The sequence below is a fragment of the Oryctolagus cuniculus genome, chromosome X (genome assembly GCF_051225735.1).
Source record: "Oryctolagus cuniculus isolate XC-2025 breed Fujian yellow rabbit chromosome X, ASM5122573v1, whole genome shotgun sequence".
Taxonomy (NCBI): Eukaryota; Metazoa; Chordata; class Mammalia; order Lagomorpha; family Leporidae; genus Oryctolagus; species Oryctolagus cuniculus.
Genome location: NC_142888.1, coordinates 36,861,411 through 37,003,605, shown reverse-complemented (window position 1 = coordinate 37,003,605; position 142,195 = coordinate 36,861,411). Strand labels below are relative to the sequence as shown.

At 50.3% G+C, this 142,195-nt stretch overlaps 1 protein-coding gene across 9 annotated transcripts; it reads left to right on the top strand.

Annotated features, from left to right (window-relative positions):
- Positions 1 to 51,652: 51,652 nt before the first annotated feature.
- Positions 51,653 to 139,229, top strand: IQSEC2 (IQ motif and Sec7 domain ArfGEF 2). 9 transcript variants are annotated; one of them, XM_070067292.2, is made up of 16 exons: positions 51,653 to 52,640; positions 79,074 to 79,103; positions 92,286 to 92,381; positions 115,474 to 115,735; positions 116,448 to 116,849; positions 119,518 to 120,413; positions 122,425 to 122,586; positions 123,025 to 123,147; positions 124,052 to 124,218; positions 130,417 to 130,556; positions 131,320 to 131,445; positions 134,268 to 134,367; positions 134,931 to 135,092; positions 136,765 to 136,938; positions 137,447 to 137,496; positions 138,128 to 139,229. In XM_070067292.2, the coding sequence occupies exons 1-16, from the start codon at positions 51,934 to 51,936 to the stop codon at positions 139,094 to 139,096; spliced, it is 4,566 nt and encodes a 1,521-aa protein (XP_069923393.1). In that variant the 5' UTR covers positions 51,653 to 51,933; the 3' UTR covers positions 139,097 to 139,229. The 9 variants fall into 9 exon arrangements, with proteins under 9 accessions (XP_069923393.1, XP_069923391.1, XP_051683075.1 ...); XM_070067290.2 differs by lacking the exon at positions 92,286 to 92,381 and having other exon boundaries at positions 51,800 to 52,640; XM_051827115.3 differs by lacking the exon at positions 137,447 to 137,496 and having other exon boundaries at positions 51,800 to 52,640; positions 138,128 to 138,875.
- Positions 139,230 to 142,195: the final 2,966 nt, after the last annotated feature.

Sequence of the window (142,195 nt, the reverse complement as noted above, 5' to 3'; positions counted from 1 at the left end):
TTCTTTCTAGAACTATTAGTTGGATGTTGGCTACCCTGGATGGTTGCATTTGTCTCTTTGTTTTCTCTCATATTTGCCATGTGTTTTTTTTCTGGGACATTTTCTTGATGTTATCTTCTATTTTTTGGCAATCATTTTTAATTTCTAGACACTTGGATTCAGCAAAGGTGACTTTTTCATAGCATCTCTTCTTCATTTACGGGTGTAACATCTTCTGTCTGTGTACGCTGTAGAGTTTTGTTGGAGTCTTGGTGGTAACAGAAGGTAATTATCAGGGCAGGAAGGAAGTGTTTCAAGGGATACCAGATATCACCTCTCCAGGAGGATGCCACTCATGCCCCTCTGAGGGAGGCTGCTGCTGGTTGTCTATCTCCATAGCCCCCAGCCCAAAGCATGTGTAGGCTGAATGATCTTCCACTGAATGCATGGCCTGGGCCGTGTGCTGCCTTTCTGCAGTCCAGGCCCTCAGTCCACAGTTTCTTCCTGGGCCTCGCTAACACCTGCTTCCCCGGGGGAGGGGGACTTGATCCCCAACAGCCCACGTGAGATGACCACGATAGTCAGTGTATTTCACAGAGTGGATTATTTTTAAAGTTACATAATATTTTTAGTGGAACCAGCAATCCAGTCTTGGTCCTTTTTAGCATGTTTCCTCCAGCAGGAGACAACAACAGTTCAAGCTTGCCGGTCTCCTGATGTGGACCCAACTGAGTATGTTCTGTGAGCAAAGGCCCAAGGGAAAATATGGATGCATCTCTTCGAATAAATAATCATGTCCAGTGAGAAGTCAGTCTAAACCCATGTTTAAGATAAAAAGTTAGCTAAGTGAAAGCATATTACTGTTAAGGTGCACCCAGGTTATGTCAATATGTGCAACATTTAACATTTTAATCACAGTGGATTATATTTGCTAAGTGCTCACTCTGTACCAGGCACTTGAATTACCTTCATTTCATAAAGAAGGAAAGTAGACTCCCAGATACCCTGCACCCTGGGTCACAGATCTAATAAATGGCAGACAGGAAATTGCACCAGGACTGCCTAGCCACAGCCAACCTGGGTAACTCCCTCATAGAGCTGTCCTGATTTCCAGGACCACGTTCAAGTTAAAGGTGATAGCACAGTTTTCTCTAAGGGATGTATGTGGTTACCTAAGATACTTTCCACTGGATAAAGGGCTCCTTATGCAGAGTTTACTCCCAAGGTGAACTAACATCTTTTGCTTTAGAGACAGAAAACGATTACAGCTTTTCTTTTTTATTTTTACATATTTATGTATTTAGTTGAAAGGCACAGTTTACAGAGTGGAAAGAGAGAGAGAGACAGAGACAGAGAGACAGAGAGAGAGGGAGAGAGGTGTCTTCCATCTGCTGGTTCACTCCCCAACTGGCCACAACGGCCAGAGCTGAGCCAATCCGAAGCCAGGAACCAGGAGCTTCCTCTGGGTCTCCCACACGGATGCAGGGGCCCAAGGACTTGGGCCGTCTTCTACTGCTTTCCCAGGCCACAGCAGAGAGCTGGATCAGAAGTGGAGCAGCCGGGACTTAAACCGGCACCCATATGAGATGCTGCTGTGGCAGGCTGGGGCTTGAATGCACTGTGCCATAGCGCCAGCCCCTAATTTTTATTTTTTAAATCAAAGTAACGCATACACATAGTTTAAAAAATAAAATAGTGCTGAAAGACTCCTAACTGTTGAAATCTTTACTTAATATATGCTAAACTGATCTTCCGTATATAAAGAGAATTGAAAATGAATCTTGGCCGGCGCCACGGCTCAATAGGCTAATCCTCTGCCTAGCGGCGCCAGCACACCAGGTTCTAGTCCCGGTCGGGGCGCCAGATTCTGTCCCGGTTGCCCCTCTTCCAGGCCAGCTCTCTGCTATGGCCCGGGAGTGCAGTGGAGGATGGCCCAAGTGCTTGGGCCCTGCACCCGCATGGGAGACCAGGAGAAGCACCTGGCTCCTGGCTTCTGCCTTTGGATAGGTGCGGTGCGCTGGCCGCAGTGCGCTGGTCGCAGCGGCCATTGGAGGCTGAACCAACGGCAAAAGGAAGACCTTTCTCTCTCTCTGTCTCTCTCACTGTCCACTGTCACATTTATTTTCACTGCCTGAAAATAAAAAAAAAAAAAAGACAATTAAAAAAAAGAAAATGAATCTTGATGTGAATGGAAGGGGAGAGGGAGCGGGAAAGGGGAGGGTTGCAGGTGGGAGGGAAGTTGTGGGGGGGAGGGAAGCCATTGTAATCCATAAACTGTACTTTGGAAATTTATATTCATTAAATAAAAGTAAAAAAAAAAACAACCTAATTTGCCACTGCAAATTCCGCTCTCTAGAGGAAATGACTCCAAGCTGTGTGTTTCTTTCTTTTTTTTTTTTTATTTGACAGTGTATGCAGTGAGAGAGAGAGAGACAGAGAGAAAGGTCTTCCTTCCCTTGGTTCACCCCCCAAATGGCCGCTATGGCCAGAGCTACGCCGATCCAAAGCCAGGAGCCAGGAGCTTCTTCCTGGTCTCCTATGAGGCTGCAGGGGCCCAAGCACCCAGGCCATTCTCCACTGCCTTCCCGGGCCACAGCAGAGAGCTGGACTGGAAGAGGAGCAGCCGGGGCTAGAACCGGCGTCCATATGGGATGCTGGTGCTGCAGGCGGAGGATTAACGAAGTGAGCCATGCAGCCAGCCCCCAAACAGTGTGTTTCTTCTGGCACTCATCACTGCCAGTCCCCCTCCTCCCTTCCCATCTCCCACTCAGAGCCAGAGACTGTTTCAGCCTCCTTGCTGCCATGGGTAACTGTGTGACCCAGCTAAGGCCGAGGAGAGGGGTGCTGGGGCGGGGCTTCTGAATAAGCTTGTGCTTTCCTGAGCAAAGAGACTCACATAACTGAATCTGTTGCCTTTCTTCTTTCTGCCTTGAATATGGCTGTGCTGCCTGGAGCTGTGACAGCCATCTTGTGAGCATGAGGGGACAAGCATGAGGATGAAGATAGCATGTTAAGGAAGAACAAGTTAGAAGAAGGCTGCCCCCTTGATGGCATCATGGGAGCAGCTGAACCTATATTGCACAATACAAATATATATAAACAATAAATAAAGCCACGTGTGTTTAAGCCACTGTCCGTTGGGTTTTTTCTTACTTGCTGGTAAGCAAAATGATTTTTTTAAAAGATTTATTTATTTTATTTGAAAGGCAGAGTCCTAGAGAGAGGAGGAGAGGCGGTGGGTGAGGGACCTTCCATCCACTGATTCATTCCCCATATGGCCACAACAGCCAGGGCTGTTCCAGGCCAAAGCCAGGAGCCAGGAGCTTCTTCAGGTCTCCCATGTGGGTGCAGGGGCCCAAGCACTTGGGTCATCTGCTGCTGCTTTCCCGGGTGCATTAGCAGGGAGCTAGATCAGAAGTGGAGCAGCTGGGACTATGGGATGCCACCGTCACAAGCGGTGGCTTTACCTGCTACACCACAGTGCCAGCCCTGGTGAAATGATTTTTAATTGATGGGCCAGTAGACTCTTCACCATATATTTATGCTACGCTTTGTTTCTTTGAATGATTTATTGATTGATTGATTGATTTGAAAGGCAGAGTTACAGAGAGGGAGAGACAGAGAAAGAGAGAGAGAGAGAGCTTCTATCCACTGGTTCACTCCCTAACCCGAATCATCTCAATGTCCGGGGCTGGGCCAGGCCAGAGCCAGGAGCTTCTTCTGGTTTCCCATGTGGATGGCAGGGTTTCAAGCATCTGGGCCATCTTTCTCTGCCTTCCCTGGCAAGGAGCTGGATCAGAAGTGGAGCAGAAGGGGAAGGAACCAGCACTCATACCTGATGGTGGCATCACATGATGGCTTAACCCCCTGCGCCACAGGCAGGCATTACTCTTTTAGAATGTAGCAGTTTGAGATATTCTCTCTGACATCTCACTATGTAGAAGACGGTTTCATCCCCCTGCACACACACCCGTACATTCCCTTCTTTCCTTCTTCCAATATGCTTCCATTCCAACTCCTAGTGAATCAGTCGGTACTATGGAGTCCAGAACTGTGCTGTGATTGCCTGGAGTCGTTTTTGCATTTTTTTGTTTTCCTGGTATTTTTTTCTTTTGCACCATGCTTAGCCTTAGTTTCCCCATTTGCTTCATCAATTTGTTCATGCATCTATTAGCACATTTTTTCACGGACCTTCCAACCTAGCAGCCCATTGATTTGAGAACTGTGTCCAAAAGTTGATTGATTTGGAGTCCCGTGTGAAGGACAGGGATTGGTCAAGTTCACGGTTAGACCTCCCTGTAAGGTGACTGGGTGGGGAGCTGCATAGTCTGCCAGAGGACCTCTGTGTACAGAGTGGGGGCCTTTGCTCTGGGACTTTAATTTCTTTGAAGAGCCCTCTGCTACTCTGCTGAGTGTGGGCGCTTGGCTCTCATGGTGTCTGCCCACAAGCACGGTGGACATGCAGGGCAGCAGCCCCAGCACTTACTTTCAAAGATTCTCTGTTTGAGGCTCCACAAACTGCTTTCCCCAGTCAGGACACACACACACACACACACACACACACACACCCAGCCCTCTCCGTGTGGACCTATGTCTTTCCCTGCCCTGCTTTCTCAGCCACCATCCCTCTAGCCAGAAACATCACCTCGCCCCCTCCAACTGAGGGGGACCCTTTAGAGTTGTGGGTTTATAGCTTTGATTCCCACACTCTTATTTACGAAGTCTCAGGACTGACCAAAGACAAATGCACTGCACCTTCTTGAATGGAAATTCGGAGCTGAATTTTCAACAGCCTCAGCTTATCTGGATACGACAGCTCTGTAGACCAACACTTGTGAATGATGTATGTCATGCATCCGACAGGACTTTGGCAGACAAGTAGGTGTCAAAAAATAGGAGTGATCACTTTTTAATGGGAGCCAGTGGGAAATGTGATTGGAAAGACTGCAATCAGATTTTCAGAAGGACTGACTCTTGTGACCTTGGCAAGCTTGTAAGCAGGGGAGGAATGACTGCATCCCAAAGAATTTCCCGGATTGTTCCTTCAACCTGGTCTGAGGAAGGAGCAGGAAGCCCTTGGCCCAGCAGCTCTTGGGTTAAAATCCTTGTCTGCCTCTGAGTTATTTGTAACCCGTTGCCATGGCAACAAGTTTGGCAAGCGAGCCAGTGCTGCAAGCTCCTGACAGTGGGGAGGGGAGGGCAGTGGGAGAAGACGGGAGATCTGGAAGGGGGTTCGTCTGTGACCAGCGCCTCACTTCCCTGATTTGCCTGAAGCTTTCAGCTGGAGATGAGGGTGAGCATCCTCGGGGGAGAATCATTGGACGTTGGAGACTCTCCTCCCCAGTCTCCTGATATCTCGGATGGAAAAACAGGCCGAGAGAGGTCCAGCCGCTGGCTCAAGGCCACACAGCAAGTCAGGGACAGCGACAGGACTACCCAAAGGCCTCGGGGGCATAGAAATGAGGCACAACAAGGTGGAGGGGGCTTGGGCAGCATTTCAGCCGCCTCCCCACCAACACACGCACACCTTTCTGTTGTTCAGAGGGGACGGCTGGGCCCAGAGTGGTTTAGAACTGACTCAGTGTCACCCAGCAATTCCAGTGCGGACTCGCCATCAGAACCCCTCAGCCTCAGGCCTCGCATGTCTGGGCACTTCCCGGGGAAGTTGCAATGTGGGATTCCCAGTCCAGACTTGCCCCTCAGGGAAGGGTTGATTGTGACTGCCTTGGCCTTTGGCTCCTCGGGCCTGTTCCCCTCCCCCACAGTGCGCCATCCCCACGCACCTGCGCACGCCTGGGTGTCCTCCTGCCTGTGGCAATACTGTTGCACCCATGGGAGCCCAGTCCCACCCCACCCTGCCGCACACCTTCCCGGCCACCTCACCCACAGGGCTAGCCACTTCCCACACAGTCTCTTACGTAACTGATCCTCACCATTACCACTCTCTGTCTCCCAGTTTGGCAGGTGGAAACCGCGAGGACCAGAGAAAGAGTGAATGACCCAAAGTCCCACCGCGCGTGCTGGCCTGAACCCCTTCTCCTCCGGAAAGGGTTTCTGCCCTTTCTACCCACACTGAGTTCTCAGCCCTCGGCACCCCACCAGCACTTCTCTTTGTCTTAATCACCCCCTTCAGCTTGTGCAAGGCACCTCCTCTGTCTTCTCTGGCGTCTGTGCAGCCTAAACTCCTCCTTCGCCTCATAGCCAATCCTCGCCAGGTGCACTTGAGTCTCTCCTGTCTCTCAAGGCTCCCTTCTTTCCTCAGTCTCTGCCACTGGCCTCAATATGCCCCATGTGAATGACCCCCAAATCCACTCCCTGGCTTCCAGGCTGTCCATCGTCAGCCCAATATCCCGCACACAGCTGTGTGAGGGCACTGCCACAAAAGCACCGCATCTTGGCCTTCTATGACACCCCATGCCCCGCTGGAAGTAAAGTTCTAGTCCTAATTCAGGAGTTAAGCTGACCCACAGTTCTTGCTCCTGCCGAATCTCTCAAGCCTCCTCTCTTGCCGTTCTTGGCCTCACACCCTGTACTCTGACCACTGAGCTAACAACAAGTGCTTCCTAGGATGTATCAAGTTTTTTCTTTTTTTAAATTTTTTTATTCGAGAGGTAGAGTCATAGACAGAGACAGAGAGAGAGGTCTCCCATCTGTTGGCTCACTCCCCAGATGCTGCAATAGCTGGAGCTTGGCTGAGCCAAAGCCAGGAGCCAGGAGCTTGGGCCCCTGAACCCATGTGGAAGACCTGGAGGAAGCTCCTGGCTCTTGGCTTCAGGCTGGCCTAGTCCTGGCCATTACAGCAATTTGGGGAGTGAACCAGCAGACAGAAAAACCCCCACTCTCTCTAACACTGACTTTTTTTTTTAGATTTATTTATTTATTTGAAAGTCAGAGTTACACAGAGAGAAGGAGAGGCAGAGAGAGAGAGAAAGAGAGAGAGAGAGAGAGAGAGAGAGAGGTCTTCCATCCGTTGGTTCACAACCCAGATGGCCGCAACGATCAGAGCTGAGCCGATCTGAAGCCAGGAGCCAGGAGCAGCTTCTGGGTCTGCCACGCAGGTGCAGGGGCCCAGACATGGGCCATCTTCTGCTTTCCCAGGAGCTGGGTTGGAAGTGGAGCAGCCGGGACTCAAACCAGCATCCTTATGCAATGCCAGCACTGCAGGAGGCGGCTTTACCTCCTATGCCACAGCACCAGCCCCACTGACTTTCAAATAAATCTTTTTTTAAAATGGCGTAGTACACATCTTCCCATAGACTTTATTAAATCATCTGTAGATGACTTACAATACCTACCACAATGGAAATGCTATGTAAATAGTTGCTATAGTGTATTACTTAGGGAATAATGACGAGAAAGAAAAACTGTATATGTTCAGCATAGAATCAAGTTTTTTGAATATTTTTAATCCACAGTTGGTTGAATCTACTGATGCAGAAACTGTGGCTATGAGGGCCAACTGTATTTACAGATTCTAGAGATGTGTGTGTGTGTGTGTGCGTGTGTGTGTTTATAGCTACAATTTTTGTTCTTATTTTTGTTTTTGTTTCAAGAGGCAGAGAGACAAAGAGTGCTCCCATCTGCCGGCTCAGTCCCCATATGCCAACAATGACCCTGGGCCAAGCCAACTGGGGACAACAACCAGGAGCTCAATCCAGGTCTCCCACATGTGTGGTCAGAACCCAATGACGGGCCATCCCTGCTGCCTCCTAGAGTCTGTACTGGCAGGAAGGTGGAGTGAGAAATCCAACCCAGGTATTCCAGTGCTCAAACTCGATTTTTATTTCTTAAAAAAGCTTTCGTGAGGTTTAATTCACATATCATACAATTCACCCATTTAGAACACAGGAATCAATTGGCTTGTAGTGTAGCTGTAGACTTGTGCAATCATTACCAGAATTTTAGGCTGCTATCATTACTCCAAAAAGAAACCCTCTACCCTTTAGCCATCAGCTCCACTGCCCCAGTCCCCACCCCCCTCCCTAGGCAACCACTGATCTACTTTCTGTCTCTATAGCTTTGTCTATTTTTAACATTTTATGTATGATGGGGCCTTATGTGACTGACACCTTCTCTTTAGCATAATGGTTTTTTAAAAAGATTTATTTATTTATTTGACAGTCAGAGTTACATAGAGAAGGAGAGAGGGAGAAAGAGAGAGAGAGACAGAGACAGAGAGAGAGAGCTCTTCCATCCACTGGTTCACTCCCCAATTAGCCACAACAACTGGAGCTGTGCTGATCCAAAATCAGGAGCCAGGAGTTTCTTCTGGGTCTCCCACGCAGGCGCAGGGGCCCAAGGACTTGGGCCATCTTCCACTGCTTTGCCAGGCCATAGTAGAGAGCTGGATCAGAAATGGAGCAGCCAGGACTCGAACTGGCGCCCATATGGGATGCCGGCACTGCAGGCAGAGGCTTTATCCGCTTCACCATAGCACCGGCCCCAGCATAATGTTTTCAACGTCATCACTGTACTTCATTCTTTTTTCTTTTTCTTTTTTTTTAATTTATCATTCAAGCTATTTTTAAAGATTTATTTATTTTATTTGAAAGTCAGAGTTACACAGAGATAGAAGGAGAGGCAGAGAGAGAGAGAGAAAGAGAGGTCTTCTATCCACTGGGGTTCTCTCCCCAATTGGCTGCAATGGCCGCAGCTGTGCTGATCCAAAGCTAGGAGCCAGGAGCTTCTTCAGGGTCTCCCACGCGGGTGCAGGGATCGAGGACTTTAGCCATCTTCCACTGCTTTCCCACACACATCAGCAGGGAGCAGGATCGGGAAGTGTAGCAGCCAGGACTCAAACCAGTGTCCATATGAGTGGCCGGCACCAGAGAGCGGTTTAACCCACTACGCCACAATGGTAGCCCCTGTACTTTATTCTTTAAAAAAAAAATACACATAGACTATTTTTTGAGCAATTTTAGATCCACACAAAAATTGGACAGAATGCCCTGACGGGTCCCACATTCTCCCTCACCCAACCCCAGTTTTCCTAATTCTTAGCATTTTACATCAGTATGGCACATTCATTATAATTGATTAGCCAATACTGATACATTATTATTAACTAAAACTCGTAGTTTGTAATAGAGTTCACTCTTGGTGGTGCATAGTCTATGTCTTTGGACAAATGCATAATGACTGCTATCCACCATTACAGTATCATACAGAGCAGTCCCAATGCCCTGAGACTCCTCTACAATCCATCTACTCACCCTTTTCTCCCTCACCCAATCCCCCCTTTTTACCCATAGTATCATCTTTTCCCAGAATGTCATCTATTTGGGATCATGCAGTAAGTAACCTTTTCAGATTGATTTTCTTTACTTGGTGATAGGCATTTTAGCTTTTCCCATGACTTTTCATGACTTGATAGCCCATTGTTAATGACTGAATAATATTCCATTGTATGGATGTACCACAGTGTGTTTATTCACTCACCTGTTGAAGGACATCTTGGTTGCTTCCAAGTTAGGGCAGTTATAAAAAATTGCTATAAACATGTGTGTGCCAGTTTTTATGTTATGTAATTTTCCAGCTCATTTCAGTAAATACCAAGAAGCACAACTGTCGGATCAGATGGTAAGAGTACATTTATCTTTGTGAGAAACTGTCCAGTAGTATTGGAAAATAGCTGTTCCATTTTTCACTCCCACACACACAATGATCAAGAATTCTTGTTGCTTCATATCCTCATTTGGTGCCATCAGCGATTTGGATTTTAGCCATTCTTATTTATTTATTTGAAAGTTAGAGTTACACAGAGAGAGGAGAGACAGAGAGAGAGAGGTCTTCCATCTGATGGTTCACTCCCCAGATGGCCACAATGGCCAGAGCTGTGCCGATCTGAAGCCAGGAGCCAGGAGCTTCTTCCCGGTCTCCTACATGGGTGCAGGGGCCCAAGGACCTGGGCCATCTTCTACTGCTTTCCCAGGCCATAGCAGAGAGCTGGATCAGAAGTGGAGCAGCCAGGTTTCGAACCAGCGCCCATATGGGATGCCAGCACTGCAGGCCAGGGCGTTAACCCAGTGCACCACAGGGCCAGCCCCTGGATTTTAGCCATTCTAATGGATATGTGGTGGTATCTTATTGTCTTAATTTGTTAATTCCCTAATGACACATGATACTGAATATCTTTTCACATGTTTGTGTCTTTGTATGTCTTCTTGAATGCAGTGTCTGTTCATATCTTTTGCCCATTTTAAAATTGGATTATCTGTTTTCTTACCATTGAATTTTAAGAGTTCTTTATATCTTTTGGGTACCACTCCTTTATCAGATATTTTCCTCTATTCTGTGCCTTGTCTTTTCACTTTCCTAACAATGTCTTCAGCAGAGAAATTTTTAATTTGAAGAAAACCCAACTTTCAATTTTTTCTTTCATGTGTTATGCATTTGGTATTTATCATATTTGAAAGTTATTACCACTGCCAAGGTCACCTGAATTTTCTCTTATGTTATCTTCTGGGAATTTTATGTTTTTGCATTTTACAGCTAGGCCTATAATCCATTTTCTAAAAAGATTTTAAAATATATTTTGAAAGTCAGAGTTGCAGAGAAAAGAGAGAGAGAAAGAGAGATCTTCCATCTGCTGGTTCACTCCTCAAATGGCTGCAATAGGCAGGGCTGAGCCAGGCAGAATCAAGGAGCCATGAGCTTCATCCGGATCTCCCACATAGGCAGTAGGAGCCCAAACACTTAGGCTATCTTCTGCTGCTTTTCCAAGGCCATAAACAGTAAGCTGGATCAGAAGTGAAATAGCTGGGACTCAAACCGGTGCCACCCATGATCCTTTTTAAGCTGATTTTTGTGAAAGGTATAAGATCTGTGTCTAGATGAATATTTTTGCATGTGAATATGTCCAGCAAATTTGTTGAAAAGACTGTCCTTTCTCCATAAATTGTCTTTGCTCCTTGGTCAAAGATCAGTTGATATATATTTGTGTTTATCTACTTCTGGACTCTGTTCTGTTAACATGATGCATTTGTCTATTCTTTCATCATGCCATTTTATCTTGATTACTGCAGCTTTGTAGTAAGCCTTGAAGTCAGGTCAATCTTGATCCTTCAACTTTGTTTTTTTCCTCTATTGTGTTGGTTATTTTGGGTCCTCTGCCTTTTCAGATAAACTTTAGAATTTAGAATCAGTTTGCTAATATGCAACAAGTTACTTAATGGGATTTTGTTTGGAATCACATTCAATCTAAAGATTAAGTTGGCAATAATTGACATTTTGATAACATTTAGTCTTGCTATCCAGGTATATGTAGTATCTATTACTATTTTCTTTAATTTTTTGCATTTTTATGGTTTTATAGTTTTCCTCATATAGATCTTACACATCTTTTGTTAGATTCATACCCAATTATTTTGTTTTTTTTTATTTTATTTTATTTTTTTTATTTTTTTATTTTTATTTTTTGACAGGCAGAGTGGACAGTGAGAGAGAGAGAGACAGAGAGAAAGGTCTTCCTTTGCCGTTGGTTCACCCTCCAATGGCCGCCGCGGCCAGCGCGCTGCGGCCGGCGCACCGCGCTGATCCGATGGCAGGAGCCAGGAGCCAGGTGCTTTTCCTGGTCTCCCATGGGGTGCAGGGCCCAAGCACCTGGGCCATCCTCCACTGCACTCCCTGGCCACAGCAGAGAGCTGGCCTGGAAGAGGGGCAACCGGGACAGAATCCGGCGCCCCGACCGGGACTAGAACCCGGTGTGCCGGCGCCGCTAGGCGGAGGATTAGCCTAGTGAGCCGCGGCGCCGGCCCAGATTCATACCCAATTATTTTGTTTTTTGGGTGCTAATATAAGTGACATCGTGTTTTATATTTCAAATTCCAACTATTAATTGTTGGTTTAGAAGAGAGCAACTGGCTTTTGAATATTAACTTTGTATCCTACAACTCTGCCATTACCATTTATTAGTTTAGGAGTTCTTTCCTGTTGTTGTTGATTCTTTGGGATTTTCAACATACACAATCATATCATTTGCAACCATCCCACTCCGTATAATTTTTATTTCTTTTTCATGTCTTATTACATTAGCTAGGACTTCCAGAATGATACTGAACAAGAGTGGTGACAGTAGACATTCTTGCCTTGTGCCTTACCTATTTAAATTTTTAATTTTAATTTTTAATTAGTTAACAGTCAGTGTGATTTGTAGATACAATTCTAAGAACATGATGATAATCCTTTCTTCCCCTCCTCCCTCCTCTTGTGCCTGATCTTGGTGAGAGAGCTTCTAGTTTTTCACCAGTAAGTATGGTACTAGCTATGGGCGTTTTGTATATGTTCCTTAGTTGTGTTTTTCACGTTAGAGTTTTATCTTCTAAATTTTTATTTTGACAGTTTCAGACTTACAGAACAGTTCCAAGCATAGTGCAGAGAATTGCTATATACTTTTCATCTAGATTCTTCAAATGTCAACATTTTACTACACTTGTTTATCCTACTCTGTTTCTTCCTCTGACTCATATACATAAAGGGTCTTTAAAAAGTTTATGGAAATATGTATTATGAAAAAACTGGGGTTAAGACGCTGCTTGAGACATCTGCTTCCTGTATCATAGCACCTGATTAAAGTCCTAGTTAATCCATTTCTGATCCAGCTTCCTGCTAATATGTACCCTGGGAGGAAGCAGATGATGGCTCAAGTATTTGGGTCACTGCAACTCATGCGGGAGATACAGATTGAATTCCCAGGTCTCCTGGTTTTCTTCTGGCTGTGGCCTGGCCCATCCCTGGCTGTATGGGCATTTGGGAAGTGAACCAGTAGATGAATCTCTCTCTCTCTCTCTCTCTGTGTGTGTGTGTGTGTCTGTCTGTCTGTCTCTCTTCCTTTCAAATTAAAAATGAAAATAAATAAAGCTTAATTTTTTAAAAAAGAAAATTTTATTTATTGGAAAGGCAGAATTACAGATAGAGAAAGAGAGAGAGAGAGAGAGAGAGAGAGAGAGAGGTTTTCCATCGCTGGTTCACTCCTCAAATGAGTGGCCGCAATGGTCGGAGTTGGGCTGATCTGAAGCCAGGAGCCAAAAGCGTCCTCCAGTTCTCCTATGCAGGTTCAGGGGCCCAAGGGGCCATCCTCTGCTGCCTTCCCAGGCCATGGCAGAGACCTGGATTGGAAGTGGAGCAGCCAAGACTTGAACTGGTGCCCGTATGGGATGCTGGCACTACAAGCAATGTCTTTACCTGCTATGCCACAACACCAACCCAAATAAAGCTTAAGAAAAAAGGAAAAGCTATGCATGGATTTTAAAAAATGCATTGTACCCAAATAATTTTTTTAATATTTATGTGTTTTTTTAAGATTTATGTGTTTACTTGAGAGGCAGAGTTTACAGAGAGAGAGAAGGAGAGACAGAGGTCTTCTCTCCACTGTTTCACTCCCCAAACAGTGACAGTGGCTGAAGCTGGGTTGACCCAAAGCCAGGATCCAGGAAATTCCTCCAAGTTGCCCACATTGATGCAGGGGCCCAAGCACTTGGGTTATCTTCCACTGCTTTCCCAGGCACATTAGCAGGAAGCTGGATTGGAAATGGAGCAGCTGGGACTTGAACCAGTGTCCATGTGGGATGCTGGTGTCTCAAGCAATGGCTTAACCTGTTGCACCATAGCACCAGCCCCACATGATGTATTTTTATGTCTAAATACTTCAATATGTGTCCTAAATCTAGGAATTATCTTACATAAAAATTAAAAATCAAAAATTAGGAAATTTGGGCCGGCACCATGGCTCACTTGGTTAATCCTCCACCTGTGGTGCCGGCATCCCATTTGGGCGCTGGGTTCTAGTCCCAGTTGCTCCTCTTTCAGTCCAGCTCTCTGCTGTGGCCCGGGAGGGCAGTGGAGGATGGCCCAAGTGCTTTGGTGCCTGCACCTGCATGGGAGACCAGGAGGAAGCACCTGGCTCCTGGCTTCGGATTGAAGCATGACGGCCATGGTGGCCATTTGGGGGGGGTGAACCAATGGAAGAAAGATCTTTCTCTCTTGTCTCTCTCTCTCTGTCTAACTCTATCTGTCAAATAAAAAAATTAGGAAATTTACAATGATAGAATGATATCATATACATAATTTAAACACCTCATTCATGGGGCTACTGTCTGCGATGCTGGCATCCCTTATGGCACCATTTTGAGTCCTGGCTGCTCCACTTCCGATCCAGCTCCCTGCTAATGCGCCTGGGAAAGCAGCAGAAGATGGCTCAATTGCTTGGGCCACTGCACCCATGTAGGAGACCTGGAAGAAGCTCCTGGCTCCTGGCTTCAGCCTGACTGAGCCTTGGACATGACTGTCATTTGGGGAGTGAACCAGCAGATAGAGGATCAATTTCTCCTCTCTCTCTCTCTCTCTCTCTCCTTACCTCCTTCCCTCCCTCCCTCCTTACCTCTCTCCCTCCCTCCGTCTCCCTCTCTCTCTCTCTCTAACTCTGCCTTTCAAGTGCATCTTTAAAAAATAATTTATTGAAAACTCACCAGTTTCTTCAACAATGTCCTTGATGGTTAAAGAATCCTTCGAATAATGTGCACTGGTTGCTATATCGTTTTAATTTTTTTCAATATATTTAGAGTTCCTCGGTCTGTCTTTTGTGCTTCATGACACTGACAATTTTGGAGAGTGCAGGCTAATTATTTTTAGTCTGTCCCTGAATTTGGGTTTGTCTGATGTTCCCTTGTGATTAGATTCAGGTTTTGCATTGTGGTGAGAACATCATGAAAATGGTGCGGTGTCCTTCTCAGTGCATCATAGCAAGAAGCATTGAATCTATTTGCCCCTTGGGGCCACTGTTGAGCAGTGGGTTAAGCTACTGCCTGTGATGCTGACATTCCATATGAGCGCTGGTTCAAATTCCAGATGTTCTGTTTCCCATTCACCTCCCTGCTGACATGCCTAGGAGGACAATGGAAGATGGCCCATGTGCTTGGGCCTCTGCACCCATGTGGGAGACCCATATGGCTCATGGCTCTTGGCTCTTGGCTTTACCTTGGCCCAGCCCTGGCTCTTATGGCCATCTGGAGAGTGAAGTAGTGGGTGGAAGATTCTCTCTTTCTCTCTCTTTCCCTCGTCCTCTCTCTCTATAATTCTGCCTTTCAAATAAATAAATGCATCTTAAAAAAAAAAGTCTGTTTCATCACAGTGATGCTAACTTCAATCACCTGGTGAAGAGAGTGCCCACCAGGTTCCTCCACTGTAAAGTTAATGAAATTCATAAGCATTTTTGGAAAGATACACTGTACTTATGTAATATACTGTACTTATGTAATATAAATACTGTAATATACATTGTGCTTATGTAATATAATTTTATTCAAATTATGACCCACACATTTTTTACAAAAACATTTATGTATTTAGTTTAAAGGCAAAGTTTTATATATACACACACACACAAATATATATATATATATAGAGAGAGAGAGAGAGAGAGGAGAGAGAGAGAGCTCTTTCATCTGCTGGCTCACTCCCCAAATGATCAACATCATCAAAGCCAGGAGCCTGGAACTCCATCCGGGTCTCCCACATGGGTGGCAAGGCCTCAGACAGATAGGCAGATACTTGGGCCATCTTTCACTGCTTTCCCAGGCACATTAACAGGGAGCTGGATCAGAAGTGGAGCAGCTGGGACTTCAACCAACGCCCATATGGGATGCCCATGTTACAGGCAGCAACTTTACCAGCTATACCGCAGTATCAGCCCATAACTCACCAGTTTTAGCATTCACTTATTATTCTTTCCTGAAACAATGTTTTTAAGATTTATTTTATTTATTTGTAAAGCTAGAATAATGAGAGAGAGAGAGAGAGAGAGAGAGAGAAAGGGGGTCTTCCATCTGCTGGTTCACTCCCCAAATGCCTACAACAGCCGGATCTGGACCAAAGATTTATTTATTTATTTGAGAGGCACAGTTACAGACAAAGAGAGGGAGAGACAGAGAGAGAGGTCTTCCATCTACCAGTTCACTCCCCAAATGGCCACAATGGTCAGAGTTGGGTGGACCCGAAGCCAGGAGCCTGGAGCTTCTTCCAGGTCTCCCACGTGGGTTCAGGGGCCAAGGGTTTGGGACACCTTCCTCTGCTTTCCCAGGCCATAAGCAGAGAGCTGGATGGGAAGGGGGCAGCCAGGACTCGAACTGGAGCCATTATGGGATGCCAATGCCACAGGTGGAGGCTTAGCCTACTATGCCACAGCGCCAGCCATAATAGTGATTTTTTTGGACACGTGTTAGTTGATTTCCCAAAGCAAGAGGGAGCTTTCCTTTCTCCTACATTTATATATTTATATCCTTATGGAGTCATGATTGTGTCATTTATTCAATGCATTATAAAACATTAACACAATTCTGTATTTTGATGTTCAAATGCCTCAAGTCTGACCCATAGTAAGGCTTCCAAGCTGGCTCCTGTGTGCTTTTGGCCTTTATGTCTCCATCTTGCTTTAAGCACTTCTTTGTTTTCTGGTACTGCAAGAGGCTCCAGGCTCATCCTGGACTTTTCTTGCCTCAGATCTGGAACCTGTCCTTTTTTCTAAGGTGCCCTGGTTATTTTTTAGTAGACAATGGCCTTTAGAAACCAGGGTATTACACTAGGGTACTAGGCATTACAGCTAGATTTTAAGAGGTTGCGTGTTTATTTGGAACGAAAAAGCAGAAGCCACACTACTGACAACCAAATACTTCTTTGTTGGAGGTGTTGGGAGATAAGCAATGTCTACCTATAAAAGTTGTTGAGTGTTGGTGTCACTGGTAATCAGTTTGCACCTTGGAATGCGGTACCACAGGTATGTAGGGGCAACAAGGCTGGGCTGCAAAGTTGAAACGGATGATAGCAGCTCATGGCTTCCATTTAGTGAGAATATACCATGTGCCAGACACTGTGCTGTGAGCTCCACAAACATTTTCTCTGATTTCCACAGTGACTCTGGAAGGTGGAGTGAGGTGGGTGGACTCTGCAGTTGTAACTGAGCCAATATAAGAACCCAGACATAGAGGAAGGAAGATGATGGGAGAGGCCCCTGAAGAAGGAAAACAGCCTATTTCTGGGGTTGCAAGAAGGCAGTATGGTGTAAGGGACTAAGAATTTGAAGAGTAAGGCTCCCCTCCCAGCTCTGCCATGTACTGATTGTGAAATCTGGGGTGGTTACATAGCCTCTTTTTTGTTTGTTTTTCTTTCTTTTTTTTTTTTTTTTTTTTTTTGACAGGTAGGGTTAGACAGTGAGTGAGACAGACAGACAGACAGACAGAAAGGTCTTCCTTTCCGTTGGTTCACCCCACAAATGGCCGCCACAGCCGGTGCACTGCACCGATCCGAAGGCAGGAGCCAGGTGCTTCTCCTGGTCTCCCATGGGGTGCAGGGCCCAAGCACTTGGGCCATCCTCCACTGCACTCCCTGGCCACAGCAGAGAGCTCGCCTGAAAGAGGGGCAACCGGGACAGAATCCGGCGCCCCGACCGGGACTAGAACCCAGGTGCCGGCGCCTCAGGTGGAAGATTAGCCTAGTGAGCCGTGTCGCCAGCCTACATAGCCTCTGTGAACCTTAATTTCATTATCTGTGTTTCAGGGTTGTTAGGAGAATCAAATTAAATAAGACTTCAAGACGCAGATGGAGTTCTGGGCTCCCGGCTTTGGCTTGGGCCAGCCTGGCCATTGAGGCCATCTGGGGAGTGAACCAACAGATGGAAGATCTCTCTCTCTCTCTCTCTCTCTCTGACTCTCCCTTTTGAATAAATAAACACATCTTTTAAAACATGGCTTTGGGGCTGGCTCTGTGGCGCAACGGGTTAAAGCCCTGGCCTGAAGCTCCAGCATCCCATAAGGGCACCGGTTCAAGACATGGCTGCTCCACTTCCAATCCAGCTCTCTGCTATGGCCTGGGAAAGCAGTAGAAGATGGCCCAGGTCCTTGGGCCCCTGCACTCATGTGGAAGACCCAGAAGAAGCTCCTGGCTCCTGGCTTTGGATCGGTGCAGCTCCAGCCATTGCGGCCAACTGGGAAGTGAACCAGCGGATAGACGACCTCTTTCTGTGTCTCTACCTCTCTCTGTAACTCTGTCTTTCAAATAAATAAAAGAAATCTTTCCAAAAAAAAAAAAAAACATGGCTTCAAAAGACGATTTGTAGGGAGCAGCATTGTGGCTCAGTGGGTTAAGCTATGGCTTGAGACATCCATATCTCACTGGAGTGTTGGTTAGAGTCCCAGTTGCTCCACTTCCAGTCCAGCTTCCTGGGGAATAATATAAATAATTTAAAAATGCATCAGAGAAAGCAGCAGAAGATGGCGCAAGGACTTGGGCACCTGCCACCTATGTGGGAGACCTGAATGCATTTCTTGGCTCCTGGCTTCAGCCTGGCCCAGCCCCAGCTATGTGACAGTAGTGAACCAGCAGATCAAAGATCTCTTTCTCTCTCCATCAGTGTCTCTCTCTCTCTCCCTCTTTCACTCTGCCTTTCAAATAAAATAAATAAATAGTTTTTAAAAAAGCAGATTTGTGAGCCCTAAAGTAGAACACAAATGGTTACTATTTAGCAAGCCTTATGAGCCTGGAGTCTCCTCTTCTACCAGACACAATAATTTTCTTGGAAATCTGAAGGAACTAGGTTACAGGAGCACTCCAAGGATCACGCTCCTTCTTTCTTGTGTGCTAGGGGATTTCTAGGACATTCCTTTGGCAAATATTGAGGCAACCAATTCTACTAAACCTATGATAACTTAGATTTCATGGTAATCTTTCTTGGTAGGTAGCTTCTAGAATGATTCCCAATAATCCTAACTCTTGGAGTTTACATCCTGTGTAATTCCCTCTGCTCAAGTGTAAACTGTTCTAGGGGCAGAGAAAGTGATGAAGGTGATGGGATGTCCCGTGGTGATTAGTCTATGTAAGACTGACATTTCTACCTTGCTGGATGGTGCTACTCCCCGGGTTAGCTTTGCTGAAGCAAGTTGCCGTGCTGAGAGGTCCATGTGGCAAGGAACTTAAGACCCCAGCATACAGAGCCAGAATGAGAGGCCCTCGGTCCAGCAGTCTTTGAGGAACTGGAAACCTTCCAATAACCAGGCCCTCTGCGGAGTGAGTCCTTCCTCTGTCAAGTCTTCAGAGGAGACCCCAGCCCTGGCTGGCTCTTGATTGTTGTTTGAAGTCACTAAAGTTGTGGCCATTTGTTGCTCAGGCACAGATAGCTAATACAGTAACTATATTTTTATAAGCTCCCCAGTCATCTGCTTTCTCATACAACTCTGTATTTTCTCTCCCTTGAACTGAACTTTAACTGTATCACTTCCTCCAAAACCCATGTACTATACCCCCTGAAAACCTTATTCCTTAGTAAGAAGCTCTCCTATGGATTATAAAATATTTGACAAAACAGAGAGATATATACTTTGATCCTGGATGGACAGATTCAATATTTATAAAAATGCAAAAACTCTAAAAATTAATTTATAAATTTAATGCAACTAAATAACTTAAAATATTTTATTTGTTTTGATTTTCTTTGAAGGGAGAGAGAGAGAGAGAGAGAGGGAGTGAGAGAGAGATTTCATCTGCTGATTCACTCACCAAATGCCCACAACAGCTGGAGCTGGGTCAGGCTGAAGCCTCAAGCTGGGCACTCCATCCAGGTCATTCACGTGGGTAGTGGGGATTCAAGTACTTGAGCCATCACCTGCTACCACCCCAGGTGTGCATTAACAGGAAGCTGGAGCAGAAGCAGATCCAGGGCTTGAACCCAGGTGCTCCGATATAGGATACAGGCATTCCAAGCAGTGCCTTAACTGCTGCACCAAACACCGACTCTGCAAATAATTTTTAATTGGCATCCATTTCTAAATTATATCCCTTTTTCATTCCTAAATTATATCCCTTTAGAAGAATAACCAGGAAATAACCATCCATAAATAACCAGGAAAATTGTGAAAAATAAATAATGAGTACCTACCAGTCTTACCATTATTGAATGACATTGTGAGGCTATAATGAATTAATACACAGTGGTACTAGTTCAAAACTGACAACTAGAATGGTGGAAGACAGAATGCTCAGAAAAATTAATTCCATGGAGAATTCAGTATATTGAAAGATGATATTTTAATTCACTGGTGAAAAGATAAAAGCAATAAAAAGTATTTGGATAATTGACTTGTGATTTGGCAAAAATAAAGCTGGAGGTCTACCTCATCCCTTATACCAAAATAAATTCTGAGTGTATCAAGAATATAAATATTCAAAAACCACCCATAATCTATTATTAATCACCCCAAATGGAAAACCCCAATGTCTATCAGCAGGTGAATGGATAAACAAATTATGGCCCAATCACGCCATGCAAGACAACGCAGCGATAAAAAAGGAACGGAGTTTTGGTACAGACAACAACTAGGAAGAACCTCAAAACCTGAGTGAAAGAAGCCAGAGAGAAAAAAGCACATACTTTATGAGTCCATTTTTTTTTAAAAAAGATTCATTTATTTATTTGAAAGTCAGAGTTACAGAGAGAGAGAGAGAGAGAGAGAGAGAGAGAGAGGTTTTTCCATCCGATGGTTCACTTCCCAATTGGCTGCAACAGCCAGAACTGTGCTGATCTGAAGACAGGAGCCAGGAGCTTCTTCCAGGTCTCCCATTTGGATGCAGGGGCCCAAGGACTTGGGCCATCTTCTACTGCTTTCCCAGGCCACAGCAGAGAGCTGGATCGGAAATGGAGCAGCCGGGTCTCGAACTGGCGCCCATACGGAATGCTGGCACTGCAGGCCAGGACATTAACCTGCTGCGCCACAGCGCCGGTCCCATGAGTCCATTTTTACAGTGTGCAAGGGCACAGAGAACTCATGCACAGCTGTAGGAGTCAGAAGGTTGGTGTTGAAAGGCCACTAAGATGATGGAGATGTTTTACATCCTGATACAAGTGTGGGTAATACGGGTTCATGCTTCTGTCAAAACTGATTGAACTTTTCACTTAAGGCCTCTGCCTATCATTGTGTGTAAATTATAATTCCATAAAAAGACGAGTGACAATAACACCCAGAGAATATTAGAAGCGAACGTGAATAAGTGTTTTTAAGTCTAGATGGGCAAAGGTCTTTCTCATGTGACACCAAACCCAGAAACTAGGAAGGGAAAGAGATGTTTTCAACTCATTTTATTTTGTTTTCTTGCATTTACTAGGTAATACATTTACATGGTGTGGCAGGCTCAATAACGATAGTCCAAAGATGTGAACATCCTACTCCCCATAACATGTAAATATGTGCCTTCCATGCTATCTGTTCAGCTACTCTACCCAAATCCCTGGGAGACGAATCAACAAGAGACTCCTCTATTGCTTACAGGTCTCAAGGCCAGAAAGTCCGTGGTTAAGGTGCTGGCAGATTCAGTGTTCCTCATAGATGGGCCTTCCTGTTACATCCTCACCTGGCAGAGGGGCAAAGGGGGGGCTAACAAGCTGCCTCAGGTCCTAACTCAATATCATCATTTTGGGGGTTAGATGTCTTTTTTTTCTGTGTTTAAAAAATTTATTTATTGAGGTCGGTGCTGTGGTATAGCAAATAAAGCCGCTGCCTGCAGTGCCGGCATCCTATATGGACACCGGTTCGAGTCCTGGCTGTTCCACTTCTGATCCAGCTCTCTGCTATGGCCTGGGAAAGCAGTAGAAGATGGCCCAGGTCCTTGGGCTCCTGCACCTGTGTGGGAGACCCAGAGGAAACTCCTGGCTCCTGGCTTCCAATCGGCCTATCTTCATCCGTTTCGGCCATCTGGGGAGTGAACCAGCGGATAGCAGACCTCTCTCTCTCTCTCTCTCTCTCTCTCTCTCTCTCTGCCTCTGTCTCTCTGTAACTTTGCCATTCAAATAAATAAATAAATCTTTAAAAATTTATGTATTTATTTTTATTTGATAGGCAAAAAGAGAGAGAGGGGTTCCATTTGTTGTTTTTTTAAAGGTTTATTTTATTTATTTGAAAGGCACAGAGAGAGAGAGAGAGAGAGAGAGAGAGAGAACAAGTGCTTCCATCCCCTGGGTCACTTCCCCAAATGACCACATGGTCTGGCCTGGGCCAGGCTGAAGTGAGAAACCAGGAATTTCGTCCAGGTATCCCATGTCTTTTTTTTATTTTTATTTTTATTTTTATTTTGACAGGCAGAGTGGAGAGTGAGAGAGAGAGACAGAGAGAAAGGTCTTCCTTTTGCCGTTGGTTCACCCTCCAATGGCCGCCACGGCCGGCGCGCTGCGGCTGGCGCACCGCGCTGATCCGAAGGCAGGAGCCAGGTGCTTCTCCTGGTCTCCCCTGGGGTGCAGGACCCAGGCACTTGGGCCATCCTCCACTGCACTCCCGGGCCATAGCAGAGAGCTGGCCTGGAAGAGGGGCAACCGGGACAGAATCCGTCGCCCCAACCGGGACTAGAACCCGGTGTGCTGGCGCCACAGGCGGAGGATTAGCCTATTGAGCCGTGGCGCCGGCCTCCAGGTATCCCATGTAAGAGGCAGGGGCCCAAGTACATGAACCATCTTCTGCTGTCTTCCCAGGTGTATTAACAGAGATCTGGATCAGAAGTGGAACAGCCAGGAATCAAACCAGCCCTCCAAAATGGGATTCTGGTGTCACAAGGGATGGCTTAAACATTGCACCATCATGCCAGCTGATGTTTCATTGCCCAAATACCCACAACAGCCAGGGTTGGACTAGGTGGAAACCAGGAGCCCAGAACTCAGTCAAAGTCTCCCACATGGGTGGCAGGGGCACAAGTACTGAAGTCATCATCTGCAGCCACTCAGGGTGGGCATTAACAGGAAGCTGTAAATGGCAGTAGAGCTGGGACTTGAACCCAGGGATGCGAGCAATGCAAACGCTGCCTTGACCACTGTGCCAAACACCCACCCAGAGGAACAGGTTTCACACGTGCATGTTGAAGTGACACATACAGACTCAGCACATGGCAGAGGCGAGCAAGTTAAGGACCTTGAGACTGGGGAGATTATCTGGGATTATTTGAGTAAGAGCAATCTAATTATGAGGATTGTTTTAGGTGAAAGAGGGAGGGAAATGAGAGAGCAGGAGATGTGACAACAGATAGAGCAATCAGGGAGAGACAAAAAGAGGGAGAGAGAAATTTGCACATCTGCCAGCTTTGAAGATGGAAGAAAGGGCCGTGAGCCAAGGAATGCAGGCAGCTTCTAGAAGCTGGAAGAAGCCAGGAAATGGATTCTTTCTTGGGGCCTCCAGCAGGAGAGTGGCCTTTGCTTGGGCTTTTAGCCCTAGGAGATGCATTCTAGGCTTCTGATGTCCAGAGCTGTACGCCAATCAATCTGTGTTGCTTTAAGCCACGGAGCTTCTGCTGATGTGTAACAGCAGCAGTACAAAGCTAATACAAGTAGTTCAAAACTCAAAGCAATGGAAAACCTACGCTGAACAGTATCGCTTGCATCCTGTCCCCATTCAGTTGCTCCCCTTTGAGCCCTGCATAGGTAACCAAATTATTTTTGTGTTTTTTTTTTTTGTTGTTGTTGTTAAAGATTTATTTATTTGTTTGTTTGAAAGGCAGAATTGCAGAGAGGCAGAGACAGAGAGAGGGGTCTTCCATTCTCTGGTTGACTCCCCAGATGGCCACACAGCTGGAGTTGAGCTTCTTTCGGGTCTCCCACATGGCTGCAGGGGCATGAGGACTTGGGCCATCTTCTGCTTTCCCAGGCCATAGCAGAGAGCTGGACCAGAAGTGGAGCAGCCAGGAGTTGAACTGGCACACAATATGGGATGCTGGTGCTGCAAGTGGCAGCTTTACCCTCTATGCCACAGGGCCGGCCCCACCAAATTGTTTTTAATTTCATGTTCATTTATGCAGTGTTCGTGCAAATGTGAATATTAATGCCTAGTGTCTCCTTTTTTACACAAAGGTAACATACAAGGGGGCTTCAAAAAGTCCATGGAAAAGTAAAATTAAAACACAATACAGAGCTGGCACTATGGCCTAGTGGGTAAATTCTCCGCCTGCAATGCCAGCATCCCATATGGGTACTGATTCGAGTCCTGGCTGCTCCACTTCCTATCCATTTCCCTGCTAATGGGCTTGAGAGAGCAGTGGAAGATGGCCCAAGTGCTTGGGCCCCTGCACCTACTTGGGAGACCCTGAAGAAACTCCTGGCTCCTGGCTTCAGTCTGACCCAGCCCTGGCCATTGCAGCCATTTGGGGAGTGAACCAGCGGATGGAAGATCTCTCTCTCTCTCTCTCTCTCTCTCTCTCTGTAACTTTGCCTTTCAAATAAATAAATAAAGATCTTTATAAAGAAAATAAAATTTACATATTGAAAACTTAATTCACATTTTCATGAGCTTTATTTCTCTTAAAATATTTATATATTTATTTATTTGATAGGCAGAGAATGAGGGAGAGACAGAAAGAGAAAGATCTCCCATCCACTGGTTCACTCTCCAGAAGGCCATAACAGCCAGACCCTGGGTCAGGCTGAAGCCAGGAGCCTGCAACTCCATCCAAGTCTCCCACATGGGTGACAAGAACCCAAACACTGTGTGCGTGTGTGTGTGTGTGTGTATGTATGTATCTCCCCCCTCTGTAACTCTGCCTTTCAAACCAAATTTTAAAGAATTTGTGTGTAAGCTACAATTAAAATGATAAGCTGATTGTTCATTAAACTGTTTATTTATTTTCATTTTATTTGAAAGAGAGAGAGAGATCTTCCATCCACTGGTTCACTCCCTAAATGCCCTCAACAGCCAGTCCAAGGCCAGGCCAAAGCCAGGAGCCAGGAGCCAAGAACTCCATCCAGGTCTCCCACATGGGTGGCAGGGGACCAGGTATTTGAGCTATCATCTGCTACCGCCCAGGGTGCACAGTAGCAGGAAGCTGGACTGAAACGAAAGGAGCCAGGACTCATGGCAGGCACTCGGAAATGGGAGACAGGCCTCCCAAGGGTGACTTCACTTCTGTGCCAAACGCTGACCCCTGGTTGTCCGTTGATAGAAAATTGCTCAAGGGGCTGGTGCCATGGCGCAATAGGTTAATCCTCTGCCTGCGTCGCCGGCAAACCATATGGGCGTCAGTTCAGGTCCCAGCTGCTCCTCTTCTAATCCAGCTCTCTGCTGTGGCTTGGGAAAGCAGTAGAAGATGGCCCAAGTCCTTGGGCCCCTGCACCCATGTGGGACTGGAGGAAGCTCCTGGCTCCTGGCTTCGGATCAGCTCAGTTCTGGCCATTGCAGCCATCTGGAGAGTGAACCAACAGAAGGAAGACCTCTCTCTCTGTCTCTCCCTCTCATTGTCTGTAACTCTACCTCTCAAATAAATAAATAAAATCTTTAAGAAAAAAAAAAGAAAATTGCTCAAGCAAATTACATTGCATTCATGAAATGATGTGAAATAGGAAGATACTTCAAGAAGTTTATAGAAAAATGGAATTAAAAGATAAGTTTAGGCCGGCGCCACGGCTCACTAGGCTAATCCTCCGCCTTGCAGTGCCGGCACACTGGGTTCTAGTCCCAGTTGGGGCGCCGGATTCTGTCCCGGTTGCCCCTCTTCCAGACCAGCTCTCTGCTGTGGCCAGGGAGTGCAGTGGAGGATGGCCCAAGTACTTGGGCCCTGCACCCCATGGGAGACCAGGATAAGTACCTGGCTCCTGCCATCCAATCAGCGCAGTGCGCTGGCCGCGAAGGCCATTGGAGGGTGAACCAATGGCAAAAGGAAGACCTTTCTCTCTCTCTCTCTCTCTCTCTCTCACTGTCCACTCTGCCTATCCAAAAAAAAAAAAAAAGATAAGTTTAAGGGCCAGCGCTATAGCTTAGCAGGTAAAGCTGCCACCTGCAATGCCAGAGATTGGCCCCTGCTACTCACATGGGAGACCTGGATGAAGCTCCTGGCTCCTGGTTTCGGTCTGGCCCAGCCCCGGCCATTGTGTCCACCTGGAGAGGCCTTTGCAGCCATGTGGGGAGTGAACCACCATATGGAAGACCTCTCTCTCTCTATCTCTTCTTTTCTCCCTGTAACTCTAACTTTCAAATAAGTAAATTTTAAATCTTTTTAAAAATTTTATAAAAAATCTATTTATTTGAAAGTCAGAGTTACAAAGAGAGAGGAGAGGCAGAGAGAGAGAGAGAGAGAGAGAGAGAGAGAGAGGTCTTCCATCCAATGGCTCACTCCCCAGATGGCTGCCGCAGCCGGAGCTGTGCCAATCCGAAGCCAGGAGCCAGGAGCCAGGAGCTTCTTCTGGGTATCCCACACAGGTGTAGGGGCCCAAGGACTTAGGCCACCTTCCACTGCTAGAGGGCTGGACAGGAAGTGGAGCAGCCAGGTCTCGAACCAGCACCCATATGGGATGCCGGCGCTTCAGGCCAGGGTGTTAACCCACTGTGTTACAGCACCGGACCCTTAAAAATCTTTTAAAAATGTATACTAAAAAGATAAGTTTATTTTGGGACCAAAAAAAATAAAATCCATGCATAGTTTTTTTTAAATTTTTTATTTATTTGAGAGGCAGAGTTACAGACAGAGATGGAGAGAAAGAGACAGAGAGAGAGGTCTTCACTCCGCAGATGGCCACAACAGCCGGAGCTGGGCCAATCCAAAGCCAGGATTCAGGAGCTTCTTCTGGGTCTTCCACATGGGTGCAGGGGCCCAACGGCTTGGGCCTTCTTCTACTGTTTTCCAAGGCCATAGCAGAGAGCCGGATTGTGAGAAGAGCAGCCAGGATATGAACCGGCACCCATATGGGATGCCGGCACCACAGCTGGAGGGAGACCTAACTTACTAAGCCACAGTGTCTGCTCCTTCCATGGTTTTTCATATTACACATTTTCATGAACCTTTTGAAGACCACACATATGCATGGATTTCAAACTTTTTTGTAGAAAAATAAATTTACCCTTCAATTCTGTTTTCAAGAACTTTTTGAAGTACCTCCATATTAAGGGAGGAAGACACTTGTAAAACAGCATGTACAGCAGAAGCCCACTTTTTTCATAAAACTATTACTATTAGCATAGAGAAATATAAAAATAACTATATATATATATATATATATATATATATATAGTAAGTTACCTTGAGGGTGTGGAATTATGAAACACTTTCCATTTTCTACATTAAATGTTTATGAAATGTTCCAATTTTTAACATATATGTATCACTTTTATTATCTGAAAAATTTAAGATATGTTACAAAATATTCTAATTCACATATCCCTTACTAGTCACTGTTTTTTTTTTTAAGTTTTATTTTATTTATTTGAAAGAGTAACAGAGAGAGGGAGAGACAGAGAGAGAGATCTCCCTTCTGCCGGTTCGAGTCCTGGCTGCTTCATTTCCAATCCAGCTCCATACTAATGTGCCTGGGAAAGCAGCAGAGAATGTCCCAAGTGTTGGGCCCCTGCACGCACGTGGGAGAACTGGAAGAAATTCCTGGCTTCTGGATACTGGCTTTGGCCTGTCCCAGACCTGGCTGTTGTGACCATTCAGGGAGTGAATTAGTGGATGGAGGATTCTGTCTCTACTCCTCTCTCTGCAACTCCGTTTTTCAAATAAATAAATATTTTTTCTTAAGATTTATTTATTTATTTGAAAGGGAGAGTTATAGAGATGCAGAGGCAGAGGCAGAGAGAGAGAGAGAGAAGTCTTCATCCACTAGTTCACTCCCAAGATGGCTGCAATGGCTGGAGCTGAGCTGATCCGAAGCCAGGAGCATGGAGCTTCTTGCGGGTCCCCCACGTGGGTGCAGGAGTCCAAGTACTTGAACCATCTTCTGCTACTTTCCCAGGCGCATTAACAGGGAGCTGGATTGGAAGTGGAGCAGCTGGGACTCGAACCAGCACGCATATGGGATGCTGGAACTGCAGATGGCAGCTTTACCCACTATGCCACAGCACCACCGGCCCCCCAAAAAATAAATCTAAAAAAAAAAAAAAAAGATGAAAGAGGGGGAGGGGAAGGGGAGGAGGAAGAAGAGGAAGTGGAGGAGGAGAAGGAGGGGCCAGTGCTGCGGCGCAGCAGGTTAAAGCACCAATCTACAGTGCCGCCATCCCATATGGGCACCGGTTCAGGGAAAGTAGTTGAAGATGGTCCAAGTCGTTGGGCCTCTGCACTGGCGTGGGAGATCCAGAGGAAGCTCCTGGCTCCTGGCTTTGGATCGGTGCAGCTCCAGCCATTGCAGCCATCTCGGAATGAACCAGCGGATGGAAGATCTTTCTCTCTCTCTGCCTCTGCATCTCTGTAACTCTGCCTTTCAAATTAATAAATAAATCTTAAAGAAGGAGAAGGAAAAGGAGAAGAGGAACTGGTGCTCAGTCCTCCCACGCTCTCTCCCTCTGTTTTGGCAGCCACAGGACCTCAGGTGCCAGATGTGACAGCCAGAAGATGGTGGAACCTTCCATCAGCCTGGAGGCTTGAGCTACCAGTTGGCAGGGAGCTGTCCTGAAAAATCGTTAGACCTGCAGTAGATTTGTGCATATGCGAGAAATAAACTTGCATGTGTCAAGTCATTGAGAATTCTTCATCTTGTAGCATGTACCGGCCTATCCTGACTAATAGAAAAAGATGCGGGGTGGCCGGTGCCGCGGCTCACTAGGCTAATCCTCCGCCTGCGGCGCCGGCACACCGGGTTCTAGTCCCTGTCGGGGTGCCAGATTCTGTCCCGGTTGCCCCTCTTCCAGGCCAGCTCTCTGCTATGGCCCGGGAGTGCAGTGGAGGATGGCCCAAGTGCTTGGGCCCTGCACCCCATGGGAGACCAGGAGAAGCACCTGGCTCCTGCCTTTGGATCATTGTGGTGCGCCGGCCGCAGCGCGCCAGCCGCGGCGGCCATTGGAGGGTGAACCAATGGCAAAGGAAGACCTTTCTCTCTGTCTCTCTCTCTCACTGTCCGCTCTGCCTGTAAAAAAAAAAGAAAAGAAAGAAAGAAAGAAAGAAAGAAAGAAAGAAAGAAAGAAAGAAAGAAAGAAAGAAAGAAAGAAAGAAAGAAAGAAAGAAAGAAAAAGAAAAAGATGTGGGGTCATTCATGAGACCCCTGAGAGACCTGAAGAACCAGGTGGGGTCAGGAACCGAGGGAGCATTACAGGACACAGCTACGGGTTTACTGCAGAAGTGCTCTGATGGGATGGTGCCGTCAACTGAAAACTTGAACTACACACGGGATTCTGCTGTCCCTTGATGCTCTAATTGTCACATTCTTGACTCTACAGTAGCTGCTTTGAAAAGTCCCTAAATGACCCTGCACACTTTTGTCTCACTCCCTCAGCATTCAAAGTTCCAGGCAAAATCTTGTGGTCAGCCACGCAGAGACCACATGGCCATGCTCGAGCTAACAGGTGATGGGGAGAACACAGGTGAGGCCCCTCCTTGGTTCTGGTAATGTGTGGAGGTGCCTGCCTCTCCAGTGACTTGAGATGCCTCCTAAGTAGGAAGTGAGTTTGAATTCTGAGCACCAGAAAATGCCAGTGTTGGGCGGGGGCTGGCATTGTGGCACAGCAGTTTAAGCTGTTTGCCTGTGACTCTGGCATCCCATATGGGCACTGGTTCAAGTCCTGGTTGCTCCATTCCCAATCCAGCTCTCTGCTATGGTCTGGGAAAGCAGCAGAAGATGGTCCAAGTTCTTGGGTCCCTGAACCCATGTTGGAGACCTGGAAGAAGCTCCTGGCTCCTGGCTTTGGATCGGCTCAGCTCCAGCCATTGTGGTCATTTGGGGAGTGAACCAGTGGATGGAAGACACCTCTCTCTCTCTCTCTCTCTCTCTCTCTCTCTCTGCCTCTGCCTCTCTGTAACTCTGCCTTTCAAATAAAATAAATAAATCTTAAAAAAAAATACATGGGGGCTGCTGCTGTGGTATAGTGGGCTAAGCCTCCACCTGTGGTGCCAGCATCCCATATGGGTGCTGGTTTGAGTCTCAGTTGCTCCTCTTCCTATCATGCTCCCTGCTGATGGCCTGAGAAAGCAGCAGAAGATGGCCAAGTGATTGGGCCCATGCACTCACCTGGGAGATCTGGAAGAGCTCCTGGCTTTGGGTTGGCACAGCTCCATCCATTGTGGCCATTTGGGGAGTGAACCAGTAGATGGAAAATCTCTCTCTCTCTCTCTCTCTCTCTCTCTCCTTCCCTCCCTCCCTCCATTCCTCTCTCTCTCTCTCTCTCTCTCTCTGTAACGCTACCTCTCAAATAAATAAATCTAAAAATATTAAAAACAGCATGCTACTGCATAAGGAAAGACCCATAGATCATTGGAATGGAACTGAAAGTCCAGATTTCTTTTCTTTTTTAAATGTGTACTTATTTATTTGAGAGGCAGAGCTACAGATAGGAAGAGGGAGAGACAGAAAGAGAGGTCTTCCATCCACCAGCTCACTCCCTAAATGGCTACAATGGACAGGGATGGGCCAGGCAGAAACCAGGAACCAGGAGCTTCTTCCAGGTCTTCTACATGGGCAGGGGCCCAAGCACATGGGCCATTTTCTGCTGCTTTCCCAGGCACATAAACAGGGAGATGGATTGGAAGTGGAGTAGCTGGGACATGAACTGACACCCATATGAAATGCCGACACTGCAGGTAGAGACTTAACATACTATGCCACTGCAAGGGAGAAAGTCAAGCCAAAACCATAAGGAGATGCCACTTCATACTCACTAGGTTTTACTTATTTATTAGAGAGAGAGAGAGAGAGAGAGAGAGAGAGAGAGAAATAACAAGTGTTGAAAAGAATGTGGAGAGGGGCTGGTGCTGTGGCACAGTAAGTTAAAGCCCCAGCCTGCAGTGCCAGCATCCCATATGGGCGCCGGTTCTAGTCCCGGCTATTCCTCTTCCTATCCAGCTCTCTGCTGTGGCCTGGGAAAGCAGTGGAAGATGGCTCAATTGCTTGGGCCACTGCACCCACGTGGGAGACCTGGAAGAAGCTCCTAGCTCCTGGCTTCGAATCAGCTTATCTCTGGCCATTGCGATCATTTGGGGAGTGAACCAGCAGAATGGAAGACCTCTCTCTGTCTCTCTGGCTCTACCTCTCTCTGCATCTCTGTCTTTCAAATAAATAAAATAATTCTTTAAAAAAAGAATGTGTAGAAATTGAAAGATTTGTGAAGTCAAATTGGAAGATTAGTGAAGTCACTGGGTTAAGTAGTTTGGCATTTTCTCAAAAAGGGTAAACAGAGAGGCCGGCACTATGGCATAGTGGGTAAAGCCATCATCTGCAGTGCCGGCATCCCATATGGGTGCCGGTTAGAGTCCCGGCTGCTCCACTTCCAATCCAGCTCTCTGCTGTGGCCTGGGAAAGCAGTAGAAGATGGCTCAAATCCTTGGGCCCCTGCACCCGCATGGGAGACTCAGAAGAAGCTTCTGGCTCCTGACTTCGGATGGGCCCTGTTCTGGCCATTGCAGCCATTTAGAGAGTGAACCAGCAGATGGAAGACCTCTCTTTCTGTCTCTCTGCCTCTGCCTTTCTGTAACTCTGCCTTTCAAATAAATAAATAAATAAAGCTTTTTAAAGAAGGGTAAACAGAATTACAATATAGACAGGCATTCAAAACAAATGCAGGTACACAACTATTTATAGCAGCACTATTTACAATTACCAAAAGCTTGAAACAGCTGGGCATTTGGCACAGACACCACTTGGGATGCCACATCTCATAACAGGGTGCCTGGGTTCAAGTTCCAGCTCCAGTTCTGATTCCAGGTTTCTGCTAAAGTTTACTCTGGGAAGGATAGCACAAGTTTTTGGGTCCCTGCTACACACGTGGGAGACCCAGATTGGATTCTGGGTTCCTAGCTTCAGACTGGCCCAGCCTTGGCTGCTGCAGGCAATTGTTAAGTGAACCAGTGGATGGAAGACCTCTTGGCATCTGATTCTCATTCTCTCTCTCTCTCTCTCTCTCTCTCTCTCTCTCTCTCTCCCTCCCCCCTTTCAAATAAATAAAAGTGAATACATTTAAACCAACTTTAAATAGTGTATCCAACTCAAATGTCCAACAATTGGTGAATGGATAAACAAAATGGAATCTAATCATACTTTCTAGGGAAAAAAATAGCAATGGAGTGCTAACATGTGCTGCAGATATAGATGAACCTCAAAGATATCTTGCCCAGTGAAAGAAGCCAGACACCCCAAAAACATGCATTATAATTCCATTCATGAGAATTTCCTGTAAGCCACAAATGTATAGAGACAGAAAGTAGATTAGTGGTTGCCAAGGGCTGAGAGTGGGGATAGGCAGGGACCGCTAATGGACAAGAGGGATCTTTTTGTGGAGATGGAAATGTTCTAAAGCCAAGCGTGGTGATGACTGTACAAGTCTGTAGTTCAATCATTGAACTGTACCTGGCAATGGGTGAATCTCATGCAATGTAATTGCATTGCAGTAGCGTGTTTTAATACAAAAGCATCGCCCCAGCACCTTGCTGCTCTCTAGCTTCTGCCCTGCTTCACCCCTCCCCGTCCTGGGCAAACAGCTGGAGAACGTGGCCTGCACTCCCAGCCACACTTCCTCACCTCTCAGTCACTTTCTCATCTGCTCCCCCGTCACCTCTCACCCCCTTGCGTTTTGCCTTCCATTCCCTCCTTCCTAACCGAGTGTCATTTGCCATCCACCCCACTACTCAGCGAACACTGCTCTTTGCAAGACTACCAGCGACCTTGTTGCTAAATGGGGAGAATGGTTTTCAGGCCCTGCTTCGTGTGAGGTTTGGCACTGCTGAGCACTCCCTTCATCTGGAACACGATTGGTCCTTGGTTTCTGTGACCCCACCCTCTCCCGGGGTTACTCCGCACTCCTTGGCCACCACTCGTCAGCCTTCTTGTGGCCCTCTGCCCTTTCCTGACATGCGGGTGTTCAATACGGCTATGTCTAAGCCTTTTTCTCCTTCTGGTGGAAATAAACAAAGATCAACCGAATAAGGAAAGCACAGGCTATATGTTCAGAGCTTGCTATGGCAGAGACTCAAAGGCAGGCAGGGGAGGGCAAAGCTTTGTAGTAGAAAAGAGGAAGGCAAAAAAAAAAAAAAAAAAGAAATTATCAACTCCCAACTTGACTCTCACTGGGATTAAACATGACAATAGGTCTGATCTGATTTCATCATCATTTAAAAAAAATCATCTATTATTTTTCACTTTATGTTTCTGTGTGAGAGCAAACTGTTGAAATCCTTACTTAATGTATACTAAGCTGATCTTCTGTATATTAAGATAATCGAAAATGAATCTTGATGTGAATGGAAGGGGAGAGGGAGTGGGAAAGGGGAGGGTAGTGGGTGGGAGGGACAGTATGTGGGGGAAGCCATTGTAATCCATAAATCGTACTTTGGAAATTTATATTCATTAAATAAAAGTTAAAAAAAAAAAAAAGAAAAGAGGAAGGCTTTGGGTGTGCCTCGGTTGGAGGCCGTCGGCCTGGGAAATTGCAGGCAGCTAACTAGGTAGGAGAAGGCGTCCTGTGTCATTGGTTAAGAGTGCATATTTGTCTTTCTCTTGGTTGGGCCTAGGTGGGGACAAACACTAGGGAAGCTGTCAGTTGTTCATCAAGTCCTGGCCATCTGGGGCTGATTGTTACTGAAGTTATTATTTAGCTTCCTGGATTGTCACTAGAGGTAGCAATCTGCAACTCTGACTTATCACAGGCTGGCTTCCCTGGCTGTTTATTGGAGTGGAGGGGTGGGTTTCCCGGGCCAGTTGCTGCAGGTTGTTGGTCAGACTTCTATTTTTATATATGGTCTGGCCATTGTCCACTTTTATATTCAGTGTCTCATTCTGTACATCTTGGTGTGTGATCTCACCCATCTCTGTGGCTTTAATAACCAACTACATGCTGTTGGCTCCCAGCACTACAGCTCCAGCCTACATTTCTTTCCTGAACTCCAGATCCGTATGTCCAACTGCCTCCTGGATATCTCCCCTTGGACATGGCACAGCAGGTCCAAAATGGAATTCAGTACTTTTCCCCCAAAAAAGTCTGTTCCTCTGTCTCTATAAATGGTTCCATCATCCACCCAGCCACCTCAGTCATAAACCCATGCTTCTTCTTTGACTCTCTCTGCTAACCACCCCATACAGTCCATTCACTAATCATGTTGATTTCTTGTTTCCTAAATATTCTGTAATTCAGAGAGTCTATGTGGGGTGCATGGACCCTGGAAGGTTTCAGAGCACCCACTAATGTGCTGAACTGTAGGCAAGATTTGTCTGATTATGTGTATGAGCATTTGTCCAGGGAGGGTGTGCAGGCCATAGCTTCCACTGCAGTATCTCCGGCCCATGGCTCCACAAAGAGGTAAGAGCCATTTCTCTAAATCTACCCATTTCTCTTCAAGCCACCTCCCACTCTGGCCAGATGTAGTCACTACAGTCTCTGGTCTCCTCAGCAGCACATCAGGAGGGTATCTTGCTGTGGCCATGGGCTGGGCTGGCAGTGCTGGGTGCACTCTGCCCAGGGGCCTCCCGTGTGCCATGGCCTGCTCTCCCAGCCCCCTCACGCCAGCAGATCACTTATTCCCTGCCCTTTTGCTCTCCTCCCCTCTTCTCTTTCATCTTCTCCTGTTCTCCTTCCGCTCCCCAGCTTCTGGCTCATGCTTCACTAGCACACTAATTACAGGGTAATCGGATCTTTGACACACAGAGCTTGAAGCCTCTTAAAACCAAGACTAGAGTCAGCATTCAGCCTGCTCACTGGTTTTTACTTGCAGAGTTCCCAACACCTCCACCACAGCAGAAGGGGGTGGGGCTGCCCTTGGAGGTGTGGGGTCAGTGAGTGGGGAAACTCGGCCCCAGCAAGAGCTGTAGCGGGTTAGGAGAGATACGTGGTGCAGGCCAAAGAATCCTGGACCTTAAAATCTCTGACTGAACCTGAATGTTTGGAAGAAATTTTAAGCTCTCTAACCTAGTCTTCCTCCCATATCTTATTGATGGTCTGGACTCCCTTCTTTTCTTCCTCCTGTATTCCATCAACAGGTTTGTTGGCTTTACTACAAAATATATCCCACTTTGTTTTATTGGTCCATGTACACATACTTTCTTTAACACCACCCTTCTTGTGTAATGTGGCCTCATATTGCTGTAGCCATCTTGAAATTGGGTAGTCTGAAGCCTCCAACTTTTTCTTCTTAAGTTTTTGTTTTGGTCTTTTGCTTTTGCATATAATGTTGAGAATCATTTTTAAAAAGATTTATTTATTTATTTGAAAGGCAAAGCTACAGAGAGGCAGAGGCAGAGAGAGAGAGAGAGGTCTTCTATCTTCTAGTTCACTCCCCAGATGGCCACAACAGGCAAGGCTACACCGATCCGAAGCCAGGAGCCAGGAGCTTTCTCCGGGCCTCCCACATGGGTGCAGGGGCCCAGGGACTTGTGCCATCCTCCACTGCTTTCCCAGGCCATAGCAGAGAGCTGGATTGGAAGTGGAGCAGCCAGGAATCTAACAGGTACCCACATGCAATGCCTATATTGAAGGTGGCGGCTTTACCCACTATGCCACAGTGCTGACCCCAAGAATCATTTTGCTTTCATGTCTACAATACAGCTTGCTGAGATTTTGGTGGAAATTTTATTGAATCTGTACATTAAGTTGGGAAGAACTGACATGAAGTGAGTCTTCTCATCTATTAACATGGGATAGCTGTCTGTTTCTTTAGATCTTCTTTGATTTCTTTCTTCAGTGTTTTGTAGTCTTCCAGATTCAAATCCTTAACATATTTTTATTATATTTAAACTTTTTTTTTGACAGGCAGAGTGGACAGTGAGAGAGAGAGACAGAGAGAAAGGTCTTCCTTTGCCATTGGTTCACCTTCCAATGGCTGCCGTGGCTGGCGCGCTGCGGCCGGCGCACCACACTGATCCGAAGGCAGGAGCCAGGTGCTTCTCCTGGTCTCCCATGGGGTGCAGGGCCCAAGCACTTGGGTCATCCTCCACTGCACTCCCAGGCCACAGCAGAGAGCTGTTCTGGAAGAGGGGCAAGCGGGACAGAATCCGGCGCCCCGACCAGGACTAGAACCTGGTGTGCCGGCGCCTCAAGGCGGAGGATTAGCCAAGTGAGCCACGGCGCCAGCCTATATTTAAACTTAAGTATTCCATTGTTTTGTTGTTACAGAAAATAGTATTGCTTTCTTTTTTTAAGATTTATTTTATTTTATTTGAAAGGCAGAGTTACAGGCAGGCAGAGGCAAAGAGAGAGAGAGAGAGAGGTCTTCCATCCTCTGGTTCACTCCCCAAATGGCTGCAACGGCTGGAGCTGCACCCTTCCAAAGCCAAGAGCTTCTGCTGGGTCTCCCACATGGGTGCAGGGGCCACTTCAGAGAGCTGGATTGAAAGTGGAGCAGCTGGGACTCGAACCAGAGCCCATATGGGATGCCGGCATTGCAGGCAGTGGCTTTACCAGCTACGCCACAGTGCCAGCCCCATATTGCTTGCTTTCTTTCTTTCTTTCTTTCTTTCTTTCTTTCTTTCTTTCTTTCTTTTGACAGGCAGAGTGGATAGTGAGAGAGAGAGAGACAGAGAGAAAGGTCTTCCTTTGCCATTGGTTCACCCTCCAATGGCCGCTGCGGCCGCCACACCGCGCTGATCCGAAGCCAGGAGCCAGGTGCTTCTCCTGGTCTCCCATGGGGTGCAGGGCCCAAGTACTTGGGCCATCCTCCACTGCACTTCCTGGCCATAGCAGAGAGCTGGCCTGGAAGAGGGGCAACCGGGACAGAATCCGGTGCCCCGACCAGGACTAGAACCCGGTGTGCCGGCAACGCAGGCGGAGGATTAGCCTAGTGAGCAGCGGCGCCAGCCCCCATATTGCTTTCTTAAAACTTTGAATTCTGATTGTTCATTGCTACTATATAAGAGCGAAATTGATTTTGTTTATTAAATTTGTATACTGTGACCTTGCTATACTCTTTTATGAGTGTCAGGATTATTTTTTAAAAATTTTTTTTGGGGAGAGGGGATTCAGACTGCCTGGGTTTTTTTCCAACCCTACAAATAATACTATTTGTATATAATTATTTAATACATTGTATTTTATTTGGATGTCATTTGAAATATTTTGAAGTTTCGTTTGAGGCTTCTTCACCAACCCATGTTCTTCAAAAATGTGTTCATTTCAAAATATTTGGGGATTTCCTAGAAACTTTTCTCTCACTGATTTATAGTTTAATTCCACTGTGGTCTGTGAATATAGTTTGTCTGATTTCTATTCTTTTTTTTTTTAATTATTTTGACAGAGTTAGACAGTGAGAGAGAGAGAGAGACAGAGAGAAAGGTCTTCCTTCCGTTGGTTCACCCCCCAAATGGCTGCTACAGCCGGAGCTATGCCGATCTGAAGCCAGGAGCCAGATGCTTCCTCCTGGTCTCCCGTGTGGGTGCAGGGGCCTAAGAACTTGGGCCATCCTCCACTGCCCTCTTGGACCACAGCAGAGAGCTGGACTGGAAGAGGAGCAACTGGGACTAGAACCGCCCATATGGGATGCTGGCACCACAGGCGGAGGATTAACCAAATGAGCCACGGCGCCGGCCCCTGATTTCTATTCTTTCCAATTCATTAACATGTGTCTCATGACTGAGAACAGTCTATCTTGGTAAGTGTTCTATGAAAGCTTCAGGAGAATGTGTATTCTACTCTTGGATGAAGTCTTTTATGAATGTCAGTTAGTTGATTGACAGTGCTATTCAGGTAAAAATACATTCCAAATCTGTCCATTTGCCTTTCTCCATCCACTAGCCTTGCCTAAGCTATCATAGTCTAGCCTGGACTGCCTGATTGGTCTTTTTTTTTTAAGATTTATTTATTTATTTGAAAGTCAGAGTTATACAGAGGGAAGGAGAGGGAGAGAGAGGGAGAGAGAGAGAGAGAGAGAGAGAGAGAGAGAGAGAGAGAGAAAGGGCTTCCATTCACTGGTTCACTCCCCAGTTGACCGCAATGGCCAGAGCTGTGCTGATTCAAAGTCAGGAGTCAGGAGCTTCCTCTGAGTCTCCCACGTGGGTGCAGGGGCCCAAGGACTTGGGCCATCTTCTACTGCTTTCCCAGGCCATAGTAGAGAGCTGGGTCAGAAGTGGAGCAGCTGGGTCTTGAACCGGTGCCCATATGGGATGCCGGCACTGCAGGCGGTGACTTTATCACTACGCCATCGCACTGGCCCCCTGATTGGTCTTTTAAGTAGCCTCCGAGCTGGCCTCTGGTTCCAGTTTTGCCCCCACCATAATCCATTCTTCAAACATCAGAATGATCATCTATCACATCATTTCACTCCCAGCTTAAAATCCTCCGATGGGTCGTCACTGTATCTAGAATCAAATCCGAGGGCGTCCATGGCTGACATGGCCCCAGATGGTCTTGCTCTAGAATTTCCAACCTGCTTCATCTCTTTCTAGTCTTCCCTCCTGCCCCCTCTGATAGGATTTCTTTCTGATGTCCCTGAGTACACCAAGTTCATTCCTGCCCTAGGGCGTTTGCTTGAACACTTCCGGTGACTGGCAGTTGACTGCTTTGGTCCACAAGGTGGCCAATACCTCTTTGGAGAGTTTTGAATATTAAAAATCTCCCTTTACCCTTGAGCTAAATGCTGCATTCTTGACCACATAAACAAATTACAAGGGCGGGGGGAGTACGATCATTCGAAGAGATACTAAAAAAGTATTGGATAAATTTAACTCCTGTTCATGACCAAAAAATCATATATTTCTTAACATACTAAGAATAAGAGAAGACTTCCTTAACCAGATAAAGAGTATCCTCCCAAATCCTACAGCAAACCCCATGTACAATGGTCACACACTGCAACCTTTTCCTTTAAGATGAGAAACAAGACAAAGCTGCCCATTACACTCCTTTTGTTCAGCATTCAAGTGAAGTTGCTGCACAGTAAGACAAGGACACGAAATAACAAGGATTTTGGAAGAAAAAAACTGAACTGTCATTTATATCTCCTTTCTTGTAACTTTCACTCCCTGGTCCTCCTTCTGTTTCCTGGAGGCCCACGAACAAAGCTGTCTCCTCCTCTGCACATTGGCTCTAGGTCTGCTCCTTTCCCTGGGCCTTAGTCCGCTCTACTGTGAAACAAGTACTCCAGAGAGCGCCCTATGGTGCTAGCCTGCCAAGCTGCTGGGAGACCACATCCTCTTTCCTGCAGGCTAAACGTCTCCATTCCCTGAACAGCTCTGGTGAACTCCAGAGCTGTCCTTTCCCAGCAATATACTCCATTTTTTAAAAAATGGGGCCCATGGGGCCAGTGCTGTGGCATAGCAGGTAAAGCTGCTGCCTGCAGTGCCAGCATCCCATATGGGTGCCGGTTCGAGTCCTAGCTGCTCCACTTCTGATCCCGCTCCCTGCTAGTGCTCCTGGGAAAGCAGTAGAAGATGGCCCAAGTGCTTAGGCCCCTGCCCCAATGTGGGAGACTCAGAAGAAGGCCCTGGCTTCAGATTGGCCCAGCCTGGGGGAGTGAACCAGCAGATGGAAGATCTCTCTCTCTCTCTCTCTTTCTCTCTCTCTCTCTCTTCTCCCTGAATCTCTGTAACTGTCTTTCAAATAAGTAAATTAATCTTTTTTTTTTAATGGTACCCAGCAGCTAGGCAGAAGATGAGGCCAGGAGAGGGTGCAAAAAGATGGCAATACAGGAGAAACTCTGAAAACAGAACTTGGAATCAGTAGAGGGAGGCAGCCAAGGAAAGAGCTGGGGCAGGGAGGAGAGGAGACAAGAAGCAGGAGACAGCGGCAGAGGCAGAAGCGGTCTGGCAGCGATTTGCTCCTGGGTGGTGCCCATCTCCTATGATGGCAGGAGGGTCCTCTGCATGGCTCAGGGGATAGCGATGGGTCTGGAGGAAGCACTTGGTGCCGACTTTCCTGCCCCGGATGCCAGGACCCTGCCTTCGGTAGCTGGGCTGGGAGTGGTGAACAAGAGCCAGCTCAGGATGGGAAGGGGAGCGAAACAGAGCTGGGTCCCTGTCCAGGAGGCAGAAGCAGCCGCCACAGTGGGAGGGAGCAGCAAGCCAACAGCTGAGTGAGACAAGGCCTGGGTTATTTTTTTTCCAGTTTGTTGGCATGTGGGTGGATTTTTCTCCTTTTTTTTCTTCTCTCCTGCTCTCTGCCGTTTCCACAGAGATGTGGGAGTTTGCAAATTTGTCTCAGTGGAGGGGAGAGGCAAGAGCTGATTTTGGGGGGGGGGTCCTCGACAGGGACCAGGGGAGCAGAGAAGGCCACTGCAATTTTGGCAGCAAGGACACCAGGACCCATCTCCTGCCGCTCTCCCTGGGGCGAGGCAGGTGCTCCCTCTCGCTCCTTTCCCCTTGCGGCCGCAGGGGTGCCTTCTCACCTCTCTTGGCTTGCAAATCCATCCCACCTGGCAACTGCGGAAGCCTCCCTCTGCTTTTCTGCAGTGCCAGATGCCCTTTAGGCGGGGCCCTGTGTGACCTCCGGGCACCCCCGCAGCTCTCCCAGCAAAGCCGCTGTCCTTCCCCACCCAGGGTGAGGAGCATAGAGATAGGAGACAGGAGAGAGTCCCTTTTTCCTAGCTACGCATCATCGCATCAGAAGGCTCTAAAACTTGTACCTGTAGTGCATACTAGGTGCCAAATAAGTGTCTCAGCCTTGGGGGTGGGGTGGGGTGGAATGGGCTTTTTCTGGAATGATGGACAGATGGGGCGTCTAGAGGAGACTTTTTGTAGGATGTCTGGACCCAGACACACTGACACGGTAGCCCAGGGTATGTTGGGCAAGGGCAAGGCGTGCCGAGCTGCAGGTCTGGATGCCTGGGTGCCAACCCTGGTTCGGCCATTCCTCTGCCAGGCGCTGCCCAACAAGGAAGGGCCTTCCCTTCTTGTGGCCTTTGTTTCCTCATCTGGAAAATGACCCGGATTTCTAAAGCTCTGCAGAGCTTTCACTCTAAAGATCTCTGCAGACTGAATCCCGATTCCTGGTGTTGGGGACTATGAGCCATGTAATGAGATTCTGGGAAAGCAGAGTCCATGGAACACCACCGAGAGAGTAGGATGATCAAGTTGTCCCAGTTTTCCTGGGACTCAACATTTTCTTTCTTTTTTTTTAATTTTATCAAATTCTTTTTAATTTCATGGACAATATGATACATATTGTATAGAAGCACACGATAGTTTTGCGGTAGGGACTCAACATTTTCCTGGGGTGTGGGACTTTCAGTGCTAAGACAATCCTGGGTCAACCAGAACAGTTGGTCACCCTAGCAAGGAAAGCATGCACCAATTATGATCATCATCATTGGCATCATTATCATTAGCACCACTAGAGGGCAACACTCTCTTATGCCTAGCAGTAGGTCTTACCCCACCCAAAGGTGCAGAACAGCCCCCTCATTCCAAGAGGGCTTTGTCCTGGAGAGGAGAACAATCCTGAAGAACAGAGAGATCCGACAATCCCGACTCTTGGCAGCTTCTGCTCTGCCGCCCACCCCACCCCCACCCCCGCCCCGGAAGCTGATTGCCCATTGTGCCCACAGCCCAGCTAGCACTCAGGTGCCCAGTGTATCCCACTGTGGTAGAACTGCCTGCTTCTCAGGGGGCTGGTGAAAAGAGAGACGCTGATGAGTCGCTTTGGTTCGTCTGAACACAACGGGCACTTTGACAAGGCTGCACTGCTGGCCCCCTTGCTGTGGTTGTCTGGCAGGGCATGCATACCACAAGGCCAGCCAAGGCAAGCTTCTATTGACACGGGAGCTGGCGCCCTCTTCCCAGAACTGATTTCCGTATTACCTCATCCCCCCATCACATCAAATTGTCTTTATAATTTCTCTATCTATATAGCTTGTTACGCTGTTGATTCAGGCATTCAACAAACATGGGCTGCTTATTGCTGGCTTACCGTGTACCAGGCTTTTTGCCAGACTCGTGGCGTACTCACGGTGAAGAGCAAAACAGTATCTGCCCTGGTAGAGCTCACAGTTGAAGGAGAGAGGCAGACAAAGAACTGCACTAATCAATACGTAATTACAAACTTGCGAAGCCCAAGGAATGGGAAAGGCTTACTGTGAGCTTGGAGCAGAGGGAGCCGCCTCGTCTGCCAGGGTGAGAAGGTGCCGCTGATGCACTGACATTTGAACCAGGAGCTGAGGGCTAAATAGGCAGTGGGTAGGCAAAGGCGGCAGCAGAAAGAGCTTTCCATGCCAAGAGAACAGCAGGTGGGCGAGAGGGGACACGCCGCGCGCGCGCGCACACACGCACGCTTGCTTCTTGAGGGCACAGCCTGTCTCTTGTGCAGCTCTTGCTATAGCCCCAGGTCTGTGACACAAAGATGCCAATAAATGATTGTGGCATTGAATGGAATGGATTTTTGTCATGGAAAGCGTCATAGACTGGATGTCAAAAGGCTCTTTCCAGCTCTTCCGGGCAATTCAATTCTATTCATTTTCCGGACTGCTCACTGTGCGCCCACCATGTGCAAAGCCTGGGGCCAAGCCCCATTGTCTGTGCCCTAAAGCAGCCAAGTGTTTCAGGGAAGTAGCTGACAGGTACACAAGTCCCTTCCTATCGCTGAGCCTCCCTCTTGCTCGCTCGCTCTCTCTCCCTCTCTCAGGTTATAAAATGAGGGGTTTGGATGACGTGAGCTCAGAGGTCCCTTGGAGCTCCAGCAGTCTTGACCTGAACTTCCTTGAATAACAGCCAAGTGGCTAGGCAGCAGGGAGCCACAGAATGGATTTTTCAATTTCTCCTGCGCTGTAGGAGTCACGTGGAAGAAGACTGGGGGAAATGACAGCTTGGGTTCTGTTTATGGACCAATGTTGCTTTTACGAGTGTCTCAGGAGCACTCAGCGCTCTCTGCTTCTGGCTGGGATGCTGTAGCGTGCGATGAGCCTTTGTTGCTTTCTTGCCTGTCCCCCTTCCCACCTTCCCCTTCCTCTCTAGTCTTCTTTTTCTACACCTAGGACTGTGCCGCAATGGTAGAAGGAGGGGGTTGCTGGAAAAGGCTTCTAAAATCATCTCCTGCAACCCCCTCCTTCTACCATTGCAGTTCCCTACGCAACAGACCCTAGGAGCGAAGCTGCCCAGCCACTGGGACTATTTGAAGACTTCAGGGATGGTGAATTCGCCATCTTCCCTAAGCTCTGCCTGGAAGAGGTTACTTCTCTCTGAGATCAGTCTTCCTGTAATTTTCACCCATTGCTTCTGGCTGCGCCCTTTGGAGCTCAGCAGAATAATTCCACTACATCGCCCTCCTGACAGTCTCCTGGATATCTGAAGACAGTAATCATGTGCTCACAAGCCAGCTCTCCTCTAGGCCAAATATCATCTGTTCCTTCCAATGTTCTGCATTGTTTCAAATCCCCTTAGCATCTGTAAATATAGTTTAGTTTATGTAAGATTTATGTCCCGCCTATCTTAAAGAGGGTATTAGGCGACTCATCAGTTCCTGCCATGAAAGAAAGACAATTAGGGATAAAAATGTGGAAGAAAACAGAGCAGAGACCATGTACAGGAAGCACGAATAGATGTTGCCAGGTACCTAAAATGAACTGGATTATAATTGGACTCTGAATTTGGCTCCAAGTTTTATGGCAGCTAGGACAAAATTGGAAACACATCGGGTTATGTGGTTTTCTGTTCTGACAGGATCAAGCTTACGAATCATCTTCAGAGAGGAAATTTTTCCTCAAACGAAATTCCAGACCAGGATTCTCAGGATTGCTCTGGGTGCAGCTGTTCACGACTGACAGGTACTTGGGTTACAGCTTGCCCCGTTCCCCGCTAGGGAAAAGGGGGTCAGAAGGATAATTAATTAATCAGCCAAATGCAGTTTCAGTTTTAAGCACAGTTATCTTCTTAGGGATCCCCAAGAGAAGACAGTCTTCCTTTTCCCTTTCTGTTTTCTTCCACGGGGCACTTGGAAAAGTTCCCAAAACACTGTCATCCAAAGACACCACGCATAACCTTTTTCAAGGTCCCCTTGGATGTTTCTCCCAGATGGTCTCTTCTCCTACCTTCCTGCCCTCTACATTCGGTGATCATTAAGACTCTCTGGATGGGGCCGGCGCTTTGGCTCAGGGGTTTAAAACCCCAGTCTGCAGTGCTGGTATCCCCTATGGGCGCCAGTTCGAGTCCTGGCTGCCCAACTTCTGATCCTGCTCTCTGCTAGTGTGCCTGGAAGGGCAGTGGAGGATGGTCCAAGTGCTTGGGCCCCTGCACCCACATGAGAGACCCAGAGGAAGCTCTTGGCTCCTGGCTGCTGGCTTCAGCCTGGCTCAGTCTTGGCTGTTGCAGCCATTTGGAGAGTGAACCAGTGGATGGAAGATCTTTCTATCTCTGTCTCTCCTTCTCTCTATCTGTAACTGTGCCTTTCAAATAAATAAATAAATCTTAAAAAAAAAAAAAGACTCTCTGGAGTACCAGACCATAGGACAGAGTTCAAGACAAGACTTCAAGCCGGTGGTCACTGACCACAACAGTGAGTGTCAAATCATTTCTCTCTAGTCCTTGGTACCCTCGTCTGGAAAATGAATTCAACTCAAAGTCCCCTTCAGCCCTGATATTGATGAACTGTAAACTCTTTGAGGGAAAGAGCAATGATTTTTTTTTTACAGGCAGAGTGGACAGTGAGAGAGAGACAGAGAGAAAGGTCTTCCTTTGCCGTTGGTTCACCCTCCAATGGTCGCCGCGGCTGGCACGCTGCGACCTGCGCACCGCGCTGATCCGAAGCCAGGAGCCAGGTGCTTCTCCTGGTCTCCCATGGGGTGCAGGGCCTAAGCACTTGGGCCATCCTCCACTGCACTCCCAGGCCATAGCAGAGAGCTGGCCTGGAAGAGGGGCAACCGGGACAGAATCCGGTGCCCCGACCGGGACTAGAACCCGGTGTGCCGGTGCCGCTAGGTGGAGGATTAGCCTATTGAGCAGTGGCACCAGCTAGAGCAATGATTTTTGAAAGTGCTGACTTTCTCATCTTGCACATGGCAGCTAGTACATATGGAGTTTGCTCGTAAATGGAACCATGAGGATCCAGTAGGAAAATCCAATGTGAACAGATGCCACCTCTGCATCAGAGGAAAATGCTCCATGGCACTCAGCATCAAGACGAGTTCTTGTTGACTGGAGACTGGCAGCGGTGAGACATGCTTTGCAGAGCCCCCTCTTCCTCTAGCTCCATATCCCCTGGCAAAGCCAGCTCCAAGGGGAAGAGGAGTTGGAGCAATCACACCAGAGACGGAGGCTTCTGGGATCCAACTCTGGGAGGCAGCAGGCAGGAATGTGGTGCCGTAAGTTAGGCCGCCACTTGGGATACCTACATCCCACAATGGAGTGCTAGCTCCAGTCCTGGCTATGCCACTTCTGATCCAGCTTCCTGCTAACGCACTTTAGAGACAGCAGATGATGACCTGAGTGCTTGGGTCTCCTACATGGGAGACTTGGATGGAGTTCCAGGCTCCTAGCTTCAGCCTGGCCCAGCCCCAGCTGCTGCGAGCGTCTGGGGAGTGACCCAGCTGATGTGAAGATCTATCTCTGTATCAGTCTTTCAAGTAAATAAACAAACCTTAAACAACAGCAAACCAATACTGAACTCACCTTTGTAATGTGGACTACGCAGTGCATACAGCAACTACCCAGGTCCCTCCCCTCCTGTTACTCCTGTACTCCTGTACTCAAAAACCTCCCATGATTTTTCATTGCCTATAAGAGAAGGTCCAGATTGTTCAGTTTGGCAATGAAGCCTTCTCCAAGCTGAATCAAGCTATTTTTTCCCATCTTCTTTTCCTTACAACACACACACACACACACACACACGGGCTCATCGCTCATGCTCTCTTCAGCTCAATCCATGTATGTTTCCCTAAACACACAGCGTTTTCTAGACTCTTCCTTTCCAGCCATGGCACACGGTCTCCTTTAGCAGGTCTTGCTCAGCTCTAGCCCTCCCGCCTGCTGAGAGCTTCCCTTCAGCTCAAACACCTTCACATCCATGGATACCTCCCAACACCCTGCCCTGTGCCTGCACGATCGCACTTCGCACATTCTTGTGCTTGTGAAGCCTGTTTATGACTTGTGGTTGGGGCTCTCTGACCAGACTGGGTGCTGTTTGTGGGCCAAGCTGTGTCTGATTCGCCAGGGCTCTGCAGCAGCCTTTGCTGCCTTGCCTTTCTGCAGAGACCCTAGTACCATCTATGCCAGTGTCCTGGGGCTGCTGTAACAGGTGCGGTGGGGGTGGGGTGGCAACCAACAAGGGAAGTTGACTCTCTAATGGAAACTGATTCTCTCATGGGCCTCTAGTGGTCCCAAATCAACACAAGTGTCCATGGGGCCAGGCTTCCTCTGAAGGCTCCCAGAAAGAATTTTACCTTGCTTCCTCCAGCTTCTGGTGCTGCTGTAGTGATCCTGGGTGTTCCTTGGCTCGTAGGTGCCCCATTCTGCTCTCTGCCCAGTCTTTACATGGTGCTCTCCTAATGCACATGTTTCTGTCCCTGTTTTCCCTCTTTTTAATGTTTATTTGATTTTCATGTACTTGAGAGGCATAGAGATGCAAAAGGGAGAGGCAATAGAGATATGAGAGAGAGAGAGAGAGAGGTATTTCATCTTTTCATCTGCTGCTGCACTCCCCAAATGCCCACAACAACCAGGGCTGGTCCAGGATGAAACCAGGAGCCAGGAACTCCATCCTGGTCTCCAGCATCGGTACTTGGGCTAGCATCTGCTGTTTCCCAGGTGCATTAGCAGAGAGCTGGATTGGAAGCAGAGGAGCTGGGACTTGGGACCTGTGCTCTGATGTGAGATGCAGACATCACAAATGGCAGCTTAGCCCACTCAAGTTTTCCCTCTTTTCAAAATATTTTTATTTATTTATCTGAAAGGCAGCAAGACAAAGAGAGCTCCCATCTTCTGGATCACTCCCTAAATGCCCACAATGACTGGGGCTTGGCCATGCTGAAGCAGGGAGCTGGAAATTCAATGCAGGTCTCCCATGTAGGTGGCAGGAACCCAAGAATTTGAGCTACAGTGCACATTAGCAGAAACTTGGAGTTGAGAATGGAGCAAGGACTTGAATCCAGGCACTCTTATATGGAATTCAGGCTTTTTGTTTTTCGGGGAAGAGTTAGACAGTGAGAGAGAGAGAGAGACAGAGAGAAAGGTCTTCCTTCCGTTGGTTCACTCCCCAAATGGCTACGGCCAGCACTGCGCCAGGAGCCAGGTGCTTCTCCTGGTATCCCATGCGGGTGCAAGGCCCAAGCACTTGGGCCATCCTCCACTGCACTCCCAGGCCACAGCAGAGAGCTGGACTGAAAGAGGAGCAACCGGAACAAAATCTGGCGCCTCGACCGGGACTAGAACCCGGTGTGCTGGCGCTGCAGGCGGAGGATTAGCCTAGTGAGCCATGGTGCTGGCTGGAATTCAGGTATCTTAACCACTAAGCCAAATGGCTGCCCCCAGCTTTCACTCTTACAGGGACACCAGTCCCAATTAGGAGTCACACTCCTCTAGTATGAAAACATCTTAACTTGATTACATCTGCAAAGACCCTCATTTCCAAATAAGGTCATACTCACCATTCCTGGGTAGACATGGGTTTTTGGGGAATGCTATTCCACCCAGTACACCATCCAATATGCTCTACAAATTCTATTTGTTCCTCATCTCTCTCCCCCACTAGAATGTCAGCCCTACGAGGGCACAGATTGTTGTCTGGTTTGTTCATTGCTATATCTTCAGTGTCTAAAGAAGTGTTCAATACATAGCAGCCACTCACTAAATATTTTGTGGGATTGGCGTTGTGACACAGTGGGTTAAGCCACTCATTGCGATACCCAAATCCCATACCAGAGTGCCAGTTGCAGTCTCTGATGCTCTGCTTCCAATCCAGCTCCCTGCAGAGATGTTGCAGCCATTTGGGGAAGTGAATCAGCACATGGTAGATTTCTCTCTCTCTCTCTCTCTCTCTCTATCTCCCCCCTCCAAGTAAATACATGTATCTTTAAAAAAAAACACACAGATAAATATTTTGTGAATGAATCATACCCATCTGCTCCCAACTAAGGAGGAAATTGGAAAGATAGAAGCAGGGATAAGGATGGGAATGCAGATAAAAGGGCTCTCCCCGTGAAAAATGTGCATTGTGAAAACACTATGCATGAATTTCACATTTTTTGAACCAAAATAATCTTTTAATTTCACTTTTCCACGAACTTTTGACATATCCTCGTATTGCCTAGAACATAAATAAGTGATGACTGGATGGATACAAATATCTGATGGGTGTATTACCTTAACATTTGGGAACACCAATTTTACACAAAGTACTGAAGGAAGACACAAAGAAGTGAAAAGGAAACAGCTGTATATCCTATGTCTCCACATGACCGCGGACAAGTCCCCCAATCTTTCTGTTTCACTTTTCCCACCAGGAAAATGGAGGCGATAACAGTACATACTTCATAGGATTGTCATGAGGCTTGAGTTCATAGACTTAAAAAAAAAGCACACCCAAGAGCTAGAAGCTATTGTTTTTGCAGCCGGTATAGGTTAGCTCTGACCAAGGTATCTATTTTAAACAGCTTTATTGAGATATAATTCACATGGCACAAAATTCACTATAGTAAATGATAGAACTCAGTGGTTCTTACCATAATATAACTTAAGAAAAGTTTCATCTCCCTCCCCAAAATCCCAGACCCTTAGCAGTCACTCCCCCTTGCTCACACCATACCCCAGCTCCCTGCCCGCCACCCTGCTGGCAACCACTGTTAACAATTTCTCTCTCTATGGATTCACCTGGTATGGAATTTCAGAGAAATCATGCGGGTATATGGGCTTTTGTGACTGACTTCCCTCGTTAGCATCACATTTTTCACAGTTTCTCCAGCAAATTGTTTGTTAGCAATTCGTGGCTGAATAATACTCCATCATGTGGCTATACCACATTTATCCATTCATAAGTGGATGAACACTTGGGTACTTTTTTTCACATTCTGAAGAACTGCCAAACTGTTTTCCAAAGTGACTTCACTATTTCACAGTGACCAAGGGTTCCCATTTCTCTACATGCTTGCTAAACCCTTCGATTTTAGCTATCATAGTGGACAAGAAATGGTATCGCATTGTGTGTGCATGTGTCTTTAAGAAATCGCTACTTTCCATCAACCTCATTTTCATTTTCTGTTTAAGATCCAGTGGGTGAGCAGCTTAGGACCATTCAGTGGTTGTTCCTGCCTAGCCAGTGGCCTGAGCATTGGGAACTGCAGCCCAGTCTTCAGTGATGGGCTGAGTGCTCCAGACATGAGTAGAAAACTACGGATAGACAGAGCGTGCACCTGTGTGCCTTCGGGTGAATCTGCCACCTTGGGCTTAAATAGCAGGAATCTCAGGAGCTGGAGCAGTTCATCAACCTTGAAGCTCCTTCTTGGCTACAGCCTTTTCAGCATGAGCCCGCTCTTCCTTTTCAGTCTCTGCAGAATTTCTGCCCAAGTAGAAATCCAGCATGACCTCCCATGGGGGTGTTCTCGGGAGATGGTGCCACGTGTGTGCAGAACTTCCTGGGCCAGCATCTACCACGTCAGATCCACTGAGTGAATTACCTTGTTGCACAGGATGGCAATGCCCAAGTAGCACAGAAGAGAATCTGTGTTGCGTAGAGCAATGGATCAGTAGTTACCAGCAGATATGGCTTCTTTTAAAAAAATATTTGAAGAACAGAGCTAAGGGGAGGCGGGGAGAGATGTTCTATATCGTTGGTTCACTCCACAGATGGCCGCAACAGCCAAAGCTAAGAGCCTGAAATTCCATCTGGTTCCCCCACATGAGTGGCAGGCGCCCACATACTCAGGTCACCTTCTGCTGCCTTTCTCAGGCACATCAGCAGGGAGCTGCAGGGGAAACAGAGCAGCGGGAATGGAACCAACCCCCTGTATATGAGATGCCGGCATCCCAAGGCAGGTCCCTAGATACATCTTCTGAAAGGCTGCCTGAATTGCGTTAGGGAAGGTTCTAGGAGTGAAGCACTCAGTCTTAAGAGTGGCCCCAGCAGAAGGGGCAGACTTCAGCCTCACCCACTGGCCAGTATTTCTGAGGGACATCATCCTGACATTAGCCAGGCAACAGTGGCAGAAGCACTTTGGGTTTCTGATGGAGATGTCACCAGTTCTTTTACAAAGGTGCTTGTTTCACTTGGAAGTCAGGGGTCCCGCCATGTAAGTGGGTTCCTGCTGCAAGGCATTTAAAGACCTCCTCTGTTTGTAGAACCGCAAGGGCTCCAGACATTGTGAAAGTTTCCCATAAGTTACCACGGGAACCTAGGACAATGCCTGATGGCTAGCAGAGAAAGCTCATGGTGGTTTTGATTTGCCTTTCTCTGGCAGTTATAATGACATTGAGCATCTTTTGCATTTATTGGCCATTTGTATATCTTCACTGGAGAAAGATCTCCTCGAATCTTTTGGCTGTTTTTGAAAAGTGGGTTATCTTTTTGTTGTTGAGCTGCAAGAGTTCATTATATATTCTAGATGCAAGTCCCTTATTGGATATTCGGTCTACAAATATCTTCTCCCATTCTGTGAGTTGTGTTTTCTGTTCAAGGTGTTTTGCATGCTTTTTTTTTTTTTTTATAAGACCACCGCTATGACGAAGGTGCTACTGCTAGGGAAATGGATGTTCAGACAGAAGATGGAATTTAAATCCAATTTTCTCTGACTCTAAAGCTCGTGCTTTTTCCTCAGCCCAACTCATTCGTGATGATAAATTAAGACATGTTTCTGGTTTACAGAGCTCAATCTGGAAGAGGACATAAAGCAAGACCACAAATGAGTGTGCTGTGAAGCCTAGTTCAACTTCTCTGCAAATGCCACAAGAGAGGGGCACAGGAAGTGCAGTGGGCAATCCCAAAGTGGGGAGGGTGGAGGAGGGAGAGGGAGAGAGACAGAGACAGAGAGGGCACGTCTGGTTGGGAAACTCAGGGTCGGCTTCAGTGAGATGGCATTTAAGTGAAATCTCAACGGATGGTTGCAATTTCATTGGATGGAGATGATGGAATGAATGGGGAGACCATTTCCGAAGAACAGGAAATGAGGGTGGAAAGAATGTAGCTCAGATCTGAGATAGCTGTGATGGGGAGTTCTGGGGTTTGTTGGAATGAGCAATCATGAGACCAGGGATTCTGGGTTTCACTGGGGTAGTGGATTTGGGCACTTGGCGGGGGGCAGTCTGCCTGTGATATTGTATATGTGTATGTGTATGTGTGCGGGGGGAGTTCTGGGGGAGGGTTGTCTGAGGGGGAAGTTGTAGACTGGTTGGGCTGGAGAGACATGGGGCTGGCTGGGATGCAGGGTTGGAGGATGGTGATCCAGGAACTGGCTGGGATGGGAGACTCAGAGGCTGCCTCCTGATGGGGGCTGCAGGGAGATCACCTAGGCTGGGAGCTCCAGGCGTTGGCTGGGACTGGGAATATGAGACAGGCTGGGATTAGCAGCCCCAGTGGATTGGATCCATGGGTTGTCTGGACCTGGGCACGACCTGGGATGAGGGTTCCTGGGATGGCTTGGACAAGGATAGTGGGCCTGGAATGTGGCAACGGGCTGGGATAGAGGGGCTTCCTTAGGCGTCCTTTGATGAGGACCCTGGATGGGTGGAATGGGGAGCTCTCCCACAGGCTGCGATGGGGCTGGCCTCTGACGGTCGCCGGGACCTCGGGGCGGATCCAGCTGCCAGTGCCGGTGGCGGCCGCAGGTGGGACGCGCGGGGGCGGTCCAGGAGAGCTGGGTGGGGGCAGGGGCGGGGGGCGGGCCGGCGGCCGGGGCGGTCCCGCGCGGCCGCGCTGCGCAGTGACTCCGCAGCGGGCGGAGCGCCGTGGGCCGCGTCCTCCGGAGCCGTGGCGGTGGCGGTGGCGGCGGCGGCGGCGGCGGCAGCGGCAGCCTCAGCTCCTGCTCCCCGTGCCGCCGGCCCCAGCGCTGTCTCCCGGGCCCCCCCGGGCCCCCGGGCCCTCGAGCCCGGTGCGCGCCCTTGCGTCCCGCCGGCCCCCTCCCCCGGCTGGGCCCGGGGGAGGGTGGCGCCGTGAGCGAGCGGGGACCGGGCTCTCCTGCCCCTTCCCCTGCCCCTGGGCCGCCAGGATGGAGGCGGGGTCGGGGCCCCCGGGCGGCCCGGGATCTGAGAGCCCCAACCGGGCGGTGGAGTACCTGCTGGAGCTGAACAACATCATCGAGAGCCAGCAGCAGCTGCTGGAGACCCAGCGGCGGCGCATCGAAGAGCTGGAGGGCCAGCTGGACCAGCTCACCCAGGAGAACCGCGACCTGCGGGAGGAGAGCCAGCTGCACCGCGGGGAGCTGCACCGGGACCCCCACGGCGCGCGGGATAGCCCGGGCCGCGAGAGCCAGTACCAGAATCTGCGTGAGACCCAGTTTCACCACCGCGAGCTGCGGGAGAGCCAGTTCCATCAGGCGGCCCGGGACGTGGGCTACCCGAACCGGGACGGCGCCTACCAGAACCGGGAGGCTGTGTATCGGGACAAGGAGAGGGACGCCTCCTACCCGCTCCAGGACACTACCGGCTACACAGCCCGCGAGCGCGACGTGGCCCAGTGCCACCTGCACCACGAGAACCCAGCCCTGGGTCGCGAGCGTGGCGGGCGGGAGGCTGGGCCAGCGCACCCGGGCCGCGAGAAGGAAGCCGGCTACTCGGCGGCGGTGGGCGTGGGGCAGCGGCCGCCGCGGGAGCGGGGCCAGCTGAGCCGTGGCGCATCCAGGAGCTCCAGCCCCGGCGCCGGCGGAGGCCACAGCACCAGTACCAGCACCAGCCCGGCTACAACCCTCCAGAGAAAGTAAGGAATGCGTGTTTGTGCCCCGCGCCTCTTCCCCTCTAGATCCCTCTCCAACTTGTCCGGCTGCTAAAGTAAGAAGCCTGGGCCTGATTCCATGTCCGCCTCTCCTGTCCGGACCTGCCAGGGGGAGAAGCGAGGTCCCCTTCGGCCAGCCGGCACCCCTTCCCTTCCCCAGCCACTGAACACTGAGCTGGCTGGATGATGAGTGCCGGTGCCTCTCTCCCAGTTCCAAGGCCACTAAGGGACTAGAGCCATCATCACCCCCACCCCCAACACACACACACACACACACACACACACACACACACACATCTTCAGCCGGAGCTGTATCCTCGCTGGAAGATAGGTTCTCATCTATTTATTTGTTTGTTTTGGATGTACTGGTAGGGATTTTTTTCGTTTGGGGGTGGGGGGACATGGTGTCAACTCAGAGCCCCAAGGGAGAGAGAGAGAGAGAAAGCCCCCCCTCCTTTTTCTGCCTGATCTTATCTCCTCTGGTGGCCAAAGCTCCATCCTTTCCCAGAGAGGCAGGTGAGGACCAGAATGGCTGCTGGAGGCTGAGGCATCCCTCTGAGAGGAAACTGCAGCACACCCTGGCCAGGGGGGAGCAAAGATGGGGGAGCAAAGATGGAGGCCAGGCCTTTGGCTAGTTCCTCAAAGTCCACCCCCTCTCCACCCTTCAGGAAAAAAACAACACCCATTTAAAGAGCCCTACGAGGAAGGGAGGTCTCAGGTCGCCTCTCTGTTGGATCACTTCCAATTCCCGCGCTGTGTGTCCGTCTATTTGGGACAACTTGGCCATGTCTCCTGGGTTGGTGGGACAGGAGCTGGGTCCCCTTTTCCCACGTAGATACCCTTGGGAGCTGCTTGGACTGAATGGCTCAGAAGGAGAGAGTGCACGGTGTGCAGGCGTACAGGGCTGCCTTGAAGGCTTCCTAACTGCTCTTCTGGTGAATCGGAAAGAACGCTAGACCAGGAGTTAGGAGGCCTGGGTTCCCTTTTCAGCTCTGCTGCAGATCGGCTTGGTGACCTTGACTGAGTCCCTTCCTCTCTCAGGCCATCAATTTCCCCCGAATTTTTTTTTTTTAAGGTAAGGACTGCTTCGGATGCTGCCTAAGGGCCCTCCCTGCCAGCTTCCATTCGATGGCTTTGTCACTAACCTAGCCACACTCCAGAGCAAATCCCAAGTCCTCCAGTGAGCGGGCAGGCTTTCCCTCCTGTCACTGCTCAGCTGGTCCTACCATGTGCCACAACCAGTGGAGTGTCTCTTGGCGGCTGGGCTGGGGGTGGGGAAGCCTTCTGCCTCAGGAAATCTGCTGGGAGACAGCTCTCCGCAACTCCCCCGTGGTGAGGCAGCAGGCTGGGGTGCTGGGTTGAGATGGCTGGGCCCCAGGAGCGCCAGCTGTGGCTCCAGGGCTCGCCTGGGCTCCACTGCAGTGTCCCCCAGCTGAGTCGTGTTGGGGACTGCCCCAGGGTAGTCCGGAGCGCGCTGCAGTGGGCTGGGGCCAGGGGGCTGGATGTGGTCCTGTGGTCCTGGAGCCTGGAGCCTGGAGCCTGGCTGTAGAAAGCTTCCCTAGAGGGATCAGGCCCGTGTCGGAGGGAGCAGCCTCCTTGTGTGTGGCACCAGGGAGCACAGCCCGGACCAGTGGGGAGATTTGAGAGAAATAAGGAAGAACTTTCCCACTTGGCCGTCTGGTGATGCAGTGGCCTGCCTGAAGGGAGGGGGCCCAACGGGGGTGGGTGGGGGAGGCTGGGAGAGCTGTAGAAACACAGTTCTCGAATCAGGTAGAAAGTGCACTGAAAGGGCCTGGGCTTCCCCAACTCCACAATCCCAGTGCCATCAGGTTCTCGGCCCTGCAGACAAGGCTCTGAGTCTCCAGGCCATTTCCTCTGGAGCTGTATGCCTCTGCCATCCGTGCAACTCGCTTCCCGGTCTTTCCTTCTGTTTGTGCCCCCTTCAACTTGCTTGTCGGATTTCCTGGCTTCACGTTGCCTACTGGATTCATCGAGAGGTTTAGCTAGCATGTAAGGTTTCTCTCCTAACCACACAACAGCTATTTGCACATCCATGATGATGCCATTTGGCTCCTCCCAACAAGCCCTGTGCAATGAGCATTAGTAAGTCCATTTCAGAGATGGGGAAAACTGAGGCTCCAAGAGTAAGGGACCTTGCTCAAGGTTACACTACTAGTTGCTAATGGAGCTGGAACTAGGACCCCAGTCTGTCTTTCTCCAAGGCCTGTTAGATTGTCACTAGAGAGAGTACTCCAACCCACAGGAATCTCTTGGCTTCAGGCCCCAGGCAGGTACTGAACTGGAAGAGGCCAGGAGAGCCTTAGATATCAAGAGGGTTTGAACAGGAGATGAATCTGAGATGGGGGTGGGAGTGGAAGGGGGAAAGGGCGGGGAGGGGGCAGAAGGCTGTGTCTCCCTCCTTTCCATCTCCCTCTCTGCCAGGCGTCAGGAGGGTCTGTGGGTGCAGTAGCCATTGCTGCCCCCGCTGCCGCTGCCAGCGACTCCCCTGCGAAGCCTGTTCTGGGTTTGTAAGGAGTGGGTGAGAAGACTGCCGCTGGAAGCGCGGGCAGGCGGGGTGGGAGTTTCAGCAGCAGAGGCTGCAGCATTGGGGGAGGACAGGCAGAGCCAGCAGCCAGCACAGGCTGGGCGCTCCTGGTCCCCAGGCTCCCTCTGGTGGACGAAGTGCACAGGGTAGGCCTTGGCCAGCGAGCTGCAGCTGGTTGGTGGTGGTGGTGGTAGTGGGGGCGGCCCGGGTCTGCCTAGGGACTTTATTTAGTCCTCTCAAGGATGCCGTGTGTCTGTCAGCACAGTCGACGGGGAAGAAATTGAGGGCAATGAGCAGTGAAGCCCACCGGAGACCATGCAGTTAATAAGACAGACTCCCGATCCTGTGAACTTTCCCTCCCCTGCATCGGATTCCGGCTGCCATGCTGTCCCCAGGCGTACCAACCACCCACGACTCCCACATCCTCCCCCCACTGGCCCTTTTGGACGGGTTGCAGGGAGCTGGGATCCCTTTGGCTGGGCGTGGCCTGTCTAGTGCAGCACCGAGTGAGCGAGATGGGTTCTCCTCGCTCCAAGGGGGTCTGGCTTGTATGTTTTGTAGTATTTGCGGGTCCTGACTGCTGCTCTGGTGTTCCTACAAGGAATCGTCGCCCTGCCCCCTCCTCCTGGGCCCCGCTCTTGCTGTGGATCTGGGCCTGGCTCCCTTGCGGTGCTGACACCCGGAATGATTTATAGGCGTGCTAGGGGCTACTGCTGAGTTGCTCCATGCTGAAGAGAGCTGCAGTTCCCACGCTGCTTGCCTGGGCCCAGCTCCAGCTCTGCTGCAGGCGGCAGTGCTGGGCTGAAGCTGGGAGGGCCGGAACTCTGCATCCACTGCTCCCACTCTCCCCACCCCGCAGCCTGGCTCATATTTGGGGACAGCACCTGTCCTCACTGTGGCATGGCGTGGCGTGGCATGGCGTGGCGTGGCATGTGGGCCGAGGTGCTCAGGAGCACCCTGGAGATGTCTGGCTCCTTTTGGCTCTTGGGTCCTGTTCCCCGGGGGAGGAGAGGTGGGGGTCTCTCCTTCTCCCTGAGGAAGGAAAGCCATGTCTCCCCCCGACACACACACACACACACACAGTGTTGTAAGCATTATCTTCGTGTGGCAGGAAATAATGACTTTGAGTTGAATGACAATTTGGGGGATCTTGCTTCTCTGTCTCAAGCCGGGGCAAGAATGGGGTTGTTGTCACACACAAACATTCCGTGGCCGTGGCCATGGCCGTGGCCGTGGCTGTGCACTGTGCCACCCAGCAGGAGGGACCAGCAGGCTGAGCAAACACCATGCTCGCAAGCTCAGCGGGGCCATAGGGAGCGCTCGGGGCCACAAGAGGAGCAAGAGTGGTAAGGGCTGAAGCTCCTCTGAAGTGGCCACGCCACTGCTTGCTAACCTGGGCTGGGTGTGTGTGTGTGGGGGGGTGCTTCAGATGAGAGTGGGTGGTCCTCTGGTGTCCAGTGGAGGGGGAGTGCAAAAAATGCCAGACCCAAGGCTGGCCACTTGCACCTGTTCCTCCTCTGCTCCATCCCTGCTTCCATGGCCTCAGAGTTTATTGGGAGTCTTCCATGGGTTAACTGTGTTTTTTTTTTTCTTACTGCACTTACAGTGTGCCAAGCACTGTTTGTTCTGAGCACTTTCCACAAATGCGTCCCTTCAGTCTGCATTCGAATCCTTTCACATAGATGTTGTGGTTGATCCCATTTTACCGATGAGGACACTGAGGCCCAGAAGTGTGAAGGAACCAGAAGGAGCTTGGGTGGACAGACTCCAGGGCCTGCAGCACTCTTGCCCACCACCATGCAGTACAGCTTCTTGTCCCCTGTGCACAGCCCCAGCGACATGAGTGTTCTTATGACCCTCATTTGTCACATGAGGAAACTAGGATCAGAGAGGTGTAGTGATCTACCCAAGGGTACACAGCAGAATGAGGCCAAAACTGGCTGCCTCCCAGGCCCATGGCCAACTCCTGCCTCCCACCGGTGGGCTGTAAGGTCCTTGAAGCCACTCTAGGTGTGGCTGTGGCTCCCCGCCCCCAGAGTTCCCAGGACGGCTGCCCCAGGCAGGCTCCCTGTCCCTGCCCCTTTTGTATCTTTGAGGTTCGTTACATCTCGTGTCCCCGCTACCAGACTGAACCTCTGAAGGTACTCAGATTCATTTAGATTTATTATTTGCAAAGCAGAATGACAGCGAGAGAGAGAGAGAGAAAGAGAGAGAGAGAGAGAGAGAGAGAGAGAGAGAGAGAGAAACAGAGGTTGCAACAGCCAAGACTAGGCCAGGCTAAAGCCAGGACCCCAGAACTCCATCTGGGTCTCCCACATGGGTGGTAGGGGCCCAAGCACTTGGTCCATCTTCCCCTGCTTTCCTAAGCACATTAGCAGGAAACCCGATTGGAAGCTGAGCAGCTGGGACTCGAACCAGCACTCTGCTAGGGGCTGCAACTCCAGCTCCCAGGTATGCAGATTGAACTGACATATATTAAGTTGTCAGGCTCTAGGCTAGCTCCCAGGGGCAAGTGTGCTAGGGCAGTAAGCTTGGAAAAACACAGAATGGTCCAAAGTAGCTGCTTAGTCAATGGCAAGTAGACAAATGTGAGTCTGGTTAAATCCTGGCGAACTAACAGCCAGAGACGATTTTGCCCCATTCTCAGACTGGTGTAGAGAGAGAGATGACAACTTTGAAATTCCCCTGGATTCATAGTCTGGCAGAGGAGCAGAGCCGGATGTGACTTCGGAGCCATTTGGACCAACGTGCTCCTTGCTGTCCCTCCCTACCGTGCCGTGGCCACGTCACGCTGTGGTCTTGACCTTCCATGCAAAGTCCTGTGTTCCAAAAGCAGCAGAGAGGCCGGCCCAGGGCGCCGGGTGCTCAGTGGGAAGCCGCGTACTGCTCCATCAATTCCTTTCTGCATTCAAACCCTGGGCCAGGCACGGTGTCTCGGGCTTGGAAGAAGACTGGGCTCTCTCTGACTCACTCCCTGCTGTATTCCGTGGCAGAATAATCAACAGTGGTCACGGGGAAGAATGAGGAATCAATGACTTACTTCCTCTTTTTTTGGAGGGGGAGCTTGTTTAGGGCAAGATGATTGGCTGGTTGCTCCGACTTCCTCATAGCATTTGAGCTGTGCAAGCACCCTTGCAGAAAGCACTTACAATCCACCAGGAAGCCCAGGACTTCAGGAAGCTCCAGACTTCAAAAAGTTCCTGGAGCAGCCCGGAGTTAGAAGATAGGTTTATTTTTGATGCAACACGCTTTTGAAATCTGGGTGTAATTTTTTTGTCCTAATATGCCTTTTTCCCATGAGCATTTGGGAGACTCTCTCGTAGCTGAAGCTTTTGGAGGTGGTGGGGGGTGCTCAGCGTTCAGCGGAAGTGTGGCTGGCACCCTGCAAGGAGGGCTTCGTGACTTTTTTTAGGCAAGTGACTTCACCTTCAGAAGCACGGGTTTTTAAGTAGTAAATGGGGTTAAAACAGTATTTTCAGATATGAAAGGTTCATGTCCACCCCACCTCCCCCCAAAAAATTATTCGAAACTTTCCTAGCTGCCCAGGATGAAGCTATCCGGGTGGAAAGCCCATGGGCAGGCCTGGAAAATAATAGGTGGGACTGCACTGCCCCCTAGAGGCTGAGCATAGCAAACAAAACAGCACAGCCAAGACCCTAGTAGCCCATTCTCAAGACCAGAGCTCCTGGGCTGGTCAAGATGATTTCTCCACGTTTTCCACGGAAGTTCCTCACGACTATCGGCTGCTAGCCACTCTTTCACTTCCACCAGCTGCCTTTCTTAGGAGCTGTGTGCCTTTGTTAAGTTGCGCACTTTGTGTTGGAATGGACACGTAGTAACTGTGCTAACCCTAGCTGGGTGATGTTTGCACCTTTGCAGAGGGGGTAATGTGATTGTACCTCCAGGACCTGTGATTTCCTTCTGGATTCCAGAATAAGGTATACTGTGCTCACCTGAATAAAACCGATATTCCCTTCTATATAACTACTTTATTTTAAAGACTTACTTGAAAGGCAGAGAGAGAGAGAGAAGAGAGAGAGAGAGGTCTTCCATTCATCCGCTGGATCACTCCCCAAATAGCCCACAGAAGCAGGACTGGGTCAGGTCACCAGGAGCCAGGAACTCCATCCGTGTCTCCCATGCAGGTGCAGGGCCCCAAGCACTCAGGCCATCCTCCACTGCTTTCCCGGGTTCATTAGCAGTGAGCTGGATGGGAAGTGGAGCAGCCAGGACTTGAAGTGGTGCCCATGTGCTATGCTGGTATCACAGGCAGTAGATTAACCCACTGTACCACAATGCCGGCCTCCTTTATAACCACTTTAGAATTATTGTCGTGATTCCTGTAATAAAGACTGGCCAATTTTGTCCTTACCCCCAAATTTCCTTAAAAAAAAAAAAAAAGCACTGGGAGACATGTCATACCAGTGTGCATCTGATATGCTGGCCAAGTCGTCAACAACCCATCTCATTGTGATTGTTATGGCATTCAATAAGATGACAGAGATGGAGCTCTTGGCACAAAGGATTATTACGAATAATTTGGTGAAGCTCTGTGCTGTGGGAAGGCAGCAGAGAGAGGCCATGTGGAATTCACCACATTTCTGAGATGGACATGAGTCTGGCAGATACTGCGTGCCTATGTGAACCGCGTCTTGTGCCATCCCAGGCAGAGAGGTCTGTATAACTGGTCTTGTACATATTCTGGCTTCAGGGTGCTCATGGTTGAGGGGAGAGGATGGCCATGGACGCAGATGATTGCAGTGTGATGCCCAGTGTGCCCTGCCTGAAGGCAGCACAGGGGGATTGCCAAAAGGAGAGACATCTACCCAGTCAGGGAAAGCTTCCTGGAGGAGGTGATACCTGAGCCGAGCCTTTGAGGATGAGTAGGAGTTAGCTAAGTGAAGAAAGACGGCATATGGGTTGGTGGGCATTGCGCCCACTCCCTGATACATGTCGGCGCTCAATAAACAGTTATTTTTCTTTTCCTTCGTAAAATCTCCCATGCACAATGACTCGAAGAAGTGTCAGGCAAAGCTTGGCTTTCCCTGAACACTGCTGTGCTTCCTCCTTCCGCACACAAGACTGTCAGAGCGTTTGTGTCTCCCTTTTGGCACCAGCCACCGGTTAATTTGAAGCACTGCACTGGCATGTTTGCTGATCTCTTTTTCTGAGGTCCTATTTGCCAGTTCAGTTTCTCTGCTGTCCTTCCCTGTGTTCCTGGAGTAAGCAACGTCAAATCCTTTTGTGACTCAGGCAGGTAAAAATAACTAATGGGTGTAAATACTTGAATGAATGGAAGACTGGAGAGGTTGGATTAGTGAGGGGCGGGGGGTGGGGTTTGAAGAGGACCAGAGACTGGTGCAGCCTGGGGCAGCTGGAAGGTGTCCGCCTGGATGGCTGTGGGGAGCCCCGGCTTAGTTGCAAGGGGGTCAGCTCTTCACCTGTCTGTCTTACTCCCACCCTGTAAAGAAGAAGACCTCACGTCATCTGCAGTCACCACCTGTCCATATTGTATGGGGGACCCCGGTACACAGAATGAGAAGGGCCTTGTTTTAGAAATTCCATTATTTCTTCATTTGTCAACTTCTAAAACATCTCTTGACTTCTTTGTATGACAAATGGAAATTTAGCTTATTTACCATACCTGACTCTTGACTCTCGACTCTCTCTCCTACGAAATTTTGATGGTTATATTACTATTTGGGTTCCTCTATCAGTTACCTTTGTATCGTTATTAAAATACTGCTTTAAGTTGTGATTTCTCATTCCATCGATTTCCCACTGTACCTCTTGACCACTTTGTAAAAATGATTTATTTATCTGAAAGGCAGAGTGACAGAGTAGAAGGAGAGGGAGAGGAGGAGAGGCAGAGAGAGGGAGAATGAGAGAGAGAGAGAGAGAGAGAGAGAGAGAGAGAGCGCTCTTCCATCCGCTGGTTCACTCCCCCAAATGGCTGCAACAGCCAGGGCTGGGCCAGGCAGAAGCCAGGAGCCTGGAATTCCATCTGGGTCAGGAATTCCATCCAGGAGCTCAAACTGGCACTCCGATATGGGATGCTGGTTTCACAAGCTGCGGTTTAACCCAGTGCACCATGACACTGACCCCCTGTGTTGGCCACTTTCTGAGATACTTATGCATGCCCCATCCTTCCATCCATCTTTCTTCCTGACTTTTCCACCTCCTAGTCTCCGCACTCTGAACTTCTACATCCAGCCAGCTTGACTACATTTGCATTCTGTTGTGTAAAAATAGTCAAGTCCAGGGCCGGCGCTGTGGCGTAGCAGGTAAAGCTGCCGCCTGCAGTGCCGGCATACCATATGGGCACTGGTTCAAGTCCCAGCTGCTCCACTTCTGATCCAGCTCTCTTCCATGGCCTGGGAAAGCATTAGAGGATGGCCCCAAGTCCTTGGGCCCCTGCACCCGTGTGGGAGACTCGGAGGAAGCTCCTGGCTCCTGGCTTTGGACTGGCGCAGCTCCAGCCATTGCAGCCAATTGGGGAGTGAACCAGTGGGTGGAAGACCTCTCTCTCTCTCTCTCTCTCTTTCTCTCTCTCTCTCTGCTTCTCCTTCTCTTTCTGTGTAATTCTGACTTTCAAGTAAATAAAATAAATCTTTAAGTAATAAAATAGGTCCAGTGGTTTATCTAGAGAGATTGATTATATTTGATTAGATTCTAAAAGTTGACCACTAATATGCCGTGTTTATAATTATGACTAGGTCGCTATTATGTATTGCAGGGCCAAATAGCCTAACAATTAACACTGTTGCAACCTCTGAACTCCTGGGAGAATGTTCCCAGCCTCAAGATCAAGTAAATTTTCCTTTTGAAGCCCTACTAATTGCTCAAAATCATACCACCTCTTACTTGGCTTCATATTTGGATCCAGACTTTCTTTCTGCCTTTATTTATCTGTTTTTTAAAAAGATGTTATTTATTTATTTATTTATTGGAGAGGCAGAGTTACAGACAGAGAGAGAGGCAGAGAGAGAAGGGGGGGGGGTCTTCCATCCACTGGTTCACTCCCCAGTGGCCACAACAGCCAGAGCTGGGCCAATCCGAAGTCAGGAGCCAGGAGCATCTTCCGGGTCTCCCATGTGGGTGCAGGGGCCCAAGGACTTGGGCCATCTTCTACTGCTTCCCCAGGCCATAGCAGAGAGCTGGATTGGAAGTGGAGCAGCAAGGACTCGAACCGGCACCCATTTGGGATGCCAACACTGGAGGCAGACGCTTAGCCTACTATGCCACAGCGCCAACCCCTATCTATCTGTTTTGTCGATAACTTTCTTACTATTATGTGGAGTTCTTTGAAACCATAGGATAATCATAGCACATCTTCCAGGGATATAGAAGAGGTTTTTTTAAAAAAACAAAACAAAACAAATTTCACAATGAAATATAATATGCATACAGAAAAGAGCTGGCATTACAAATACTATGACCATCTCACATATGACATGGTTGATGTTTTTTAAATCAAACACCTATGTAGGCAGCACCCAGATCTCTTTCTCATTCGCCCTGCCTGGTAGTCAGGGAGCCCTCTCAACTTGAAGTGATGGCATCTCTTCTGAGGTTTTCTTTGATAATGACCTCCCCTTGGTTGGCTCTGTCTTCTGCTTCTGGAATGTCTGTTAGTTGCATGGTGAACTTCCTCAGTGGGGACTGCTTAGCTTTTCTCTCCTGTTTTCTCTTTTATGGTCTAGCAGTGAATGAATGGAGAACCTGACTGACATGTCTGTCCACTTGCCAGATTGGGAGCTGCTTGTTATGATGGGTGCCCCCCAAATGCCATAATGGGTGGGCCATTGCTAGGTGCCCCAAATTCACTCCAGATCATTTAATTCCTTTAACAAGGAGGCCTCTGATATATCTCCTAGGGGTGAGTGCCAGGTAGCCTGTGTCCTGCTGCCTGGATTGGGGAGGAAGGGAAGGGGGGATTGTTTTAAAAAGATTCATTCACTCACGCATTCATTTGTTCATTTATTTGACAGGCAGAGTTATGGAGAGACACAGAGACAGATCTTCCATCTGCTGGTTCACTCCCCAAATGGCTGCAATGGCCGGGACTAAGCCAGGCAGAAGCCAGGAGCCAGGAGCCTCTTCTAGGTTTCCCATGTAGGTGCAGGGGCCCAAGGACTTGGGACATCTTCCACTGCCTTCCCAGGTGCATTAGCAGGAAGCTGCATTGGAAGTGGAGCAACTGGGACTCTCAACTGGTGCCCCTATGGGCTGCCAGTGTCACAGGCAGCAGTTTAACCTGCTGCGCCACGATGCTGGCCCTGGAAGGGGGAGTTTATCCACTTCTACCTTCAGTCTGTTTCCCTGTGCTCAGTTCCCTGATGACTCCTACCTTGCCTTCTACCTGCCATCACCAAGGCTGGCATTTCTCTGGGCCTTCCCTGAGCAGCCTGGCTCCCTGCTCAGCTGCAGCCCTTGTGTGCTGTCCCTGGCTCTCCCTCAGCCATGAGCACTCTGTTGTTTGTCATTTGCTTTCAGAAGTTTGTTGAAATCGCTCGCCCACTGATCTCAGCCCCTCCCTTCTTCCCTGTTAACAGTCCACAACCATATTCAGTTTCCTCGTTTTCATTTGACTGGGTGGTCCTGGGAGAGAAGAGAAGAGATAAACCTTGATGCTCTTGAAGTACAAACTAAGGCCCACGCTACTTTTCCAAATGGTCATTTTTGCCTTCTCAACCCATATTGAAACTGGAAACTATTGGTAGCTGCCCCCTGCCGCCAGATCACTGAGTCAGGATGATCTCAGCTTGTGTTCCCTGTGGCCCCAGTCCCTGTCATGAGCATTGTTTTAGCAGCCTCTGCAGCGCCCCTATCCTCAACCTCTGTCACCTAGGCCGTTGGAGTCCAGGGAGCCCTGCACTGAGGAACCTGCTAGCTGGGCTATGCCCCCAGGCCTGCCTCTGCCTCCCTCTTGCACTTCTGGGCATGCCACTCCACCTCTCTCGAGTCACCTCTCTGTGTCACAAGAGGTTCTTGATGTACTGTGAGCTGCGCTTTGCCCGGATTGGCTGCAGGCTTGGAGAGCAGCCCAGTGTCTTTGCTCAGGCGGTGGGAGCAGGTGGGCCAGAGATGGGCCCAAGCTCACAGGAGGGGGGCTTGGAGGCTGAGCCGAGGCTTCTGCAACAGCAGGCTGCTCTAGCTGCTCCCCCTCCGCCCACTCTTTCCCATCATGGCTGAGCCTCCATCCCTCTGCCTCCAGCAGAGGGAGGAAAGGAAGGAGGGCTGGAGAGCCAGTTCCATTTTCCTTTGCGCGTGCTTGCGCTCTCTCTCTCTCTCTCTCGCTCGCTCTCTCTCTCATCGATGAGCTGATCAGTCTGCAGTCCTTGTGCCTACCCTCACCTCCCACTCTCCTCGCTCTCCCTTTCCCTCCTTGAATCATTGTCTCTGCTATGAGCACCCCCGGAGGGTTCATGGCATGGTGGTGGTGGTGGTGGTGGGGGTCTTGCACTGCATCGTGTGGCAGGGAGACAGGAGACAGGTGAGAGTGAGAGAGCGAGGCCACGTCCCCAAGCTGGTTTAGGAAATGAAGTGCGGCTTAGCTCTGGTGTGACAGAAGGAAGCAGCAGCTGGAGCAGTTGAACGCGTTGGTTTTGGAGTCAGAGAAATGCAGATTTGAAAGTCAGCTGCACTACTTATTAGCTATGTGACTCTGGGTCTGCCACATTGCACCTCTGAGCCTCCTCTCTCTTCAATAAGAATAGGAACTACCTTGCACAGCTGTTAGGAAGATAACACAAGTCCTGCACCATTGTAGGTGCATAGTCACCTTATGATTATTTGGAGTATTATAAGGACCAAATAAAGGCTGCTTGTTATATTTATTATGAGTTTAAATATATTTATATATACTATTTATTTCTGATGAAAAGGAATGTGATGTGACAGAAGGCTTTTTTTGTTTTTTAAGGAGGTAGCATAGGACTCCTTGGATTAAACCCATTTCGGGCTCCTCAGCAATGACAGGATGAAGTTCACGTTCTGTTGCCTGGTGTTCAAGGCTCTTTTGGTTGTAGTCTCTGTATTTATTTCCTCTCTTCAAAATATAAATAGGAAATGACACTTGCTTCTTTATTTCTTGCCAAAGCCATTTTACAATGGGACAGAAAAATGTTGCATTGGAAGTAGGCGACAGTCTTTGTCATCGTCATCGTCTTTATCATTCCAGAATGTGTTCACTGAGCAGTGGTAAACAAGGAGTAGAGGAAGAATAACCAACAACAAAAAAGAGAGGCAGCAACTGAAACCGCCGTGGCCTTCATTTTGTTGTTGGATGTTCTTTGGGTCCGTTGCTCAAAGTGGTTCCAGTATCCAACCAGCTTTCTGATATTGTTGGTCCCTTTTAAGAATCTTGGTAAGATCTTCCTTGCGTGTTATTATGACCTCATCCACTTATCTCCTGTGCCTGCCTCTTTTGTCCTTTCTAGATCTTCTTCTTGGCTCAGATGGGCCCCTTGGAAAGGATGTTCTCTCTCCACTTGAAACAATGTTTAAAAGCTTTTTGCTTTCACTTTTCACTTGGTTGCAATTTCGGTGGCACTTGCACTTGGACGACATCTTTACCTCCCCCTTGTGCTTTCCCACTTCCTGCCTGGCACAAATGGGTTTTCATGACATTTGTGATCTAAGGGTGCATGTTCCTTTGGGTAAAGTCACAGCCTCTCATCCCTGTGTAGCCATTGTTCCCTTTGAACCAAGCCCTCAAGCTCAACTGAACTGTCTAGACTTCCGTAAGCGTATTGGGCCTCTTTATTTTCCATGCTTTTTATTCTGGCTTTTTACCATGGCCAGTACCATTTTTGCTTGTCGACATGGCACATAGATAGCTCCTTGACTTTTTTTTTAGATTTATTTTATTTATTTGAAAGACAGAGTTACAGGCCGGCCCCACGGCTCAATAAGCTAATCCTTCACCTGAGGCACCAGCACACCGGGTTCTAGTCCCGGTCAGGGCGCCAGATTCTGTCCCGGTTGCTCCTCTTCCTGTCTAGCTCTCTGCTGTGGCCCAGGAGTGCAGTGGAGGATGGCCCAAGTCCTTGGGCCCTGTACCCCATGGGAGACCAGGAGAAGCACCTGGCTCCTGGCTTCGGATCAGCGCAGTGCGCCGGCCACAGCGCGCCAGCTGCAGCTGCCATTAGGGGGTGAACCAACGGAAAAAGGAAGACCTTTCTCTTTGTCTCTCTCTCTCACTGTCCATTCTGCCTGTCAAAAATAAAAAAATGTATATAGAGTTACAGATAGAGGTAGAGCCAGAGAGAGAGAGAGAGAGAGAGAGGTCTTCCACCCGCTGGTTCACTCCCCAAAAGATCGCAACAGCCAGAGCTGAGCTGATCTGAAGCCAGGAGCTAGGAGTGTCTTCTGGGTCTTCCATGTGGGCACAGGGGCCCAAGGACTTGAGCCATCTTCCACTGCTTTCCCAGGCCATAGCAGAGAGCTGGATCGGAAGTGGAGCAGCCGGGACTCTAACCAGCACCCATATGGGATGCTGGCACTGCAGGCGGTGGCTTTATCCACTACACCACAGCGCCAGCCCCTAGCTCCTTGACTTTTAAAGAACATCTGTGTTCCTTTCATTGTTCCAGGCACTTGGAAACAGTGAACAAAATAGACAAAACGTGTACTTTGTGGAACTGATATCCTTGTGTGTGTGTGTTGGGGATGGGGACAGAAAAGAAAGAAGCAAAGATGAATATATGTAATATGTCATATGGTGGGGAGTGCAATAGAGGAAGATAAAGCTGGACAGGGAGGTGGGGAGTGCAGACTGCCCAATCAGCTCAACCCTAGCCAAGGCAACCCTTTCCCATGAAGCATTTTCCAGGGTTATTACATCTTCTTTGTAACCATAATCCTTCCAACAATCTTACCGGGCAAGTGTCATTATTATCTCCATTATATTGACGAAGAAATGGAAATTTGGAGCTGTCATTCACATAGTTAGGAGGGGCCCAGCTAGGGCTGAAACCTGGGTGTCTTTGGCTCAAAGCCTATGCTCATGATCACTGCCATTCTATAAGCCTCGCCACAGCCCTCTGAAGTCAGAACTATGACACCAGTTTCATAGGTGGGGAAACTGAGTTCAGAGAAAGGAATGGACTGAGCCATGCTTGCTCAGCCAGTGCATGGAGTTGAACCCAAGTCTATGGAATAGTCAAAGCTAGATCTCTCTACAAACCCTAAGGCCTAGGACTCATTGGACTTCCCCGCCTATACATTTGCAGGGCCCAGGCAAGGCACCAGCCCTCGACCCTTCCCCTTCTCTTCCCATCTGTGGTCCATATGGACACTTTTTAAAAAAGATTTATTTATTTATTTGAAAGTCAGAGTTGCACGGAGAGAGAAGGAGAGGCAGAGAGAGAGAGAGAGAGAGAGAGAGAGAGAGAGAGAGGTCTTCCATCTGCTGGTTCACTCCCCAATTGGCTGTAATGGCTGGAGCTGCACCGATCCAAAGCAAGGATTCAGGAGCTAGGAGCCAGGAGCCAGCAGCTTCTTCTGTGTCTCCCACATGGGTGCATGGGCCCAAGGACTTGGGCCATCTTCTACTGCTTTCCCAGGCCATAGCAGAGAGCTGGATTGGAAGTCAAGCAGCCAGGTCTCAAACCAGCACCCATATGGGATGCCGCCCTGCAGGCAGTGGCTTTACCTGCTATGCCACAATGCCGGCCCCATATGGACCCTTGAGATACATACAGACACCCCAGCCCATACCCAAGCCCTGTCTCTCTCCCCTCTTCTCCTTTGGCCATCCCTTGGGCCTAGCAAGTAGGCCTGCATAATAAGACCCCATGTAGGTGGCATTTCTGGAGTTCTGGGCCTCACAAATCTCTTTGCCTCATGGTGGGGGAGGGGAGGAGCAGTGTCCAAAAGCATGGGGCCTGGTACAGAGACCTCAGTTTTGCCAGTACAACCTGTGATACTGTGATTTGCAATAGCCTGGCTCCAAGGTTCTCCTCCTTCAGCTTCCTAAGCTAGGGCCTGCTTCTCAGTGAAGGCAGTAGACAGTGTTCCATGGGCCTGGGCCCTCAGGGTCTCTGGCTACTGACAAATGGTGCTTTCCCAGTAAGCTCTTCTGAACCTGCCCATAGATTCTTAGGGCCCCCTTCACAGTATTTTGTTCATAGAACTCCCAGGACACGTATCTTCATTTCTTGGTAACTCAAAAAACATTATACATGGAATAAATCCTGCCAGTAGGAAGAGTCAAGCAACTTGGAATAGTAGAGGAGAAAAACATTATGTGTAATGACCACCTGCAGAGGAGGCTGAACATTTGCTCTATTTTCCTCATTCTCTGCATTTCTCATGCAGTTGAAATGCTTTGACTCGTGCAGTTTCTCCTTTTTTTTTTTTAGTTTGAGCATTTCCTTTTATAATTGCATATTCTTCCTACCCATCCCTTTTAATGGCGACTGATGTGCCATGATGTACTTAATCATCCCCTATACGTAGGGCATGGAAGCTGGGTTCATTGCTTCACTGACTTAAATCATACTGCCTTGGGCATTACTGCATGCACACCAGCTCTAAGGGAACTTACTTTATATAGGCTTGTAGGGAACCAACTTTATATAGGAGCAATTGTATTCAGCTTATTCCCCTGTCTAGGTGGTCCCTCCGGCTGGGGTCTGTTTCTCTGTCATTCATTTATTCATTCGTTCCATCACCACATACAATTCTACCTTTGGGAGCCAGACTCTAAGAGCTGAGGGTATAGGCAGGAGGGAGACACAGCCCCAGGCTTCCGGGAGTCTTCTGGCCAAGTCATGCATGGAAATGGAAAATCTCAGGACAGTTTGATCAAGGCTGCAATGAAGACAAGAAAAGGATACTGTAGGAGAACAGAGAAAGGGCTTCTAACCCGCCTTAGGGCCATGAAGATAAGCTTCCTGGAGGAGGTGATGCCTAAATGAGTCATGATAGATGGTGAGGAGTTCACCAGAATAAGAAAGGAAGCTTCCAAAACACAATGAGTTGAATAAACTTGGGAGGGTACTTCAAAAATTTCATAGAAAATGGAATTAAAAGGTAAGTTTATTTTGGTGCAGTTTTCTTTAAAGATTTATTTATTTGAAAGGCAGAGTTACATGGAGAAGGGGAGGAGAGAGGAAGGGAGGGAGGGAAGGATTGAGACAGAGAGATCCTCCATCTACTGGTTTACTCCCCAAATGGCCATAATGATCAGGGCTGGACCAGGCTGAAGCCAGGAGCCAGGAGTGTCTTCCAGATGTCCCACATGAGTGCAGGGGCCTAAGGACTTGGGCCATCTTCTGCTGCCTTTTTGGGCATATTACCAGGGAGGTGGATCAGAAGTAGAGAAGCTGGGACCTGAACTGGTATTCTGATATGGTTTCCAGCATTGGAGGCATTGGCTTAACCCACTGTGCCACATCACCAGCCCAGGGCATTTTTAAAAAATTGATACATAATTTTTCTATGAATTTTCCATGAACTTTTGGACAATCCTTATGTACATGATTTTCAAAAATTTGCATTAAAATAAACTTATCTGTTAATTCTGCCTTTTTGATGAATTTTTAATTTATTTTAGATGTTCATTTATTTATTTTCATCTATTTGAAATGCAGAGTGACAGATTGAGAGAGAGGGAGAGGTAGCTTCCATCCACTGGTTCACTCCCCAAATGCTCCCAGCAACTGGGGCTGGGCCAGGCCAAAGCCAGGAACCAGAACTCCATCCGGGTCTCTCACATGGGTGGTGGGGGCCTACACACTTGCACCATCATCTGCTGCCTTACAGGATGCTTTAGCAGGAAGCTGGATTTAAGTAGCCAGGACTCAAACTGGCAATTTCAGCAGGTGTCCTAAGAGGCAGCTTACGTGGCGCAACACCTGCCCCCCATGAACTTATTAAAAAGTCCCCTGATGTTTATCTCTATTGATTTGCCAAATCTCACTAAAATGGAGTAAAGGAATAAGAGTGATAAGAAGCATGTAAGGTCTGAGGTGCTGATTAGCAGTGAACCGTTTCACTTAGAGAAACAGAGTAATCCTCAGGATTCGGAGGTACAATGTATCTCAAAAGGCAGCAGGAAGGATTGGACCTGCAAACAGCAGAATGTTGCAAGCTTGCTCCTCTTGCCCAACCCATTCCAGTCAGGGAATCTCCACCTCCTCCAGCCCCATCCCTGCAAATGGGAGTTGATTCTTTGAAGAAATTGAAGCTGAGGGGCTTCAGACCCAAGGATACCAGATGCAGTAGAGCATGGGGTGAAATAGGACTGCAAGCAAAGGGAGCTGCAACATAAACTGATGGGAGCCCAGCCTCCTCTCACTCCCGCATTTCCGGGATACCTAAATCTGGTATACACAGGAGCTGGAAGGACTCTCCTCTGGGGAAACTGAAAGGCCCCAGAAAAGAGGCATCTAAAAGATGATGTTTGGGTATCTTCCAAAGAACAGGTTCTCAATAAGGAAGTGCACCACCTGGCCAATTCTAACTGCACACAGAGCTTCTGAACAGCTTTGTAGTGTTGTGGCAACTGATCACCAGCCAAGGACCCTTTATTTTATGTAAAGTAAACCTCAACACAATTGATGTTTTTCTTTAAAAAAAAAAATCCCAGGTTCTAGGTAGCCAGAGATTATCAGGTAGTCCAAGGCTGTTTGAGGCAGACCATCAATCTGGGAGACAGATGGGAAAAGCCAACAAATAAATATAGACAAGGAACTCGGAAGAAACAGAGGTGATGAAGGCATGAGAAGAATTCTGGGAACTGAAAGATAGCACCGAAAGAAAACTTTTCAGCAGAAAGATTATTAAAAAAAAAAAAGGGAAAAGGGGGAGGAGATATCGCAGGAAGCAGAATAACAAGACTAAGAGAGGGACAACAGCAAAGATGAAAAAGTTGCAGGATCAATTGAGGAACTCCAACATCCAACAATAGGAGTTCCAGAAATAGAAAATGGAGGAAACAGCAGGAAGTAAATTCTCAAAGACATAATACAAGAATGTGTCTTGGCGCCATAGGAATGAAGATTCCTGCTGAGTACCCAGCAAGATAAATGATACAAACACCCCTGCCAAGATATGCCACCATGACATTTCAGAATACCAGAACTTACAGAGAAGATTCTAAAAGCTTCCGGGGAGGGGGGAGTGGAACCATATATACAAAATATCTAGCAAAAGAATAGCATTGAACTCCTCAAAAACAATATTGGAAGCTAGAAGATGGTGGATCAGTGTTCTCAATATTCTGGCAAAAAGGGGTTTCCAGTTATCATTCAAGAGACAGGTAAGGTTTCAAGGTTTTCTGTCCTGTGCCTCCTATTTCAGGAAGCCCTGGGGAATGTGCTTCAGTAAAATGCAGTCATAAACTCATGGGAAAAAAAACACAACACAGAGTCTAGGAAACAAGAAATCCAGCAAAACAGAGGTGAAAGGAATCCTGAGATGATGGAGGAGAGGAAAGGTCTTAGGGCCTAGAGGGCAGCCAGTCTAGACTGCAGCATGAGGACAGATGTGTCTAAGGGGGAAAAAGTAATTCGATGTATTATATGGTGAGAACTAAGCAAACAAGAAATAATAGATAGTAATCAGTACCAGGGAAAATAAAAAGCTGCACAGGAAAGAAAATGTAATCATAGTACATGAAATGATTTATCCACTAATAGTTCCCATGCAGCCACAGTCATGTGAACCATCCGGATTGTCTTAATGCCTGCTGGGTGATGTCACTGACAGTGGAGCGAGAAGGGGGCCTGTGTGTCCCCGCATGACAGCTGGAGTGCCCGCAAGTGCTCACCGCACAGTAAGGCACATAGGATGTGTGACTGTGCTAGTGTGTGTAGGAGAGTGAGAGCCTCTTACTGCATGCATAGTAGGACCTCAGGGTAGAATATATAGAACTCAGACAATACATCCGGCCAAAGAAGGGTGTCTGTGTTCTTCAGAAATGAGGAGGTAAATACCGAGAAAGCAATTCAAGGAGTTCAAAGGGGTTGTCTGTAGCATGGGACCTGGGGACAAGGAGGAATTTGTTATAATCCCTGTAGCACCATGTGACTTGAAAACCTCTGGGCATATATGACTTTGTTAAAAATTGACATGGAGGAGGGGGGCCGGCACTGTGGCATAGTGGGTAAAAGCTGCCACTTGCAACACTGGGATCCCATATAGGGGCTGGTTCATGTCCCAGCTGCTCCACTTCTCATTCAGATCCCTGCTAATATGCTTGGGAAAAGCAGAGGAGGATGGCCCAAGTGCTTGGGTCTCTGCCACACCCATGGGAGACCTGGATGGAATTCCAGGCTTCCTGGCTTCAGCCTGGCCCAGCCCCAGGCTTTGCAGCCATTTGGGGAGTGAACCAATGGATGGAAGAGCTTTCTCCTGTCTCTTTCTCTCTCTCTCTCTCGCTCTGTCATTGTGCCTTTCAAATAAATAAAACCATCATAAAATATAAAATTAAAAAAGGACCCTCAAGATGATGTCAGAAATGGATGAGAGGCCGGCGCCGCGGCTCACTAGGCTAATCCTCCGCCTAGCGGCGCCGGCACACCGGGTTCTAGTCCCGGTCGGGGCACCGGATTCTGTCCCGGTTGCCCCTCTTCCAGGCCAGCCCTCTGCTGTGGCCAGGGAGTGCAGTGGAGGATGGCCCAGGTGCTTGGGCCCTGCACCCCATGGGAGACCAGGAAAAGCACCTGGCTCCTGGCTCCTGCCATCGGATCAGCGCGGTGCGCCGGCCGCAGCGCGCCGGCCGCGGCGGCCATTGGAGGGTGAACCAACGGCAAAGGAAGACGTTTCTCTCTGTCTCTCTCTCTCACTGTCCACTCTGCCTGTCAAAAAAAAAAAAAAAAAAAAAAAAAAGAAAAGAAATGGATGAGAGATATGAACGTATACTTTAGAAATGTGAAAGTCGGCCGGCACCGCGGCTCACTAGGCTAATCCTCCGCCTTGTGGCGCTGGCACACCGGGTTCTAGTCCCAGTTGGGGCACCGGATTCTGTCCTGGTTGCCCCTCTTCCAGGCCAGCTCTCTGCTGTGGCCAGGGAGTGCAGTGGAGGATGGCCCAAGTGCTTGGGCCCCGCACCCCATGGGAGACCAGGAGAAACACCTGGCTCCTACCTTTGGATCAACGCGGTGCGCCGGCCGCGGCGGCCATTGGAGGGTGAACCAACGGCAAAAGGAAGACCTTTTTCTCTGTCTCTCTCTCTCTCACTGTCCACTCTGCCTGTCAAAAAAAAAAAAATGTGAAAGTCAACTCAGGAAACAACTAAAAGCATTGAAAAGGGGACTATTGTTTTTGTTAAGATCTGTTTACAGCTTAACTTTTTAGAGCACGTTCATGTATTACTTTAATAAAATTAGAAGACAAGTAGCAGACATGCTGAAAAGGCAGATGGGAGAGAGGAGTGAGATGTAGAGCTTCAGAGAGGCCTGGTCGGTGGCTGGGGAAATTACTGAATGTTTGAAGCAGGAGACCCCCACTGACTGATTTGTGCTTGAGAATGTTCCTTGAGCAGTCAGCGTGAGAAAGGAATTGTCCAATTATGACACCTGGGCTTAGAGAAGGTGCTGCTTGGGGAGAGAGGTGCCTGGCTGTCTCAGAGCTGGTTCGGAGCCTTCAAAGACACCTGCATGAATGAACTCTGGGCTGGGGCACCTGCCTGGTTTTCCCAAGGACACTCCTGGGAAGAACCCTGTTCGCAGTGGCCTTCAAATCTCATTTTAAAAAATAATTTTTTTCCCACTGGTGTTCAACCCATTTCCATTGGCCACACAATCATTTAAAACATGTTACTAAAATCCTGGCTGGAGGACCAGTCGCCTCCCTTGGTGACTCAGCATATCTTGTTTCTGATGCATGTTGTGTTCACTTGATTAGTTTAACTTTGAGAGGACAACCTTGTTTATCGAATTCCAGGGTCTTGTGGAGAGGCACCATATTGTTCTCCAAGTTACTGCTTGGAGATGGCTTGGAGGATCAAAAGCAGAGGCCAGGACTCCAGGCCAGAGGCAGGGGCAGAAACTCCGATGTAGCAACTTGCATGCCTCCATTCCTTGCTGTCATTCTGCTCTGTTGCTTGTATAAATCCCCCAAAGGTTCGGGAACTTTTTGACAGTCTGCCATTTCTTTCTCCTGCCTCCAGATTGCCTCTGGTATCTGAAAGTGGCAACATCAGTATCCTTGGACACATTACATGTCCAAGTTTTTGGTTTGGAAAATATGGTCCCTCTACTCATGGGCTTTGATAAGTCACTGTTTCTTGAGTGTCATTACTGAGCATGGGAATTGGCACACCCTAGGGTCTTAGTAGTCTTTTCATTAAGAGAGGTCTGTGGGGCTGGTGCTGTGGTGTAGCAGGTGAAGCCGCCGCCTGCAGTGCCAGCATCCCATATGGGCACCAGTTCGAGTCCCAGCTGCTCCACTTCTGATCCAGCTCTCTGCTATGGCCTGGGAAAGCAGTAGAAGATGGTCCAAGTGCTTGGGCCTCTGCACTCACATGGGAGACCCGGAGGAAGCTCCTGGCTCCTGGCTTCAAATTGTTGCTGCTCCAGCTATTGCAGCCAACTGGGGAGAGAACCAGCAGATAGAAGACCTCTCGGGGGCTGGCACCATGGCGCACATTAGTTAATCCTCCACCTGCATTGCCGGCATCCCATGTGGGTGCAGGTTCTAATCCCAGCTGCTCCTCTTCCAGTCCAGCTCTCTGATGTGTCCTGGGATAGCAGTAGAAGTTGGCTAAAGTGCTTGGGCCCCTGCATCCGCATTGGAGACTGGGAAGAAGCACCTGGCTCCTGGCTTCGGATCAGCGCAGCTCGGCCATTGCGGCCATTGGAGAGTGAACCAATGGAAGGAAGACCTCTCTCTCTCTCTCTCTCTCTCTCTCTCTCTAACTCTACCTGTAAAGTAAATAAAATCTTTTTTTAAATGTTTAAAAAAAGAAGACCTCTCTCTCTCTCTCTCTCTCTCTCTCTCTCTCTCTGCCTCTGCCTCTCTGTAACTCTACTTTTCAAATAAATAAATAAATCTTTTAAAAAACAGAGAGAGAGAAGTCTGTGAGGCTCCAGGCATTTGTCCCCATGGTTAAGATGCCTCTTGGGAAGCCCATATCCCATATTGGAGTGCCAGGTTTGATTCCTGCCTCCACTTCCAATTCCAGCTTCCTGCTAATATACACCCTGGTAGGCAGCAGGTGGTGGATCAAGTACTCGGATGTCTGCCACCATGTGGGAGACCCAGATTGAGTGCCTGGCTCCTGGCTTTGGCCTGGCCCCAGCCCCAGCTATTGTGGTCATTTGTAGAGCAACTCTCTTTGACTCTCTCTCTCCCTCTATTTCTATGTCTGTCAAATTAATAAATATTTTTTTTAAAAAAGTGGAATCTGAGAGGAGAGAAACTGGTCTCTTCTGATGTGGATCACTACAGATCTCTGAGTCTTTGCTTCTGCACATAGACAGCTGAATCTGTTGCTAAAAGAGATCAACTTCAGGCTTCTGAAGAACTGAAATATTTTAATCCCTGAAGCTTGCTTGGAAGTCAACTAACACAGCCCTGCCATTTTACAGATGAGGAAGCAAGGGCCAGAGGGAAGGGACTTGTCCAAGTTCACACCACCAGTTAGGGAATGGGGCATAACAGAACCCAGCATTCTTTCTGCCAAAAGAATGGTGGCGCAGCTTCCTGAAGGAGGAGGTGCACTGACCATTGGGCAGGGCGTCGGCCCCCGGCGAGGTGCAGGAGAGCACAGCATTGGGCATGATTGCTGTGTCTCCACAGTAAATGCATGAAGGGTGCTAGACCCCTGAGGCGAGCTGCAGCCGCACAATGAGGGCTCTATGATGCTATGTACCCTTCAACTAGTGAGAAGCGGCCCACGGTGAGAATTAGCTAATTCCCTCTACACTGGGACCTGGAGCTCTTTTGCTCTACTTCACTGCCGTCTTGAGGCCTGCAACCGCATCTGCTAGAAATAATTTTTGGAGCAGAGGAGCGAGTGCGGTTATTTCTCAGAACGAAGAACCCTGGAGTGGAAGGATCTGTTTTAGACTTGTCTGGCATGATACTGGAGCCTGAAGCTGAGGCCTGGGATTGACTCCAAGTTCCACTCCTCTCTTGTGTGACTTTGGGCAAGTCATTCAACCTCTCTGAGTGTCAGTTTCATCATCTTAAAATTGGAGTAGTAGGGCCAGCACTGTGGCGTAGAGGGTACAGCCACTGCCTGCAGTGCCGGCATCCCAATGGGCACTGGTTCGAGTCCCTGCTGCTGCACTTCTGATCCAGCTCTCTGCTCTGGCCTGGGGAAGCAGCAGAAGATGATCCAAGTCCTTGGGCCCCTGCACCCACGTGGGAGACCTGGAAGACGCTTCTGGCTCCTGGCTTCGGATCAGCTCAGCTCTGGCTGTTGCGATCATTTGGGGAGTGAACCAGCGGATGGAAGACCTCTCTCTTTTTCTCTCTCTCGCTGTAACTCTGCCTTTGAAATAAACTAATTAATTTTTAAAAATTGAATGAGTAAGCTCCACTTTGCAGGAGATACTGGATGAAAAGAGCCTAACACAAGCCTGGTATGTAGTGAGTGCTCAATGACCGATCATGTTGATGGTGGAGGTGGTTATATACATTGCTTGAATTCTACAGCTGATTGGGGCAGGCGGCCAGTCTGTGGACTCCCTGGAGGGGTTGTACTCCCAAGTCAGGGCCTGGTATACATACAGTAAATGAAATAAATGACTGCTGGCCGGTGCCACGGCTCACTAGGCTAATCCTCCACCTAGCGGCGCTGGCACACCGGGTTCTAGTCCTGGTCCGGGCGCCAGATTCTGTCCCGGTTGCCCCTCTTCCAGGCCAGCTCTCTGCTGTGACCTGGGAGTGCAGTGGAGGATGGCCCAAGTGCTTGGGCCCTGCACCCCTGGGAGACCAGGAGAAGCACCTGGCTCCTGCCTTCAGATCAGCGCAGTGCACCAGCCGCAGCGCGCCGGCCGTGGCAGCCATTGGAGGGTGAACCAACGGCAAGGGAAGACTTTTCTCTCTGTCTCTCTCTCACTGTCCACTCTGCCTGTCAAAAAAAAAAAAAAAAAGAGAGAGAGAGAGAGAAAGAAAGAAAGAAAGAAAGAAAGAAAGAAAGAAAGAAAGAAAGAAAGAAAGAAAGATAGATGACTGCTGGCTTTGGGAGGGGGTCTGTGCAGTGGGGAGGAGACCAGTGTGCCTAGAGCAGAGGGCTAATGGTAGGGGGAGAGGCTTAGGGGCCTGGCCTCCATTCTCTAGGCAGGTAGGGAATCATTGAAGTTGGGCCCCTCTGATCTGGTAGCTGAGAATAATTGGGCCAGGTCTCAGAAGCAATCTTGCTGCTGCAGAGTGAGATGGAGAAGTTTAATTAATCTGATGAGGTGCTCTGTGGCCCTGGGTGTCTGTTCCTTTAGGAGGCTGAGAATGGGAGAGATTGACACCACTGTCATCTGCTGAACAGGGACTCTGTGCCGGGTACTGTGCTGGACTGAGCCTCCCGGGCACCTCAGGAAGGGAGAGCCACTCACCTCCATGTCCCCTGCACCATCCATGTTACCATTGAAAAACACTGAGGCTCGGCTTGGTGAAGTGCCTTCCCTAGTGCTGTCTGGCGCAGGGAATAGAACTGAGTGTGCTGCACCCACCCACTGGCAGAGCACCTGCACCCGTGCTTTGCCTGCCCCACCTTGCTGCTGGGGCCTCCATTCAGTCTTGCAGCAAATGCTCCCTTTCCAGCCCCATCTCCACCCCCTTGCGTGCCCTCTGTCATTTTGGCACTTGGCACACATGGGCCCTGTCCTCTAAGGTCACGTCTTGGCTCTCTTGGTGGAGGGCAGAGGCTGTGGTATACTCATCTTGGTCTCCTTTGCAGCCCTGCCTGGGAGTGGGTGGAGGGTCTGGGTTGAAGAGGGAGGAAGATGAAGACAAGGGGGAGGAGGAAGGCCACCGCCCACACTCTCTACTTCCAAGTCCCTAGTCTTCCTTCACCTTCCCTGCCCCAGCACATTAGTGTGTTCTCTCTCTCTCTCTCTCTCTCTCTCTCACACACACACACACACACGCACACGCACATGCACACACTCTTCTGGGGAAGGGGAGACGGGGGAGGGCTTAGCCTTGCTCTCATGGTTCCCTGGGTGCTAGTCCCCACCGCATGCTCTGCTCTTCCTTCCTCTGCCTCAGTGGGAGCCCTCGTGGTGCAGAAGAAGGTCAACCCTTGTGGTAGAAAGGGAGCCCAGCGGCTGACTCATTTACCCTCTCAGCCTTATTCTCTTCATCTGGAAAATAAGCAGGTTGGACCAAGCAATTGGCAAAGCCTCTTGTGTGTTGTTAATAATACCTGGCATTTGTCTGCTGGGTTCCTGAGAGCTTAATCATCCCAACAGCCCTGGGAGCGTCGGCTTCAGCGTTACAAATGGGGAGACTGAGGCTCACGCTCCAAGAGGTGAAGGGCTGGCAGGTGGCAGAGCTGGTAACCGAGCCTAGGTCTCTGTGTATTTAAAGCTGGGGCTCTGCACCTGCCCGTGGCTGTAAGGACCACTGCTGGGGGGAGGGGGCACCCAGAGGAAAGCCACATTCCTGGCTGTGACGCATGAGGGCCCCCCCCATGGTTGGTTCCTGGTACTTCTTTGGCCTCACTTGTGAGCATCCTTGCCCCGGCCCACTCCATTTCCATCACACTGCCTTCCTCCTTGTTTCCCCAACTGCCTGGGCACCTTGCAACCCCACTGCCTTCATACTTGCCATTCTCCTGACCTGAGATACCCTTCCCCTCATTCTCCTGACGCGCATTTGGCCCCAGGGCCACTACAGAGGGCGGAGGGAGAGGAGTGGACGCATACGCTGACTGTGTGTGTGTTTTTTTTTCCTCCCCTCTGTTTCCTTTTCAGATCTGATGGTGAGAATTCCAGAACAGTCAGGTCAGTACCTCCTTTCTTTACCAGCAGTTGGGGGATGGAGCAGGGCTGGGGGCGGGGGCCTCTGGTTTGTTACTTCCGGGATCCATGGGCAGGGATGGGGCAACGCAAGAGTTTTCCCCCTGTTGGAATCAGAGGTGGGTGTGGAGTGCAGTGGGAGGGTGGCGGGTTGGAGATTGTTCTTCATTCTGTCTGACCCTACCTGACTTGAGGGTTTAGCTGAACCCCGAAAGTGCTCACAGGAGCTGCCCAGATGTGAAAGCAGAGAGGTCGGCTCTGCACGTGGGACCTTTTCCACCTGGTGCTGCCAGGAGAAAAGGGTTATGATGGGTGCTGGGTCTCTCCTAATCTAGTGTTCACGTTCACCATGAACCGTGCCTGCCCTGAGCTATGGGATTTGGAGGGACTTTTGCACATGACACGTTCAAGATGTTAGAAATCCACAGGACGGTGACAAGCAAAAAACGGTGTGTGCACTTGGTGAACAAGTTTACAAGCTGCAGTAAGTTTTCAAAGCGTGATCAGTCTGCCGCTTGAGGAGACAGGTCTAAAACCGGGGTAGAGACAAGGGCTCTGGGTGACTTTCTGGAGGTTAGCATCAGGAGCTTCAGGAGGGCGGAAGAACCACGCCTGGGGCTATATAGGAATGAAGAGAGGTTCAGGGTGGGGCCCATCTTGGCATCTAGGCGGGGGGGGGGGGGGCTAGGGAATGGGCCGCTGAAATGATCACAGACCAGGCAGTGGAGGCACAAGGTGTGTCCCAGCCAGGGCTGCTACTCGTATGGCACATAGGATACCTTTGCGAAGAACGGAACAAGGTGTCCCTTTCAAGGGCAGCCGTGTTGAGTGGATCTGTTGGAATATGCTCCATTTCCTTGGGGGCCACCCTCACCAAAGTTCCCAGCTTGGTGAGCATAGCATGGGTTGGGGATTAGTTCCAGTTCTTGCTCTCCTTGTCTGTGACCCATTGTGCAGGGCGTACCTTGCCTGAACATAGACAGCAGCCCAGATACTGTCATCCAGATAGTGGGTATGAGCTGGTGGCCAGCACACAGAGGTGGATGAGCCACGCTCTGTCCTAGCATCCCAGGCAGGGGATTTGGAGTGAATGTACTGATTGGATGCCCAGGGCCAGCATCGGGGCTTTTGGGATGGATGCACACCGAAGCCAGCATTAAAACAAGGGGACTGTAATGAACACAGTCAGGCCCAGTGTCCAAGCAAGGGGTCTGTGATGCGGCATAATTAATCCCAGCATGCAGCCAAGGTGCATGGCCCAGGCACAGCTTGTCCTAGCACTTACGAAGGCACTTGTCTAGCAAAGGACATGGATCTCACTGTCTCACTGTGGGTTTGGGGCAGGGCAGCCTGGCCTGACCTTGAGCACAGGGCTCCCGCAGGCCTCCCCTGTGATGTGCCTGCTACTTGTTGAGGAAGCAGATGTCTCGAGGTCTCAGCTCTGCCCAGCAGGGAAGTTGCTGCGACCTACAGCTCTGAGAATATGAGCCTAAGTCATATGATGACATGTTGGGCCTTTACAATGCCCAGAGATTGTCAGGGACTTTCTTTCATTTGATCCTTCCATAACACTGTAGGTGGCACCTGGGCTAGCTTTATCATCATTGTTTCGCAGCTGAGGAAACAGGCTTGTGCTGGTTATAGGTTTTGCCTATAGCCACCAGGATTCAAACCCAGGTCTGCTTAGCACCAAGCCCAGAGCTATTCCTATACTGTGACCTCAGGAGCCCCTGAGAACCTTGTGTTTAATAACTCTTATCCTCATCCTCATCCTAATGTTAGTAATTGGAACAGTCATCCCTGGCTTCTCACGGACTAAGAACTCCAAATATGATCTCATTTAATGCTCACAACAGCCCTACTAGGCACAGATTGGGATCCCCAATTTATAGATGGGGAAAAGGAGGTTCCGAGAGGGTTGGTGCTCTGCCCCAGGGGAAGAGAGCATCTGTCTGACTCACACCCTGGGTTGTCTGGATCCAAAGCCAGCACTGGTTTTACCCAGACATACTTCCTGGTATCCATTCTGGATGCAAGGTAGAGGGACCTTGAGGACTCAGTAGTGGGAGAAGCAAGGATGAAAGGCAGGCTTTGGGAAGGACCTAAAGCAGAGCGTGTTTGGGGACAAGCCCTTGCAAGCATGCTGGGAAGACTTTGGACTTGGAGCCAGGGCTGGGTAGGGCCCTCTGGAGCAGGTGGTGTCTGACAGGGCTAGAGGGGGCTGACTTTGTGTGAGGAGAGAACCCTGGAGGTGGAAATCAGCGTGCATAAGAAGGCAAGGGGCAGGTTTAGAGACAGCGAGTGATCAGCTGGGCTAAACCACAAGATCTGGGCAGGGAAAGAGCCCCTATTGAGAATGTTGCTTGAGACTGGTTGCTGATTCCCTTGTGTCATCAGTAGAGGGCCGGGGGACACTGCAGGAGAGGGGCTGGGCTCTGTAGCGTAGGACGCAGGGACACTTTGGATACAGGCACAGGGCTCCATTTGTGGCTAGGTTGCTTTCTAGTTAGGTGACTGGGCAAATCAGTTCAGTCCTTGGAACCTCGGTTTTCCTCTAGTGAATGCTGTGTGTGTGTGTGTGTGTTGGAGGAAGGCCTAGGAGGATAGAAGAAATGCCAAGGAGAGGGGCTAAGCTGGACTGAAGAGTGATGAGTGAGCAGGGTAGGAGGATTGCATAGCACGCCATGGCAGGGCCCAAGCCTGAAGGCTTCATGGTGTGGCATACCACAGGAAGTACAACGGAGTCTATTTTGAGCCATGCGGCTAGGGGTGGGGACGGCTGCAGGCATAGGAAGCTGCCTGGACTTCCTGAAGATCCATGAGAAGTCGTCCAAACTAAGACAGCTTCAGCCAAGGTCCAGAGAGGCCGTGGTTCAAGGTCCCAAAGTTAGCTCTCCATGGAGCCAATTTCATATTTGTGCTCTTTGCCATGTCCCTGAACTTGTCTGGTCCTGAGTTTCTTCTTGGGAGAGTGCACATGCGAATTCTGACTTCTTCCCTGGGGGTGGGCAGAGAACTTGTACTAAAGCAATGCTGAGCATCAAAGAGTGGCTCCACAACTTGTAGTCCCCCTTTGCCTACCCCTAGTCCAATCCACTGTCATGTATACTGCCCAGTCAAGGCAGAAAACTGTGCACAAGGGCAGAACTTGAAAACACAGAGGGGCAAGAGGTGCTTGGGCCAGCACGCCCCACCCCCACCCGCCGCTGCCACCATTACCCCAGAAGATGAGGAAGCCCCGGCTGCCTGGTGCCACCGAAGTGACGGTAGAGCCGGCAGTCGGGGATCCTGGGGACCAGGCTGGGTTTGCTGGGCACGCAAGGATGAGAGCCGGAGGAGGTGGCCTGTTGCTAGGGAAAGAGGGAGGGGGTGGGGGAGCGGCTGACACCCGCGGAGCCAGGGACGTCCCCATGGCAACGGGAGCCGCTGCAGTCAGGAGGAGAAGTGGGAGGAGGAGCCACTGCTGGCTCCCTTCCCAGAGGAGGCCTCCCACTCCGGGCCTCAGTGCCCCCATCTGTCCGAGGGAAGTTTAGATTAGATAATCTGTAAAGATTCTTCCTTGTTTTGACCTCCTGGAGATCTGACATGGCTGGGACCTCACGACCCTTTTCCAGGGCTCTGCCACACTGCCCACCCCCAGATCCAGCCCAACTGTGTCTAACTCTTCTGTCCCATGCTGCCTCCTGTTCAGCTGAGCCCAGGTGCCCACCCTGCCCAGCTCTCTCTCTCTTCCTACCGCTTCCTTGGCCTGGAACTGCATCTCCCTGGCTCTGGGGCATGGAGAGCCCTACTCTAGTCCCTGCCTGCCCTGGGAAGCCTCCCCTGGTCCACCCTGACTGAGACATCGCTGCTAGGCTTCTCTGGCCCCACCAGTCTGAGTTCTTCCTGCTACCCTTAGTGATGGCTGCTGTCATTGATGGAGCCACTTCTAACAGCTTTGCAGGCAGTCCTACCGTGCCCTAGTGTGAATCCCTATTTTATTTATGTATTTGTTCTACACAAAATTTTTAGGTATTTGAATTTCTAGGCAATTTTTAAAGACTTTATTTGAATGGCAGAGTTACAGAGAGAGAGAGAGAATTTTCCATCTGCTGGTTCACTCCCCAAATGGCCATAACGGCCAGGGCTGGGCCAGGCCAAAGCCAGGAGGCAGGAGCTTCTACGTCTCCCATGTGGGTTCAGGGACCACAAGCACTTGGGTCATCCTTTGCTGCTTTCCCAAGCACTTTAGCAGGGAATTGGATCAGAAATGAAGCAGTGGGGGGACTCGAACCAGCACCCATATTGCATGCCGGCACTGCAGGTGGCAGCTTTACCCACTACCTTACAACACTGGCTCCAGTGAATCCCTATTTTATATAGGTCCCTTGAGTGCAAGTTTGGAATGTGCCTCTCTTTCATTGCTGCTACTCCCAGCCCGAGGTGGGGGTGTGTGGAGGGTGAATGAGATTTATGGTCACGGTCATCATCATGATCAGCAGCAGCACTTACAGAATGATGGCAAAGCTATTGTGTGCCAGGCACCATCCTGGGCCCTTTACCTCTCTGTGTTCATTTCATCCTCAGAGTACCCTGTAGGGCTTAGACAAGTATGCTTGCTGTTTTCTAGAAAAGGAAATGGAGGTTTAGAGAGCTAAAATCTCCCACAGTTGACTTCAGATAGAAATCCAGACCCTGAGATGCGTGATCCCCATGCTAACCCAGTGTTAACCAGATTCTACATCAGAAAGCACACATGACCCACATGTTCCTCATAAAGCAGGCCCATGTTGAGTGATTGCCAAGGGGTGGGAGCAGGCAACAGGGGTCCCTGCTCTTGGGGTTGGTGTAGACTCAGATGAGCCAGCTCTGACTCAGATGGGCGTGTGATGGCGAGAGGGACAGCCAGGGGATAAGGACAGAGTCTAGAGGGTTAGAGCTGGATTCTGACAGCAGGACGGAGGAGGCAGGAGCTGGTTGGGGTGTGGGGGGGATCTAGGGTATTTTTCCCAAAGGAGATCCCTTGCCAGGAAGCTCCAGAGGAGTGAGAAGGGGTAAGAGATTCCTTTTCTCTCCCCTTCCTCTTTGTTTTTTCCTGCCCCCGCCTGGCCCAGCCCCAGGAAGTGGGTGACCCCTAAGCTGGCTGAGTGCCTGGTTGGCACCAAAATAAACTTGCCTTCTCTCCCTTTCCCTCCCCTTGCCTCTGTCCCCTCTGTCCTGGCTTTAATTAGCAGCCCTGGGGATGAGTCACTTGGCAGCTGGGAAGGGAGGCTGTGCAGAGCCTAGCGGAGCTCCGGCTCCTGCCCTGAGCCTTACGGGCAGTGCCACTGTGTTCATGTGTGTGCGTGTGCATTGCTGCGTGTCGGGGAGGCTCGATGTCAGTGCAGCCGCGTGGAGGGCAGGGACAACATGGCACACTGGAGCCGGACTGTGGATGTTAGAGTATCTGTACAATGGCAGATCTGGTGGCTGCTGCATGTGTGTGTGTGTGTGTGTGTGTGTGTGTGTGACTGTGGCAGCAAGTGTCAGGAAGCGAGGGAGCTGTGGGGTGAGCAAACACAAACGCTGCGTAATTGCATTCATCCCCTCCCTACATAAGTGTTCCTTATGCGTTTTATGCTTATGCAAGCCGTGCACTTATAGTCCGTTTTTACTTGTCTTAGTCTGGGTACATTTTGTTGCAGGGAACAGAAGCCCACTCAAACTAGCGCAAGAATAAAGGGGTGGAGGGGGGGAGACTATTGTGAGGCTACATTGCACAGAATCCAAGAGCGGTAAGTGAAGCCCAGCCAGGCCTCACGCCAACTGCAAGTGGGACCCGGAAGTCAAGGACCCAGATTGTTCTCTTGCTCAGAATTTCCTGGGCCCACGGCTCCTGTCTCTCTACCTCTCACAGCTGTCATCTCTTTGGCACTGCCTCCTCTCTCTACTGCCTTCCTCTGCTTCCACGAGGCCTGATGTGGCTGCCAACATGGCTTACTGTGTGACCATGTAGCCTGAGGGCCCGCCTCTGGGTCTGACCGCACTGATTGTGTCCAGCCCTTGCTAACACAAGACAGTGACTAGGTGGGAGCCGAGGCTCTTCGAAGTGGGTGAGGGTACAGAAGTGAAATACTTGGCACTTGGCATTTCTTTGCCCCCAGGACCAGTTTTAAGGGCATACACACCCAAATGAGGTCAGAGATGGGAGCAAGGGGTTGGGGGCCGTCCCCTTGGAGACCTGCAGTGGTAAGATTGCCAGTCATCAAGTTTTGGGTTCCTTGGTTATTGCCAGCTGCCCTTTGCCTACTGTACTTTCAAGTGCCATGCTCATGCTGTTGTATCTAAATGGTCCCCTTATTTTATGCAAATACGGCCTTTGAATGCAAGGCCAACATTACCTTTGCTACTACTTCGGGCTGCTTTTTGTAGCCTCAGAACAACTGGCACAGTGCTATGAATGGGACAGCTGCATCCAACTTCCTGGTTGCTCCAGGAATTTTTGTATGTTATTAGTGCAGGGACTGGATTTATAGTTATTTGTAGCGTATAATTACAGACACACATTATCAATATTATCAGCTTGATGCTTGAGCCTACTTTTCCATTAATACAAACCCTGCAGTTTTTACATTAATTACTGAGGGAATTAATGACCCCTTAGACCGGTTTTCACCTATGAGTAAAGAGTTTGGAACCAGCTGTGCCACTAATGACTATTCCCCAGACACAGTGGCCATGCCCACAGCTTTGGCCTTGGCCCATAGCTCTGGCCTTGGCTCTGGCCTCGTATCTTATGGCAGACACGAGAGGCTCTCTACCACCTTCTCAGAGCCTCTTTTCTCTGGTGCAACACATAGTAGGTGCCATTGTTATGTTTCCATAAAAATGCCAGTTTTATTACTGATAAAAACCACCTCCCGTATATAACTGGTAAACATAAGCGGAAGAGATTATTCCAGGCTCAGGGTGAGCCTCCTTCAATTCCTCTGCCCCCTATACTTTTTATTGTCTCAAATATTGATAACTACAGAATACTAATCAATATGAATAACATCAGAAAAGGTCTATGTTGTAACACTATGGAGCACACAACACACACTATCTGCACCCAGGTCTTCCACATGGGTGCAGAGGCCCAAGCACTTGGACCATCTTCTGCTGCTTTTGCAGGTACATTAGCAGGGAGCTGCATGGGAAGTGAGGCAGCTGGGACTCAAACCGGTGACCCTGTGGGATGCCAGTGTCACAGGTGACAGTTTAACCCGCTACACCATAATGCTGGCCACAACCCATGCTATCTCTAATTCTTGTGGCCACCTTGCCAAGTGTGTGTGATTCTCAGGTGGGGAAACTGGAACCTCGGGAGGTAAAGTGACTTGCCCAAAGTCATCCAGCTGTCCATTCATTCATTTATTCTCTCATTCAAGGATAATTTACTGAGGGTCTACAAACCGCAGAATGAGGAATAATGGAGCAATGGCCCTGCGCTGCGGAAGCCCACTGTTTGGTTGGGAAACAAGGAAACAGACAAGTACAGACAATTAAAACGGAAGGCTTCTCCAAGGATGGGTAGAAGTTAGCCAGAGGAGGTTGGGGTGGGGCAGGGTCAAGTGGAGAGTGTCACAGGCCAGAGCTGAGGGAGGAGTGCTTGGCACCTGCATTTGTGAAGAACTAAAGCTGTATCTGCAGTGAGACCAGGCTGTGGAGAGAAACAGTTTGCAAAGTAAGCAGAAGGTCCATCTGGAGGCTGGCACTAGGTCCCTGGCCAGTTGGGCCCATAGCTGAGGAGCTGCAGGACGGCAGCCACAGTGTCCACTTCCTGGGCTTCCGGAAAGAGTGGCATGCCTGGCCCCAGGGCACCTGCTTGGGCAGCCTAGTAAGCATCAGGCGCAGGATTCCCATGGCTGCAGTGCCCTCTAGTGTCCATCAGCCCATCTTGCAGCCTCCACCTCTGGGTGCAGTGTCTCCAACCAACATGCATGACCAGGTGCCCTGTGCTGGGTGCTAGGGACACTGGGAGGAGCAGGACACCATCCGTGACCCAGTCAAAGAAGGGATACCAAGCATATGAACAGAGGATGGTGAGAGAAGCTGGCTGAGAGAAAAGCAGGGTGGAAGGACACAAGGGAAGGTATCCAACTTGCCTGGGTGGGTCAGGGTGGGTCCCCCGAGGATACAACATCTACCCAACTTCTGAAGAATAAGGAGGAGCCATGCAGGCTAGGGAAGTGGCAGCGGGAGCACAGAGGGACACCACAGGTGAAGAGGAGGGCACAGAGTGGCAGAATGTGGCCAAGAATCGCAAGTACTGCTGTCTGAGACTCGCTGGATGTCAAGGGTAAGGGAGTAGCTCACAGAAGGTTCTAGAATGCCTGCCTCTAACTCATTCACTAGGGACTTAGGGAACGGGATCATGTAAGAAGCTTCGCTACCCTTTGGGGATTACAAGCCCATCTCAGGACCTGATGGAAGCTAAAGATGCTCTTTCTAGAAGTTTGTATTTTTTATCCAACTTCAGGGGCTTCAGAAACAATCCCCATGCTACCCGTGCCTTCCACCAACCCCAGGCTTCCAAACTGCTCTTAGTGTAATCACGGAAACCCTGATGGTGGCGTCCAAGGCCCTGCAGGATCAGGCCCCGCCTAAGTCTCCAGTCTCACCTCTTTGCCCTCTGCCTTTCCCGCTCAGCCACGCTGACCTCTTTTTGCAGTTCCTGGAAATACCTGCCGCAGGTCCTTTGCTCAGGTCGCTTCCTCTGTCTGGAACATGCTGGCCTGCTCTTGCCACTTCTTGCTCAGTCTCATTCTGTTACATGGTGAGTGTCTGTCTCCTCACACTTGGCTTTAAACTTCACAAGAGCAGGACATTGTCTACCCTTAGTTGCTGCTATATCCAGCACCGGGCACAGCGCCAGGTCCACAGTGTCTGTTTGAAGAAGAGAATGAGGACTTGCTAGTGCCGGGTGGCTGGGTCAGGCTCCTCATCTGTACTTCCCACTTCCCTTCAGCACCTGCAGGGTCAGCACGTGAATCCACCCAACATGCTTGTGTGTGTCGGCATTTCAAAAGTGGCACCACTTTGAGATCTTTTCCTAGAAGTCTTTGCCCCATCCCTGAAACCACCGGGCTTCCCACAGGTCTCCCTTGCCTCTCTCAAGCTGAAGCTAAGACTCTTTATCATGTGTGCATTTTAAAGCCATTGTTTTAATTCATTTCTTTTATTTGAGAGGAAGATAGAAAGAAGGAGAGATGGAGACAGACGGAAAGAGATAGACAAAGGCCTCCCATCCACTGGTTCACTCCCAAATGCCTGGAGCCAGGCACTCCATCCAGGCCCCCCACGTGGGTAGCAGGGAGTCAAGTACTTGAGCCACTGCCTCCTAGGGTGTGCATTAGCAGGAAGCTGGAGCAGAAATGGGGCTGGGAAACTGGTGCCGTGGCATAGCGGGTAAAGCTGCTGCCTGCAGTGCTGGCATCCCATATGGGCACCAGTTCTAGTCCCAGCTGCTCTACTTCTGGTCCAGCTCTCTGCTATGGCCTGGGAAAGCATTAGAAGATGGCCCAAGTCCTTGAGCCCCTGCACCTGCGTGGGAGACCCGGAGGAAGCTCCTGGCTCCTGGCTTCGGATCGGTGCAGCTCCAGCCATTTCGGCCATCTGGGGAGTGAACCAGCAGATGGAAGACTGCACTCTCTCTCTGCCTCTGCCTGTCTGTAACTCTGCCTTTCAAATAAATAAATAAATCTTAAAAAAAAAAAAAAAGTGGAGCTGGAACTCAAACCCAGGTCCTCTAGTATGGGATGTGGATATCCCAAGGAGCATCTTCAGCACCGTGCCAGCTGCTTGTCCTGGTCACATGCACTTTGTCTTACCAAATCCCTACAAGAACCTGTGAGGTGGGGATCGCTCCTCCTCATCCGTAGATGAACACATTGAGCCTCAGAAGGGCTGCCCAGGCACCAAAGCGCAGGCTGTTTACCTCACCAGAGACAAGAAGGGGCTTCCCTGAGGCTGCCCAGCATCCATTTTCAACTGAGGACTAGAACTTCTGTCTCAACCCCAGCTGGGCCAAGAGGAAGGGCTGGATCGGAGGGGTAGCTCTCAGGGCAGCAACTACCCAGGTATAGCTGCTGCAGCACCTAGGGAAGTTGCTGAGCAGAGACAAAGCCCAGAGCGCCGAGGGCCGAGGCTTTAGGGGGCGAAGAGAGGGAGAGGAGGCCACTAGGGGCCCCCAGGTGCCAACCTCGAGGCAGCTCCGGCTTTCTTGAGAGGAGCCAACTGCCCCTGCAGGGAGGCAGGAAGGCTGGCCTGTTGCCTGTCAGTTTCTATTCCTTCTAGATCACTGGCCCCCTGGCGCCTCCCAGGGCCACCTTCTGCTCAAAACAGCCAGGGGCCTGGACCGTGGGGCCTGGTGACAGGACAGGAGGCCCTGCATACTTCACACCCTCTGCATGGCTCTCATTTCTCCAGTGCCTCCCAACTGTGCAGAAAGATTCCGAGGGGGGATGGGTGGGGAGCCAGGGCACCTGGATCCTAGGCTGACTTTGCCAAATAAAATGTGTTGGGACTCTTCTGTCTCCAGACTTCACTGTGCCCCGGCATGAAATCAGGCCGGGCAGTTTCCTCGCAAGAATGGCCTCTAGCTTGTGAACGGCTTTTCCTCCAATTGTTGCTTTTCTCTTTGGGGGGCGCGCTTGTCTTAGACACTGTAGAAAAACAACACAGAAAAGAGGAACAGCTTAGTGCCATGGCCAGGGCTGCCTCTCGCTATGCCCAAACGGGCAGTTTGACTGTTCCTGGATTGTGGAAGGTCCCAGAACAACTCCTAAGCCTGGCCTCCTTAACTGTGCTGCAAACGAGGATGTGTGTGGAAAGCTGTGGTTGGTGGAGGGGACAGATTCCAGCTTTGAGAATGGCCAGTGACTGAACCCCTTCCCCATCTCCGTTTTGTCTTTGGGAGACTAGGGCTAAGTGATACAGATTTGCCAGGGTGCTTGGGGCGATCGCAGCAGCAGCGGTGCCCAGCGCGAGTGCAGCCCGGGGTTTGGCCCAGGAGTGCCTGTGAGCTGGGCAAGCTGCTTCCTCTTAGGAGGAGTACCCAGCCCTCCTGGGGAGCAGGGAAGGAGCAGTTTCCAGTTGCAGTCTGGCCTGCAGCCCAGCCCGCCTGGCCCCGCCTCCTTGGTTCTTCCTTCTAGGGAAGGGCTTGGGAGGAGGGGGTGGTGACTCGATGGAGGCACCAGCCGGCGGGCTGGGCCAGGGGACCTACCCTTGGGACAGGTCTAGACCCGTGGAGCCCCCCGGGAGGAGCAGCAGGTAGGAACCTGGGCCCCCCCCCACCTCCCTCCCAGTCTGACCCCCGTGCCTTTATGCTCAGGCCTGGACCTAGTCCCTGGGCCGCCGATTCAGCAGCCTCCCGGCTTCCTGGTTCCTGGCTCCCCTCTTGGACTCCTGGAGGCCTTTGGCTTGGGGGAGGGAGCTGGCTCGAGGGGGGGCAAGGCCGTGGGCAGCTGCATGAGGACCCCGGAGCCGCCAAGCAGCACAGTGTGTGTGGCCTGTGACAAGGGAGCTGGGAGCTGCCCGGGTATGCCAGCCTGGCCTGGCACTGCACGGCTCCAGCCGCTGAGAACCTGAGCTCCACGCTCCAGCAGCCTCGGGGTCTTCCATGCAGTGAGCTAACCATTAAGGACTTGAGCTGGTGACTGGCACGGACATGGTGGCACTTGAGGCACGGTTACCCTGATGGCCACGAGCATTCCAGAGGCTCTGCGGAGAAGAGGCTCAGATTTCAGAGATTCCCTCCAGGGTTCTCAGATTTGTGCATCCTCAAATTTGCAGCAAGGGAGAGACAGCGGGCCCCTGGCCCAGCCTGCAGCCTCATGTTCGGGCTTTTGAACGGGCAGGCCCAGAGTGCAACCTGCCTTGGGGGGTTGGGGGGGGCTGTGCGGGACCTTGGGCTGGCTGACCTGGAGGGGCTGGCTCCTCTCCGAGCTTGTCCTCACTGCTGTGCCTGGGAGGGCAGGGAGCCGGCCCTGTGCCTCACTACTCCTCCCCCTTACCATTCTCTGGACTTTACTCACGGGGAAGTCTTTGGACCCTGCAGGAGAGGGTGGGGGCGCAGCGCTGGGGGTGGAGGTTGGGGGCCCTGCCTTGGGGTGGGGGGCGAAGCACTGGCTTTGAAGCTCAAGACTCCTGCTCAGAAGCAGCCTGTCCTCTGGCTCACCAGCCCCACCCACCCACTCAGCCCGGAGTCCTATCCTGTCACCAAGACCACTGAGACCTTGTCAGCCTCTCCCCCCCTCACCCCTCCCCTCGCTCTGGCACTCTCTACATCTCCCTGTCCTCTCTCTGTGTCTTTTGTCTCGCCCCTTTGCTGTCTTCCCGTTTCTCTGTTTCTCCTCGCCTTTTCCTGTCTCTTTCGCTTTCTCTCTGTCCCTCTCTCCCTCCTCCCTCAGTGTTTCCTCACCGCCCCCCCCCCCCTGGCCTGGGTCTTCCCCCCTCGGTGGGCCCAGAGCCCTTCCTACCCCTTCCTTCCTGGCCTCCCTTCCTGTGAGGGGGTCTTCTCCCAGAGGAGCCCCCACACATCTTGTCCCCTTCTCTCCCCCCCTTCCCATGTGGCGTCTGGTGTGAGGAGGGCTCCCTTCCCCCTTCCCTGCTGTGGTGTCCCAGCGTCTCCGTGGCCTGGCCCAGGTCCCCATGGAGTCATCTGGAACACAGGAGGCCCAGCCCGGCTCTTTCGTCTCTACTGCCCCCTGTTGTCGTTGTGTTCTGTTTGTGGTTCGAGTGCCGTCCTCTCTTTCTTGACTTTGTGGTTTTTTCTTTTTTTCTTCCTTCCTTCCTTCCTTCCTTCCTTCCTTCCTTCCTCCCTCCCTCCCTCCCTCCCTCCCTTCCTCCCTTCCTCCCTTCCTCCCTTCCTCCCTTCCTCCCTTCCTCCCTTCCTCCCTCCTCCCTCCCTCCCCCTTTCCTTGCTCCTTTTCCCGTCACCCTCCATCCCTCCTCTCTGATCCTCCTACCTTCCCTCCCTCCCTGCTCTCCACCCCTCCCCTTCCATCCCCAATCCTCCGTTCCTCCCAGTCTTCCCTCTTCTCCTCTCCCACTCACTCTCACCTCCTTGCCCACCCCCCCCCGTTGCCCACCCTGCCTCTCCCCTCCGCCGCCCCCACCCCCGTCTCTCTCTGTTTCTCTCTCTCTCTGTCTCTCGCTGTCTCTCAGGTCCACAGCGTCTCACACTCTACACCAGTATTGCTGTCCTACTCAGGTCCTTGACTCCATGAAGCTTACCCCCTCAGGCAGGCTGGCAGAGAGCAGGTAAGAGCTAGACCCATCCCTCCGCCCCTCCCCCCCTCCAGACAAACATGCAAGATCATTGCCAGACCCCTCCCCCCATCTCCCTTAGCCCTTGGTGTGACTGCGGAGTGGCTGTCTGAGTGCTTGACAAGAGTGCCTGCAAGGTCAGGTCAGGAGACCAAAGAGGACGCTTGGAATCTCTTTGGCGTTTGTCCTTCCTTTAAAAAAAAAAAATGCCTCCTAGAATCTGTGACATCTGAGCTGTGCGGAATGATGAATAGGAGATTGCCAGTTGGACTGGCTGGGGAAGGATGTTTAGGCACAAGGAACAATCTGCCCACACCTTGGGAGAACAACATTATTACCAAGCCAATTAGAAGATGTGTTTCGTGTTTTCCAATTAGAAGTCAACAAAAGGAAATATTAACATCAATGGCAAAAAAAAAGGCCAGGCTCTCCACCCCATTTGAAAGTTTAGAAATACTTGTGTTAAAGAGGAACTACGAATGGGATCTATAGGCTCTTTGGAATAAATGTCTGTGAGAAGACTACATTATTAAAACCTATGGAATATCACCATTGGGGTTCTAGAGGAAGTTATAGTCTTAAATGCTTTTATTAGAGAATAAGACAGTTTAAATTAAGTGAACTAATTATTCCCCTCAAGAAGCTAGAAAAAGAACAACCAAAAAAAAAAAAAACCCACAGAATAAAGTAATTACCATAGACAAAGCTTGAAATTAATGAAATAGAAAACAAAAGATAAAATAAGAAGTGACTTAACTTTTTTTTCCATTTTATTTGAAAGGCAGAGACAGACAGACAGATGGAGAGAGATCTTCCATCCACTAGTTCAACCCCTAAATGCCTGCAACCCCGGGGACTGGTCCAGGCCAAAGCCAGGAGTTCAGAATTGCATGCTCTTTTCCTATGTGGATGGCAGGAACCCAAGTACTTGCGCCATCACTTGCTGCCTCCAAGGGTGCACATTAGCAGGAAGCTGGATCAGAAGCAGAGGAGCTGGGACTTGAACCAGGCACTTTGATATGGGAGGCAGGTGTCCCAAATAACGGCTTAACTGCTCTGCCTCATGACCACCTCAAAAGATAGCTTTTAAAAAAGACTAGCAAATTAGGTAGAACGTCCTCTCTCTGACAGATACGACTGAGAAAAACATAAGAAAACAGAAAGAAAATAAGGTCTGAAGTAGGAGATTTAAACATAGATTCTGAGATGAAGAAAAAGTTACATCAAAATGCCTTGTATGCTTTCAGACCACTAAATGGGAAAGCCTCAATGACATGAGTAGTTTTCCAAGGAAATGCAGATTATCCAAAATGACTTGAGGACAGGCAGGAAATCTGAAGAGAAGAAAAAAGTATAGAAGAAACCAAAAAGATGGTCCAAGTTTTCTGCTCAGAAATGGTACCAGACCCACTTGGTATTCTGGAAGTTCTAGCAAATCGTGAAAGATCAGATGATAGGAAGAGACAAAAAGATTCCCAGGTTACTGTATAAAGATAGTATAACTAGACATACTTATTTTAAAAAAAGATTTATTTTATTTATTTGAAAGACAGAGTTACAGAGAGAGGTAGAGATAGAGAGAGAGATCTTCCATCTGTTGGTTCACTCCCTAGATGGCCACAATGGCCAGAGCTGTGCCCATCCCAAGCCAGGAGCCAGGAGCTTCTTCCAGGTCTCCCACTGGGTGCAGGGGCCCAAGGACTTGGGCCATCTTCCACTGCCTTCCCAGGCCATAGCAGAGAGCTGGATCGGAAGTGGAGCAGCCAGGTCTCAAACTGGTGCCCATATGGGATGCTGGCGCTTCATGCCAGGGCTTTAACCTGCTGTGCCACAGCGCTGGCCCTGACAGACTTTTTTTTTTTTTAATTTTTGTTTGAGAGGCAGAGAGAGAGAGAGAGAGAGAGAGAGAGAATGAATCAGTCTTCCATTTCTTTCTGGTTCACTCCCCAAATGTCTACAACAGCCAATGCTGTGCCAGACTGAAGAAGCCAGGAACCCAGAACTCCATCCAGATCTCCCACGTGAGTGGCAGGGACCCAACTACTTGAGTCTTCTACTGCCTTCCAGGGTGTGCAATAGCAGGAAGCTTGTTTGGAAACAGACCAGACTCTATCCCAGGCATCCCCACATGGATTGCAGGTATCCCAAGTGGAGACTTAGCCCACTGTGCCATAATGCCTGCTCCCGGACGGATTTAGACACATACACACACAAACTCCACTGTAGCCTAATCTCACATATTAGTAGAAAAGCGTTTTGTTTTTGTAAATTATTTATTTATTTGAGAGCAAGAGAGAGGACAGATAGAAAGAAAGCTTTCACTCTGCAAATGCCGGCAATGGCCCCAGGCTAGGCTGGGCCAAAGCCAAGAGTTAGGAACTCAATCATGTGGTTGACAGGAATCCAATACCTTCAGCCATCATGACTGCCCCCCCAGGGTCTGCATTAGTAGGAAGCTGGAGTCAGGAGCTGGAGCGAGGTTTGGAAGCCAGGCACTCCAATATGGGACATGACCTCTTAACCACTAAGCCAGATGTCTGCCCCAACAAATATTTAAACAAAAGATTGTTAATCAGAATCCAGCAGTGTATTAAAAGAAGAATATAGGGGCTGGTGTTGTGGTACAGTGAGTTATGCCACATTTGGGATGCCTTCAGCCTGTACTGGAATGCTGATTGATTCAAGTCCCAGGTGCATTAGCAGGATGTGGGAGACCCTGATGGAGTTCCAGGCTCCTGACTTTGGCCTAGCCCTAGCCATTGCCACCATTTGAGGAGTGAATCAACAGATGCAAGATACCTCTCTCTCTTTCTTGCTCTGCCCTTCATGTAAATAAATAAATCTTTAAAATAAATAAATCTTTAAAAAAAAAGCTATGTTATAACATGGGAACGTTTCCCAGGAGTGGGGATTGTTCAGCATTTTAGGAAGTCTGTTATTGTCATTGATCCTGCTAATAGACTTTATCAATGGTTAATAAAGAGAAAAGTTTATACTGTCATCTCCATAAATGATGCTAAATGATTTGATAAAATTACACACCCATTTTTTTTCTCTCAGCATTGACTTAGCTTGCTACCCAGCAATAAATAACTGATAGAGTAAGCTAAGAATCAATGAAAACTTCCTTAATGTGGTAAAGAACTTTTCTCAGAAACCAAAGGCAGTCATCAAATGCAGCAGTGAAGAACTAGATACATTTATATTAAATTCAGGAACAAAATAAGAATGACTGCTATCACTAGTACTAGCCAATGTTTTCCTGGTGGTTTTAGCCACTGGGATTAAGAAAGAAAGAAGATGTACAAATATTAGGTTTAGCGTTAATTGAACAGGGTATGATTTTCTACTTGGATAATTAAAGATAATAAAATTAAAAACTATTATAACTAATAAGAAAGTTCAGTTAATGAGTAGATATAAATATACACCTAAACCCTTAGCTTCTCTGAATATGAGCTATAACTAATTAGAAGACATAATTGAGGGACAGGCGTTGTGGTGCAGTGGGTTAAGCCACTGCATGGAATGCCCTCATGCCATATCAGAGTGCCTGAGGTTGAGCCGTGCCTCTGCTTCTGATCCAGCTTCTTGCTAATGCACCTTGGAGGTAGCAAATGATGGCTCAAGTATTTGGCCGCCTCCCTCCCACATGGGAGACCCTGATGGAATTCCTGGCTCTTGGCTTTGAACTAGCCCAGTCCCAGTTGTCACAAGCATTTGGGAACTGAAACAGCTAATGGAAAATGCCTCTCTCTCTCTCTCTCTGAATCTCTCTGAATCTCTCTGAATCTCTCTCTGCCTTTCAAGCAAATTTTTAAAATAAATTTTAAAAATAAACATTAAAGAAGAGGTAGACATAACGGAAGAAGATCCCGTTCACAGGGCCAGTGCCGTGGCTCACTTGGTTAATCCTCCGCCTGCAGCGCTGGCATCCCATATGGGCGCCGGGTTCTAGTCCCGGTTGCTCCTCTTCAAGTCCAGTTCTCTGCTGTGGCCCGGGAGAGCAGTAGAGGATGGCCCAGGTGCTTGGGCCCTGCACCTGCATGGGAGACCAGGAGGAAGCACCTGGCTCCTGGCTTCGGATTGGTGTAGCTCCGGCCGTAGCAGCCATTTGGAGGGTGAACCAAGGGAAGGAAGACCTTTCTTTCTGTTTCTCTCTCTCACTGTCTAACTCTGCCTGTCAAATAAAAATAAATAAATAAATATCCTATTCACAGCAGCAGCAAAAAAAAGTATGAAATCTCTAGGAATTTATAAGAAATATAAAATACTTCTGTGTAGAAAGCTATAAAATTCCATTGAAGGTTATAAGAAGACTTGAGTAAATCAAGAGCCATATCCTATTCCTGGATGAGAAGACTCAGTATGATAAAAATGACATTTTTCCCCAATTTGGTCAAAAGATTTGATGCGTTTCTCATTAAAGTTCCAATAGTATTTTCTTTGGAACGTGGGCAACTGGATTCTAAAGTTTATTTGGAATAATGAATGCCCACGAGTTAACAAGAAAATTTTGAATAACAAGAATAATGGAGAATACTCGCCTTGTTATATACAAAAACTTTTACCATAAAGCTGCCAGAATCACAAATGTTATATCATCACAGCAACAGAGGAATACACAAGTGGAACAAACTGGAGTTCAGAAACAAACTCATGTATTCATATGAGAATCTGATTTGTTGTAAAGATAATTTGATAAGCTAAAGATAATTTGATTTATGATAAAGAAGACATTTCAAATTAATGGGGACTCAGTGGCTGGCATGAGACTATTTGCTACCCATTTAAGAAAGAGAAAATAAATCCCTAGTTCACACACAAACAAAAACACCAAACAACAACAGCTGTAAAAGTACTAGAAGAAAATCTGGAATATTTTTATAATGTAGTATTAGTATGAAACATATCTTCTTAGGACTTAATACCTCAGAAGGCATAAAATAAATAGTATTAATTTTTGCTTTATTAAAATGAAATACTTCTGTGTGTGTGGAGAAAGATGCTATATACAAAGTTAACACATAAACAACAGACTGGGAGAGAAAGTATTTGCAACACAGATATCCAACAAAAGGTTTCCATCTCTGTCTATATCTATATCATCTGTGGAAATCAATAAGAAAAAGATACACACCCCATTTAAAATGGAGAAGTGACAGGATAGGACAATTCGGGGGGAAGTAGACAATCAGCTAATAAACGAGAAAGGATGCTCAAGCTTACTAGTCATTAAACGAATATAACTACCCACAACATGGTACCATTTTTAGGCACTGAAATTAAAAAAGATTGGAAGGGTTATGGGGAAACAGACCCTCTCAGATGCCTGAATTGGAGTGTAAATTAGCCCAATTTTTTATGAGGCCCATGTTACCACCAGAATGTTAAAGGTACATTTTCTTCCAAGCTGAGAACCATATACTGGAGCTAGATTTCTCTATGGCTTATTACTTGGCCATCCAGGGGCCTTTCTAAGACACTCCAATCCAAACTGCTAACATAAGCCTCACTGTGCAACTGTTTATCACACTTGCAACCAACTCTTAATTAAAAAGTTGCATGATATATGCTTCTCGACAGGATTATATGAGTAGGAATAATCTTTATTTTTAGCCAGTCTATAAAAATGTTATAGCAGTGGAAAGAATTGTATCTGCACTTTAAACAAAATGTGCATTCCTTTGGCCCAGGAGTGCAACTTTTAGGAATCCGTCCTTCAACAGTGCTTGCAGACATTTGCAGAGATGTTCAGTGCAGCATTGGTTGTGACCGTAAAACATGAAAACAACCTCAATGTCCACCAATAGGGAACAGCTTACACTTGTACTATGGATTAATCTGAAGCTGATTTTTTTAAAGGCATATCTCTATATACTGGCATAGCAAGAACTCCAAGTCCTATTGTTACATGAAAAAGGAAGTTGCAGAACAGGGCTTTCAGTATGATTCCATTTTTGTAAGGAAAAGGAAACCTCCATAACAACAATGAAAACATGTTATATACACACACACACCCTCTGTCATAATTTCAGAATCACTGGCCTTTTTCCTTGGTCCTATTTCCTTGTTTCTACTAACTCATTTGCCTCCTGCTCTGTACCTGTTCCCTATAGCCACTTGTTTATAGTTTGCCTTTTCTTTTAAGAACCAGCTCAAATCTCATCTCATGGGTTCAGCAAGTATGTTATCTTGCCTGCTTTAGGTTAGGCCATGTGCTGAACTTCCACAGGATATTGAAATGAATTCTGTCTGGTCCTATCATCAGGGAGCACAAGTCTAGACAGAAGAGAGACACATAGACAGGGATAGGGCAGCGTGGTTTGGGATGGGGCAGAAGTAGGTGCAGAAGGCTGCCAGTGAATGGGCACTGAACTGCATCCAGGAGCCAGGGAAGGCTTCCTACAGAAGAGGACATTTGTACTGAGTCTTGAAAGAGTGATAGCTTTCCTTCGTCCCTCTCCCCCACCAAAAATGGTCTTGCCTACTGTTCGGCTCATTCAAGTTGGATGACCTCACTGGGGGAAAATAGTTGAATCAGTGCCTTTATTCAAGTTCAGTTCTGCCATGTGCCAGCTCTGTGATTTTGGGCAAGTCATTTAGCCTCCGAATGTCTGTTTCCTCTTCTGTGTAATGAGGTTAATGCCTACTTTACCTCTCTGGGATGTTTTCAGAATTGGATATAATGCACATAAAACTCCTGGATGATTATCTATACTAACCAAGTGTGTAACACTGGATTGGATTGGATTGGATTGGATCCAAAAGCTGTATGTGTCTGGGGATGGTTTTGGAGCAAAGGGTGGGCCTGAGATGGGGCATATGAGAGTAGTATATGGGATAGACAGGGTTGCATCCTAAGAAAAAAGTTCCAGGTGCCTGGTCTTGCCTTGAATGATACAGGAGGTGGTCCTGGGAAATGGAGCCTAAGTGGGAAGTTTTGGCCCTGGTTCTTGGTCCTCTTCTCCTGCTGTGCCATTTCACAGTCCAGGCAGTGAAGCATGGTGGACCACAGCATGGCCCATTGCATGGCATTCATGTCAACTTCATTCCCAACCCTGTCACTTGCTAGCTGGGTGACCTTGAACAACTCACTTCACACATTTCTGAGCCTAGTTCCTTGCCTGCTAAACAGGACACAATGCCACCAGCATCCTGGGGTTTACTTTGCTGAGGAGTAGGTAAGGTCATTCAGATGAGTCCATTCATTCAGAATTCACCTTGCTGTGTGCCTGGCACATAATGCATTCTCAATGAAAAAAAAATAGCTGTAGCTAGTATCCATTTCAGTAAAAACTTCTGGGGTACCAGTATGACCAGGGCCTGTGCTGGCTAATGACTCTTGTCCTCCAAGAAATTCCAGTCAGTTGAGGAGACTGAGGAAGGCTATGACAGAGGAGAACATGGGGTGGGGGGATGCTGTGGAAGCCTAGAGGAAGGGTTCTCGCCCTGTCTTGGACTGATGCAGGTCAACTCAGCCTCTAAGAGCTAGCTCTTAAGGGATAAGTAAGATTTAACCAAAGGGTAGAAGGATGAAGTGTGGAAGGGGCATTGCAGGCAGAAGAAATAGCATAAGCAGAAGAATCTGGATGTTCTTGGGTAGGGCATGGGATCCCGATGGGCTTCAGGAGACCCATTAACCTCCTGAACTTGAACGCAGAATGTTACATGTGTGTATCTATGTGCATTTTTTCAGAAGGGGGGATGGCCCATGATTTTCATTCAGCACATAAAGGGGTTAGTGTCCCCCTCAAGGAGGTTGAGAATCAGTGTTGGTGGCATTGTCATGTGAATGGATTCTAAAGAGGAGAGTAATTTGGTAAATGTTGTGCTTTAGGAACGTCACCTTAGCAGTCAGTATGTGTGGATTGTATGCATGGAGACCAGCTGGAAAGCCTAAACTGGAGTTTTGGCATAGAAGAGGTGGATTTCAGCAAGGCCGCTGTGTTAAATGACTCCAGTGGGCACCATTTGTGTGGAAGCATTTGAATTTCAAGTTAGGGAATCCAGATCGTCTGGGAGGCCATCAGTGAGATAGACTCCATAGAAGTATCAGGGGATATAAACCGTCATACAGTTAGAAGGTGGAGAGAAGGGAGAGGGCAAGGTTGAGCTGATGTTGGCAGAAGCCAGAGGAACATGAGTCCAGGGTAACAGTGCCAGAGGAAAGGGGAGCCTCTATTCATGCTCACACCCAGCATCCCAAATCCTTGGTCTCAGGCATAATCAACCCCTCTCACCCTACTTCTGCTTCTTGGAGACTCATAGCGATGCAGTGGACTTCCACTGCCCTGTGGAGTTTGAAGAGGCGTCACTTTCGGTTTGTGAGTCAGGAAAGTTTCTTAAAGGAATTATCGGTTGAGCTAGTCACTCAAGGTCCATAGAGATATCGAGAGGTAGGGGTGGGAGAGGATTCTCTGAGAGTGTATGCAGGTCCTGGAGGTGAGAGCAGGTGAAATGAGACATCGGAGGGAGGGTGCGGAGGCTAGCCATGCCTCCAGCAGCTGTCTAGGGAGTTTGGGTTCTCATGCATGTTATTTTTTTTTCTTTTGGTAGACAGCTGGGGAGCCATGAGACGTTCATGAGTAGGAAAAGTGACATGATCAAATTAGCATTTGAGAAAGAAGGGGAGATGAGGGAGGAGGCTATGGCAGGGGTGCAAGCCAGAGAGAAGCTGAGGTTCTAGCAGCAGGGATGGAGCAAAGGAAGGAGTTGAGAGCGATTGCAAGGGAGGGAGGATAGGGTCAGAGGTTGAAGAGACAGTGGGGGAGAGAGAAGGAGGTGGAGATGACCGAGGGCAGAGTTGGCAGCAAATTGGAGTGTGCAGGGCTGGCCATGGCACTAAACAAAATGGAGGCTTGCCCTGAGGGATCTGACTGTGGACATGACCTAATAAACACACAACTAAGTGTACAGAATGGGTCTTATGTTGATGAGTGCTATGAAGAAAAAAAAAGCTGAGTTGAGAAGGTAGAGAATGTTGGGATGCCTTTTGCAAGGGAGGGCCTTTCTGATGAGGTAGCATTTGGTCAGAGACTTGAAGGATGTAAGGGAGTAAGCCATGTACCTGTTTGGCTGCTGACCTTCTAGAAAGAAAGAACATGAAGTACCAAGGCCCTGAGGCCAGAGTGTACTTGGTATGCTAGAGGCACATTGAGAAGACCAGTGTTGATTGGAGAAAGGGTGGACAAAGGGCTAGAGAAGAAGATGACATGGCAAGGGCCAGATCACACACAACCTTGTAGAGCTATTTAGGAGATTGAATTTGAAGGATTCTGTCCTGCTAAGATGACTGACTTGCTAATGGAACAGCAAGAATCTCGGGTGACTCCCGGGTTGCATGTGTATATCCATGTGCATCTTTTTGGAGGAAAGTAATTTGGTAAATGTTGTGTTTGGGGCTCAGGTGGCTGGGTGTGTGATGACGTCTTTCACTAAGGCAGGCAATGCCGAGGCCAGGCTTGCAGTGGTGAGATGCCAGTGAGAGACCCAAAGGCGCACGGGGCCGTTGTGGTGGAGCTGTCCAGCAGGCATTGAAGACCCCTGCTAGAGACAGCCACACCTTGAATGAGATGGGCCGTGGAATGAGATGGGCAAAACAGAGTGTGGAAGGGAACAGAAGAGGATTAGAGCAGAACTGCAGGAGAGGAACCAACATATAAGGAATGGCCAGGGGAAGCAATGGGGGGGGGGCGGTTCAGAGAAGTAGGAGGGAAAGCAGCAGGGAGTGGGCTCACGGAAGCAGAGGAAGGAAGGGGCCGTGCAGAGGAGGGCCCTCTTAAGAGTGTCAAATGTTGCGAGGGGGAGGAAGCTGAGGGCGGAAGCAAGTCTATTGGCTTTAACCACCAGGGGGGCCTGGGCGACCTTCCTGAGAACAGCTTCCGTGGAGTGGTGGGCACACGAGGCAGATTGCAGTGGGCTGAAGAGCTCGTGGGAGGTACCGAAGCAGAGATGGACAGTGTAGACGAATTTCTCAAGAAGCTTAGCTGTGAAGAGGAGAGAGGGACAGAGGGGGATGTGGGGGCAGAGAGAAGGTTTTTATTCCCAGATGGGAGAGACTTGAGCTTCTATAAATGTTGATAGGAAGGAGGCAACAGAGGGGGAGAGGTTGAAAATATGGGAGGGAGAGGGGATGATTGTTGTGGAGGTAGCAGGGATGGGCTCCAGAGCCCAGGTGGAGAGACTGGCCTTAAATAGTATAGCCAGAGAAGGAAGCAGTGGTGATGAGGTTTTTACAAGAGTGGTGAGGAGATTAGTGAAAGCAACAACAACCGGGGAGCCCTGACCAAGGTCGTGGATGCTGGAGGCAGGAGGAAGCAAGGGATGCTTCTGCCTGGGAGTCAGGGAGGACTTCCTGCAGGAAACAGCCTTGAGCTGGGTTATGAAATTCAGACAGGATTTCAGTAGGCAAAAGATCTGTGCAAAAAAAAAAAAAAAGGAGAATATTTGAAGTGGAAGAAACAGACTCAACAAAGACAGAGAGGCATGAAAAGGCTGGGCATGCTGATGGAATAAACAAGCTGGTTTGATGATGGCTTGGCATGAGTGAGTGAGTAGGATACTATTGATGCCACTGATAGTGATGGTCATAGTCATAGTTACCTCCCGTTAAGCGTCACACCTACCCTGTGGCAGGCACTTTGCATTCTTGAACTCATTTAATCGCACCACACCCTGCAAGGTAGGTATTTCCTCATTTTGCATATAAGGAAAATGAGTCCCCCAAGCAGTGAAGAGATGGACTCAGGTCACTGAGTTAGTAGGGGTGGGGCTTCCAACTTGAAAAGTCTCAACTTTATTCAAGAGGCAATGGTCTGCCAAGACGTCCGGGCAGAAGAGATTGATGCTCAGAGGTGGGCTTTAGGAAGGTTAATGTAGTTCAAGAGTGAAGGGAGAAGAAACAGGAGGTGACTGCAGTGTCCGGGGCCAAGGTGGCAACCGCTTGGCCCAGGGAAGAGGGGAGTAACTAGTGCAACTGCAATAGTGTTTGTTCTTCGTGACAGCCTCAAGAGCTGCAGGTTTTTCTTGTTTGCTTGATGAGGAATGGGAGTCTCAGAAAGGAAAGGGTACTTTTGCTCAGGACATGAGCCCTGGTTCATGTGATCCTGTTGACTCACTGAGTCTGGAACAACGTGTCGGAGGAAGCTCTGAGTCTGAGACGAGTGTGGTATGTGTGTGCGCGCATGTGTGCGTGTATGTGCTTGGCTGGCTGTCGGGTGGACAGCAGTGCCTTCCCTTGCCTGTCTGCTTTCCTTCCCATCTCTTCCCAAGTCTCCACTTTTCCTAGCTCCCATACTTCTGCATCTCTGGAGCCGAGGGATCTGGGAGCGGGGTGATGCTGTTTCCTTGGCTGTCCCCAGAAGATCAACCTTTTCACCTCCAAGGCACCGGGTCCCCTCCCAGTCCTCCTCTCTGGCCATCCCCCTCATGAAACTGTAGCCCAGCTCCAGTGACTGCCACACATGCCGTCTGGACCCTGGTGCTGCTCAGCGGAAGCCTGGGGACAGGCACTTGCTCCTGAAGTGACACCTCTTCCCTGCTGTGGCTGGTTCTGTGTGGGCAGACGGTCACCTTGGGGATTCGATTGGATTCATGAGCAGTTAACAATAGTCACCAGCATGTTCCCGTTGCTATTGTTTGCCAGGCACTTGATCTATGTTCTAGTCCTTGCAACAGTTCTGGAGGGGTTGGCATTGTAAGCCCCGTTTTCACAGATGAGGGAAGTGAGGCTCCATGAGGAGCTGTAATACGTTCCTGGGGACACCTAGCCTGGAAGCACTTGGAGAGCTGGAATTGGAACCCAGGTCTCTTTGTTCCCCAACAGTGGGCTTTCCATACTCCCTTCCTAAGTGTCTCCTGTTTGCCTGAGCCAGAGTCTGCAGATCATACAAATCTTTGTCCCTCCAGGGCAGGGTGGATTTCTAGAGAGAGTGCCAAGTTCACCCAAAGGACCTGGTGGGATTGAGTCTGAGACTTGGTGCTCTGAAAACTCTGGGTTCAAATCCAGACTCTACCACTGGCCCAGCCATGTGACCTTGGGCAGGTTCGCTAGCCTTTCTGCACTTCAATCCCCTCATCTCTAAAAATGCTGCCTTACAGAGTTGTTGCAGGAATTAAATGAGCTGGTGTATATGCACAGTGCCAGCATGCATAGAGCAGGCTGCTATTCTTTCTATTAAAATGGAGGCTGGGCACCTGTCAGGGTCAGCTCCCGGGATTTCTGTACTCTGGAGGTGAGCCCAGGCTGGGTGTGGGGGAGGGCTGTCCCAGGAGGGGACAGTGGCCCTGGACAGTCCGCCACACTGGCCTCCTCACTTGCACCCTGCCCCCATCCTAGCCCCACCTCCCAGTTCTGGCCCTTCATGTATCTCCCCTGCTCTGCAAACTAATGCCTCTGCCTCTCTCTGTCACCCGCCGCCTGTGGCCTCTACCCTGCCCTTCCTGGCCCCAGGGAAGAGGAGGAGGAGGAGGAGACTGAGGAAGAGGAAGAGGAAGACGCTCACCAGTTCTGCTGTCCGGCCTCCGAGTGCAGTAGTCCCTCCTCTCGGTAACTGAGAGGACAAGGGCCATTTTCTATGCAGAAGCAAAAGCCTTAACCAGCCCCCGCTCCCACCCCCACCCCTGCGGATCCCCCATGGGACCCTATCCCCTGCTTCAGGAACCAGATGGGCCAGCATAGTGCCCCTTTTCCTGCCCCTTCCTTCTTGGAATCCCCACCCCCACTGCTCTCTCCCCTGGACTCCAGCCCCTGAATAACAAAAGAGCTGGAGCCCCAGGTCTCACTAAAATGTGGGAGAAGCAGAGCTTGGAGCTTGGAGCTTGAAGCTTGGAGCTTGGAACCCGGAATCTCCCGCACCTGCACTCCCACTTCCCAGGCACCCTGGAGCCTGCCACTCCTGGAGAGGTCTCCAAATGACATCCCAAGGACCTACCTCTGTCCTCTGTGAGCACAAACAGAGATGCAGGGTGCCTAAGGCTCAGAGGACCAGACGGGGTGGGGGGCAGGACTCAGCCTGCCTAGTTCCCGTCGTTTGTTCCCTTGCTGTGGCCACTGCGGCCATTTCCTCCACTGCTTGAAGGCCTCACCCCCTCCCCCTGCCATGCCCATCATGCTCTGTAAATATGATCAGGAGGAAAAGGCCTTTCAGAGTATGTGTTGCTGTGTACAAAGGAATTTCCATCAATAAAAGCTGATCTCTTCTCTCTGTCTGATGTATGTTCCACTCCACCCCACCACCCTCTCCCCGTCTCCACCAGGCTTCTTGCCTTCTGTCTTTTCCAGGGCTGGGAACAGGGGCTGAGAGAGAGAGGAGAGAGTAGGGTTTGATAGATGGTATTGTCAACACCCAAGAGGCACTCAATACGTGTGTGAATGGCTTCCTACGTGGTTGGTCTATTGCCTTCTTCAGCCTGTTAACCTGAGGCAAGCAAGCTGGTTAACCTTGGACATGTCACTGAACTTCTCTTAATAAATAAATAGTTTCCCAATCTGCAAAGTGAGGAGGGAGTTTGGACAAGAGGATCTCCGAGGGTTCTTCCAACTGTGACATTTTGTGAACCTGAGATGCTACCATTTTAAGAAACAGTTATGTGAATTCAAGATGCTAGGATTCAGTGACACACCCCAGACAATTCGGATTTCTATTTCTACTCTGCAGTGATTTTTGGATTCTCCAGTCCTGTTGCTTTTTTTTTTTTTAAATTTACTTATTTATTTGAAATGCAGAGTTACATAGAGGCAAAGACAGAGAGAGAGAGAGAGAGAGAGAGAGAGAGAGAGAGACAGAGAGAAGTCTTCCATCTGCTGGTTCACTCACCAGATGGCCGCAATGGCTGGAGTTGCACCGTTCCGAAGCCAGAAGTCAGAAGCCAGGAGCCTCCTCCAGGTTTCCTACGTGGGTGCAGGGGCCCAAAGGACTTGGGCCATCTTCTACTGACTTCCCACGCCATAGCAGAGAGCTGAATTGGAAATGGAGCAGCCGGGACTCGAACCGGCGTCCATATGGGATGCCGGCACTGTCGGTGGCAGCTTTACCCACTACGCCACAGCGCTGGCCCCCAGTTGGTTTTATTTCATGAATACCATTTAAAAAAAAAATTCTGACAATGTGATTCTAATATTCTCTGATATTAAGATGTGTCTGTGTTAAGAGCACAGACAGGAGACCCCAAAGTGGGCTCACACTCTGACTTACCCTCTCAGAATCTTTAAAACGTTAGACAAATCCAAGTTTGCCTTCTGGTTCTGCCACTCACTCTCCTGTAACCTGGGGCAAATCTTTGCTTCTCCTTGGGCTTTATCTTCCTCCTGAGCATGCTGAGAATAGATCTACCTGTCTGCGTCACGAAGATTAGCAAGACTGCCAGGAGCCCAGCACAGGGGCTGGCGCACAGTTGGGCAAGTGTGCTGTGATTCGTGGCTCTTGTTTTGATTAAAGCTCAGGTGAGAGTTCCTTCTGTCCTTTCTTTCCTCCTTCCCTTCTGCATCCCCATCTCATTGAACCTGTGCTTTCCCCACAACCTCACCTTCACCTTCCCGCCTCACTCACAGTTTCAGTCATTCAACTCATCTGCTCATTCATCCATTCAAAAATCTCATTCATTTCTTCCCCCCCCCCTTCCTTTCTGCCTTATTTACTCTTGCAGCAAGAAATGTGTGAGCACCTGCTGGGTGCAAGACCTCAAGCTAAATACTGTGAAGGGATCAAAAGTAAGACAGTGGCCTTGTTCTCCATCTCCCTGGGGAGATGATTCTTTGGGAAGAAGGCAGGGTGTGAGGGGCCAAAATAATTGAGCCGAAATGGTTTCAGGTAATGAGCAAGACATGTCTCTGGCCCAAAGAAGAGGGAGCTGCCCAGGTGCGTGGGGATGGGGGCGGGGGGGGGGGAGGTGTCCAGGTGGGCTTGCCAGAGGAAGAGGGAGTGAGAATTGGGCCTGGAAAGCTGGGAAGATTTTTGAATGGGAGGCAGGGGATGGGGGAGACAGGGCCTGTCAGGACACGGAGCTAATGGAGGGCTCCAGGTCACGTTGGGGAATGGTAGGTAGGTTACCCTGTGGCTGAGGTGGACATCATTCTGCCCTTCACTTCTGCAGACAGAAGTGTTGGCGTGGGAGAGGACAAGTTCAGGTCAGGCGGCTGTCCTGGGAGCCATGAGCTGTAGTAGATTCCTGGGTGTGTAACAGAGTCAGCTGAGCAGGTGGACAGTCTGTGAGGAGTGGGAGGGGGCAATTTTGTAGCAGTTGTGTGCATGTCTGTGCGTGAAGCCTGTGTGCATTGTTGTGCATCTGAGGGAACATGAATGTGTGACACCTGCTGTGAGGAGTTCTGTGTGTGTGTGAGGGTGATTGTGTGAGCTGGTGAGCTTTTTGATTGGTGGGCTCTATGAGTGTGTCTGGTGGATGTAATCATAAGACCGGGTGTGGGTGGCTTTGAAGCATGTGAGGCTGTGGCTTTTAGGGGGCCAGGTAAGTGTCAGGCAGGATGGTCCCACACTTGGACACACATGACTTGTCTCTGTGGTCTTAGGAGGCCGAGGTGGCTGCTGAGCACCCTGTGTGGTCCTTGGCATGCATATGGCAAGATACGCAGAAGTGAATCAAAGCAGTCCACTGCCCTTGGGCAACAGGAGCAGGCAGTGGCCATGAAGACAGATGCTCTAAGAATCCCAGTTTAGCTGGTGATAAGAACTGGCAGGACAGAGGTGTGAACCAAAACTTTGAGGAAGCAGTAGTGGCCAACCGCACCAGGTTCTGTGGAGGGCAGAAGGGAGTCGGAACGTACAGATGCCACAATTGGAAAATGAGTCCATCCAGACTGGTCAGGTGCAGGGATGAAGAGCAGAGAGGGCGTATGCTGGGCAGAAGAAATGAAGAAAGAACATAAACACTGGCTTGGAGCTGTGGACAGGCTTGCCGTGGTATCGGAGCCATACGTGGCCTGCTGCTGCCCATGTTCGGCAGCTTGCTGGGCAAGTGGGAGGCAGAGGACTGGGCAGATTCACAGGTGCTTCTTTTGAAAAAGAGTTATTCATTTATTTATTTCTTTGTTTGTTTGTTGAAAGACCAAGTGATGGAGAGAGGGAGAGATCTTTACTCCCCAAAATGGCTTCAACAGCCAAGACTGGGCCAAGCCAAAGCCAAGAGCCAGGAATTCCATCCACGTCTCCCTCCCAGGGGCCCAAGCACTTGGGCCATCTTCCGCTGCCTTTCAAGGTGCATTTAGCAGGGAGCTGGATCAGAAGTGGAGCAGCAGGGACTCAAATCATCTCTGTAATATGGAATGTGGGTGTCCCAAGTGGCAGCTTAACCCTCTGCACCACAACACCTGTCCTCACAGGAGCTTCTGAAGCTCCAAGTGGCCCACTGTTCTAAAATGAGAAGGGTGGTGGTGGAATTCTTGTCCTGTGCAACACTGAGAAAGTCACTTTGACCATCTGGGCCTCAGTGTGGATCTATGGGGTTGGACGGCTCCACCCCAGCCCCTTGGCTCTTCTACCCTTGGCCACATCCACATCCTCGCTCTTGACCTTGGGAGCTTCTTCCATCCAATCTTGATCTTTCTAGCTGCCTCCCATGTTGCTTCCTCATTTACCCAGTCCACACATATTTTCCCGGCATCTGGCCTCCTACATGCCACTGTGGGGACGTGCAGGGCGATAGAGAATGAAAGGACTCTGCACAGTGCCCAAGGTAGTCATGGCATGAGGTTTTTGTTCAGCTACACTTTGATTTGAATCCTGGCTCCACCACTTCTGAGCTGCAAAGCTGTGGGCAAGTTCCTTCTCTCTGTACCTCAGTTTCATCACCTGGGTTCTTTCCTTCAGGGAGAATAATCTGGAACTTGCAGAATTGCTAGGCTTAGCAAGAAGCAGGTATGCAACCAATGACAACTGTGATTTTTAGGGTTGCGAAGAAGCAGAGCTGGGATTCCAAGTCAGGTCTGTGCTCTTGGGAAGTCTGCATTTGCCCACTCTCTACCCAGCCCCTTGAGTGGCTTCCTTCTCCCCTGCCAGCCCCTGTGCTGAGCCAAGCTGAGCTCACAGCTGTAATCCCTGTGGCACTGGGCTCAGGCAGTGGAAACAGCTCGCAGGAGAACTGTCAGAGGAGAGAGAAGCAACTGCTGCCCAGCCGCCCCCCACTGCCACCGGCAGCCGGCTCTAGTCTCCTTGAGCAGTCCTCTCCTTCCAGAGTCCAAAGCCCTTGGCCCCATCTAGGTGTACTGATGTCCCTGTCTTGTGTCCTTGTCTCTCACTTGCACCCCTCCCTTCCAGCCTAAGTTGTCATGGGGATAGTCCTCGGCATCCCTAGCTTCCTCTTGCCCTCATCTTATGGTATCTATGGCAACAGCCCCCATTCATTTCCATGGCAACTGCATCCCGATCCCATCCCCTGCTGGCTGCATGGCTCCGGGCAGTGCCAAGACAGGGAAGGAGGGAGAGAAGACCTCCCACTTGGAGCAGGAACTGGGGAGGGTCGGTACCTCTGCCATGGGCAAGCCCCAAATCCCTAGGGAATGTCTCCCCATCTTAGCGAGGTTCTGGTACTCCTCCAGTAATACCAGCTTCTCCTAGGCAAGGCCCAGTCCCCAAGCTTCCTCCCCCAGGAAGCCTTCAAGACAGCAGGGAAACCAGCACAAGCTTTGCCCTTTGCATCCTCGTTCTGCCACTTGCTAGCTTGGAGACCTCTGGCAGTCACTTCCTGTCTCAGAGCCTTTTTCTTTAGCTGTAAAGTAGGAACCCTAATTCTCCGCTCACGTTTGCCATGCAGATGAAATAATGCGTGGAAAATGCCTGACATAGGGAAGGTGCGCAGCAAGTGCAAGTTTATTTTTATTCCACTCAGCCACCCCCAAGCAGAAGGGATCGCTCTGCTGCGCTCCCCCAGCACTTCCTCTGTGCTCCAGCCCTGATAACTTTCTGCTTTGTACTGTGGTTATTTGTGTAACACGGCTAATCCCCCACCCCGCAGAGGATGCTCCCCAGTCTCCTGCACTGCATAACCTGGCACACAGGGCATGGGGGCACGGGTCTGCCATGGGCTGGAGGGTCATGTCTGTCTGCATAGATGCCTGTCTGTTTTCATATATTTGTGGATGTGTGCTTTTTTCCTAGGTTTTTTTTTTTCAGCCTTTGTGTTTGTGTGTGTGTGTGTGTGTGTGTGTGAGAGAGAGAGAGAGAGAGAGAAATTCCCATGGGATGAGTGATTTGGGGGTCTTCGATTTGGGGTGTTCTACATGCCCAGGTTCATTTCTTCAGCAGTAAGTATGCTGTCAGAAGCAGTATCCTCAAGCCCCTCAAACACTCTTTTTTAAATAATTATTTTATTTATTTGAAAGAGTTACACAGAGAGAGGTAGAGCCAGACAGAGAGGTCTTTCATCTGCTGGGTCACTCCCCAGATGGCTGCAATGGCCAGAGCTGAGCTGATCCGAAGCCAGGAGCCACGAGCTTCTTCCAGGTCTCTCATGTGGGTGCAGGGGCCCAAGGATTTGGGCCATCTTCTACTGCTTTCCCACACCATAGCAGAGAGCTGGACTGGAAGTGGAGCAGCCAGGACTTGAACCGACACCCATATGGGATGCTGGCGCTGTCTGTAAGTCAGCCCATGAGTAGAAGGGCATATCTAAGCTACATGTTGAAGGGGAAGCAGGAGGTAGCTATGTTGGGGTAATAGGGTAGAGGGTATTTGAAACAGGACTAAGGTCAGGTCTCATCCATGGCCAGGGTGAGGCAGCTGGAGATGATCCTGAGGAGGGTGATTTCTAGAAAACCTAAGTTTCATCATGTCCCTCTTCTGCTTACCTCAGTCCGAGCAAAAGCTTAAAGGTTTAATCCTGGGCTCAGTGCGCTTCATGATTTGGCCCCTATGATCTCTCTGCTCATATCTCCTTGTCACTCCCCTCTCCCTCATTCACTCTGCTCTGGCTACACTGGCCTCTTCACTCTTCCTCAGACATGCCAGGCAAAGTTCTTCCTCACGGCCTTTGCACTGGCTGTACTGTCTATTTGGACTGCTCTTGGTTTAGCTATTCCCCATCTCTATCAGTTTCATCAGGGCTCAGCTTATAGGCCATTTCTCCAAAAAGGGCTTTTCTGGCCAACACATGGAAAACAGCACTTTGGGGGCAAAGGTTTAGCACAGTGATTAGGACGTTGCTTGAGATGTCCACATCCCATATCAGAGTGGCTAGCATGAGTCTTGGCTCATCCACTTGCAATCCAGCTCCCTGCTCATGTGCACCCTGGGAAGCAGCAGGTGATGGCTCAAGTACTTGGTCCTGCCATTTATGTGGGAGACCCAGATGGAATTCCTGGCTCCTGGCTTCAGCCTGGCTCAGCTCTGGCAGTTGCAGCCATTTGGAGAGTGAACCAACAGATGGAAGACTCTCTCTCTCTCTCTCTCTCTCTCTCTCTGGCTATCTCTGTGTCTCTACACTTTTCAAATAAAAATGAAATTAAATACAAATTTTTTTAAAAAATAGCGTCTTTTAGCACTCTGCTTTATTTTCCTTCCCAGCACTGTCCCTATCTAAATGATAGTATTTATTTATTCGGACATTTCTTTATAATCTTCTCTGGAACATCACTCCTCTGAGGAACCCTTCTTGTTCATCTTGTTCGTTGTTGTATTTCGAACATCTAACACTGTGCCTAGTCCATAGCAGGTACAGAGTTGTTCTTTGTTCAGTGAGTTACAGAGATCTGGGGAAAGGTTTATATATATATATATATATATTTGTGTGTGTATATATTATATATATATATACACACACATACATACATACACTATATGAGAGGCAGAAAGATTGAGAGAGAGAGAGAGAAAGAGAGAGAGCTCCCATCTCTGGATGACTTCCTAAATGCCCACAATGGCTGGGGCTTGACCAGGCCCAAGCCAGGAGCCAGGAACTCAATTCAGGTCTCCCAGGAGGATGGCAGGGATCCAGCTACTTGAGACGTTGCTGCTGCCTCCCAGCAAGCGCATCAGCAGGAAGCTAGAATCAGGAACGGGAGGCACGTGTTAAACTCAGGCACTCTGATATGGGATGCTGGCATTTTAACCACTGGAGCAAACAAATGCCCACACCAAGGGAGAAGAGTTTTAATAAAAGAATGAAATGGTCACATGTGTACTTTTTATAAAAAAGATTTATTTGAAAGGTCAAGTTACAGATAGGCACACACACACACACACACACACACACAGGTCTTCCATCCACTGGTTCACTCCCCAGTTGGCTGCAGTGGCTAGAGCTGCGCTAATCAGAAGCCAGGAACCAGGAGCTTCCTCCAGGTCTCCCACGTGGGTGCAGGGGCCCAAGGACTTGGGCCATCTTCTACTGCTTTCCCAGGCCGTAGGAGGGAGCTGGATCAGAAGTGGAGCAGCCCAGACTCGAACCAGCACCCATATAGGATGCCAGCACTACAGGTGGCGGCTTCACCCACTACACCACAGCACTGGCCCCCAAATGTGTATTTTTTATAGATTTATTTATAAGTCAGAGTTACAGAGAGGCAGAAAGAGAGAGAGAGAGAGAGGTCTTCCATCTGCTGGTTCACTCCCCAAATGGCCGCGACGGCTGGAACTGCACTGATCTGAAGCCAGGAGCCAGGAGCTGTTTCCAGGTCTTCCATGTGGGTGCAAGGGACCAAGGACTTGGGCCATCTTCCACTGGTTTCCCAGGCCATAGCAGAGACCTGGACCGGAAGTGGAGCAGCCAGGACTCTAACCAGCACCCATATGGGATGCTGGCACTGCAGGCGGTGGCTTTACCTGCTAATGCCACAGCACTGGCCCCGAGATGTGTACTTTTGAAAGTTCCGTCCAGCCATAAGATGGAGAATGGAGTGGAAGCAGAGCTGGGTAGGAAGCTGAGGTAAAAGTTCAGGTGAGAATCATATTTATTAGAGAAGCTCTGTTCCAGGCCCTGTGTTCTGGGTTCACTAGGAGATGACCAAATTCCCTTCCTGTGCTAGGATTCTGGGAGCCATGAACACCAATAAGTGTCAGGCTTTACCAAAGCTAACCTGTGCCATAAGGACAGACACGGGCTGTGTGGGGGGAACCCTGGCCAGGATGAGCAATCCTTTTGGACTGGAGGCATGTGATCTGAATCTCAACGGAACTAGGCGTTGGGGGGCATCTTTCAGATTGCACATGGCAGCGATGATGGGGATAGCGTATCAGATGGAATGTAGCACCTGTGCAGTTTGGGAGGTGGAACACAGAGGAGCATTTGAGAGAGGATCTGGGCCAGGCTGGAGGGTGGCTAGAGAAGGGGCTGGCAGCCAGCCCTGCAGTATGACTTAATGTTTAGGAGTGTGAGCTCTGGAGCCAGACTTCCTGGATTTGAATCCTGATGCTGTCCTTAGTCGCTGTGTGACTGTGGATATTGCACTTGACCTCTCTGGGCCTCAGCTTCTTGATGTGTAAAATGAAGATAAAAGTAACAATTCCTATCTCACAAAGGCTGCTTGTAAGAGCAAATAAGTGATTAGCTGTCCCTCCAATGACAGAAGGAGGAATTTGGGCTCTTAAGCGCAACGGGAGCTATGGATGGTTCATGAACACAGGTGACAGTTGATGGAAAGCGGGCTTGAGCTGTGTGCTGGGAGGGGAGTGGGGGCAGGACCCTACAGACCAGAGGGAGAGGAGAGGAGCATCTCAGTTGGCTGGGCTGGCTGCTGGGCTGCATCTGGTCCCTGGGAGCTGCCATCAAGTGCCCCCAAGGCCCAGGAAGAGGGAGACTTTGGGGTGGAGGGCAGGCTCCCAGCCAGTTTCTGCTTTGCTCCTGGCTGTGAGGCAGGCTAACAACCAGGGAGGGTGTAGGCCAAGCAGTGGGTGGGGGTTCCCAGTAGGGCGGAGTCCAGCTCTAGCTCAGCAGCCTGGGGGCCCAGCCTCCAGGCTGCAACCTCCCCCCCTCCTCCCCGGCACACCCAGCCCCCAGTGCAAAGTGCTCAGCTGCAAGGTTGGCAGACTTCTTGCAGCTCGAGCTCCCGCGCTGCTAGGGACCGACCGCCCCCCACAACACACACACCCACCCCAGCTCACCTTTGTCCTGTGCCCTGGTCACTGCCAATTTGGGACTGGGGAGGAGTCTTTGAACCCTTTGAGCAGCCAAGAGCCCCCCAACCTTGCACGCCCCCAGCCAGACCGCTCTCTGGGCCCCAGCCACACCCATTCTCCCCCACAGCCTCCTCCGTGCCTGCCGCACGTTCCTCCCCTCCTGCACCCTCCCAGTTCTCCCCGCCTCTGTGGCTCCTCACCAGGCCCCGGCTCGGCTCAGGGCGCCTGGGCTGTCGCCACCTGGGTTCCCAGGCAGCCTGGTTGCCATGGCACCATGGGAGCAGGTCTGCTGGAACAACAGCTCTGGATAACCAGGGCAAGCAAGACCCGGGGCCCAGCGCCTGCCACTCTGCAGCCTGCAGCCCCTCGCCCCCTCTCCCAGGCGAGCGGAGGAGGAGGCCATGAGGAGGAAAAGGAAGCTGCCCCGCAGGGCGGCTCTGTACCTGTGAGGATGCTGCACTGGCCAGGGAGGCTGCGGGCAGGGGCGGGGCCGCAGGGGCAGGAGGCCGGGCTGGGGATGGCGGGCTGGGGATGGCCTGGGGATGGCGCTTGTCTGGGTGATACTGGGGATGGGACTGGGAGGGAAAGCACAGCACTGCTGTGTGGGGGATGAGGCTGTGAGGGGCAGAGGGGCGGGGAGGGGTGGGGCTGTGAGGGCACGGGACTGTTAGAAGGAGGCCCCTGAGGGGACAGGGCTGAGCAGGACTGGGACAAAGCCTGGGGTGATAGAGCCTTGAGAGCAAGGAGTGTAAGAGGCTGGATCGAGGAGGGGCCAGGCTGAAGGGGCACCTGAGGATGCAGCGGTCAAGGCCATGGGCCTGAAGGCCAGGGACTGTGGGCACCGTGAAGAGACAGCTCTGGCCTGTAAGTGGTGGGGTCCCTGTCTCTGCGGGAAAACAGGGGCGGATGGGCTTGAGGGGGGGGCGGTGGGCAGGGATCTGCTCCACCCACTTTCAATCTGGCCCAGCACACCCCTCTCCGGATCCCACATCCTGCCTCATCTTATCTCATACCCACAGTGTGGAGGGTGATGCCCCAGGCAGTGACCTGAGCACAGCGGTTGATAGTCCTGGGAGCCAGCCCCCCTACCGGCTGAGCCAGCTGCCTCCCACCAGCAGCCACATGGGGGGCCCCCCTGCTGGGGTGGGCCTTCCCTGGGCTCAGCGGGCTCGCCTCCAGCCGGCCAGTGTCGCCCTGAGGAAGCAGGAGGAGGAGGAGATAAAGCGCTCCAAGGCCTTATCGGACAGCTATGAACTCTCCACGGACCTGCAGGATAAGAAGGTGCAGAATGGGACTGGGAAGGCGTGCTGCCCACAGCCAAGGGAGGAGTCGGCTGTGGCACTCGAGGGGTATCCGGGGTGGAGGGAGGGGTAGGGAGACCTGAATCGGAGATGTAAAGATACATGAGACCTGACTTGATCCCTAAAAACTTGGTCTAGTGGGGCAAGCACACAAATGAGTTGATAGAATATTTTGTGTAGCGAGAGAGAGAGAGAGAGAGAGAAAGAGAGAAAGAAAACAAAATACTCTTTAAGAAAACACCTGGAAGAATATATACCAAAATGTTAACTGTGTTTATATATAGGGCTTTGGACACTATGTGAACTCACTTTCCTGCCTCTTTCCTCTCTCCCTCCCTCTCTTCCTTCTTTCTCTCTTTCCCTCACTCTCTGTCCTCCTCTGTCATCCTCTCTCCTTCGTTTTCTCCTTCCTGTTTATTTCTTCCTTTCTTTCATTTTTTTTATTTCTATGCTACTTTCTCTGTTTTTGAGTCATCAATATGTACTTCCTATACATTAAACCAAACACAGTCCAAATCCCACGTGACCAGTGCTATCTGGGCTTCCAAGGGAGGAGACAGCACCCCAGCACAGCCTGGCACCTTGGGGCGGCTCCAGGCGTTAGCTGGGACTCGGGTGGGGTGGAGCTGTGGTTGACGGCCTAGAGGCTGTTGGGAATTTCTGACCTTGTTGCCTTCCACCCTGCCTGCCAGGTGGAAATGCTGGAGAGGAAGTATGGGGGCTCCTTCCTGAGCCGCAGGGCTGCCAGGACCATCCAGACAGCCTTCCGCCAGTACCGCATGAACAAGAACTTTGAGCGGCTCCGCAGCTCAGCTTCGGAAAGTCGCATGTCCCGCCGTATCATCCTTTCCAACATGCGGATGCAGTTCTCCTTCGAGGAGTACGAGAAGGCACAGAACCCCGCGTACTTCGAGGGCAAGCCTGCCTCGCTGGACGAGGGTGCCATGGCTGGTGCCCGGAGTCATCGGCTTGATCGGGGGCTCCCGTATGGAGGCTCCTGTGGTGGGGGCATTGATGGCGGTGGAAGCTCTGTCACCACGTCTGGAGAGTTCTCCAATGACATCACAGAGCTTGAAGACTCCTTCTCGAAACAGGTCAGGATCCCTGAAAAGTGCCTTTCTTCCCCATTCCCCACACTCTGGCTCCTCCTACTCCTTTCTAACTATATAATCCGAGCTGAATGACATGGCCTGACCAGCATTTAATGACAAGAGAGAGCTACAATCTGAGTTGGCACTGGGAGAATGAGGAAGAATTGACAAGACAAAAACAAAAATGACATTGTTAAACGAGGTAAACTGCAGGTGTATAGAACGGATAAGAAAATGAAAGTTCTCAGCATTTGGAGTTTGATCTGCTGTCAAATAAAGCTTTAATTAACAGGTCATGAGCTCCTACCATGTGCCCGGTGCTGTGTCTGCCCCATAATAGACTCACGGGTCAGAGATGATTATTCCCATTTTACAAATGTGGAGACTGAGGCTAAGGAGCTGACCCTGGTCCTTATTCTCAAAGATCTCCTAGTCCGGTAGGAAATGACCGGCATATGTGTACATCACAATCTTTCTCAGCTAGAGTGTGCTCACAGCCATGAGAAAGGGATCTCTTAGAGTAGTACCACAGGGACTCAGGACGGGGAGGAGGTTTTCTTTGAGGGGAACAGAGACTGCTTCTCTGAGAACACAGCACTGGACCTGGGCCTTGGCAGACAGAGAAGGTTTAGCAGGTTAGAGAGTTGGAAGGGTGTTGCCCGCATAGACACTGCTTCCGCAAAAACAGAAGGGTGGGCATGTCACTGGCATCGCAGGAAGTGGGAGATCACCATAGCCTTCAGTGCATCAGGTGCCTGCGCAGGTGCGAATCCCAGCTCCGCCATTTCCCAGCAGTGGGACCTTGGGCAAACTGTTTAAGCTCGCTGAAACATGACCAATAAAATGGAGAGGTTTTTTTTTTTTTTTTTTTTTTTTTTTTGACAGGCAGAGTGGACAGTGAGAGAGAGAGACAGAGAGAGAAAGGTCTTCCTTTGCCGTTGGTTCACCCTCCAATGGCCGCCGCTGCAGCCGGCGCACCGCGCTGATCCTGGCAGGAGCCAGGTGCTTTTCCTGGTCTCCCATGGGGTGCAGGGCCCAAGCACCTGGGCCATCCTCCACTGCACTCCCTGGCCATAGCAGAGAGCTGGCCTGGAAGAGGGGCAACCGGGACAGAATCCGGCGCCCCGACCGGGACTAGAACCCGGTGTGCCGGCGCCGCAAGGTGGAGGATTAGCCTATTGAGCCACGGCGCCGGCTTGGAGAGGTCTTTTTTAGAGTTGTTGTGAAGATTACATTCAGCTAGGTAATACACACGTGAAAGCACCTGGTAGCTGCTAAGTATGTAGTAGCTTTCTTCCTAAAGCCAGGGAGGGACTTGGTAGAAACTGCTGAATGAATGAAGCTTTATAAGACAAGAAACCACACTCTGTTCTAAACTCTGGGACCTGCCCTGGCTGTCAGCCTGGGCATGCTTCCGTGGAGCGAGTGATGAGGTGGAGGAAAGGAAAGAGATATCGAAGGGGCGTTCTGTATCATTCATGCATCCATTCATACAGCAAAGGCATAGATGACATCTCCTTTGCGTCTAGCAGTGTGCTGACCTTGAACTAGAAACAGGGACTCCAAGCCCATCCCCCAGCCAGGGGGGAATGAGGAATAGGAGATCACTGGTAGCAGAGGTGGAGCAACTAGGCCTGGTCCCAGCTCTTAGTGCTATTCAAGTCTGATGGGGAAGTGGATTAGTTATGTATCGCTGGGTAACAAATTATCCCCAAAATGTAGTAGCTTAACAGCTGACCTTAGAGGCTGAGCTGAAACTGGTATTATCTCATTGTTGACTAGCTCATCCAGTTTCTGAGGGCTAGGAAGCTGAGAGCGGCTTAGCTGAGTGGTTTGGACTCAAGGTCTCTCAGGAGGCTGCAGTCTGATAGTAGGGTGGGATCTCAACCTCTGAAGACTCAGTTGGGCCTGACAGTTCTGCCTGCAAGTGTATGCACTTGGCTGTTGACAGGAGGAGTCAGCTGCTTCCCTTGTGAACCTCTCTCTAGGACTGCTTAGGACCTGGCTTCCCCTAGGCAAGGAGTCTGAGACACACAGAGTCATTTACCAGCTAATCTCAGAAGTAGCATGCCTGCCCTTCTGCCATGGGCTGCTACAATGTGGAGCCTGGGGGTCTGACTACCAGGAGTTGGGGGATCATATAGACTGCAGGTAGAGGCTGCATACCACGGGGAGGTGGAGTGTGGTCCAGATTCTAACAGGCAAATATGATGGATTTCCTAAGACTGCATCACTCAGATGGCTCTGGCAGCCCAAAGGAAGCTGGAGTTTTGGTTTGCCCTGGCCAGGACGGGGTGGGGAGATGGCTGGTGAGGGTGGGGGTTGCAAAATGACAGCAGAGGCAAAGGAATGTGACTCGAAACAGACAGAAGGTAGAGTTTGGCTTAGGTCTATAGGGACATAAAGGACAGGTTGAGTGTTTGGCAAGGGAACTCGTGGGCACTGTGAGTCCCAGGTGCTGTGAGCTCACCGTGACTTGCCGGAAGTTAGTACATAGACCCCTCGGGAAGAGGCAGGGGAACTCACCTTGGCTGACCCACCAGGAACACTCCCTCCTCTTCCTTCCTTCCCTCCCCCACTCCCACCCCTCCATCATTCTTCCCTTCTTCTCTCCTCTCTTTCTTTCCTTTTCCCTCTTCTCCTTCCCCGCCCCCAACCCCACCTTGTGCAGGTCAAGTCTCTGGCTGAATCCATCGATGAGGCCCTAAACTGCCACCCTTCAGGGCCCATGTCTGAGGAGCCGGGGTCAGCCCAGCTGGAGAAGCGGGAGTCAAAAGAACAGCAGGAGGACAGCTCAGCCACATCCTTCAGTGACCTTCCCCTCTACCTGGATGACCCAGTGCCCCCACAGTCCCCTGAACGACTGCCCAGTGCAGAGCCCCCACCCCAGGGCCGACCCGAGTTCTGGGCACCAGCTCCTCTCCCACCAGTTCCACCACCAGTGCCACCAGGGACCCGGGAAGATGGGAGCCGTGAGGAAGGCACTCGCAGGGGTCCCGGGTGCCTGGAATGCCGGGATTTCCGGCTGCGGGCTGCCCACCTTCCCCTGCTCACCATTGAGCCTCCTAGTGACAGCTCCGTGGACCTGAGTGACCGCTCGGATCGCGGCTCTGTCCACCGCCAGCTGGTGTACGAGGCTGATGGCTGCAGCCCCCATGGGACCCTCAAGCACAAGGGGCCACCAGGCAGGGCCCCCATCCCACACCGCCACTACCCAGCCCCTGAGGGCCCAGCTCCAGCCCCACCAGGTCCCCTGCCCCCAGCCCCCAACAGTGGCACCGGGCCCAGTGGTGTGGCTGGGGGTCGGAGGCTGGGGAAATGCGAGGCAGCAGGCGAGAACTCTGATGGAGGAGACAATGAGAGCCTGGAGAGCTCCAGCAATTCCAATGAGACCATCAACTGCAGCTCCGGCTCCTCTTCTCGGGACAGCCTGAGGGAGCCCCCAGCCACTGGCCTGTGCAAGCAGACATACCAGCGGGAGACCAGGCACAGCTGGGACTCCCCAGCCTTCAACAACGACGTGGTGCAAAGGCGGCACTACAGAATCGGCCTCAACCTCTTCAATAAGTACGTGCTCCCTGTCTTGGCCTCCTCAGCCCTGGGCACTTTGTTCTCTGTAGCAGCTCTCCCAGCAGCGATCCTGGGCTTTGTAGGCTGCGGTTTCTCTCTAGCGCACCTGACTAGCGGTGTGACCTTGGGCAAGATGCTCTGAGCCTCGACTGCCCCCAACTGCCACTTATTAGAGGGGAGACCATATGGTGTGTAAAGAACCTTAGTCTGGCAGGTGGGAGACCTTGCCCCCTGGTCCGTCTTTGGCCACTTACCGCGTGGCCTGGGGCAACGTGTGTTCCTTCCTTGGACTTAAGGTTTTCCATCTCTGTGCTCGAAGGGTGTGTATGTTTGCAATGTGGGGAGGCGGGGTGGTTGCCAGACTACTCAGTGACTGCCACCGAGCTCTTTCCGGGTGCCTGGTATTGTGCCAGGTGCTTAGGAGTAGGGTGGGAGGGTGACATTTGATTAGAAAATAATTAGAAAACATTAAATGTAATTAGAAAACATTAGCTGTAGTGCAAGGCATTAGATGTAATTCCTTAATGCCTTACATCGTTATAGCTTATTAAACACTGCCACCTATATTTAATTCTCACAATAACTCAGCAAGGTAGGTAATGTGGCCCGATTTCATAGATAAGGCACTGAGGCTTGGAGAAGTAAATTGTCTAAAATCCCACAGCTGGGAAGTGATGGATCGGGGCTGCCTCAAGCGCCAGATTTGCTTTCAAATTTTAGCCTCATGTGGCCCTAAGGTCCTGACGTTCTGAGTAAGTGCAGAACAACTCCCACCCAGATTATGGCCTTGCTCTCTGAAAATCTAAGGAGCAGCTTGTCTGCAAAAACATTCACAGTCGAGGGCGAGCATTTGCCCTAGTGCCCAACATACAAGACGCCTGCCTTCCATATTGGAGCACCTGGGTTCAAGTCCTGCCTCTGGCCCCTGACTCCAGCTTCCTGCTAATGCACACCTGGAAGGCAGCAGGCGATGACCCGAGTAATTGTGCTCCTGCCGCCCACATGGGAAGCCTGGATTGAGTTCCTGGCTTTCAGCTTCATCCTTGGCCCAGCCTTGGCTGTTGAGGGCATTTGGGGAGTGAACCAGCAGATGGGAACTTTTTGTCTTTCTCTGTCTCTCAAATCAATTTTTTAAAGATTTATTTATTTATTTGAAAGTCAGAATTACAGGGAGAGGGGAAGAGGGAGAGGGAGAGGGAGAGAGAGAGAGAGAGAGAGAGAGATCGATCTTCCATCTGCTAGTTCATTCCCCAAATGGCCACAACAGCCAGGCCTGAGCCAGGCTGAAGCCAAGAACTAAGAGCTTCTTCCGGGTCTCCCACGTGGGTGCAGGGACCCAAGGACTTGGGCCATCTGCCACTGCTTTCCCAGATGCATTTGCAGGCAACTGGATTGGAAGTGGAACAGCCGGGACTCGAACCAGCACCCATATGGGATGCTGGCACTCTAGGCAGTGGCTTTACCCCCCCTTTACCACAGCACCACCACCCCCCAATAATAAAAAAAAAGAAGAAGAAGAAGAGGAGGAGGAGGAGAAAAGGAACACTCAAAGAGGCTGAGTGATACCTGCCTAGGTGGGATGTGGGACATGCAACAGGCACCTGTTCACTTCATCTCTGCTCTGGGGGTCTGTGAGTTGAAGAGTAGGCCTGAGCCTGGGGCTCCCACCTTCTCTTGGGACTGCTTGGTGTCTGCTGGGAACATCAAAGCTCCTGGCACAGAACAGGCTGTCGTTGATACCAATTGTCTCCCAACTAGTATGGCTGCAGTGAAGGAAGAAGCTGGGTTGAGGATGCCTTGGAATTTTGAAGCTCTGTGAAATGAGCAAGTGGATTCCTCTCCCTGGGCCTCCATTCTCTCATCTGTACCGTGAAAAGATTGGACCCGATCATAGATTCAACTTCCCTTGGTTCTTTGAGGCCCTGGGTTTGTTGACTGTAAGAAATGGGACAGAGGGCACACAGTTCCAGTAGGGCTGTCTTGTCATCTCCCTCCCCTCTTTCTGCAGGAAGCCAGAGAAGGGTATCCAGTATCTCATCGAGCGGGGCTTCCTGTCAGATACACCGGTTGGAGTGGCCCATTTCATCCTGGAGCGGAAAGGCCTGAGCCGGCAGATGATAGGGGAATTCCTAGGGAACCGGCAGAAGCAGTTCAACAGAGATGTGTTGGAGTGAGGACCCCCAGGGCTGGGCAGACGGGCCAGGGGTTCCTGGAAAAGGAGAGGGAGAGCGGGAGGGAGGATGGGGGCAGCCTGTCCCTTTTGCCCAGATAAACTTCTCAAAATAGGATGAATAGGCCATCCTGCTCCCATACCCTTGGTCTGATCTATGGCCTGTTGGGGAGGGCGGGAGGGCTCCATTTTTCCCTCTCTGAAATGACTGGACTGATGGAAGAGACCCTGTGTGTCTTGCTGCAATTTCCTGGTTGGGGGGAGGGAGGTGGATTCCATTGCAGACATTCTGTCATCCCACACGCTTGCCCAGGGCCATAGATGACAGCATGGGCAGGCTCTCGGCAGGGGGTGCCGGTCCCTCTCTGAGCAAATGTGGGTGGGTCGGAGGTTTTCTGCAGAGGAATTGAAAGTGCCCCACCCCTCTCTGCTCTTCAGCTGTGTGGTAGATGAGATGGACTTCTCCTCCATGGATCTGGATGATGCACTCCGCAAGTTCCAATCCCATATCCGGGTTCAGGGCGAAGCCCAGAAAGTGGAGCGCCTCATCGAAGCCTTCAGGTGTGCCTGCTTCCTACTCCTGAGGCTGCTCCCCCCCCCTTTGCTGTGGGGGGACTGGCGGAGCATGTGCTGACGAGTCACTACTCTGAGCATCATACTTGCCTCTCCAAAAAAGAGAAATGTCATGTGCTATCTCGCAAGGCAGTTGTGAGGGTCAGAGGTAGTTCATAGCAGGTGCCCCACACAGCACCACTGTGAGGTAGGCGCTTCCAGGATTATTCCTATTCTGCAAATGAGAACTCTGAAGTTCAGAGAGGTTAAGTGCCTTTCCCAGGATCATAGGGTGAGTAAGCGGTGGAACCAGATTGGACCTTGTGTGTGTCTGACTCCATGATCCGTCCCTGCCCTTAACCGTTACATCTGCTATAAATACTTTGGGCAATCACATAGAACTGGGTCCGAACCCTGGCCCTCCACCCCTCTGGGGTCTTTGGAGGAGAAAAAGAGGAGCTGCTGAGAACGTACTTCCCGTGATGGGAGAAGGATTTGCTTTGCCATCAGAAAGATCTTGGTTTTCATGCTGGCTTCACCATCTCCCACATCTACCAGCTCTGGCACCTTGGGCAAGTTACCTCACCACTTTGAGCCCCAGTCATTTCATCTGTAAAATGGGACTGTGAATAGCTATCTTGCCAGAATTGTGATAAAATGACGTTAGACAATGCATAGAAATCCCCCGGCAAAGCTCCATAAAAGTTAGAAGTTGTGTTTTTTTTTTTTTTTTTTTTGGTTTTTGGTTTTGCTTTTTAACCTGCTAGTCTTAGGGAATCTGAAAAGGACAGACCTATAGTGACTAGGGAAGAGTTCTTGGAGGAGAGTGGTGGGGCTTGGTGTCAAACTGGCAGGGTGGTGGGTGGGTCGAGTTTAGTGCCTGAATCCGGCTTTAACTCTTTTTGCCCTGCAGCCAGCGGTACTGTGTCTGTAACCCAGCCCTCGTCCGCCAGTTCCGGAACCCAGACACCATCTTCATCCTTGCTTTTGCCATCATCCTTCTCAATACTGACATGTACAGTCCCAGTGTCAAGGCTGAACGCAAGATGAAATTAGATGACTTCATCAAGAACCTAAGAGGTAACCAGAATTCCTGTCAGTTTTTCCTGCCCTCCCCCGGGAAGTGGAAATGCTCAGGGTTGGGGATGAGACTGGGAAGGATGAGGAAGATCCCACCTGTCCCTTGGAAATGAACCTGTGATGCTGTCACGTTCTGCCAAGGTGGGATATTCCCTGTGCATGTCCTTATTAATTCACTCAAACAGGCATTTGCCCATTCACACGCAGTATTTACTGAGATCTACTGTGTATCAGGCTTCTAGGTCCTGGGGTCATGGCAGTGAACATGATAGCTACAAGTGCTGGTTCTGGGACCTGTGTTGTTGTGCAGTGGATTAAACCACTGGTTGCACTGCCAGCATCCTGTGTTACAGTGCTGGCTAGAGTCCCAGCTGCTCTGCTTCTGATCCAGCTCTCTGTTAATGTGCCTCAGAAACCAATGGAAGATGGCCCAATGCTTGGGTCCCTGCCACTCACATGGGAAAACCCGGATGGAGTTCTAGGCTCTTAGCTTTGGCCTGGCCCAGCCCCCTGGTGTTATGGGCTTTTGAGGAATGAACCAGCAATGGAAAATCTCTCTCTCTCTCTCTCTCTCTCTCTCTCTCTCTCTCTCTCCTGTCTTTCCCTCTGTCACTTTGCTTTTCAAATAAAATATAGGTACATCTTTAAAAATAAAAAGCCCAGGCTCTGACAAAGCTTATACTATTTCATCAGTCATCCACTCATCCATTTCTCATGCTCTCCTCTCTGGTTTTTTTTTTTTTTTTTTTTTTTGACAGGCAGAGTGGACAGTGAGAGAGAGAGAGACAGAGAGAAAGGTCTTCCTTTGCCGTTGGTTCACCCTCCAATGGCCGCTGCGGCCGGTGCGCTGCGGCCGGCGCACCGCGCTGATCCGATGGCAGGAGCCAGGAGCCAGGTGCTTTTCCTGGTCTCCCATGGGGTGCGGGGCCCAAGCACCTGGGCCATCCTCCACTGCACTCCCTGGCCACAGCAGAGAGCTGGCCTGGAAGAGGGGCAACCGGGACAGAATCCGGCGCCCCAACCGGGACTAGAACCCAGTGTGCCGGCGCCGCTAGGCAGAGGATTAGCCTAGTGAGCCGTGGCGCCGGCCCTCTCCTCTCTGTTCTATTGATGCCCATAAAGACTCATTATTTCTTTTACGTGCCCTTTCCTTAATTCATGTATTCATTTATTCACTTGAGCAACCAACCAGTCAGTGAACACTTACTGAGTGTGCCATGTCCTATGATGAGTGCCAAGGACAACGGAGGCGAGTCTGCCACAGTCCCTGCTCTGAGAGTCCTCTGCTCCCCCTGTGTGGGGGAGACTGACTTGTAGTGCCTAGCTCACTAACACAAGACATAAGTGAACGGTGATGTCAGAGAGGCTCATAAAGTGCAATCAGAGCTCAAAGGGGCAGGGCACAGGTGTTTAGCCTGGCAGTGACGATGCCAGCCAAGACACCCAGGTCCTACATCAGAGAACCTGGATTCAACATGGCTCCAGCTTCTGATTCCAGCTTCCAACTAGTGGAGACCCTGGGAGGCAGCAGTGATGGCTCAAGTAATTGGATTCTTGCTACCCATCTAGGAGACTTGAATAGAGTTCCAAGTGGGCTGTTGAGGAAGTGTAGCAGTAGATAGGTGATCTCTCTCAGTAGATAGGAGTCTCTCTCCCTCTCTCCCTCCCGTCCTCTCTCTCTCTCTCACTCTCAAATAAATAAATCAGTTAATTAAAAGAAAGAGCTCAGGATCAATGTTGTGGCACAGTAAGTTAAGATGCTGTCTAAAATGCCAGAATTCCATATGAGGGCCAGTTTAAGTCCTGGCTGTTCCACTTCCAATCCAGCTCCCTGCTAATACACCTGGGAAGGCAGGGGAAGATGGCCCAGGTCCCTGGGCCCCTTCACCCACGTAGGATACCCAACAGAAACGCCTGGTTCCTGGCTTCGGCCTGACACAACCCTGGCTGTTGTGAACATTTGGGGAGTAAACCACTGGGTGGAAGATTCTTTCTCTCTGTGTTTCCCCCTCTGTCTCTGTAACTCTGCCTTTCAAAGCAATAAATACATCTTAGAAAGAGCTCAAAGGAAAGAGAGCCCACTTTCAGCTAGCTTCCTGGAGGAACCAGGCTTTTAATTTTTTTAAATTTGTTTATTTGAGAGGGAGAGAAAGTGTGGGAGAGATAGACAGTGTGCTCTCCTGTCAACTGGTTCACTCTCCAAATGCTTGCGATGGACAGGCTGAAGCAGGAAGCCAGGAACTCAAGCCAGGTGTGCCACATGGGTGACAAGAACCCAATCACTTGAGCCATCAGTACTCCGAGGGGCCACATTAGCAGGAAGCTAGAGGGGAGCTAGGCATGGAACCTAGGTCCTCCGATGTGGGAATGGGGCATCTTCACCACTGAGCCAAACACCTGCCCCAGGATTTTTATTTTATTGTAAACCTTGAAGGAATGGAAAAGGTGACAGAGTAGGAACAGAGGAGGGCTTATCTAGCAGTAAGAATAACAAAGACACGGATATAAAAATGCAAGCGTTGTTTAGAGAACAATGGAGATGGGATGGTGAGTAACTGGTCAGGAAGATCAGTTGAAACCAGTAATAAGAGGGCCTTAAATGGCAGGTGAAATGTGTTACTTTGATCTTTTTCTTGGTTCATTTTATTGATGTCAAGCCCTGCCTGTCACCAAAGAGCTGCCCACCAAAAACAGCACGCATATTTAGGTTATCTAAAGAGAAATGAAAGAGGGAAGTAGAGTTGAAAAAGAAAAACCCAAAACAAGACAAATTTGCTAGCAGTTGGGGGTTTGCACAGTTGATAAGCTATAAACTCTCTGGCACTATGATGTAAGCTGTTTCTTTAGCACCTGTCCAGGGAGGAGGTGTGGCATTTCCAATGGAGGAAACCTTTTCCTTGGCAGAAGATTTAGAGAGAAGAGTGAATGGGTTTCACTTAGCAGATAATCAGGAGTACAGGCGGATGGTAGACTCGGGAAGAGGGAGGTAAACAGATCAGAAGCCATCTGGAGCTGTCTCCTAGAATTCTGCTGTTATTCATTCCTTCTGTGTGTGTAAGTGTATACAAGTGCCTCTGTGTGTGTGTGTGTGTGTGTGTGTAGATGTATACAGCTGCCCCTCCATATCCATGGGTACTACATCCATAGATCTAACCAACTGTGGATTGAAAAAATTGCACAAAATAAAAAATGCATCTGTACTCCAAATGTACAGATTTTCTCTTGTCATTATTCACTAGACAGTATTACAACAAGTATTACCATGGCATTTGCAATGTATTAGATTTTTTAAGTAATCTTGCAAAAGATTAAAGTATATGAAAGGATGAACATAGGTTCTATGTGAATACTAAGCCATTTTATGTAAGGTTCTTGAGCATCCACGAATTTGGGTATCTATGAGGGAACTGAAGTGAGTTTTTCATGGATAACAAGGACTGTTGTATGAGTGTGTATATGTATGCACACACACACACAGGGTACTTCAAATTATTCACGGAAAAATGGAATTAAAAGATGAACTAATTGTGATGCAAAAAAAAATTGAAGCCCATGTCTAGTTTTTTCATACCATGAATTTTCCTGAACTTTGTGAACACTACTCACATGCATGGAATTTAAAATGTTTTTGCATCAAAATAAACTTTTAATTCCATGAAATACCTAAATGTACACACGCACCCACACACATACACACAGTTGGTATTCAAAAAGTTCGTGGAAATGCATGTTATGAAAAAATTATATCTGGATTTCAATTTGTTGGCCTCAAAATAAACATCTTTTTTTAAAAAAAAATCAACACCTTTCAGTTCCATTTCCCATGAACTCTCTATGGTACCCTTGTATGTATGTGTGTATATGCATGGATATCCTTCCCCCTTCAGTTATTAAAGAAATAAGAAAAAAAAAAAAAGGAAAATAATGCCATGCTCATTTTAGAAATTTCAGAAAATATAGAGCATTAGCAAATTTCTTGGGGGGGGGGGGGTATGGGAGAAAGAACCACTGTATTCCTAAAGTTGTATCTATGAAAGGGCCGGCGCCGCGGCTCACTAGGCTAATCCTCTGCCTGTGGTGCCGGCACACAGGGTTCTAGTCCATGTCAGGGTGCCGGATTCTGTCCCGGTTGCCCCTCTTCCAGGCCAGCTCTCTGCTGTGGCCTGGGAGTGCAGTGGAGGATAGCCCAGGTCCTTGGGTCCTGCACCCCATGGGAGACCAGGAAAAAAAAAAAAAAAGCACCTGGCTCCTGGCTTCGGATCAGCGTGATGTGCCAGCCGCAGCGCACCAGCTGCGGCGGCCATTGGAGGGTGAACCAACGGTAATGGAAGACCTTTCTCTCTCTCTCTCACTGTCCACTCTGCCTGTCAAAAAAAAATAATAAAATAAAAATAAAAAACATAGGTTGTTTCAAAGTTTTCCCCACAGTGAACAGCCTCGTGCATACTCCTGTATCTCATACATGTTTCTGAGTCATTTCTTTTGTTTTTTAAAGATATATTTTATTTATTTTGAAAGACAGAGTTACAAAGAGGTAGAGCCAGAGAGAGAGAGAGAGGTCTTCCATCTGCTGGTTCACTCCCCAAATGACTGAAACAGCCAGAGTTGAGCTGATCCAAAGCCAGGAGTCAGGAATTTCTTCCTGGTCTCCCACGTGGGCACAGGGGCCCAAGGGCTTGGGCCATCTTCTGCTGCTTTCCCAGGCCATAGCAGAAAGCTGGATCGGGAGTGGAGCATCCAGGACTAGAACCAGCACCCATATGGGATGCCGGTGCTGCAGGCTGGGGCTTTAACCTGCTGGGGCTTTAACCTGCTATGCCATAGCGCCGCCACACACACGCGCACACACACACACACACACCCCTTAGGGCAGATTCCTAGAAGTGGAATCACAGGATGCAAACACTTAAGCTCTTGCCAAATTACTTTCCAAACTAGTTAGGGTACTAGGCATGCCTGCTTCCCTGCACTCTCACTAGCCCTAGATATAATTTAAAATTATTTGTGCTAATTAGGAAAGGTTAAAAAATAGTATCTCTTTGTTTCAGTGTGTTCTGAATGGTTTGGACAAAATCCCCACTCTAGGGAAGAACACAACTGGCTATTTTGTTGAAAGGCAATTTCCCTGCCCTGATCCTGGTGAGGGACCATGAGTACCCTCTGACCCTCAGTCTCCATGGCCCATGCCTGAGTGTGGGGTGTTATGGAGAACCCGTATCACCTACTCCCCATATGAGGGCACTTCAGAAAGCTAGTGGAAAAATGCAATCCAAAGAGAAGTTTATTTTGGCCCATTTTTTTTTTTTTTGAAATCCATGCATGGTTGTTTCTGCTGCACATTTTTATCAACTTTGTATTGTGCATAGATGTCAAACTTTTTGTTTTTGCACCAATATCAATTTATCTTTTTTAAAAGATATTTTATTTATTTGTTTGAGAAGTAGAGTTACAGACAGAGAGAAGGAGAGACAGAGAGAAAATTCCTCCATCTGCTGGTTCACTCCCCAGATGACTGCAACGGCCAGAGCTGCGCCGATCCAAAGCCAGGAGCCAGGAGCTTCCTCCGGGTCTCCTATGTGGGTGCAGGGGCCCAAGAACCTGGGCCATCTTCCACTGCTTTCCCAGGGCGTAGCAGAGAGCTGGATCGGAAGTGGAGCAGTCAGGACTAGAACCGGCATCCATATGGGATGCCGACACTGCAGGTGGAGGATTAACCTACTTCGCCACAGCACCAGCCCCATCAATTTATCTTTGACCTCAATTTCCCATGAACATTTTTTTTTTAATTTTTTTTTTTGACAGGCAGAGTGGACAGTGAGAGAGAGAGACAGAAAGAAAGGTCTTCCTTTGCCGTTGGTTCACCCTCCAATGGCCGCCGCGGCCGGCACGCTGCGGCCGGCACACCACGCTGATCCGATGGCAGGAGCCAGGAGCCAGGTGCTTTTCCTGGTCTCCCATGAGGATGCAGGGCCCAAGGACTTGGGCCATCCTCCACTGTACTCCCTGGCCACAGCAGAGAGCTGGCCTGGAAGAGGGGCAACCGGGACAGAATCCGGCGCCCCGACCGGGACTAGAACCCGGTGTGCCGGCGCTGCTAGGCGGAGGATTAGCCTAGTGAGCCGCGGCGCCGGCCTAATGAACATTTTGAAGTACCCTCGTATTTATGTGACCTATCCCTGTGTTCCTCCCCTTACCCAGGGGTTGACAATGGTGAAGACATCCCACGAGACCTCCTGGTGGGCATTTATCAGCGCATCCAGGGCCGTGAACTTCGGACCAATGATGACCATGTGTCCCAGGTGCAGGCTGTGGAGCGCATGATTGTTGGCAAGAAACCGGTAAGTGCCTTGGGAAGCTGCAGAGGGGCCAGGGTTCTGGTCTGCCTCCGCCACTGAGTGGTAAGTCAGTTCCTTTGTGAGCTCCAGGGCTCCCTTACCCGCAGAATGGAGTAGGTGATAATGGTACAGATGAAGTGAGATGCTCCATGGGAGTGCATCCAGCACACAGCAAGGCCCATAGTGGCTGCTGTAGAAAGATGAGCAACCTCCTCACCTCCAGTGTTGCCTGTCCCTCCCATGTGAGAAGCCAGTAGTTAGCTGAGAACCAACACAGGAATGTGTCCAGGTCTTCATCAACAAACATTTATGGCTGCCTTTCCACCAAGCCCGGCATTTCACTAGGCACTTTTTTACATAGATATGAATCCGACGTGGCTTCTGATTGTGGGTGTGCTCATATACCACTGAGGGTACCGGACAAAGACACAGATAATACTTCTACCTGATGGTCTAGGGTAGGAGAGGCCATTTTCAGCCTGGAGAAATCAGGGAAGGCTTCTCATAAGAGACAGCTTCAATATTCGAATTTGAAGGAGGAGTGGAGTGTGGCCATGTAGAGTTGGGCCAAAAAGGCTTTCCAGACAGAGGGTGCTGTGGGGAGAAAGGCAAGGCAGCAGAAAAGCCTGGGCCTCACTTGGTTATGCTGCTTGGGTCAGAATCAGCTTCTGAGCTAAATATCCTCTCTGTGGTTGACTGTTAAGGCGTGGGAGGCCCGAAGCTCCTGGGCTGGCCTGGCTGACAGCTGTTTTTCACACCTCTGTAGGTCCTGTCTCTTCCTCACCGTCGCCTGGTTTGCTGCTGCCAGCTCTACGAGGTGCCAGATCCTAACCGCCCCCAGAGGCTAGGGTTGCATCAGCGGGAGGTCTTCCTCTTCAATGATCTCCTCGTGGTAGGGACACTGCCGGGGAGGAGATGGGAGGGAGATGGTGGGAAGCCCGTTGACATGGCTGTGTGGGCCGTGGCAGGTGACAATGTGGGGCCGAGCCATCTCCCTCATCTCTGGCAAGGCTCAGATAGGCCTTCTCTATTTCCCTTGTGGATCCATTTGCGGGCGGTGACAGCCACACACACGGGAGCAGAAAATGTGAGGACCAGGGGAGATGACAAGCTTACCATCTGGGGAGTAGTAGCCAGTATCCCTGTACCCTTCAGTAGCCTGGAGGGTTGCATGGAAAGATGTGAACCTCTGACCCTGGGGTCAGTGTGAGACCTTTGAGAGGTTGAGAGGGATTTTTTTTTAGATTTGTTTATTTGAAAGTTAGGGTTACAAAGAGAGAGAGAGAGGGAGAGACAGAAGACAGAGACAGAAAGATCTTTCATCTGCTTGTTCCTCCCCTCCACACACACACACACACACACACACACACGGCTGCAAGAGCCAGGGCTGGGCCAGGCTGAAGCCAGGAGCCAGGAGTTTCTTCTGGGTCTCCCACGCAGGTGCAGGGGCCCAAGGACTTGGGCCGTCTTCTACTGCTTTCCCAGGCCATAGGAGAGAGCTGGATCAGAAGTGGAGCAGCCGGGATTTGAACCAGCGACCATATAGGATGCCGGCACTGAAGGCGGCAGCTTCACCTGCTGCACCACAGTGTTGGCAACGAGAGAGATAAAACCAAGTTTGTCACTAGGGCAGTTGTTCATCTTTTAAGGACGAGTCTCTTAATGATTCTGCAAGGAAAAAAGGCCTTTAGGTTCTTCAGGGCGAGAATCAACTTCTTCCTGGATGAACCCCCTGCTTGTATGACGACAGAGACGGACACAGTTCTGACGGCTCGAATCTGTCTCCCTAAGGGTTTCTTCCAACACTCTTCACTCGACCCTTCACAAAACAGAACTGTCCTCCCTCTGCTGTGAGACAGCTCTTCAAGGAGTTGCCAACAGCAGTCCTGCCCTCCGCTGGACTTCTGTCTTTTAGAACAGAGTTTTTCAATCTCAGCCCTGTTGACATTTGCTGCCAGATAATGCCTTGTTAGAGGGGACTGTCCTGTGCATTATAGGATTTTAGCTGCACTCTAGTCTCTGCCCACCAGATGCCAGTAGCAACCCTTCAACCGAAACTGTCTCCAGACATTGCTCAATAATCCTCTAGGGTGGGGTGTGGTGCAAAATGACCCCCCAGGTGAGAATCGCTTTTAGATGAAGCACACCTCCAATGCCCTCTTGGACCTTTATTTTCCTGCTCTGTGAAATGGCATTCCAGATGAAATAAGAGATCACCTGTGCGCTAGCCTTCCCCTGAGAGTTGCCTGACCTACTCAGGTGCTGAGTCCGGAGTTTAGAGCTCCGTCATGTGTGTGTCTGGCTCTGTGCTAGGCGCTGGGTACACCGCGATGAATCAGACCATGCCTCACAGTCTAAGGGACCTCAATTAAGTGCTTTGGGTCATATCCTGAAAGAAACACATCTGCCTTTTTAAATAAAGATTTTATCTATTTGAAAGCCAGAGTTACACAGAGAGAGGAGAGAGGAAGAGGGAGAGGGAGAGAGGAAGGGAGGGAGAGAGAGAGGTCTTTCATCCACTAGTTCACTCCCCAATTGGCCGCAATAGCTGGAGCTGAGCCTATCTGAAGTCAGAAGCCAGGAGCCTCCTCTGGGTCTCCCACGTGGGTGCAGGGGCCCAAGGACTTGAGCCATCCTCTACTGCTTTCCCAGGCCACAGCAGAGAGCTGGATAGAAAGTGGAACAGCTGGAACTCGAACCGATGCCCATATGGGATGCCGGCACTGCAGGTGGCACCTTTACCCGCTATGCCACAGCACCAGCCCCGACACATCTGCCTTTAAGAGCTAATTGCAGCTGGTGCCACGGCTCACTAGGCTAATCCTCCGCCTTGCGGCGCCGGCACACCGGGTTCTAGTCCCGGTCGGGGCGCCGGATTCTGTCCCGGTTGCCCCTCTTCCAGGCCAGCTCTCTGCTGTGGCCAGAGAGTACAGTGGAGGATGGCCCAAGTCCTTGGGCCCTGTACCCCATGGGAGACCAGGATAAGTACCTGGCTCCTGCCATCGGATCAGCGCGGTGCGCTGGCCGCGGCAGCCATTGGAGGGTGAACCAGTGGCAAAAGGAAGACCTTCCTCTCTGTCTCTCTCTCTCTCACTGTCCACTCTGCCTGTCAAAAAAAAAAAAAAAAAAAAGCTAATTGCGGACTACCTGAGCTATGTTAGTTGGGGCCAGAGTATCCCAGTACTTGATAAAGATCTTGGGTTGTCGAGATGAAAACTAGTTAACTGGATGCAGAGGTTGGTAGAGACTGCCATTAGCTAGCTCTGGGCAGGGAGGCAGGCCCGATGCAGGAAGAGTTCCTGAAAAGCAGAGTGTGCCCTCCAGTCCATCAGGGGGCGATCACGTGCTTGGAGGCTTACCATAGAGCCTGACAAGGGAATGGTGCTGAACCTGCCCTCTGGAAGCTCAGAAATGGGAAAAGGAAATCTGTGTGGGATGTTAGGACAGGCTTCCCGGAGGGAGCAGCGTTCAGTTTCCTATAAAAATCGCAAGTGCTTGTTGTGCATCCGTCATTACATCAGGAGCTGGCATTTTCTCCCATTTCTCCCGTTCTGTACCTCCAGCTTCAGTTTTCCCCATCTTGTGGGTATGCGTGTTTGTGTGTATACGTCTGTTAGTGGGGGAGGAGGGGAGGGTGGTTACTAGAAATAGGTGCCACATGGTAATTCCCCACCCCAAACCCCGCCTCTTGTCTTTTTCCCACCCTTGCCAAAGGTCACCAAAATTTTCCAGAAGAAGAAGATCTTGGTGACGTACAGCTTCCGTCAGTCCTTTCCCCTGGTGGAAATGCACATGCAGCTCTTTCAGAATTCATGTGAGTCCCTTCTTGGATCCCAGCATCCTCGGAGTCAGTACCATGGCCCCCTGTTCATTCTTCATCCGTACCAGCCAGCAGTTTTTGGGCTAAGCACCTACTAGGTCCCGAGATGAAGGGCAGCCTGCGTGGAGCTGGACTCGGGGCTAGCCCCTGAGGTGCTCACAGTCCTGCAGAAAACCTCAGTGTGTGTACATTCTTTGGTGGGGTGAAGAGGTAGCAATCTCTCTGTGCTCCAAGGGGTTGAACCCGGGGCAGGGCGGAGGCGATTGATTGGGGCAGCAGAAGCAATGTGAATACCGGCAGAGGTGTGAAGGAAAGGTTTTCTAGAGGATGGTGCAGTTGTTTGCCTTTGTGTTTCGGAGCACAGAGAGGACCAGGGCCATGGCTGCCAGGAGTTTGGGGGCAGGGAAGGGCTTTGGATGCAGAGGGGAGCCACTGAAGATGCACAGAGGAGAGGCATGCTCAGTGTTGGATGTTAGAAACATTATTTCCCATTGGAGCCACTTTGCTTCCACCCCAACAGAGGTGCCCAACCTGCCCTCCCCTCCGTTTGCCCACAGATTACCAGTTTGGGATCAAGTTGCTGTCTGCAGTGCCAGGTGGTGAGCGCAAAGTCCTCATCATCTTCAATGCCCCCAGCCTCCAGGACCGGCTGCGCTTCACATCGGACCTGCGCGAGTCCATCGCGGAGGTGCAAGAGATGGAGAAATACCGCGTGGAGTGTGAGTAGGCCAGCCACGTCTCCCTCCTCTCCCCTGACACGGTGCCCTGCACAAACCAAAAATCCACGCCTCTGCAAACCTCAGAGTGAGCTGAGGGGCAGTCTGTCCAAGCTTCCCACCTGCAGCCCAGGCACCCCTTGGCCTCTGCTTGTGCACCCGCAGTGACAGGGGGCTCATCCCTCCCAGCCTCAGACTAATGTTCCAAGTCCTAAGACTCAGTGCCATGGCCTCATGCTCCTTACTCAATTATGAGCCAGCACTTCCTTCTGTTGAAAGGCAGCAGGGAGAAGAATCGGGGTCCTAGAGACAGAACTCTTAATTTCAGACCCCAGGTGTGCTACTTAATAGCTGGGTAGACCAGGGGAAGTCGCCCACTCTTCTGAGTCCCAGGTTCTTCCTACACGAAATTGGGATAAGGAAATCTCCTTCATGAAGGTGTGGCGATGAAATGAAACCAGGTAGCCAAAGTGGCCCTAATCCATCCCAGGTGTTCCACAAATATTATTTCCCACCCACTCCCCACCCTTGCCTCGCCCCTCCCTCCATATTGGTTGCTGAGCTGAGTCCCCCCCCCCCCCGACCTACCTCTCAGTCCCCAAGGGTGACACCAAGTCATTTTGACCATGTATGATGGAAAATTGTGATGACATCTCACTAGTCCCTCCAAGTTTTCTCTTTTAGAGAAAACTAGGCTAAGCAGTCGCCATCAAGTAACATGGTGTTAAAGAGAAGGAGGGAGGGAGGGAGGGAGAGAACAGCTCCTTGGTGAGACTTTCAGAGGCCAGGGTCTGCTCTGCTCCTCAGCCCGGCTGGGTTAGAGTTGCAGTTCAGCTGGTCCCTTAAGACCCTGGAGACATGCAGAGTGGGATCCATCCGTATACAAGATGGCAGGGGGCGGGGGGTGGCAGCAGGGAACAGACAAGGGCTTCCTTGGGTTCCATGGCGACGCAGGGATGTAAGGAGTCAGGCACACCTGCTTCCAGAACATCAGCACCACTGGTGCCAGCTGTATGACCCCTCCACCCCCACCCCTACCCTGGGCAAGCTCTATGATGTCACAGATTTTCGCTTTCTTCCTCTGTACACCGTGGCTGCTGATGCTGGCCGCAGAGCTGTTGTGAGCATGGAGAGTGATCAAGTGTGGGTAGCATCCGGCATAGAGGGCTCCACTCCGGCCCTTTCTGGAGGCCCTGTGCTCTGGGGCAAGGTGGCTGGGAACTGAGTAAACGCTGGGAAGACTGCTCGGGGCCGGCCATGGTGGCTCCCAGAGCCTTCCTGTCTTTCACTGTGCACCCTCTGCCCTGAAGCTCCTTTTTGAAGGGCAGGGGTGGTTTGGGGGACCTGACTGCAAGAGACCAAGGGAGGGGGAAAAGTAAGAAGGGAGAAAGGGAGGGGGAAAGGAGCAGGGAGAACAGGCCCTGAGAGAAAGGAGGAGGAGACTGAGCAGGAAGTGGGGCAAGACAGGTGCCAGGCACCTAGGGAGCTTTGTAGATGAAGCTGCGCTTTGGGTTGAGGGGACAAGTGCTGTGCCTCCCCAGGGGGCTACAGAGGAGGCCTGGGGGCCAGAGGGAGGGAGCAAGAAGGAGGAAGGCCCTTGGAGGGCTGGGGTCGGTCATGTGGGCTCTCACCCCTCTTCCTGACCTTTGCTCCTTTTCCCCTCACTGCCCTGCAGCCGAGCTGGAGAAACAGAAAGGTATGATGCGGCCTAACGCCTCACAGCCTGGAGGGGCCAAGGACTCAGTGAATGGGACGCTGGCCCGCAGTAGCCTGGAGGACACTTATGGGGCAGGCGATGGGCTCAAACGGGGCGCACTCAGCAGTTCCCTGCGAGACCTCTCTGATGCAGGTGAGTCTCCTGGGTCCCCCCCGCCCTGGCTGGGGAGACGTGGGACCCGGTGTCCTCTTTGCCTCCTGTCACTGGCCGCCAGCCTTCCCTCCACCTGCCGCGCACGCACGCACGCACGCACGCTCCCTGCCCTCACCCGGAGTCCCGGGCCCTGGCACCCCAAGGGGGCCTGGTAGCCAGGTCAGAACAGGTGGAGCCCAGGGTTTGGGCCAGGCAGCGTGAAGTGGGGCCATGGTCTTTGCCCCTCTCTCTCGCCGCTCCACCTTCTTCCTCCTCTTTACCCTCTTCTGTCGCTCCTGTACCACCTTCTCCTTCTCTATCTTTTCCTCCTCTCTCTCCTCCTTCTCCACCTCTCCTCCTCCCAGCCTCCCCCTCTTCAATGGGGGAAAAGGGATATGGGGTGTCTGTCCCCGGGAGGGGCCCAGGCCTGGCGCCCAGCTCTGGAGCCCAGCAGGGTGGGGAGGGGGGGTTGCTGCTCTGACGCTGGGCTCCTTGCTTGTGGGTGCAGGGAAGCGGGGGCGGCGTAACAGCGTGGGATCGCTGGACAGCACCATCGAAGTAAGTGCCAGCTCCTGCCCCCACTCATCCTCTGCATGAACCCTGCCCCGGCCACGGAGCCCCAGAGGAGGAGGGGACCGGCTGCGTCCCCCTCTTCCCTTCTGGGAACCGTGCGGCTGCCTCTCCCAGCCAACCACTCTGTCCATCTGTCCTCAGCTCTGTCTGTCCTCACTCTGCCTGTCTCTCGGTCTGTCTTCCACTCTCCCATGCCCCCTCTCAACCCCAGGGCCGACTCCAAGTAGGGATGCCCTTGGAGTTGGGCCACAAGAAGCTCTGGCCTCCAAGTCCTGCTCCTTGACCCTGAGCAAGTCCCTCTGCCTTGCCTGGGCCTAACATTTTCCTGGCCTGCAAAACCCCGGGCACGAGGAGGAGGTACTGCCAAGTCCTCTTCTGGCCACGGAGGCTCAGCTTGAGGTAGTGGATGTCACAGCGGAGCTTTGCAAGTGGGGGGAGCTCCGTCTACCAGTCCAGGACTGTGCTTTTCGGGGTGTTTTTTTGTTGTTGTTGTTCTTGTTCCAACCTGGGGCTCCCTGTCTCCCCAGCTTCAGCCCTCAGGGACAGGGGTGGAGTTTAGGGTTGGGGGTTTAGGGCGGCTAGACTGGCCTGACTCCGCCCCCCTTCCCCCTTCCAGGGGTCTGTTATTAGCAGTCCACGCCCTCACCAGAGGATGCCACCTCCGCCCCCACCCCCGCCGCCAGAGGAGTACAAGAGCCAGAGGCCCGTCTCCAACTCCTCATCCTTCCTGGGCTCCCTATTTGGAAGCAAGCGGGGCAAGGGGCCTTTCCAGATGCCACCACCACCGCCAACAGGCCAGGCCTCTGCCTCCTCTTCATCTGCTTCTTCCACTCACCACCACCACCACCATCACCACCATGGTCACAGCCACGGTGGCCTGGGGGGGCTGCCTGACGGGCAGTCCAAGCTCCAGGCCCTGCATGCCCAGTATTGCCAAGGACCAGGCCCTGCCCCACCGCCCTACCTCCCACCGCAGCAACCCCCTCTACCCCCACCTCCTCAGCAGCCCCCACCCCTGCCCCAGCTGAGTTCCATTCCGCCACCTCCCGCCTCAGCCCCACCCGTGGGGCCGCATCGCCACTTCCATGCCCACGGCCCAGTCCCAGGGCCTCAGCACTATACCTTGGGCCGGCCAGGCAGGGCTCCCAGACGGGGGGCTGGAGGACACCCTCAGTTTGCTCCACATGGCCGCCACCCCCTGCACCAGCCCACGTCCCCTCTGCCCTTGTACAGTCCTGCCCCCCAGCACCCTCCTGCCCACAAACAGGGCCCCAAGCACTTCATCTTCAGTCACCACCCACAGATGATGCCAGCAGCAGGAGCAGCTGGGGGCCCTGGATCCCGGCCGCCAGGGGGCTCCTACTCACACCCCCACCACCCCCAGTCGCCTTTGTCACCGCACTCACCCATCCCACCCCACCCCTCCTACCCACCCCTGCCCCCGCCCTCACCCCACACCCCGCACTCACCCCTGCCACCCACCTCTCCCCACGGCCCGCTGCACGCCTCTGGGCCCCCTGGCACTGCCAACCCACCCAGTGCAAACCCCAAGGCCAAGCCAAGCCGGATCAGCACCGTGGTCTGATGAATGGAGAGAGTGAGCTGGGCAACCAGAGATCTGGGGGATCCACAGGCGAGGGACCTTGGGCCCTCTCTGCTTCCTCAGTGTTTTCCGAATATATATACCCATAGCAGTGTCCTCCTACCCACTTCCTCCCTGCCTCGGGACCCCTTCTCCAAGCCCCAGCAGTTGCCATGGGCTTCCCTTCCAGGGTCGAGGACCCTTACCACTTACAGCCTGGACTCAGGGCACCCCAGCGCTGGGGAGTGGTGAGGGCCTTGCAGAGATCCTCACCGTCTTTTTTTCCTGTCTTCCTCTCCTAAATCCCTTTTCCCTGAAGGTCTGGCTCGGTGGCCTCAGACCTCAGACCTCCAGGCCAGTGTGAGCTCGCTCTCAGCTCTGGCCCGGTGAGGGGGAGGGTTGGGGAACAAGGGCAGGCGTCCCAAGCTATAGGGGGCGAAGGCTCCTCCAAGGCTCCTCTGGCCATCGGAGGGGTAGTGAGGAGAGAACACTATAGAGAGAGAGTCCTGGCCAAAACTCAGCTGGCCCGGCCCATCTCTCTGACTTCAGGGCCTGGCCACACACCTCCATGTGTCTTTCTGCCTGCTGGAGGACACAGACTGTCAATGCACTGGGTGGGTGGGACCCCGCTTATGCTGGCCCCCATCTGGGGCAGTGCTTCCTCTCTCTCGAGCCAATCTATGCCCTCTCTCCAGTAGGCCCCAGCCCAGACCTCTTCAGCTTCAGGAACTTGCCTTGCCCTGCAAACCTTCTTATCCTGATCACAGTTCAGACAGGTCTTTGTTGGGGGGTGGGAGGGGGGGGCTCAGGTCTGGGATGAGAAGGGCCCTGCCCTCCCTCACCCATATTGCATGCCCCTCCCCCCTTCCCTGACACCTCCTCCCTCCCCCCCCCCCACAACTGAAGACAATGCACTTTACAGATATCGCCCACACACACCTCGCTGGGGCAGGGCACCCAGCATCAGCCCTGGGGAGAGAGGCTCCCAGAGGGCCACCATGAGCCCAAGATGTCCTTCCTGAGGCTGAGATTGAAGCCATCAGAGCCGGGGCTGGGAGCCAGGATGCCTGAGTCCTTCTGTCCGTCAGAATCTCCGCTGCCTCTCCAGCCCTTTTGCAGCCCTGTTTATTTATTATAAATATATTTTTTACAAGCCCCAGCTCCTCTTCTTGCCCCCACATAGCCAGCTCCTTTCTTGGTTCCTGCCTCTCTCCCCCCTCTCCACCATGGGCTGCAGTACAGACAGACAGACGGACCCTGGCTGGATGAAGGGCCAGGGACCCTGCGGGCTTTGGGGAGGGGGAGGGTGGCAGTGGGAGGGGCTGTATGGAGAGGAGCTGGGGTTCAGGCATTGTCTTTTTTCCTCTGTGTATATAAGAATGTATATTTGATGCCTCATAAAAGACCTTGTGCTCACCTCCCGCCTCTGCCTCCTCCTTATGCCCCCTTCCCCACTGTGAAGCCCATGGAGAGAGAGGCCTCAGCCCAGGGAGGTGCTAATGGGGTAGAAGTTGGGGCAACTGGGTGGTGGAGGAGGGGGCGGGGGGATGCTTCAGCTGGGTAGGAGGTGGGGATGAGGGAGTTTGCCCACCTCATCGCATAGGCAGGCTTTGTGACAGGGTTTTTGCTACTGAGGCATGAGACCTTAGGAGGCTCGCCCTCTCTGAGTTTCCTCACTTTGAAACTCGGGGTGATCAGCCGCTGCCACGTGGAGGTGTGATATCACAGGAGGTCACGAATGCCAAGCAGCCAAGTTAGTCCCCCTTGTCTTCCTTTCACGGGTTGGCCACTTCTTTCCTTCCATTCCTGGGGCATCTATTCTCACCCTTCCTGTGGCTGGTCTGGCTTTGCCTTGGAGCCCCTCTCCATCACTCCCATGCAATGGCTGGCGGCAGGGCTGGCAGGTGATTTGGGCCAGGAAGGCATGAGACTGGAGAGGTCACAAGAGCTCTGTGTATGGACTTAGGATGTTAGATAACAGCTTAGACGCCCTTCAGGCTGGGCAAAGGGAAGGGGCTTTCCCAAGGCCACACAGCAAGTCAGGATGGCGTGTCCTGACTTCTGCCCAGGCCACTTTCCAGTCCTTGAGGCTGCTTCCCTATGAAAGAAACCTGTTTTGAGGACTGCTGATGATATCCTGGCTTTCTGCCTAGCACAGAAGAGATGAGGCCGAGCAGTGGCTCTTGGTTAAGATCAGCAAGGTTCTTAGAAAGCAGCTTCCATCAATAGTTTTGCTGCTTTCCTAGAATGTGGAAGGGCCCCTAAGAAGGCATGGTTTGGATGGCCCCACTCCTGAGCGGCTTGGACCAATGTCTTTCTTTTCTTCTTCATCTGCACGTTTAAAGGCAACCCAGGGGGATGCAACCAGCAAAAGCAGCAGCTGGGGCCTCTCTGCAACTGACGTGGCCTCATGGACCAGACCTTAGACTAAGAGGGCCATGAGTCAAGTCCATTGAGCATATTTTGACCCCCCACCCCCACCCCGTGGATCAAGCTGTGCTACTTTTTGGTGGCTCCCCTTTCTCCCACCTTCAGCTTGAGGGTGGTTGCATCTTCCCACAGCTCAGATCCTGGCTCAGTGACTTGACTGTGCTGACTTTGGCAAGCACCTGGCTATTCAGAGTCTGCACTTTCACCTGTAAAATGGGGATAGCAGTCTTTGCAGGACAGCTGTTACCAGGTGCATATGAAGTATCTACCTTCAGCCAGTCAGCTGCTTGACCATCTACAGAAACAAGTGCAAACTCCTTGACATTGGAGGTCCTCCACAGAGCAACCCAACCTATCTCTTTAGTCCTAACTCTCATTCCCCATCCATACTTTGGCAATCCATTCCCTGTTGCCTGTAAATGCCTGTGTCTACTTTCCAAGCTCAGCACCTCACCTGTACCTTTCTCTCTGTTAGAAGTGCTCCTCCAAACAGCCCTGATGAAGGTTTCCCCACTATTACAAGATGGGTTCAGAGGACCCATCCTTTCCAAATGTGCCCTTTCTTACATTCTCTGAGATTCTCTTACATCATTATCTGTCTTTCCCACCACAGGCCATAAGTGGCTTGAGAGTGACATGATCTCTGTCCAGAGCATTGCCCAGTACAGAGGC

Excerpts from the sequence above, each read along its gene's own strand:
- IQSEC2 (XM_070067292.2), top strand. The coding sequence starts at position 51,934 with ATGGAGGCGGGGTCGGGGCCCCCGGGCGGCCCGGGATCTGAGAGCCCC. Across the intron at positions 115,736-116,447 it reads CGGACCTGCAGGATAAGAAG|GTGGAAATGCTGGAGAGGAA; the intron begins GTGCAGAATGGG and ends CCTGCCTGCCAG. Across the intron at positions 130,557-131,319 it reads TGATTGTTGGCAAGAAACCG|GTCCTGTCTCTTCCTCACCG; the intron begins GTAAGTGCCTTG and ends ACACCTCTGTAG.